Source organism: Lichenostomus cassidix, chromosome 1, assembly GCF_008360975.1.
Source record: "Lichenostomus cassidix isolate B80296 chromosome 1, HeHo_3.0, whole genome shotgun sequence".
Classification (NCBI taxonomy): Eukaryota; Metazoa; Chordata; class Aves; order Passeriformes; family Meliphagidae; genus Lichenostomus; species Lichenostomus cassidix.
The window spans coordinates 98170959-98297392 of NC_139479.1; the positions used below are offsets into that span (position 1 = coordinate 98170959).

Genomic DNA, 126434 nt, shown 5'->3' on the forward strand with positions numbered 1-126434 from the left:
CAACCATCTGTTAAAAAGCAGTTTTGAATGAACAGGTGGGCTGGCATATCTGCACTTTGCCTTTTCCTTTGGGAGCTTGGTATCTGTTATCCCAGAATATCAGCTCCCTGTGCTAGAAGTCTCATAGGAGTTGAGTCTTGCTGATGCTGGATTCAATTCCCAAACACACATACTCATACACCAGTTGAATACACAGATATGGATGTTGCACTATTTCTTATCGTCCTTCTTAAGTATGTTTAAGGCCTGAACCCTGAACTGTGATGATAAAAATGCTTCACAGTTGATACTGAGATGGAAATACCTACTCCTGGCTACACTGAAACTGTGTTTCCTGTCCTGAGGGCAAACCAGCAGAGATAAGCCTGTTCTCTTGCTAAAGAAGTGATGGGTGGTTTGCATACCTACTCCTGAGTTATTGCTGGGAGGCAACAGGCTTAACTACCCAGAAGCAAACCAGAAGTGGTGAGAGGACCCCATGCACAGACCCTTTCATTAGCCACAGGAGCCAGGCAGCACCCAAACAGGTGCCCTGCCTCGGGCTGCAGACTGATTTGGGCTTCAGAAAGTTTCTCCCTGGCATTTCTGCCCAAGTAAGAGCATTTTTGACGGGTAGGCTGAAGGGTGAGAGGTAGCACAGGGAAGATGGAAAGAATGTGTCGCCCTGGTTTCTTCCCACAATTATGTTATTTTCAAGTGCCATCTAAGACAACATTAGAGGTTGCAATGCCCAAATATTTGTCTAGCAGGGGTTAGCTTGTGCTGACTGTATTCCTCGCCTCCAAACTACAGCACTGTACATTTCCACCACCTCTGCAGTACTCCTTGCCTAAAAATGGGACATCTTGAATGAGCTGTATGTTAATGCACCAAGCATGGGGGATGAGGGGAGGCAAAATTATTTCTGTACAGTGAGAGGTGGGGAAGTTATGCAGTTCCTGTATTGTAAGGCTTGCTTGCAGTGCTCAGGCAACAATACAAACAACAGTAGGAAAGAAAAATGCTGCATGAAAAGTGAGACAGGGCATTTCACAATGGCTATGATTCAATGATAACCTCGACACAAAGTATTTGGGAACTGACTCATAGATTTACGACCCTTATATCATTGAACAAAAAACACCAAAAAAAAAAAAAGGTACAGAAGTTCTTGAAAGCATTGGTGTGCTGCTTTTCACCTTTGAAAATCTTCCTCTCCTCCTCTGTGCACACCTATGCCAGCTGGTAATTGCCTGAGCTGGCAATGTGCCATAGCCCAGCACCTCCTGGTGCTTCATCTAGTTCAGAGGTTATTCATGCCTAACTGAGTGTCCTGGAAATTACAGCAGACAGTGCAACAAAGCACTGGGGTAACAAAACAGTCCTGTCCCAGCTCAGAGCCTTGGGGAAGGAGCAGGCAGTGCCAATGGATCAGGGTTCTGTGAACATCTGCAGGGATTCACTGACAGCTGCAGCTCCCTTGTGATGGGGAGACCTCAATTCATGTCCTCCTCAGCATGGAGCAAAAGGGGTCCCATATCTCCCACTGAATCCTCTGAAACCTGACTGGAGAGGGGAGAAAGGGCATCAGGCATCAATCTCTCTTCCCTGTCCTTTCTTTGGTGACTAATGCTTGTGGAATCTCAATTGCATTGTAAGGGTTAAAATCATCAACATGGAAATATACCAGCTTCTTTCAGCACCAAAAAGACTTAATTTGTCTTAATTTATTGAGGGTTTAAAATAATAATTCTAATTAGGGGGAAAAGATGTTTTCTTAATTTAACAGCCAAATTGAGAAATCCACTATTTGTGTGGCCCAATTTCATATCATTTTCACCAGTGGTGCCAAGCTGTTTTAGTTCAATTTCATTAGCACAAAGTGTAATCTTAGCCATGTTAGTCTAGAGTTTGATTGCTGATCTTTAAGGCTCTTTTGTAATCGGCAAAATTCTGACGAAAAAACCTGTGACAGAAGCTTCCAATAAATATAATTGCTTGCAGAGAGCTAAACAAATCTCTGCCTGAAACAGGTAAATCTTGTGATAGTAAATAAATGTAAAGTAGTGAATGGAAACTGTAGATTGGCTAGTTCATCAGCTGAACAGTTTAATGAAACAATTAATTTAGAATTCTGTCCACAAAGCTTGGACTAAAACTATCATGGTAAATCTGCATCATGCATTGATGGCCTTGGCGAAATTATCTTCATTGTTTTGTAGGATTACATATTTGATAAACAAAAGAAATTGAGTTGAAACAGTTCGCTTGGGTTTCTCTGAGACATTTGGCTACAAATGCCTTATGATAACTAATTTTTGGCTTTGGATAAAAACTCCAAAACAAAAATACTCTACTTACACCATACAAGGTGCTACCAGAAAATGGATAAACTCAGAACTGGTTTGCTTACCAACATCCTTCAGCATGTCAGTGGGAGGTCGTTTGTGAGTACACAGTGATGATTTTTCCCTGACTTTTTCCTGAATGTTTCTGCCATTTTGCCAATGCTTTGAAATCTGAGGCAATATATAACTTGCAAGAGACAGGGTAGCAAACATTAAATATGAGGTTACGAAGGCACTAATTGAGATTGTCTTCTTGTGTGACTTCAAATGGCAGAGCATCCCTTGCCCTCAGTTCTGCAGTTGTACGTCTGCTCAGGGACAGCCTCACACCAAGAGGCTGTGGAGGGTTGTCCTGCTAGGCTGCCCTGGCAGTGGGCTTTGCTGTGTGTGCTGCGCTGGGGTCAGCTGGGTGTGCTTGGTCTATGCAGCTTTTTGTCCTTGTTGGCCTTCCAACAATTCAGTCTTAGGGACTGAGGGAAGATTTTGGTTCTCTCTTTCCCTCTTCATATTGAAAAATGCTCTGGAAAGCTTAACTATGTTTGGTCACTGAAATGTCACTCTTGTAGGAGTATTTGTTGGGGGATGAAGATGGCAGGTAATTGTTACAGTTTTCAGTTCCACACAACCTTTTGGAATATCTTAGCATTGGTCTTCCAGTACTCATTTGGTTTACAAATAATATGCCTGCTTTGTGGGAAGAATTCTTTATGTATCTTGCTTGTGACACCCAAGATCTGAACTCCACTCTCTTCATCTCCAAAATCCCTACAATTGCCTCAGCTGAAGGGAAATGCGCACATTTCTGCAAGTAGCAGACTTTGTAGGCAGAGATAGAAACAACAATGATGCATCTCTGTTCAAAAACATGTGATAAGCTTGATGATTTTTCACTGCTGTCTTTCTTCCCTTCCAGGGATTAGAAACAAACATTTCATGAAATAGGCTGATGACTGATGATTGGAAGGAGATCAGGCAGATCTAAAACTGTTTCTTTTGAGAAGCAGATTTCTAGCCACTAGAACACTTATTTGAAGTTGCAGCTGGTTGCAGCTGCACACCTTTCTACATCTTTATTCCAGCAGCTGGTGTAGTTGGGTTATTTTAGTGAATCACTTGCTAATTTTCTACAGTACAATTGCTTGATAGAACATATTTTTAGAGATATGACCTCTCTGAAGCTCGTGACTGCAGCTTAGGACGTCTGTTCTTGTGACGCGTGAAATACATTCCAGTTCACTAAGGTCAAATGGATTGGACACTTGCTCACAGGGGCAGGTCTGCAGCCAAAGAATTTATACTGATTAACTGCTTTTTTAGAACCGCCTGCATGAATTTCTAACCTTCAAATAAGTCACCACTTGGGAGATCACTGATGACACAGCCACTTGTCTCAAAATTCAGCCGCTTGATCTTTATTGAACTTGATGGGCAAACATTTAAATGATAATTGAGACACTAATTAAATGCTGTGCCTGTACTCCTGGTTCAGGATTGAAAGGAAAGACTAAATTATTTAATGACAATTTGGGGAATTACAGGTACTGATCTTTGGCAGACTTGTAAGAAAGTAGGGTTTGTTCAGATGTTTGAACTCTGCTGCTGCTGCCTACTGCTCTGAATATCCCAGCTGATCCCCTGGCTTTACAAAGGCATCACTAGGATCCCACTCATCACAGTTTTCTAGCAAGTGCCAGTGCTCTGGTGAGAAAAACTGAAGTGTGGGGCCTTGGTTTTATTTTGCCCTTTCTAGTCATTTTCATTGTGCAATCTTGACATTATTAATCCATGTCTGCATTTGTAAGCTCACCTTTGTAAAACATGATCTGGCTCGTGACTGCAATCAAGTTGTCTAATTCTATATTTCAAATTATTCCCTATTTCGATAATATCCATTCCAAATCTCTTCTTCCTACATTTCCCACCCTGCTCTTTATCGCTGTTCATACACATCCTACATTTCTGCCTTTTTTCCCCACTGACATACTTGTGGCATTTGCTAAGGTATGAGGGCATTAGACCTAATCAAAATGTCTCAAGCTCTTTAGTAAGTCACATACGACCGTATTCACAAATGACTTTAGATGATTATTCTCCCACCGTAGTCACTTATATCTGCTACCCTGTCCAGGAACCAGAAAAGCGAAAATCGTGCTTGGCACTTCCACAGGGATCTCAGAGGTAGGTAAAAATTCCGTCATTGCCAGCGATTTGTGCCCTGTGCAGAACAGATTTGTCAACAAGGCCTGCAAAATACTAACAAGCTTGGTACAGTGCCAGTTTTGCTTCCTCCTTTCCTATCCTTTCCGTACCAACAGTGTGCAGCAGATCAATTTCCTTCACTGGGGGGAGTCAGGAACTGCTACGGGAACAGATGCTAGGGAAGCAGATGGGGCAAGAGTTGACTTGGAGCAATGACAACTCCGCAACCTTTTGGTGTCAGCCTGAGATTGCAGCTTCCCCTGTGTTCCCTAGCAGAAGGCAAGTCCAGGCACAGGAGAAAGTCCAGGCTTAGCCCTGCGCTCGAGCAGGGGTAGGTAGGTGGCAGCTGGGCTGCTCGAGCACAGTGTGGTGGCCCTGGAAAGGCAGTTCATGCTCGAGCGGGGCTTTTTATGCATTAGGTTACAGGAGCCTGCACTGCATTGTACCTGAGGCTTTTTCAGGCTTGTCAGCCCAGCAGTGCTGTGAGCTCGTGTGTCACACATGCTGAGACAGAGACTCTGTGAACTGATCAAAATTTGCTTCCCTAGAAAGGGACATCGACTCCTACGCTGATTTGCCAACCTGAATGAGAAGTGAGTGTCCTAGGCCACCCAGAAGGTCCAGGGCAGAGCAAGGTGTGACATGGAGATGCACCACCTCACAGCCACAGACGACTGGCAGCTCTCCTCCATTTCCACAGGGTAAAGACAGGATTTTTGCTCCTGCCTGTCTTTTGTTAGGGGGTAAGGACATGTTTGGTGTTTGCACATTTTGTAAGGAAAAAGAAAAAACACCAACACTATGGTTCTCAGCTATGATTTGTCTGGATGGTTCATAGTGTAATGCAGAACTTCAAAAGTCTGAAAATGTAAGTCTTCAGTAGCAAAATTAAATTTGTTCTTTCAGCTAGGTAAAATGCCATTTAAATGTACTCAATTAAAAATCAGGATCTAAAACATTTAGTAAGGCTACAGGGAGTTCCTACTTTCAAAGCATGTATCCCAGATATCCTGGGTAGTTTCTTCAGGATGCATTACAAGAGATTAATTATGTGAAACTACAGGGTTAAGGCCAAACAAGTGCTTTCTGGACCATATATTTGTTCTTTCTGGTGATTGATAAACAAGATTGTGAAGATTGAGAGGTACTCTGTGTTTTATTTAAAAATGTACTTCAGACCTGGCCAAGTGGCCATCAAAATAATTTATATTTTTCCAACCTGATCTTTACCTTGAAATATGTTTTAGTTAATGGAATTTCCTCTTCTGAAGTTGAATGACTGTTAGCACAGAATCTGATTCAAAAGCTTCCTTCCTATGCATGATTTATTTAGCAGGGGAGCCAATGATAACGTATTAGAACATACCAGAAGGTGCTTGGTCCCATTGTGATGAGAAGCTTTAAGAGCAATGGCACAGATGTGATGGGACTGGAAATAAAATGTATGTAATTGTGCATTTAGTGTACTTGTTCACAGAGCTCCTGTAGATTTTCTTTATTAAGTGACTGTCACTTGAGAAGCAACAGAAGAGCAAAAATAGATGACTTTGTACAGCACATCTTGGCATGCTGTATTACTCTTCAGCATAAGATTTTACCTTGTGTCTCAGGACCACATGTATCATGGTGAAGGGAAGCCGACAGCTTCCTAATGCTTTTTTTGCATGTGCCTGTCTATCCCCTTTCCCTCCATTCATCCAAAAACCAAAATTAAACTAAACCAAACCCCAATGAAATGCTTGCCTGAAATGCCTTTCTGTAAACCTAAACCAGACACTTTCTCTAGGGTGCTGTGTGTTGGGTAAATTGGGATAAAAATGCTGTCCAGCTGATGGCTCGTGCTGGTGGCACCTGTAATCTTATCAAACTTCAGGTTTTTCATGGTACTAAGTGGAAGGCAATGCCAAGTGTGCCTGAGTGTGTTACCAGCTGTCAGGCTGGGCTTGAGAAGCACGATTAAGGCATTTCACTGCAGGAAGCTGGGTCACTGTGTAGGGTTGCTGTGACTTTCTGCGGTGGACACAGACCAGCTCCTCTGCAGAGATGTGATCAGAACTGAGCTTTGCAGGCTGCTACAGTGGTAGAGGTTCCCAATGTGACACTTGTCACTGGCCAACTCAGAAACATTCTCTAAGATGGAAGAGCACTTTGGAGAGTTATTACAGTATTAGCACAATATTACAATATATGTCAGTGTCACACGTTGTGCACTGCTGATTTACAGCTTAAAAAAACCCCAAACTTTATTGCTTGCAAAGGCTGATATCAGCTGATAAAGCTGACCTGTGTCACTCTGAGAAGCCCAGTCTCAGCCTAAAAACTTGTGGAGGAACAGGGATGGGTCAGCAGTTGGCAGTTTGGAGAAAAAATGTCACAGCCTGTGAATATGTGTTGTTACATCACGACTGCTAGGAGACAAAGGTGCAAACCAGCTTATAAGGGTACAGGCAACCATCACAGAGGAAATGGTGCTGTCAGAAGAGGGGAGGGAAGAAATACCAGGGTCCAGAACACCTTTGGGTGCTGCAGCCACCAGGAACCTTCTGGAACCGCTCAGCCCCGCTCAAACTGCTTTTAGTAAACAGGTAACTAAAATTCAAGCCCTTCCTTTATAAAGCCTCTTGGTTTCAGAGCAGTGGATCCCTGTCTGACAACTCGCGGGGAGGTTATCCTTCCAGGACTGCTTCCCTCGCTGGCGGGGCTGCTCGGAGAGTGGCTCAGCTGGCAAAGCTGTGCCAGCCAGGCGCTCACTCCTACAAGTGCCACCTGCTCGGCTGTGCCTCGCCGTGCTGAAGCCATCAGCATGCTGTGGCTGATCTGCAGGGCGGCTCTCTCCCGCGGCAGGGGCAGTGTGCGGGCTGCTCGGCTCGGGAGCACAGGGCAAGCTCCGAGGGAATGCGTTCCGCCGGGCAGCGGGCACAGCACATCCCGGGGAGCTGCTCTGTGCCCTGCCGGGCTGCTCCTGTGTGCCCCGGGGACCCTGCTGTGCGAGAGGCTCACAGCCCTCCGGCAGCACGCAGAGCAGCAATCGCCACAGAAGCTTTAGCGAGAGAGCATATAATAGCCAGAGTCGGAGGCTGAATTGAGATATCGGTGGGGGAGGTGGCTATTATGTTCCAGTTCTCTTTAAAAGCCATTCTGAGACTTGTAAGGCATTGTGTTGTGCTTGTTGCTGGATGTGAGACTGCTGGCTGTCAGGCGGTGAAGGTCACTTTGTGCTTTCCTCTTTAAGGCGAGTTGCTGTTTATATTAACAAGAGACCAGCAGTGCTGACTAACTCCTGGCATGTTAACCTGCGTCTCTCCTGGGGAAAAGGTCTCCCCTGCACTCCCTTAGGACCCGCATGGCTGGAGAGTTGTATACCATGCAGGTGTCAAGCCCACTCAGAGCTTCCTTGTCAGGATGTGTTAGGGCAGCTGCCTGCAATTTGTGTGACAGTGCACATCTCTGCCAATGAACCGCTTTAGGTCTCCCGTATGCTGTGTCTGCCGTCTGCAGGGCTGCTGGAATGCTGCCAGGGAGAGAGAGCAACTGCATGCACAAAGGGGTCTGGGTGGCACCTCTTGTAATCTGTGCTCTGCACGGTGTATTGATTGGCTTTGTGGATGGGTCCCGGGGGCTGAACATGAACATCACGTACCAGAGCATGACATTTTAATCAGAGACACGTGTAACTACTGGGAGCAGCTCGGGTAAGTCTACTTAAAAACAAAAATAAAGAAAAAAAAAGAAAATTGCACCAAAAACCAAATGAAAAAGAAAATGTATATGCTGGTTAGGAGCTATGTAGTTAAAAGTAGGATACAAATAAGTAGGTTGTGTCAGGGCCTAGAGCAATTTGAAGTAAAGCTGTAGTAAGTGCAAATCAGTGATACCAGTGAAGACACTGAAACGAGGTTTTTGCACATGCACATGCACACACCATAGCTAAGCAGCAGAGCCTGCTCAGCACAGTGCCATTCCTGTCTGCCAGCTGTAAAATCGCTTGGCTCAGGGGATAAAAAGGTGTTCGTGCTTCAGGAGATGAGACTGGCAAGGAGAAAGAGAGATTTAAAAGAGGGGTCCTGGAGTTTTCCCTGTATATGCAATGATAAAAGCTTGTGAGAAAAATGGAGCTCTTCTGGGGTCGGTGTGCCAGCTAACCCCACCAACATTTAGAGTAAGGGTTGAAAAATGACCACCTCAGAAATATCAAGGACGGTTATCTTCCTCCTCAGCCTGTAACATGCTGTGTAGTAGAATTTACCCTTCTGTAGTAAAATCTCAGGGTCCCTGAAGAGCTCTGCTAACCTTGAAATCTGTGTAGTAGGTTACTTTCTACCTGCAAAGTAGAAAGCACCACTTATTCACAGGCATGAATGACGCCGAATCTGGTCCAGAGGCAGACTTGAAAGGACATTCATCTGCTGTTTGTGGGAATTCAACTGGGAGGAAGCTTCTGAAATACCGAAACAGAGAGAATAGTAAAACTATTCCCAAAGCGCCGCCTGCCTTATAATTGCTGGCCATCTCCTTTTGTGAAAAGAAGCAAGAGAAAGAGTTCACGTAAGCATGAATGCTTGCCAACTTCTGGGGAAAATAGTTGTCTTTCTTCTCTTCATTTTGGATGCTTAAAATGAGGAAAGCAACATATCAGACTGGAGAGAGTGGAAAAACAGTCAATGTTGCCTTGGTATCTGATGATGAAAGGTGTGACCCCCCTCTGCAGTGCCCTGAGAACAGCCGCACAGGTTTCCTGAGGGAATTGCACTTAGTTCAGAGTGGGCAATGTCCCTTTGCTCCCTGTGTTGCCACACAGATCAGGAGCTGCCTGCCTGCCTCGGGAGTGCAGGATATTTAGCTTTTCCTAATTGAAACAGAGCAGCTTCACCAGTTATCCTCTGCCAATAAAAAGAAGCAGGAAGATAAGTGTCAGAGAATGATTATACCCTGGGTAGTGGCATGGCTGACATGTATTTCTTTCTGAAGATCCAGTGAATTGTAGCTATTAAATAGCAGGAATTTATGAAATTCATGGCCAGCTTTCCTACTTAGCTTCCTTTCATCATTTTAAAAGTCTGTGATTTTGTTCTGACTGCTATATTTTAAACAGAGAAAATAATAGAAGCTAAGAGGAAAATAGTTCTTTACATTCAGTTACCACTTCACTGTGTGCATTTTAACACTCAAAATGTACTGGCTCTGGCTGACATTTCCATCATGTTGGAGTGCCTGTATGCCCCTCATGTTTCTAATGAGGCACAAAGTATAGAGAACATAAATGACAGGAAAAAGGCTGCAGTTTTTTAAATGAACAAAATCATATATATTTTAAAGCTCTAGCCTAAGGTTACAGCACAACAAAGCAGGCAAAGTCTCTTTCATCTGCAGTTTACTTGAAAACTAGGACCAAATTTCAGTCTCCCTAGGTGACAGAGAACAGCAGAGAGTCCCCAGTACAAAAGCAAAGACCCACTCATGCACCATCCAGCACTGCAGAGTCAATGTGAGCTACTTTCCAAGAATCCAGTGACACCTTTCTTTGTAGAAGTGAAGCAGACGAGGGCAGGACAGTCAGAGAGCCAATGAGACAAAAGAAAATGAAGAAAAAGTTAACGTGAGTCAATACTGTGAAGATATTAGGTGGGGGTGTTACAGTACCTGATGTGAGAGACTTTAATTGGGACACACATAACCTTTTCCCCCACCTCAACAGGCAAAGGGTTGCACTGCCTTTGCCATCAGAAATTATGAACAGCATCAGCTCATCCAAGTTCTTAATATACATCACACCTTTTGTATGAATTTTTGCCAGAACTCTCAGGCAATTTTCTGAGATGAGAATTATTTTTTGTCACCTGTAAATTGCACTTTTCTGAGGAGCTGTACTGAGGAAAAGGTAGGTGAGATGACAGTGGGGTGAACTGGTGCACCAAGGCTGCACAGTTGGCAAATGAGATCTCTGACAAGGAGAGGTGTAGAGGAAAAAAAGAACCAAGTTCAATTACTGGTGATTTGAACAGATTGCTGAAATTGTAGGCTGTTATTGGGAAAATCCTGTTTTTCAGACACAAATGGACAGTGGACATTGACATGAAAATGCCAGTGCAAGTTAGTCTCTGAATTCTGTTGTTAGGTGTAAATAGTCTTTACCTGGGTCGTGGCAAAGGGTTAAGACAGGGTTTTAGCAAGTTCATGGTTACTGCTTGCAACTCAGAAGCATTACAGGCATGTTCAGGACCTGTAATAGCACCTGCAGTTTTCACAAACAGTATACATTGAAGGTATTGTGTAAGTATACATAAGTACATGGATATGTGGTGAAGGCCCCTGAGAGCCATAAAATCAGTTTGGAGACATGAATGGCATGAAAAGCAATCAAAAGAGCTGGCTCATATTCCATCTGCAGAGTTGCACTTGGGGAGGAAAAAAAAAAACAAACAAAAAAGAAACATTATCTAAAGCTCCAGATTTCTCATTCCTTACTCCCATGTCCTTCATATTTTATCAGATGTTATTGGAAATCTTCAGTGGCAAAGGATCCGTGCAGTATCAAGATTTTTCTTTTTCTTTTTCTTCCTCATGCATGGCAGAGTTGCTGTATGATGATGGAGAAGAAGCAGTACAAAGGCTTTTTGTATTGTTTGGACATGTGAATTTGTTCCTTGGTTTGAACTCCCATTAAGACAATTCATGCTGGAGTATTAAAAATGTAACAAAATTGAGTTTGAGGAAGGCAAAACTGATAAGAGATTTGCTTTCCCTGGGAGTGTGAATCAGACCGTTTCTGCAGCAAAATTGCAAATGTTGTCTGACGGTGGAGTGCACAGTGAAGTCTGCTTGGTGTAGCTCTGATCTGATAGTGGGGAGTACCTGTTTGTTTCTGTACTTAAACAATTGTTTGCCAACTAGCAACAAAGTGAACTATCCAAGATGCTTTTGATAACTTTCAGGCAGGACAGCACAATGAGCATTACAGCTATAGATGTATGCTCTGATATCAACAAGTGCTTTTTGAGATAGAGAAGTGGATTTAGTTAATATTTAACTAGTGCCTTGGATTATCATTTCTGAGACATTTTCATGCGTACCTTTGATATGAAATGTGTTAATATAATGAGTGGGTAGAGAAAATGAGTTACTATGGGAACAACGTCTTTCTCAAACTTACTGGCCCAGCTGGCTGCTCTGGCAATCGAAGCACGCCACGAAATGGAGCAAGGCCACCAGAGACAAACGTGCATTTCAATCTTAGAGGGAACATTCGAGGCTGGGTTTGGGGTAGGAAGGATAACAGCAGACCTCTGGGAGCTGCATCACGTGCTTAAAGCAAAGTGAGAGGAGGAGGAGAGGGCTGAGATCTGACTGTGCTAAGGAAACACAGTTGTCTGGTGGGAGGGAAACAAAGGCTCTGCTTCTGGGTTTCTTGGGGTGTACCTGATAAATTATAAGGACAGCTGTTAAAGCTTTAAGCTTTTAAATCTGTTCTGGTGGTCATTAGTAAGGTATTTCACCATTAAACAGCTCTCTGCTGCTGCCGGCTCACAGAAGAAGCCATCAGTATGAAAAGCAGGGGTGTGTCTTCCCCTGACCTGGAGAGCAGTGGTGGCTCATGACCTCTGTGGATATGTTGTTGGCTGGCATGCAGCATCTTGTATTGGTGTTAAGTTGCCTCTGTTTGCACCTTCCTAAAAACATAACACGTGGAGAGGGAAAAGCTGAGTTTCCAAGTATTGCTCATTAAGGGGAGCACTTTTCTCTGAGGGGGAAAGTCTTAGTTTTCTCTCATTTGATCCTTTCTTTGGCCTATTTCCTGAACAAGGCAAAGCAAAAAACATGTGGGCATCCTGCCTCCCTTGAGCTCACTGCCTCTTGGCAGCCTGTGAGCACTGGGTGAGTGCTCAACCCAACTTCAACACCTACAAGGGAGCAGGAAATAGTTCCTCTGGGCAGTTTCTTTGATACCTACTGAGAAAGGAGTGGTCAAATAGAAAACCCAAATCTGTTTGCACTTCAACCATCCTTGTTTCTTTGAGCTTTTGCCCCTTCCACCAGCACGGCACCCGTCCAGGGCTGAAGGCTGATAACAGTTCTGGCCTTGTGGACTCCCTTAATCTTATCAAGATAAAAGGGGGCAAAAGGAATCCTTTTGCCATTGAGCACAAGAAATCTCTAATAATATTATTGACTTATGAGAAGTAATTTGTATAACCACTCCTATCCTGGGGAATGTAATGAATATTCATGAATTTTACCTGTAACACTGTGTCTTTGGGGGTACTGAGGTGTGTGTGTTTGGTGGAAACAATTCCCACACACACAGTGCACCAAATAAAGCAAATACCCACTTCTCTGTCTTGGTCTCTGAAGTGTCTCTGGGCTCAATTGGGGCAAATCACTATGTTCCTCACTATGTAATGTGTGTCATTTATTTTTTAACTACTTTCTCAGGAAAAGAGCTGTTCAATTTATGTGGTTAAATTAAATCAGGATCCAAGCATTTTGACTTGTTTGTTTTGTTTTTTTTTAATGAAAAGTAATTGAAGAACAATTAACAAAACACACTTAGGATCAATATCCACAATGTAAATAAAATACTAGACATTCAAACATTATCAAATGCTTATGACTTGCTGAATTTCTGAATTTTGACCACCACTGTCCTATTCTATGCTTCCCTCCACAGTCACATAGTTTTTTTATTCAAGTTGATTCCTGCCCTCAAGGTCTCTTAGTAGTCCCTTGCTTGCTGTGTAATCAGGCTGCTGGTCAGCCTGAGGCAGATTCATCATTCAGAATTTCCTCCCAGCACTACGAGCTTTTGGGTGATGCCTTCTCAGACTGCTGCAGGTCTTACAGTGCCCCAAGTTATGTCAAGGTTGCTCTCCTCCTGGCTGCTGCTGCCCAGGAATCAGCCCTGTGGGTCTGTGGGGATCCCCCACACCTGCCCTTGGACTGATACCTGCCCCATTTGTGTCACTGAGGCCACACTGCTCTGCCTGTGCCCGTGGCGCTCAGATGTATCTGCTTTCTGTGCTGTTATTCAGTGTCCCTGCAATGCTAAATCCAGTGTCCCTGATGCTGTTTCTAAAATTTAAAGTTCTGTTTATTGCTTGACTCTTTTATTTCCTATTTTTGTGTCTATGCACATCTATTGGAAACCTGAGAGACTTTCTTAACTTTGAGCTCCCCTGCCCGTGAGCCCTTGCTGGGGTGGGCCAGGCTGCTTTTTCATGTGTTCATGGCAAGGGAAGTGTCTCACTGTCTTTTGTGCCACAGGCACATCCCCAGGCTAGATAGGGTCACGCTGTGCAAGGATTTGAACACAACCAAGGCTGCCTTTTTGCCGTTTTGAGCCTCACTGATGAAAACAGCAGCAATGACTCCAGCACCCTGAGCTCAGTGTTGCAACACCTGCATTCCCAGCCTGCACAAGTGCAACTGCAGCATCTCCCTGCCTGCCTTTGGAAACTGTGCCTCTCCACCTCTGGCATGTTCCCAAGCTCTTCTCCAGAGAGCTTTCTATGACGCGAAGAGGTCAATAATACAAATAATTAATGTCAAGTGGCTGTCAATAGATTCTAAGTCTGAAAACATAGCACATGTAAGCCCATATTAATTAATTGCATCCCCCTCTGAAATTTGAACAGTAAGCAAATTTGGAGGGATGGTATGGTGATAATGATCAATGCTTATTTTTGCCTGTGAGATGTTGAGAAGCAGAGCAGCTTTGGCTTAGCTAAGTCCTTACTGAGTTGGTTTATCTCTCCCTTCTTCTGAAATTGATTTTCAAAATATTTGGTGGTTAATGGTATAATGCTTACTTTACAGAAAGTTGAGGTGCTCAATCACAATATTAAAAATTTCTTTAATGTGTTTATTTAAAATACACAAATAGGAATTACACAGGAAAGCAGCAAATGAGAAATTAAATTTTTATCTCCACACACAGACTCCTTTTTCATGTGATCTGATCCATGTTCTTGCTATTTATATTTCATACTTAGTCCTTGCATCTGGTTCATTTAGGCTAATCCAATTCTCTGCTCTCAGAAGCATTTCATCAAGATGGAGAAGCAGGGATCCCATCCTGACACACACAGACATTGAAGAGGGTAATAGCAAACAAGACATGTCAGACCAACGCCAACATGTTAAAAGATCTTTTCCATATTGATGTATTGATGTCTATATTGATTTGTGGGGCGAGCACTATTGGATTTTTCTCTGATATTTCCAAAGTAGATATCTGATAGTGTCAACTTTTTCTATGTCTCAAAATTTTTTTGCAAATGGAAGGGTGGAAGAAAGAGCTACAGGAATAAAATCAGATCTAGAAGGTCCTGATTTTTAATATACTAAATAATATCACTAGAATGAGCATTGGAAGATAAATAGGGGAACAGAGTAACATGGTTTTACCTTTAGAATAATACAGATTTTTACTCAGGTGTAGAAACTTTTCAATACAGGTTTTTTTTCCTCGGCACACTCAATCTGACACAAGTCCAGGCTGCTGCCCACACCAGTCCTTGCCTCTCTTTCCTGACACTTCCCTGCCAGAAGCTTTAGGCTCCAGTGAGAGTGAAAAGGAGTCCTTTCCCAGGGCAGTTTCTGTGAGCAGCAGGTGAACAGCAGGGCAGTTCTGAGGGTGCAGAGTTGTCACTGCGAGGAGGCTGCAGGGGAGTGGGGTGGTGAGGCTGAGAGCAGGCAGAGCCTGTGCTGGTGCAGAAGCTGGTGAAACTCCTCCCTTATCCAACAATGACCATCACTCCCCAAGAGCAGGCAGAGCTGGCTGGGGGAGAGCTGGATGGGGAGAGCTGGATGGGGAGAGCTGGATGGGCAGAGCTGGATGGGGAGAGCTGGCTGGGGAGAGCTGGATGGGGAGAGCTGGCTGGGCAGAGCTGGATGGGGAGAGCTGGCTGGGGAGAGCTGGATGGGGAGAGCTGGATGGGGAGAGCTGGATGGGCAGAGCTGGATGGGGAGAGCTGGCTGGGGAGAGCTGGATGGGGAGAGCTGGCTGGGCAGAGCTGGATGGGGAGAGCTGGCTGGGGAGAGCTGGATGGGGAGAGCTGGATGGGCAGAGCTGGATGGGCAGAGCTGGATGGGGAGAGCTGGATGGGGAGAGCTGGATGGGCAGAGCTGGATGGGGAGAGCTGGATGGGCAGAGCTGGATGGGCAGAGCTGGATGGGACAGAGCTGGCTTGTCATCTCTGCTCTACTCCAAGCCAGGAGCAGGCATGCCTGCCTGCAGGACACGCTCCCCAAAGGCAGAGGCTGTCCAAGCTCTGCAGCTAAGGAGAGAGCATGTGATGAGGGGTGGATCCTGCTGCCTCGCTGTCAGCAGGAAGAAGTGAAATATCACTTTCAAGCACACAAAATCTGTTGTAAGGAACAGAGCTTTGGGAGAGGTGGGGCTGGGAATGAGCTCAGGTTTCCCCATGCATCCTCCTCCTGTTGTTCCTTTGGATTTCCTGGCCTGTAGAGGAAAGGAGACATGGCAGATGTCCAAGAACAGCCTTTCCTTAGGTGGTGGCTGAGCACCTCATATCTGGGAGAGGAAAAACGTCAAGGAAGAGTGGGAAGAGGAAATGAAACAAGCTATCTCTAAGTGGTTAAGAGCTAAAGAGTGTTCCTGTTAGGTGCCACTGAACTGAAATTATGCTGTAGCTACAAAAATAAGAAAAGTTCTCCAAACCAAGATCTTAACTTTAGTAATGATGGATATTTTTCCATCTAAGCAGCACAACTTGTTGAGCACAACAGTTTCTCACAGATTGCTCTGTGGAGTCCCTTTGGATGCTGAGAAACTGAACAGTTACTCTTCAGTCTCTGGTGGAGTAGCTGGTGTTATCAAAACATGGTGAATTGCAGTAATTCCTACAATTACTCATGACTGATTTATCACTTGATTGTAGGAATTCAGTTTAAATAGATTTTTTTCCATCTCCCTTGCTCCCTAATTGATTATTTTTTTGAATGCTGAATCTTTGAGTTTCTCTCATAAAGTAGATTAAAGTCATTATAGCTGTGTGCTTTTTAATCATTCTGCTGTATAATTACTGTTGCTGCCACTGTCTTCTGGTTTACACTGCTTCTTTATTAGCAGCTCTTATTGCCAGAAGCTTTAAACATTTAATAATCTGTCAAGGTGGTAATTTGTTGTCTTTTTTTTCTTTTTTCTTTGTTGTTTTTTGTTTTTTGTTTTTTTACTTTAAGACCTTTTCAGTGATAACTTCAAGCACCTGGCCTGCCTAAATGCTTTAATATTCATTTGTCTCTGTTTCATTGGCCTCATGTTATTTTTAATTGCCCTTCTTCTGGATAACCAAAGTTACCTATTCATAACGCAGAGAATGTAAATAAGCCACATGCAACTGTATCAGGCACTAGGCAAATAGAGCCTCCGGAAACAGTAAATGAGGCTGATGGCCAGAGAGGACTCATAAGCTGTCTGTTCACACTAGCAAAAGAACATTACTGGAGCCTGACACGGCATTCATAGTAAATGCAGATTGTAGTGGTTTCCATACTATGGAAGGATTATACCACAATTTCTTCTTTTTAATGCTTTTTGGGGTTTCCATTGAGGGTCCCTGCAGGAGTACAGCCATCCTTCTCCCTGAGTTCCCAGAGGCTTTTCCTGTGTAGTGTATACCAGCTCTGGATTATCTTGCCTTTCTCAAAAGCCAGGAAAAGCCAAACAGTTCATAGATGGTGTTTTCTCTCTGTAAAAGGCCCTTGGATTGCAATTCTGGCTGACCTGAGTGGCAGGGCTGTGGCTCCCTGAGGAGCCCTGCGAGGCTTTTCCTCGGCAGCTGTGTGTCCATCAGCCTTCACTTGTCACTGAGGGGCAGCGTTTGAGGGATGGCATTTTGTCTCAGTGACTGACAGCAGTGTCCCCTGGGGTCACAGCCATGAGCCACAGCACTGCCCAGTTCACATGGAGTGCACAGCCAGGACACCCTGTGTCCCACTGGGACAAGGCACTGGTGCATCCGCTGCAGCAGCTGCTCCTTGCCCAATATATCTCCTGCAGCCAGCAGCCTGGCCTCTGCCATGGGCATGGGGCCTCAGAGGTGGGGCAGCACTCCACAGGGCAGCTTTTCCTGCATCCATGGGGTGATCAGAGATGGGACAGCACCAGGAAGGGCTGGAAGAAGTGAGCAGTTCAGTATAGATCACTAGAAGTGGGGACACAGTGGCCTGTCGGTAAGTAAAGGAGTGTAGTGGCAAAGTGTTCAATTCTCCCCATCCTCAGGGAAAGGACATAATGTGGTGAGTTTCCCTGGGGAAAGGGGGAAGTTACAACAAAATTCTTGGTGAGGAAAGAGGGTGAAGCTTGGGATCAGAGCTCCTGGGGACCCGATGGCATTCCAGCTGCTGGTGGTTTCAAAGGAGTGTCTGAAACACGAGTCTGTCCAATCTGACACACAGATAATGGGCTCCTCCCGTCCGGCAGGCTGGCAGGGCAGGCTGGCTCTTAATTCCCTTTTCCCTCTGCTCTCTGTGTGTGGAAGTGCAAGCCAGAGGGAACAGAAGTGCTGGAATTTGCACATGCATCTCCCCTAAAGATCAAAACAAAAACACAGAGTAAAGGTTTTGACATAGAAAAGAATAAAATCCAAAGACATCAATCATTTGTGACTGAAAAGAATGAAGAGTCAATAATTGCTTGTGGAAAATAAGATATTTACCTATATTTAAAATAACATCTTGCAGAATTATATGTTCTTCGCTTTATAGTTTTTTTTTGGGAAAATTATTACTTATTCCTAGCATTCCTTCAACCATCTTGGGATAAGCTTTTCGTTAATGGAAATGACTGTCTGCATTTCTTTTAGCACCTTGTCTGTGCATTATTTTATCTTGTCTGGAGAAAATAGCAGATAGAAATTCTTAGGGTTTTTCTTGTCTATATGATTATCCAGACAGGATTTTGACAATTTCAGTACGATAGCCTCCTCTCAGGAAGTCTTTAGTTGCAATAAAGCATACTCTGAAGTGCTAATTTCTTAACCTTCTAGAGTTCATTATTTGGACAGATAAAAATTGAGTTTAAAATGACCTAAAAGGTCATCCTGCTAAGGTATAATCTAGTTAAAATTTTCTCAAATTGAATTAGGTAGGTTGTATACCATGTACTGATTAAAAAAGTCTTCTCAATGTAATCATATTATAAGACTCTTGACAGGGTTTTGGGGTTTTTTTCTCCTTGGATGGAGCTGGTTTTTTACAGAAACTTCAGCATTTTGCTTTGTAAAACTGTCACCATCTTGATGGCTTCTCAGTCATATAAGTCTTTGACCCCTGGACCAATTCTGAGTTTGGGGAAAACAAAACTAAAAAATTATCTACTCCTGTGTCACTTATGAATAAGTCTCTCATACTACATTAATATGAAGAAGCTGAAGGCTGCTCTGGATTATGACCTGAAAGGCTGATTTTTTGTGGCCTTAGTTCAAGATTCATCCTTTGCACTTTCAAAATAGAAATTTTGATAAGTGCTGCTTTCAAATGTTCTTTTTGCCCTGATAATTATGATTCTCAAATCAGTTCTTTTTTAGCCTGGATCAAAACCAAAGAAAGAAATAGTTAAATACATGGTGAGACAACTTCAGCTATGACTCGTATTTCTGTAAGGTGGGCAAAAGTCAGACAAGTCGAAGTCAAGAGCTGCTCTGTAGTGGTGGATAAAGAGGAGGATCCCAGCTATATTGCAACCTATCCATTCCCATCTAAGACTATTTTGTGCAAAATCTTTGTTTGGTGGATTTGGGAGCTCTACAGCCTCCTGTCAGCCTTTGTGTCCCTGTGCTGTTCAGCGACCTCTCGTGGGAGAACAGGAAAAGGTCCAATGCTTCAGCAATTGCCAAAATAAGTGCCAAAAGAGAAAAAAAAAGGAAAGTGGATTCTGGAGGTCTCTGCAGGGGCAGTGTTTTAAGTCTTACTGTGGACCTTAAAATGAAATTTGAATGTGCACAAGCATGATGAGTCTTCAAACTTTGGCATCCTCCAGTAGCTTTGCTTTTAAAGAAGGTAATTTTAATAGTGACACTGGTTTCTGAGGCTCTTTGGCTCATCTGCAAAAACTGCTCATCTGAGTTGATTGAGGAGGAAGGGAATAGTTTATTCAGGTGGGTGGGTTATTAAAAAAAAACAAACTATAAAAAATGTATTTGGGTTTATTTCTAAAATGTTGTAAATACAATACAAAAAAGATTTTCTGGTACACAGATCCTGGTCATTTAAACAAGACAATGACTTGGTTTCAAAAAAATAAAATAAAAATAAAATTCAGTTGTTCTTTCTTTAGAAAAAGATATTTTGCAGCAAACCTGAAGTTGACAGCATTTGTTCAATTCATTGTAACTACTAGTAATGCTTCATCTATTCAAAAGCTTTTGTGACACCCTCAGGGACTGTTAGGCTTTAATAAAAGTTGTTTTTATCTCTGACTTTTCTCTCAGATGATTTCCCCTTTTGTTTTCTCAACATGTCTAGATTTTGTTATTATAGTGTTAATTTTTTTACTTGAAAAGGTAACAGCAAAGCAACGGGGTTTCATATCTTTTATCCAAATTCCTTTGGTCCAATTCTTGTGTAGAGCTAAGCTATCTCTTGCTAAAATAATGTTGTGGGTTCGCTAGTGAACAAGCTCATTCAATCAATAGTTCCTGTTTGATAGACTAAATAAATGATGTTGTGCTATGTGATAATCTCCGAGTTTTCCCACCACCTGACAGAAGGCTCATACCGAAGTGGGAGTGCGGAAATGGAGGAATTGACAGGCCCAGACAAATGAACAATTAAGTTGGTGTACTGAGGTCTGTGGCAAGGCAATAGAATAAGGTAGAAACGTGCCTGGAATATCAAAACCTTGCATGCTAGTTTAAAGTGTCCCAGGAGAACTACTGGATGGATACTGCATGAAAAGCAGATGATATTCTGGTTACAGCAGATTAGGTTGCTTATCAACGCCCTAAAACTTGGAAATGTGGGAAAATGAGGCCAGAACACTTCGAAAAAAGGAATCTATGTGCATATATTTCTAAAGCAATAACCTGCTTATTCTCAGCAAATATGTTTTGAAGCAACCTCTGCTCAAAGAGGAAGAGGTTTGAGGTGTTGTGAGGAGTGAAATGTGGGAGTTTTCAGCAGCAGGTTCCCTGTTCCCAGGCTGCAGCCTGGGTGGTGGTGCCACTAAGTTATACACTAAGTTATAGCACAGATTTCAAATGTCACCACATCTGCCGTGCCACAAGTGGCAAAATGACAATGAGAGGTGGATGTATTCACGGTATCTCTTCCGTCTTACAGCCATACTGTAAAATGTTGGATTCTATTGGTTCTTATTTAAGTCATTTCCCACTTCAGAAAAAGAAAATGTGTGTTAACAACAAAGAGCACTTTCTTGCACCTTCAGCTGGGACAGAAGAGACACAATCAGCAAATGCTTGAGCAGATGCAAAATCATTGCTAAAAAATGGGCCTGTATGAGGATCTGATTTCAGTTTTGGGATAAGTTAATGTGTTTGCTTTGGCTTTTTTTTTTTTTTTTATTCTGGATGTATTTTTTCCCATAACTGCCGAAAAACTGCAAATAGGATGACAGAAAAGAAACTGCATTGTGAGTCATAAATAGGATTATTGACTAAATAGCAGTTGTAGGATCTATGCTGCCAACATGTAAACCAGAAAGCATATCTTGACTGTACAATTTTATTTCTATTTTCATGGAAGAAGCAGTTTAAAAAATCATTATCGCATGCGTCTGAGCTGATCATGTTTGATTTGGATGTCACTTGGATGCAATAAACAGGAAACCCCAGGGTGCCATTTTACTAAGACAGTTTTCAGAGAGGCGCCACAGTTTCTGCAGCAAAGCACCGCTGATTTACATGGATTTTCTTGTCACGTTTTGGCAAAATGTATCAGCTTGTGCTTCTTAGCATCAACAAATAATACTTGACTTGCAAACGAGCTCCTTGGCAAGGACCCAGCCACAGGAGGCTTGGAGACTTTTATAAAAAAGACTTTCATTTCACCAATTACTGAACAGGCACTATCCCTGCCATGGTTGTCTGCAGTGGCTCGCTGACCCTTGCTCTTGATTCTTGGGTATTGAAGTTATTCAGCTTGTGAGCTTTTACGAAATTCCAATAAAATTGCAATGAAAATTAAACATTTATTTTTTCAATTTCCATGTAAATGCCTTAAAGGGCTCTCAAGCTCATTTGTGCTCTCATGTTTGAAATTAATCTTTCTTACCATGTGACATTGGTATCTTTACTCTCACAATGTAGGCCTTTCAAAATGTTCACCTTTTAAAGAAAAAAATGAGGCAGCTTACTTTGTATTTTTCCTGTGCAGCCTTCTTGCTCATAATAAGCTTAAATATAAGGAGCATAAACCCATCTGGAAATAAAATTATGCAGTAGATTCACTAAAAAAGGTAATTACATTATAATCAAACTGTCACTTTATGAGATAGTGGGAGATGAAATACACTACAAGCTGACAAAAGAAGAGGATGGCTTTCTCTTTTAAACATCATCCAAGGCACAGATCAGTGAAGAAAATCTGAATTATGTACAGTGTAACCAAGAAAGCACTTGAAGCCAGGCAGATAAACTTTAGCACTAGGACCAGGGAGACAGATGTGCTTTCTTCCTGTGGACTGGGGGAACCTTCAGCTTGTGCAGCCTGGTGCACATGCAGGCTGCTGCTGTCAACAGACTGACAGCCCCAGGGTGTTTGGACACACGGCGGGTGGGAAACACTGACCTGTGCTAGGAAATGCACTGTGCTCCTGTGTGGTGTTTTGCACAGAGCTCTGGTGTGTGCTGCTGTGGCAGCTCTTGCATTACCATCCCTGTTTGCTTCACCCAGAGCACTTGTGCACCCCGAGCAGCCTGAATTCAGCAAAGTCTGATTCCCCTCCCAGGTTAAACATGTGAGGGATTTGGGAAAATCTGAATGTGTGAGGAGTTGTCTTTGTACATGTTTTGCTGTGTCTCATGGCCCTCCCAACCTGCCTTACTGTGATTGGAAATGCCTTGGTTTAGGTGAAATCCATGGTCCTGTGTAGCCACTGGGTAGACAGCAGCAGTCAGGTGGGAGTGATTTTCTCCAGTCCTTCAGACCCTTGTCATATGAGCTGTTGTTGAATAAAGTCCTTTTCCCCTCCTGACATAATTTCTTTGAGCTATGAATCTGTTTTCTGTTTTCTGTCAGCGATGGATCCTTTTCAGGGGCAGTTCCAGCAGTGATCCTAGATCTGGCACCTGACAGTGGGTTGGTGGCAAGTGGTGGGCAGGAGTGGGGGGCACAGGGAGAGGGAGAGGAGCTGGGGATGTGGGTTTGGATGCCAACCCTGTCATTTCAGCAGGGGCCAGGGAGGGGACAGGTGTCAGCTTATCCTCCTGGATTGACCAAAGCTGGTGAAAGATTGGTGCCCAGGAGAACCACTCCTGCTGCCAGAAATGCCTCTAATGAAAGAGAAATTTGTTCTCAGATAGGGGCTTTCTTCTGGTGACTGAAAAAAAAAAGCTTCAGGAGTATGAACGGGTTGAAATTCATGTTTTTGTAGTTTGATTTTGTTTCTGTTCTAGAGACAGAAATGGTGGCATGCCGTGAGGTCCGTGCTGTGTAAGTGGCACAGCTGATACCTTTATTCAGTGTCTTGCTTTTCTCTTTTCATGCTATGAATGCAGTGACAGAACAGCACAGCTTGCTGTGCTGGCCAAGCACGGGATTGCTTTCTATACACAGTGGATAAGACCCACTCTGTGTATTCAGGACACATCTACCTCGCAGGATCCTGAGAGCCTCAGGAAAACAGAAGGTGGGGAAGCCCACTGGAGACTTCCTGATGCTAAAGCTTGCTTTATCAAATTTAAATCCCCAATTTGTTTAACTGCAATTTTTTTTTTTCATAAGAAAACTGAAAAACATCAATTCTAAGAACATGAACATGAAATAAAGCTTCATCAAAGAGAAATAATAATAAAACCTTGTCCAAAAGCCTATGTAACTGTGTAGCCTGTGTTTTGACAGAAATAGCTTTTGTCAGAAACAGCTTTTGACAGCAGCTCTCCCCAGATAAAAGTAGCAGTTTTAAAGCTACTGTTCTTAACTTCTGGCACCAAATCTCAGCACAGGCAACCCCACTCATGGACTGCCAACAGTGGTTAATGATGAGCTGTTAAGTTGTGTATTGAAGGCCTTATGGACTCAAATTTAGCATCATCCTCATTTCATGTTTTGCTGCTGTTCCTGGCAAGAGGCTTGGTTAAAATTGTATAGTTTTCTTTTCATTAAATTCATGCTCCTATAGCCACCTTTATCACGCAAGACACGTAAGAGATTTTGAATTACAAAAAAACACCCCCAAAAAAAAAGAAAAACCCCAAACAAGCCTCAGACCAACCAAACAAAATAATCAATATTCTCATGACCTAAGATAGAGGTAAGGCTTTGTGGCTAGCACAGGTTTTTCCCATGAGAATTTTTCTTGTGTTTTATAAATAAAGTTTGGATGTTATTGGAACAGTGTCCCAGAACTTGGACGGTGCAGGCCTGGCCAATCAGGCCTGGGGGAAGGCTTCTGACTGACCAATCTGGGTGACTTTTGAAAACTCTATAAATGTGATGAAATCAAAACAATAAAGGTCATTCCTTCTTGCCACTGAGAACTGGTGCCTTCATTACTCTGCTAGCTGCTCAACAGCGACAAGGCTTTCTTTGATTGTGCAGATACTTCCATAAGGCCTCTGTGACCTGTTGGGCATAATAAGGCTGTTTGTAGCAGAAACTGCACCTATCCCAGTGTCATGGGCATTCTCAAGCTTTCCCATTTTTGTTCTGCTGCAAGGACAAAGGCAGGGATGCTGGTTCATCTCCATGCCCATCTTTCTACACACAGCAGGACTCACTGTTCAAGCCTGAATTTGCAGCAGAGCCAAAGGTGGAATTTGTGCTCCCTGGTGGATTTGAGTCCTTAAGAAAGTTGAAGGATTAACATATGCCACATATATTCCCTCCCTTTGGGACCCATTACCTTTCTGGCTCCTTCTGCTCATATTTAAATTGACCTCAAGTTGCAACAAATGCTGCAAAAAAAACTTCCAAATGGATCAGATGATGCTCTCATCTTAGTTTCTTGGGGGTTTTTTTGCTTCTTGTTGTTGTTGTTGCTGCTATTATTATTTAGGTATTTAATTGCTTGATTGCTGTTTTGGTTTTTTTAAGAAAAGTCTGTTTAAACAGCTGGGTCTTGAGTTAAGCTGTAAAAGTCTTTTCATGGTACAGGTAAGCATCATTGCTTCTACAGGGAAAACTGAGTTGAAGCAGGGGTATAACCTTTTAGAAAACAAACACAACCTTTGAATCCAGTATTGCTTATCTCTAGCACAGAAATATGTAAGATTTTTACTTCTGCTCCTAGTCATCCACAGAAGGTATTTTTTTTAAAGCTAGCAAGCAGCTTGGGAAATGTTGCCAAAGAATAAGCAATACAGTGTACTCTTTGGCTTTTGATTTAACCTGAACTAGTCATCATCAGAGTGCCATGAACAACTACATCTTTCTGCTATTGTACCTCCTTGCTGTGAAGATCATAGCAATGCAATAATTTAGATCAGATAGATGTGACACTGTAAGACTAAACACTTTTTAGGTAAAACACTTGTTTTACCACCTGCAGTAGCTGCTGCCTAGCGATGTAAACACTATGCATGATAAAGAGGAAAATTCAAATTTTCTAAAAAATTAAGGCTTTGGTCTTTTTTAGTAAGTGGAGGCATGGAGGTGTGCAAAGACAAAATTACCCATCTGGGCCTGGAGCAGTGTTCCTGGGATGTATCACAGCTCTGGATGATAACAGGTGACATCCCTGACTCTTCTTGGCCTGAAAATAATAGTGGCAAAATTACTGTAGTAGGTTCATGACACTGCAGGTATTTAAGGATTCTGCACACAAGTTACGAATTCTGGCCTGACTCAATGAACTTCGTGTTAGATCTTGACAATATTATTAGTTTCTTTTATTTCTTTTCTTGTTATGCCTCTGTGTTCTTTTCTTCAGCTATTGTTCTGAATTTAAAACAGACACCTATGTATGAGCTGGCCTGTTAAGGTCTTTTCAGAGGCTGATGATTTTTCCTGATCCTGAAAGGAAGAGAGGTATTAGACATTTTTATTCCTTCTCTGCAGGGGCCAGGGCACAAAGTCTCTGGTACAACTTGACACAGAGGCATAGGGAATAAACTTGCTTAAAATGTACTAACAGAGCAGGATTATTTTCTAGCAGCTGGATGTATTTTATCCATATTTTTGTTGGAGGTACTATAGGTCCCTCAACTGCCCCAGAGGTCTGCACTTTCTCTTGTAACCAGGCTTTCATACACTAGCCTTTTTGAGAGCTGAAACCTGAATCCTCATTTCTGAAATGGCTGAGTATCTCTTGAGGTTATGTTGCTCCCCTCTTCTCCCCCCACCGCAATGCTGAGGTGCATCTTGTGGGCAAAGCAATAAGGCTCTGAACCTGTTTTACCATTCTCTTTACAAGAGCCCATGTGAAGAGTGGTGATGCTAATAACTCATGTAACTTCTTTTGGGCTTTTCCTTCTTCAGGCAGGCTGAGACTGAGGAAAATTAATATCACACTTCTTATAAACCTGTCTTTGTGGCAGATGCAGACCCTACTAAAAGCACGTCAAAACAACTTGCTTAAGTGTGGCAATTTGCTAAAAAGTAATAGAATGGAAAACAGGACAAAATCATATGAAGATTTTGCAATTAAAGAATTTAAATAGAATATGAGCTTAGAGGTGTGTGATGAGTTGTGATTGCAGAGAAAGAAAAGATGTAGGTTTTAGGAATCAATCTCTGACACATTTAAAAAAAATCCATCTGTGCAGTGTCTGCCTGAAAGAAAGCAGCCTTCCATGTGATCTCTGCTCTTCAGGAAAAGGCAGCAAGGAGTGTTGACCCTGGATAAAATAAACCACTGGTCTTAGTACAATATTGGAATTAAATATCCTCTAAAATCTAACCTTCTTAGGCCTAAAACAGCTTTCATGTATTCAAGTGAGGAGCTGCCGATCTGCTTGCTTATTTTTATACTGCAATTATCCTTGTCTTTGTAAAAACACATTATTTCAGTTTTTACTCCATAGATTAAAGCCAGAATTGCTAAATTTAGTAAGTCAGGATTTTATCCTGATTAATAAATCAGGCTTTTTTCCTGTCTCATTATAAAATTCTCATGGCTTCATTAGAAACAATGTGGGCTGTTTATATTCCTGATCTGACTTAAAGAGGATGTGTAAAGCAAAACAAGAACAATGGGAAGGAGTCTCCCATTCTCACTTAATGTGTTTGATAAAGAAGGAAAACCCCTTCTTTGAAGCACCTAATAATAAGTTTATCTAAAAACACAGAGGCTTGAAAAGATCCTTTTTTTACATGACTGCATACTCTCTTTGTCCTATTGGCCAGCATTGGCACCAAGTTGTCTCTAATGTAAATCCTATCACTTCAGTTCTAGCCTTAGAAATAAGTGGAAACCTGACCTCAATAATATTTAATCAAACTTGTTTGTTTGTTTGTTTGTTTGTTGGTTTGGTTGTTTTTTTTTAATTAGACTAAATCTATATTTCCAATGGATTCATTGCACTAATTGCTGGACCTAAGTTTCCTAGTAGAAAGTGGCACTGTCCCAGGGCCTGGCATGCATCTCCAACTCTATGCAGAAGCTTGTGTTTGCCGTGTCCTTACTGCTGTGCAAACCTAAGTTCTTTGTCTCCACAACCTGACCAAGGTGTGGATGTTTGCAATTAGTTATCTATAACAATACAAAGGCAAGAAATAAGCCCAAAATCTGAGACATATATGTAATGGCTATGTGGGTTTGTGTGGGGTTTTTTTGGTTTAGGTTTTCCTTCCCTTCAGTGCTATTAATTTATTTGATGAACCTCATTGTTCAGTCTTGCCCAACTGCTTGCTTCAGTGCATGATACCTGCTTGTTACAAGCCTGATTTGCACTTGCATACCCCAAGTGCAAGCATTCTAAAAGGTGGAATAAGGTAAATAGAAAGAGAAAATTCAGGAGTAAAATATAAAAGGGTTTATTCAGAGGCACAGAGTCCCAAGGGAGCTTTTTATGTACAAAACACAAATCCAGCAAGTCACAGTTGCTAAGACACATGGATGTCAAGGCTCAGGAGGAATGACTGCCTAGACCATTAATAACAGAAGTGAATTGCACCCAGATATGAAACTGCAAATACAGTCAGAATGTATCCCTTAAAAAGGTTTTGCACATTAGCACCATAACCTTGAAATTAATCTTTCTTCTTTTAGCATTCCCTATTGCAAGTAAAGTTGCTATGTGTGCTGAACCATCTTTCATGCCAATGCTCTGTGGCAGCAAAGCTGCGAAGATGCTGATGAAAGAAGTCAGTTCATTTCACATGGAGCTGGTGTTCCACGTGAGTCTTGCTCTTATCATGTCCAAAGGCTTGATTTTATGGAAGCTGCCAACAGACCTGGTTGAAAAAACACAGTGATCTTGAAAGATAGCCTCATCTTTCTCACAGTCTGCCCAATTAAAAAGCTAATTGAATATCAGCTCCGTATGAGCTTTCTCCCTACAGACATGATATTTGCTCAGACTTCAAGTGATGTTTTTTGAAGCATCAGTATATGCAGGCAGTGGTGAGGGATCAAGTCTGAGAACACAGAGCACCAATTTGAAGCCTCAGCAGGATGCATTTGAGAATGAAAGCCTCGACTGATCTAGTCTTTATTTGTCCCAAAGGCAACTTGGAAACATAGAGCAGTTTTTGGGTTTTCCATCACTAAGACAGATCGGAGAGCCATTGACATGGAAATGAAATTTCAGGTTACAATAATGAGAAATATATCATGAGGACATGATAAGTACCCAGTAAAATGCATGAGCTTTTTAATGGCCCTCTGTAGGAAAGAAGCTGTCTCAGGCAAGCCATTATGTCCTTAAGGCTCTCTACCAGGGAAGGTTCAAGTAGCAGCCAGAGAAAGATAAGCGAGGTCAGATGGTAGAGCCAACATTTTTTGTGATAAGTGAGTGACAGAAGACAACCAACAACAGTGCTTAAGCACAGTGTTGCTGTTGTTGCACAAATTTCCAAATGAATAACTGTGGTGAAAACCACCCAAAGTCATGTCAGGCCGCTCTCTAAAAGTGTCCCCAGGTCCGCAGCCTGAAGTCTGCAGGATTTCCTGTTAGCAATCTACCTTTTCATTCAGAGCTGCACCTGCATGCAAAGTCTGTTTCAGAGCTGCAAAAGGGGTTGGGTGAAGGGTGGGGTTGACCAAAACATCTGACTCTGTTAAAATTTTTGCCTAAGCAATAGGACCATGTATTTTTTCTCACACCACAGAGCATTCCTGCAGCCTCTCCCTCGCTGCTGTTCAGGATTTGAACGCTCTGTGACAAACTTCACTTCAGGCAGGAGGCTGGACTGGAGACACCTGGGTTGCCCTCCAGCCTGAATTATCCTGTGTCTCCATGTCAGATCCCACAAGAAAAATGCTAGCTTGAAGGCTGGCTTTGAAATTGGCACTTTTACTTGGCGTAGCTTAAACACGAAGCTTGTGTGGGATGTCAATGGCTGGAATAACCAGCACTATCAGGCTTGGTAGGATCCTGTCCTGAAGGAAAATAGAGGGGAAATAGCAACTCAGATTTGTATGTGGAAAGCTGAAGAATGGGGAGGTGAAGCTCACTCCCCAGCCTTACAAAGTCTCCGAGGGCTCAGAACAACATTGGGGTATTTGGAGTCTGAAAACTCTGTGCTTCTTCTTATAGCTACACAGAAAATCAGATTTCTTGCAGGAGTACAAGCTGGCTTGCTTGTGGCAGAGCAAATTGTTTTCTGAAGCATGGAGGATACAATCATGATTTGCAGCTGAACTTGTTAAAGCCTGAGCTTGTTATTTGTTAGTTACCTTATTTAACATGTTTTAGAAGTACTGTCGTAATGTCTATGGAAGAACAGATGCATAACAGTCAATCTGATTTATGCAAATTAGAAGTGGGAAAATGGGCTTAGGTAATGGGTATGCCATAAATATCTCTGAGTTATGAAGTGGTGTATTATCAGAAAGGTCAGGAGCAGGACACAGTGATTGCTCACGACCTCATATTCATCATGAGTCCCTTCACTAATACCTTTGCAGTGTTCCTTTTGTACCTTTGAAAAATACACGGATAAGCAGAGAGCAGGAAATGGTGTCCAGAGAGGATCATACCATGAGTTAAATTAACTCTATCAGGGGCAGATAACTCCAGTGGCAATTCTTCCCTGTGTATTGGTGTTATGGTGTCAGATACACTGTATATTCAAATGCATTTCTCCAAGGAGAAATGAGACTAATGACTGATTGTTGTATCATATAGACAAATAATTGTTTTTCAGCAAACTGGAGATTGCCAGGAGGCCCTTATGCAGGGAAAACACCAGTGTGTGCATGAGAACTACCAGAGCAAACCTGAGATCTTACCCCAGGATGAGGTATAAGGGTGAGGGGCTCTGTGAGCAGACCCAGCAACAACTTAATGTTGTAGCTTGCTTTAATGGATTTTTGGCTTAGTTTTCCTGTGATGCAGGTCCAAGATCATGCTCTCCTTCTCTCAGGAAAGCCTGTGGTGATGGCTGTGTTTCCTTCACTGTGTTCAGGTTAAGGTGATGGCTGTAAGGAACCACTTATTAAAGGAGTAACTCTCACTTAAGGTGTCCCTGCAGGGAAGGAGTTCGGATGGAGAAGGTAAAGGGCAGAGATTCTGGCTGCAGTTCACAACAAGGAAGCTGGGTCAGCAGAGCACTTCAGGATGTGTGCTTACACACATTCCTGTCTGGGGAATGCATCTGGCGTGCAAGTGCAATAGATTTGGATGCTTATAATGCCAATCACAGATATCCAGTGATGGATGGCTATCAGGCAAGTGTCTTGGGGCAAGTACGCATTTCTAATGTTTATAGCACAGACTGCAGGACTGGGAGAAAAAAATGCAATGATTACACACATTTAGAAACAGAAATGGCATATGAAGTTTAATGGGCAATTGAATTGTCATTTTTTGCTGCAGTGTATTAATTAGTAGAATCTTTGTAAGCTTCTGGAAATTCTTAGATGTAACAATATCTGCTCATTTCTTCTGAAATTTCCTTCCCTGGCTTTTCCCAATTATTTTTCAGCCAAAAGTACTCAGAGAGCATCAAGTAAATGAAAATAAATAAATAAATCAATGTGTGGATAGGCACACATACAAATAGTGCTGTATTTGAAAATTCATTTTTCAGACAAAATTGTTGAACTATTTTACCATAATTTCTGAATAACTTTGTTGCATTTGTGTTTGAGAATTTATTTTGCACAGTTAAACTTCATCACAATCAAAATGTCTCAGGTCTCACTAAGATGCATAACATTGTTAATTATTAACTTTGTCTCAATGAGAACTAAATCGCTTCAGGAACTTCAAAGTTTATTTTAGAGTCAAGAAAGGTAACAGTGTTCAGCTGTATGGGGATCATTTTGTTCCATGTCAATTATTAAAAAATTAGGAAATTGTGGATTGTCTTTGAAAGGAGCTATTCTGTGGGCTTCTACTCAAGAAGCTGATCATGAAGATCTGACACCTAATGTTTAGCAGCTGATGACTCAATGTCAAGAGTGATCAGTTTTAGGATTTAGTTTAAGATTGTTTACAAGTTTAAATTAATAGCAAAGACTGACTTTCCAGGAAAGTTTTTATCTGTAATTTTTGTCATTGCCTTGTTGAGAGTGGCTTGCTATGGAGTATGATTTATGATATGTAGATGTTGATGATACAGAAGTTGTGAAATAGAAAACCTTTCTGAGATATCCTGGTTCCACAAACCTGTCAGTTCACATTTCTCAGTTTTGTTTTCGTATAAAACTGTGGTTTTCATGATCTGTTGGACTTGTCTGACTAACAGAATACTCTGTTGAACATAAGACTTGTAGCATATGCACAAACTTTATCTGATCCAGTGGAGAAACCACCCAGAGGAGTGAAGTATGTTCAATTCTATTGCACTCAGGTGATGCAGACATGGACAGAGTGCTTAGAAAAACAGATCAAAACAAAGCCAATTTTGAAAACTTATCACATTGATAGGTGTGAGTATCGTTTGAGTAAGAGTAGTGTCTGTGTGGGGACTCAAATCTCTTGAACAGGAATGGTTATTTGTGGATGGATGGCAAGAGGACTCCCCACTGCCAGGGCCTCTGCATCAGCATTGTATCTACTGCTGTTGGCTATCTAAACTACATCCAGAGCACAAAACTGTTCAAGCGATGGTGACCATTCCTGCACCTGCAGAAAATAGTTCTACTATTTCCAAGAGTCTCACCCATGAAGTAATTGTTTAATTATACAGCAGGAGCTGCCTGGGGAGTCCCTGGGACAGGCAGATTCCCACCTAGGGTGCCCATCAGCACACTGAAGCATAGATATTGCTCTACCTGGGGGAATGTAACATTTTCCAAAATTCCCTCCTGAATAGCTCCTGAGAGAGTTAGTCACATGTGTTGTCACAGACTAGGAATTGGGTGAACACCATGCCTCAGATGCATTTTTGTCTTACCACTCCATCCATTTTTCTGTGCAGAAACTAACCTGTTCTGTTAACTTGAATCTGTTTAAATCCTGGAACCCAAAGAATTCAGGACATAAAGACACCAGATGCACAAGCAGGCACAGAATTGATTACACCCCAAGTATAATTATAGAACAAATTTGAGGTTTTTTCTCATCATTCACAAATAAATTAAATGCAATGGCTCTTGCCACACAATACACATAACAGTAATTTCCAAGGTGCATTTCCATTCTTGATGTTGCCCCAGGAAATCGTAGATGTTTGTCTCCAAGCTCACACATCAGGAACTCCTTCATTTCTGTCATCAGTAGCTAGAATAAATAATTTGCATCACCAAACTGAAGCTCAATATATCTGCATGAAAACTATTGTGGCACAAAGCACTGTTCTCATACCCTTTGTAAATTGAAAAGACAGCTCCTTCTTAAGCTGGGAGTTGAATTTCAATATGAATTAAATAATAGCAGCAACATTTTCCGGTTAAGCTTAAAACTTAACAGTAGCTACTTCACCTTTCATGTCTTGTTACTTGTGGCTTACACTTTTGTAACATTAGTGGCTGTTCATCATGGTTAGCTTGGTGAATAAAAACACAGTTAATAGAGCTTTTTCTGATAAGAAAATATCAGAAGAAATTACTTGAAATGTCTTGACAGTTAAAGCATCCAACTTAAGATGCTTCATAAAATGCTAGTAATAGTTCAGTATTTTTGATCTGCACCTTCATGTGGCAAAGGAGCAAAAAGCCAAGCTAATGTTAAGCAGCCTTTGGCAAACATAATTGAATGTGTAGAAGCCGCACAATTCAAATTGACATTTTCTACAAACAAAGGCAACTCTACAGTGTTCAATAATTGAAAAATCCCTGTGGCATGAACATACATAATGATGGGCAGCAAAAATGCTTCATCTTCCTTGCAGTGCTTGCTGTGGGTTTCATGGCTGGAGCTTGCTGAATTATTCATTGGAAACAGTTAACAGTTCTTATTGTGGATATGGCTTCTTTTTGCATTCAGAAGTCAAGGGATGCCATGGTTCAGTTAGAAGAGGCTGTGATATGATACTCACTGGGTCATCTCCAGTGCTCAGGTGCTTAACATTGGGATGAGAGAACCAAAATGACCTTTTTTTAAAATCACAGTTGGAGCTTTCCAAAATCCAGTCTTCTCCCTATTTATAGTCAGTAGTTTATCACACAATTAGGTGCCATACAGCTTTCTTTTCATCCTCTGTGCTGCACAGCTTCCTACATGGATTTATTGCTGTATCTGGACACACATTCCTGGATCTTCATGTGCATGTTTAGTGATGTGAAAACACAAGAAGGACTGAATTCAAGGTGAAGCTTCACCATTATTGTGCTTTCCCAGACACACTCCTGAACAATTCAAGGCTTTCTTTGATAGCCTGAAAGACAGACAAATAGTTCTTTCAAGTGTATGTGAAGCTGTCTCACACAGCCAGTCACTACCATGCCTGTTCTAACTAGTCATTGAGAGTTTTGTTTTATCAGCCCACAGACAGTTTTGCTCAGGCCACCAGATTTAGAACCATAGCATCTCTAAGGCTAGAAAATACCTCTAAGATCATCTGGTCCAACCAGTAACCCAGTGCTGCTCTGTTCACTGCTAAACCACATCCCCATGTGCCACATCCAGACATTTTTCTGAATGCTTGCAGGGATGGAGATTGCACCACAACCCCAGACATCCTATTCCAATGCCTCACCATACTTTCAGTGAAGAAATTTTTCCTAATATCTCATCTAAGCTCTCCTACCACAACTTGAGGCCATTTTCTCCTGTCCTGTCACTTCTGGGAGAAGAGGCCAACTAGCTCTTTCCAGGCAGTTGTAGAGAGTGATAAGGTCCCTCCTGAACCTCCTTTTCTCCAAGCTGAGCAACCTCCATTCTCTCAGCTGCTCCTCATAGCACTTGTGCTTCAGGCCCTTCCCCAGCTCCATTCCCATCTCTGGACATGCTCCAACCCCTCAATGTCCTACTTGTAGTGAAGGGCTCAAAACTGGACACAGCATTTGAGGTGTGTCCTCACCAGTGCCAGCACAGGGGGAAAATCCCCACCCTGGTCCTGCTGGCCATACTGTTGTTGATACAAGCCAAGTGTCATTGGCCTTCTTGGAAACCTGGACAGGTGCAGGCTCATGTTCAGCTGCTGTCACCAGCACCCCCAGGTCTGTGCTTTGGAGCACAAGTTCCCTGTGACAAGGGAAAAGTTATGGAGACTCCTTTAAAAAGTACTGGCATTGTTCTGCAGGGCAGCAGGCAACTACTGCACAGTCAGTCTCCAAGGCAATGAATCATCCAAAAACCTAGTTCCTTGTGGCTGTCATCATCTTGATGAAGTGTAACTAGGTTGTGACCATCTCATTTACTGACAGCACATTCAGTTAGTTGGCATTGTTGGAGGGAAGCAGAGGAAAGTTCATATTTTTGGCTACGATGCCAGAAAAGAAATCAAGTATGTTCCTCTCTTACATTTTAATTTGTAAATAAATGGCCTACAAAAGCCAGATTCTTGTTTTGTGTAGAGTCTTGTAAATCACAAGCAAACCCCTGACTTGAGAGAGACAAGCTAACCCACTGTGTTTTAATAATTTTTCTGTGTAACTACTTATCTTTTCCTAGAAAAACATTTCTAAAAGGGCATAAAAGCTTCCATCATTAAACTTCACTGATCCCTCTCTGCAACATGTCTTTTTTAAATTGAAAATGCTTTTTTATTTTGGCACGTTATTGAAAGCAGGATTTTTTTTAGTATGTGCTAGAGTGTCTTGAGAGCTGCATGCTAAATTACAGAAATCTGCAAGGTACCTGAATTTTCAGAAGGGTTTTTATGTTATTCTCACACAGTGTCAATGATTGTTCTCAATTTTTTGTATGTGGGGAGCGAGAACTCTCCATATTTCCCAGTTCTTTTTTTAGGATTTGGTAAGACATTTGAGGTTTGTTTTGTATTATAAGCAATGCTGTTTGATAGTTAGGAAGGGAAAGGTCAACACTAACAAATCTACATGCTATAATTTTGAATGACAACTATAAAAAATTCTTTATATTCTCTAAGGGCAGAGGAAAGTCCTAAAAAAAAAAATCAGCCCAAAGTATCTCTTTTTAAGCTCCAAACATTCAAATATGTTTCTTCCAGGCTGTGTATTCTTCACTGGTTGTCCTAAAAGTTTCTGTGCTCATTTTTTCAGTGCCCTAACTATGTTGTGTGTTATTATTTCCCTTGAGCCCAAAATCAGAGATAGCTGTTCATGTACACGTTTGTCAGTGAAGCTGGCATGTACAAGACGTAAGGATTCAAATGAGAATATCAAAGAAAGCATAGGAAAGGGAAAGAGACTTACAGCACTTGAGACATAAAAGAACTTGTTTTTTAAATGTCATTAAATGCTAGCAAAAGTTTCATGAGGAGTTTCAAATAAATATTTGAACAGCCCAAGCAAATTAAAGATGGCCTAAGTAATTGAGAAATCCAGCTTTTAGTTTAATCTGAGGAAGGGAAATATTTGTACAACAGAATGTTACTTTTCAATATATGAAAAAGGAAATTACCATATACTACTTCAAGCTCCAGCTTCTTCTGATATTTAAAATCATCCTAAATGCAGAGTTTTCTTTACATGAAACAAAATTTGTTCCTTCCCACCCTCCCACCTTTGGTGGCTGAGATAGATGGGCAGGGGAACCACTGTTTTCCAGACTTCATTAGCTGGAAAAAATGGGCTGGCCCAGCCTCAGTTCTGATACCTCATGGATCAAATCCAACTGGAACATGACTCCAGTCACGGCTGAGCAAAGCTATAGCTACTCACTGGTGCTAGTGTCATCTTGTCACTGTGAGAGGAACCATGAGGGCACAGCTCTGCCCCTGAAAAACTGCTCTCTAGCATAGTTTTGGTTTCTTCATCTTGCCATCCCTGCAAGTTCCCTCCACCATGAACACCATGACCAAGGAGTGTGAGGTGGCTCCTTGCTAGGGCTGTTTTTAAGAGCAGTTTATTCTTGAAACTCTCCTGTCTCTGGACTTCCTGGTTGTGGCATTCAGCTCTCAAATGCCTGGGAACTTTCCCTGTGCTCAGAGCATCCCTGCTGGCCTGGAAGGAGGTCCTGGGACCAGCTCTCTGAAGTCAAACACCACCAAAAACCCAACAGGAAACCCCATGAGAGAGACTTGGTATCCAAAAACAGTGGTGTGGTTCCCTGCTGTATCAATCAGTCCCCCATGTACCTCCTAAATCTTTAGTTCAATGGCAAGAAATCAAAGGTAAATAAGCAAATAGCACAGTCCATGTAGACTTGTAAGAGTAGCAGCTGAAGTTGCCCCATAGGGCACCATAAATCCAACTGCCACTTGCACTTAAAAGAGCAGCACTAGTAAGGTCCATTTGAAATAGCACTGTGTGCCAATACCAAGGACTCTGTACATGTCAGGAATGGCATTTCAGCACCGTAAATAAATCCTCTAGATTGCCAGGAGGAGAGGAGGTTTGGTCAGAAGATGCCAAGAGATACCAGGCTGCAATAACTCATAGAGGCACCTGCTTCATATTCACAGGTGAAACATCTCCAGAGACAAATATCAGTACAACAGAGTCATTATCCAAGATTTTTTTTCTTTTTTTTTTCTTTTTTTAAATTTTTTTTTTGGTGAAGAGGAATTCTTCAAGTATGGAGTTTTGGGGGTTGTAGTTTGGTTTTGGTTTTTGTTTGGTTTTGGGGGGTTGGGGGTGATTTATTTTTGTTTTGTCCCCAAGAAGCAGTAAAAGAGAGATGCTGCCTCTAGCACTGCAACCTGCTGTAAAGGCAAATGTTTGTGTTCAATGCTTCAGACAATGCTTTTGAACAGTAAGTTTAGTTGCTATGATAAGGGCAGTCCTCGCCTTTCACCACCACATCCCTTTCCCCAGGAAATGTGGATAAACAGTAAACAACAATACTTTCTTTACCCTACCCTTGCAGCACGTTTCAGCACTGGCTTTAGGCACTAATAGTATAAATTCCCATTTGTGTCATTTATCAAGGAGCAGAATACACTGAAAGCCATGCATGCAGATTCCAGTGTTAGGAGACAGTGCAGGAGATTGCCAAATCTAAATGTTGGCCCGAGACATCTCCGAAAGAGCTCCAGTTGAAGCCAAGGAGCAAAATGCAATAAACTGACTTTTCTACCAGAGAATAAAACCTACTGAAACCTTCAAGCGGTAAATTGAGGTTCTGGTGCAGTAAAATGCCACATTTTCAAAAACAGGACTTCAAAAGCACTCCGTACAATCCAGACCTAAATTAAAGTGATGCCCTTTCCATGACTTATATTTGGCTGGTATGAAAAAAGTTTTTTTGGAGACAGGTCCATCCCTTATAGAAAGGGATATGTTATTGGATTCTCATTGTACAGGAAATTCTATTGATCCTTTCAAGCACTCCCAGAGAGGTGTCATGAACTGGAGCAGACCCTCGAGACTGTATTTACTCTGAACAGTCTTCAGAAGTGGTTCATGCAGGGTTAGGATAAAGGCATGTTATTGCTTTTCTCCTGGTTTCTTGTAGGGTAAATGAATATTTCTTCACTTCAAAGCTGTCAGTCTGATGACTCTCACCAGAATTAATACATCTTTTATGGAAAATACAATTTTGTTTAATTGCAGAGTGAGAAAAATGGGACAATTGAGGGAAACAGAATGGTAAAACGATGCCTTAAGAGATATAAATATAGCGTATATAATTTCTTAAAAAAAGGGGGGGAGTAGAGGTGTAGCACATGCAATTTTTCCTGACAGTAGGATTAAACCACCTGATTACATTTGTGCAAGAGGCAGTTGTGGTTTCTAGAGTGAGGCTTCAAAGTTTTCTTTAAACAAGTGATATTTTTTAAAAAAATCTTACAGGAAATATCTCAGAAAAATGACATTTCAATGTTTTCCCCCTGATAGGGGGAAAATTTAACTTCAGGAAAACAGCTGGAGCTGTAGCTTTCCTGCTGTGGGAGAAAGCAGGCTGTCTGAAACATGTTCAGGTCAGCTGTTGAATTTACGTATTACTCAGATTTTTCACTTATAGACAAGTAATAATTCAAGCCTTAAAATCCTCACTTTTTGCCACATTCTTTTTCTTTTTTTTTTAATTAATGGTGCTTTATAAGGACCTTTTGGTCTTTAAAGCAGAATGTGCTGGGAATAAACAGGTTTTATACACTTCTACAAATTTCATACAAGTAAAGCATACATGGAACAAGAAAATGAAGGTGGCATGTCTCTTTTCCCCAGTAGTACTGCAAATAAAATGATTGTTTATCAATAAATACATAATGCACTTTATGACTACGTTATAAACAGTGGGAGATGAATGAATTTCAATTATGCAGACCAATGATATTGTACCATTCATTATATAAATCAAACCCAGGCAGGGGCCTGTAAGCTTTTGCTGCTTCACTGATTTTTATTGCCATACAAAATGATAACTGGAAACCATATAGAACAAGGCAAATTAAGAATCTATTGGGAGGAAAATGCAATTGGAAATGAACATCTTCCTGGAAGCTACATTCATGAGTCAAGTGCCTTGTGAGATTTTATCTTCCATGCACAATGTGATGATATTCCAGAGCATATATGGTTAAATTAATTTTCCATTATCAGCATAAAAATGTAGCTAGCCAAAATAGATTAGAACTGCATAATATGTTGGATCACATTTTATTTAGGTGGAGAAGAGGAAAATATTTAATTTCAGCCTGGAATGATATTGAGCAGAATAAATGATTGAGTTCAAACAAAGCGATCATGCTTTCCAGGTGTCTTTTCTTTTGTTGTATGAATGAAATTATTTGTAAATTCACAACAAGATGATGATTTTCTCAGTTGCAGAACTGTGACAAGAAAATTAAATTATTTTTCTGTGGTCAAACAGAAACTTCTGAATCTGCTGGAGTCCAGTCTCATCCTTTGAAGGATCATTCAGTTGGTTCAGGAATTATTGTTCAGGAATTCAGAGTTTCAGCCATTGTACATTTTGAGGCTAAGGTGCAATGAGGTGACCTGTGTCCTGCAGGATTTTTCTGTAAATGAACTCATCATCTACAGTTCACCTGTAACCAGTCTGAGCAAGTGGCATCAGGGCCATTGGCCATGGGGTGCCAGGTTGGTCCCTCTGCTAAACATATCCAGCAGCCCCATGGGGGCTTGAGGATGCCCCTGTATACAACCCCACATAATCATCATGAAATGGAAGACCACACTGTTGCAAGTTAGAAAAAACAGTAGGAGGAGGGTGGTGTTTTGGGGGGGTTGTGGGGTTTTTTTCCTTATTCTATTGTTTTACTTCTCCTTGCCATCTAAGTGTTTCTTGAGGTTGGCCAGGGGTTTATTTGGTGGGGTTTTTTCCCCAGCCACAATGCTGGGGAGAATTACTCAGCCTTCAGCTATTTTTTTATAAAAACTTTTGAAGAAGGTATCTAGCACATGTCTTAACTTCACGTTTCAATGACAAGGGCACCTTCAAACACAACAGGCAAATATCTGCAGCAGAAGATTTATTTTGATAGCTACAATCTTGTTTCAGACGTATAGGTATTTTTCAATCCAATATTCAAACTTTATTGAATTGAACTGGTTATTGTTGAGATTTAATTACTTATTTTTATGTAATTTCTTATTTTTTAATTATTTCTTATTTATTAATTACTTATTTTTAATGTAATGTCTTATTTTTAGTATTAGGTATTTCACTTCACCTCTTCAGTAAACCAGGTTTAATTTATATCTGTTTGTACTCAGTCATCGAGTAGATAATACTTTGTCCTCTTTGCTAAACATGTTGGCCAGTTTGCCCTTCTAGTGGCCAGAACAGAGTTCTCTCTCTACCCTGTGTGGTGGGAACATCCCCACACCAGTCTGCACTGAGTAAGTCCCTCAGAGGCTGATGGCACAGCTCCGTGTGCCTGGCTTCCTGCAGACCTGAATGGATGTATCAGCCCAGGGAATCTGGGAACTAGTTTCTGCTCACACCACCTCATGAAGGTGGAAAATAGCCCCTTGAAACTGCACCACTTCAGAGATATTTAGCCTGAAAGTGCACTGAATAACTCCTGTAGTTATTATTCAGTAGTTCATTTAGTGAGTACTACAGAGAGTGGAACCTCCAGAAGAAACCCACACCCCACTCTAAACACAATGGAAAAGAGAGACATTCTCTCTAGATGTTGCAATGTCATCTCTGTGCAAGACCATCAAAGCAGTGGTAAGAAAGCTTCTAGGCCATGAAAAGGTTGAGCCTGTTGATATGCAGGGAGATGGATGTTAAATGGCTTAACAAAGGAAAATTATTCCTTCAGATTGTGGGATTTTGCTGAAGCCGTAGAGAAATAGGTACTGCTTTGTTGGACTAGACTGTGTTTGTTAAACACAGAGCAATTTGGCTTATTAAAATTTATAAGCTAAGAATAATGAAAGAGTGTTTTTTCCCATGTAATTTTGCTTTTAAAAGTTTTGTGTATCATAATTAAACCTGTTCATAGCTTTTCATGCTCCATACTAGAAGTCTCATGTGCCCAGCCATGTGCCTGGTTCTTGAGGGCTTTTTGTTGGTTTTGTGAAAGATATTCCTTTTCCTTTCTGGTCTCATTTATATCTATGGACCACTGTATTTCTAAGAAACAGTAGTGTTTTCCTAATTCAAATACATCTGATTTGGGCAACCAGACACAATGAGAGACATTGGAACAAAGAGTAAACAATGGTAATTCATGTGATTTTACCAGTCATAGCAATGTCTTAGGGTAAGTTTAGTAAGTTAAATCTGGTTGAACTAATTTCAAAATAAATTTTTCAGTTTGAGTTCTTTGTGATACAAAGCAGGTGTTTTAAACAGCCAATGCTTATTTTAGCAGAATTCTAAATGTCAGTTTAAAATGTATGATTCCTATACCTCACAGACAAGAAATAAGAAGAAAACTCTTCAGGGCAGTAAGGATCTAGCATATAAAAGTAGAGTTCATTTTAAAAATTAATTCATGGACAAAATCCTCACCATTTCCCCTCCATCCCCCAGCTTATGCCCAAGTGGAAAGTGGAAGTGGCAGCTATGGTGGTAAAACATTCCTTGGTCTGTCTATGTTGGAGTAAATGAAAAACCATTAAATGGATAATAGAAAAACAGTGCAATGAGATGCTCTGAGAATCCATCAATAAAAGGATGGCAAGCAATTGCTAGAGACAGCCCTTTCTAAATGTAGCTTTATTGCCAGAGGATGGAAAATTGAAAGAGAATGTGCGAACAATTGAATTTATGGTAATGGCATATAAGCGCATTGTGCCACCAAAGCAAAGCTCAGAGCAAATGTAAAAGACAAAATACACCAATGTCTCATGGAAAACCTGTGTTTCACCCATTATCTCTTAGTACTGGAAACTGTAATATTCTGATATTAAAATCTAATTCATTGCAAAGTGCATTAGGAGGCAGTGAGGGTCATATTCAGCTATGTGCCTGCTTTAAGGTGAATTGTTGGACTAAAAGCAATTCAAGGTACAAACAAAGAGCAACGAGGAGCTTGATCCTGTGTACTCAAAGTAGCTTCATTCCTTTAGCTTCAGTGATACCCGGGCAGTCTGATGCTCTTACCTTGGCAGTTTATGGGTAAATAACCTCAAGATAATTGGAGTCAATTTGAATTTTAAGCCCATTTGAAAATGCATTGTCACTAGGTCTATTGAACCAGCAGATGTGACTGCTAAATCACAGGCAGGAAGAAAACAATTCACTGATGGGCTCAGAGCTGGAGCCTCCCAATAACCAGATAAACTGGAAAGGGGAAAACTAACTTCTGCTGCAGGTCACAAATACTGTCTCTGGACAAAGCCCCAGACAAAGCCTGAATGAGCTAACCTTGTGGCTGGAAAACCACAGGCACCAGCAAACTTTAGCTTTGAGACAGACTGCACTCAGCAGTCAGGCCAGCGCTGAGGGAAGGACAGGAAAGGCTTTCCCGTTAGGCTTGTTTTGATTTTTATGTGCAAAGAAATTGCTGGCACGTTTTCAGAGGTTACTTGTGTGGGTTTGGGTTTTTTTTACTCCATGTCCCCACCTCGTGGTGCCAGCAGACTGCTTCAGGAGCTATGTCTCCCCTGCTGACCGCAGGGCTTCCAGGTGTGCCTGCTTCTGCCCTGCCCATGCTGCTGCTCCCATATAACCAGCCCTGCATATTACTGCTGGCTGGACCAGGGAAATGCCCCAGCATTAAAGGAAGTCTGGGACTTATTTTTTTTTAATGTGTAGAGAGCAAGCACGATGTGATTACACATACTCTGGATAGCAGTGGCTACAGCTGGGGTTACCTGACTGTGTTGCTAATCCTTGATGAATTGAGAGTCAAAAGATAATTCTCTGCAAAGCACTGAGGGGATGGAGGGTTTGCTAGGTTTCTCTTCTGTAGGTTTTGGGTTGAGAATATAGCTTGGAAACAGAACAAATCAGAATAAAATATCCCAGGTCAGTATGTGTCATCCAGGAGCACCTGCTCTCCCTGAGATGGTCATAGACACTGCTGAGCCAAAGTTCAGCTAAGCTGGTTTTCCTCTAAGTCCTCTGCAAAGACTGAACCTGCAGACAAGTTTCCCATACTAAAAAGTCTCCTAGAGTGGATGAACAGAGCAAAACCATCTTTGTAAAACAATAATTATAAATCTAATTTCTAGGGGTTACTCCCCAGATCTCAATAGCAAACACTATGAATGGAAGATGGAGAGTTTTGAAAATGGTAGAAGGTTGCTCTGAGGTAACCAGCAGTGAGATACTTTCTGGCTTTCAAAGCAGTATGGGTCCAAGGAAAGCCCAAAGACCTTAACTGGAGAAATTAAAGTAGCAGCAACCTGTCTCAGCCCAGCCCCATGGAGAACTTAGCTCGGAGAATATCACTAAGAGTGTACAAAAATCCAAGAGTATCCAGCTGATGGCCCTGCTGAGGTAGTGGGAGAAACTATTACCAGAAAATACCTGTAAACCAAGCCTCTGCTTTAAAGATAAAGCCTTGAATGTTAGTGGCTTGGGCAGTGGCACTGCCCTGTGCCTCTTTCCCTGAAAACATTCACTAAACATGTAATTAGTGCATATTAGCAGTTTTGCTGCTATTAATGACTCTACCTTACTTGAAGTAAAATATTTCTGATTTACGAGGTACGCTAGGTTTTTGTTGTTGTTGTTTTACACTGTTTTGCCTGAAGCATAACAATTACTATTATCTCTGAAAGCCCATAAATGACACAGACACAGCAATGTGAGTTCTCTTGAAAGATTTAAGCCTGTCATTCCAAGAAGTCTAGTTGTCTTGGCAGCAAACAAGGATTTAAGTACCTTTGAGACATTTGCCTTTAATTGTGGAGGAATGGCATCACCAGCTGCAAAAATGTTTAACCTTCAGAATTGCTTGTCTTATTCATTAGCATCTCGTTGAGGCAGTGATTACAAATCCAGGGCTGGGAGATATCTGTAGGATGGCTGCCTTGGTTGGGGGGCAGGCAGAGCCACGGGTTACAACTGACTCTAGCCTCAGGGGACCTCCACAGAGTCTATTTCTTTGAGCAGCCAAAGGTCTGAGCATGGTAACACAGTGTTACAGGCAGCAGCTACCTGTACCTTCAGCTGAGAGGGGCAAAGGTCACAAGCCTGATAAAGCTGGGAGCACCTGTGGGGACCTGGATGGTGTCTGGGATGGTGTCTGACCATGTCCCTTTACAGGGCACAATTGCTGTGCCATGTTCTTTCCCCCATCTTCACCTGGAGCATACAGGAGTTGGATGCATGTGGTGCCTCAGGAGCAGCCCCATGAGTATGTCACAGCCCGTGGGGAGTAGGAAGGAGATATTTTGGCTTCAGCCAGAGCAGCTCAAGATTTGTACCCTTTTTCTGTACCACCAGAGCTCTTGTGATAAAAGGTATACACCTGGAAATTATTTTTTAAATTTAATTCTATTTCCCCAGTTTATTTTCTATGCTAAGAAAAAATATTAGGTAGCCTGTCTACTTTTTTTTTTTTAAATCACCAACAGAAATTAACATGGATAAAAAGCTTTATGAGTGTGCAGCCTCTCTAATTATGAGTGCTTCAAACCTTGCTTGTCAGGGAGCTGTGGTGGACTTTGCAAGCCCTGCTATGCAGCCACAGCTGCTGCTTTCTCCCCAGGAGCTGCCTCCCCCCCAGTCAGCACCAGCTCGGTGGTGATTTGATGAGCTCTGCCAGGCTGCCTGCATGAAATCACAGGCTGGTCATAACAAGTGCTCAGCAGGCTGTCCTTGCCCCTTCTGCCCCCTCCAGTTCTCCAGCCAGGCTGCCTAATATACTCAGCTGTCTTTTAGCACAGGTGGGATTCAGTACTGTATCTGTCATCCCCAGCTTTCTTGATTCAATGGCTGAAACACAGCAAATGCCACACCACACCTGGTGGGGTCCAACACTGCAGAAATGCTGAAGGCTGAGCTGGGCTTTCCTTTTATACAAATTGAGGAAGCTATTTACAGGGAATCTTTTCTTACAGAGAACACACAGAGAATTCTTTGTTTCCTTGTCAATCACTGACTTCTGCCAAGTGCTCAGCTTTCATTCCAGGTCTGTTCACCATCAGCCCTGTCTTCAATTTATTCCATAGAAGTTGAGATGCTGTAATTGGACTTCTCCAAGTCTACACAGCCTTGTCTTAAAGTATGCCAAGTGTCTCATCCAGGCTTTGATTACTTCTCTGACGAACTACAGACATTTGTTTGTTTGTTTGTTTTTTAGACAGATTCTTATCTCAGTTGTAGACTTAAGAAACTCCATAATTTCAGTTGCACAGCTCCAGCAATTAGACTTCCTGCTTTTCTGGTCTGGCTGGTACTACCTTACCCTGAATAAAGAGCAGAAGAAAGAGGTGGAAGAAAGAAAACATTACTACTGGGAGCAGTCAGCAGTGTAAGGTGAGAATCCTGGCTGTACACGTCCTGAGCTGAATCCTATCAAACTGGGGTGTTGAGCAGAACAAAAAGGAGCTAACACAAGGCCAGCAACCAAAAAGATCAATAATACATATTACCATTTCACTAAATAAATAAATAAATTAGAATAAATTACTTTTCTTCAGAATTTTTTCCTAGCAGGACAGGTTGAAGAGTAGTAGAATGCCCCATTCCTAGGAAGTGGTCAGTCTGGTTCGATGGGGCTTTGAACAACCTGGCCTAGGGGCTTGGATTAAAGGATCTTTGAAGGTCTCTTTCAACCCAAACCAGCCTGTGGTTCTATAAAATCTGCTTATTGCCTTTTTCCATTGTCAACCCATACCAATTACATATTCACTGGAAGATGGACTTGACTTGGGGTTGCAGATATACATCTGAATCTTCATCAAATGGCAACATGCACCTAACAGGCTCCTAAAGCAAAAATAATCTGATTTTTCACCTGAAATTATACCATAAGTTAAAAAAATATTGAGCATTTATAAATGCCATTTATCCCCTGGAGAAGGAAGCCTGATTTGAATGCATTAGAAGGCACTGCAAATTAGAAATGTTTTAATCATGTATTCCCACTGGTGAGCACACTTAACAGCAGCAAATATTTATCCAGATGGATGAACGCAAGAATCAGTTTTGGCCTCAAGCTGTCACTGCTCCCAGCCAGTCACATGTCACTGGTGGTCTTGCTGACATGTCATCTTCCTTGCTGAGAGCATCCAGGTGTCTTCAGCTGCTTGCCAGCCCTTCCCTCCCCTCACTGGGTTGCTCCCAGTCGCTCTTGAGGCTGTGCCAAGTACCTCAGCCACTGGAGAAGGTCCATCTGCTACCCTTTCACAGGGGAACAATTTGGGGCTCTTTTTCTGGAGGTCAGCAGTGCTGCCAGGATCTTGTATGACTTTAACAGGCTACAGGAGCCTGACAAAAAGGTTAAATCAGACACTTGCCTGGCACAATTTTAATTGCCCAATAGGACAGTGCAGGGTACTGTCTGACAGTGCTGCTGCTCATTTAGCTGCCCTCAAATGTTGTTCAGGCAGGAAGGGGTTTTAATATTATTGCAGAGCAAGGAGCATGGATGTAGTGCTGTGTCATAGAACAGGACATTTTTTAACTAATTTCAGTCTTTCTCACAGTGGTCACAGTGCAGCTTCTTTCTTCTGAACTCTTGAAGGGGAATCCAATCTACACCCAGTGTTAAAGGTGAGTTTTCTGAGCCCTTTTGACAGAGCCATTAATGCCTTCATTTTTCACATAGAGAGCCTAATCCCATAAGTCAAATGAGGGAGCTACCTCTAAGGCACAAATCAGCAGGGGAAACTGGCCTTCATGTGCAGGGTCTGAGACCCAAAAAGTGACTCTTCCTTATGTAGCTTACATCCTCTTGACAAGTTTCTGTAGTAAGATTAACAGTAGCTGATATAATTTTAAGGCTAAATCCTAAAAAAGTCTGGAATAAGGCAGGCAAAGTTCTGTTGTAAAAATTCAACAGGCTATTATGAGGCTATTATAAATAGGCTATTATTTTGAGGCTGATGATCACAGTGGCAGCAAAACTGCATCAGGACTAAGTTGTCAGAGCCATTTCAGGACAAGTTTTGTTTCCTGTTCTCCAGTAGGAAAAAAATTCCTACGTTCTGGAAAGCTTATTTAGGCCCAGAAAACTGGGCGCTTAAAATTCCTTGAGAGCTATGGATTAAACTGTAGAGGCACAAAACGTTTCCTTCAGCTGATTCTCCATGCAAAGGCTGGGGATCATGGATGCCTGCTGAGCCTTCTCACTGGGGAGTCACAGGAGGCTGTGAAAGGCAATGCCAGAGGTGCCCTACCCAGCCCTTGTCCCCACACCACAGCGAGAGCACGAGCCTTGGTGTGCAAAGCAGTAGCTTTAAAAAGCCCCCCAGCATCAGCTGCGTCATTCACAAGTCTCTCCATTAATGATGTCTCCTCAATGTACTCAGGAGAGATAGGCAGGGCATGGAGTCCCAAATGCCTGGAAACCAGGGAGGCTGGGAAAAGCCCTGGCATTGCTGGCCAGAGCAGGTGGCTGTTTGCACATGGCAGGGGTCAAATGTGCTCCACGAAGCTTGTTCCCAGTGGCCTGGCAGGCAGGGCAATGGCCCTGCTTCTTAGCCTCTCTCTGGGTTTACTGCTTTGCGCTTGAAATTAATACGATTTGTCATAAAAAATATGCACACTGACCATCCATGTTAATAATTAACTTAATGAGGATCTAACCGCCTCTAGCCCATCCCAGAGAAGTTAATTGAGGGGATTGTGTTTATAATCTGCCTTGAGAGTCCTAATCTTCCCTTCCGACTCTGCCAAGTCACGGACTGATTGATTGATTTTGGTCTCTTGGAGCAAAATAACAACCTCCTGAGACAGACTTTGGCAGTTTCCCAAGGAGAAAGTACACAGCATGGGGAACCAGGAAAAAAATATAGGCTTCTCTGTGGAGTTTAAATGTGGGTTGCTAAATCCTGCTTCCTAGAAAATGCAAAGCAGTAAATGTCAAGCTTTTTGGTACGCTTCAGGTCCTATGGAAAAGCAGTTGCTGTTGGGAAGGAACTTGTGCTGTTTTGTGCAGACAATGGATGGTGAGGTTTCTTTGGAGAATCGGTGTGAAGGGTTAAATAAAACAAAACAGAAGGTCATCCCTGCCTGTTAGGGGGTGGTGGGTGAGGTCTTGCAGAGGTAACTCTCTCCCAGGTTTGGTAACCTCCTCTCCAGAGGAACTGCCTGCCTGCTGGATCTGTTCTGTACAGAGCAGGGCAGGGGGTGGCATAATATGATTCTGGTGTAGGAAGGAAAGGTCAGCCATAGAGAAATACTGCTGAAAAACTGCAACTGAAAACAGAACATTGCAGGAAAACATGCTGGAGAGTCTGTCAAGAGATCTAGTTCTTCATGTTGTGACGAAGTCAGACTAGCTGCACCTAAGCTATTTTTAGTCAATATTTTTAAAGGTAATAATTCTAATAATAAGATAGTTAATATACTTGCTCTGATCAATATTTTGTCCTTTTTGAGAAAGCTCATTACTTCAATGAAAAAAAAATCCTAGTTCTTTCCTTTGGGCAACCAGTGTACCAAACCCATAAAGCTGGGCATGTACCTCTTCTGTTCAGGAAAAGTAAACAGTCCTCCCTAGGATTCCAAGGAATACACTTGTTGCATCCAGTGTTTTCAGATCTGGGCAGCATCCACACTGGTATAATAAAACTTACCTTCTGGGTGAAAGGACCACATTCATAGACTTCTTCTTTCCCTTTTTGTTTCATATAGAGGTTGTTAGAGGCTTCTACTGTACAAGCCACTGAACCATATATGAATTTTGTTTGAACTTACATTTCTTTCATTATTCACTTAACTCTCTTCAGCTTCTTGGGAATGAGAGCCTGTGCAAAGCAGGAAGCCTGTCAGGGAAGTCCAATATCTGAGGGTGTTATGAGATTACAGCCCCAATCTAATAAGGATAGATTGGTTTTATTTCCAATTTAGCCACAAGCATTTCTGGTTGAATCAGATATTAAATCAGACTTCTAAAATTGTGCCTGTACTCAGAGCAGCTGGTCAGCTGTACTGATCTCCAGGCTCAGTACTTTCTCTTGCATCTTGAAAAACCACAGCCAAGACATGGCAGAAGCACTGCAAGCCAAATGTGTCTCTGGTGTATTCAGGTAAATCACAGAAATGAGCCTGAAGTGATTTTGACCCAGCCTCTGCAAACAGATCTATAGCTTCTAAACTTGTGTTTTTCATGCAGTTCTGTGGTGGGCTTTTTTTATTCCTCCTTGACAAGTTCTTTGCTGCACAGCATCATCTGTCAGACTCACACCATGTGAATCAGTGCAATTTTACAGGGAGAAAGGGTGACTAGTAATGGCCACAGCTGCCATAGTTTGCATGATGTTTGGTGCTGCAGCTGCCATGCAGCTGAGCAGGGGACAGGGAAGGAAAAGGTCCTCTGGAGAGTCTGATTCACACAAGTCAACTTTGTTCAGTTCTGCAATAAGAGATTTTTTTTTTCTTATTTGCAATTAAAATGTCAAATAGACTATTTGATTTGTGCTCAGTCACAGTGCAATTCTCCAGCTTACTGACTTTCATAAGTCTTGCAAGATGCTCCCTTTTTTTTAATCCAATTACAGTAACGGATTGAAATTCATTTACTGAAATCATTGATTTTCCAAGGGGCAGAAGGTGGCTTCAGCCTTTTGGGAAAGAAGGCTTGGGTAACATGAATGGCTTCCCTTGTCTACAGAGTGATGCTCTTTTTGGGACACAGTCTGGAAGCACCCAGGAGCCACCCATCAACTTGGGCTGTTAAACCCACTGAGCCACTACATACTCATTTTGAAAATGGAGGCAATCATGCAAAACAGAAGTTAACTGCTCTGCTAGAGGTCTCAAATGATTTCATTGCCATTAGCAGCATTGCTAAGCCTAATCAGCTGTGGAGAAGTTAAAGCATAACCTCATCTCAGGCAGAGGAAGAGCGGTGCTCAGTCGAGTGGTGCCTGTGTGTCAGTGGGTCACAAGAGGGCTCCTGGGAATGGTTAGGTGACTGGGATGGAAATAGGATTGAGGACAAGGGGTCAGGCTGGGAGGAGGGCTAGAGGAGATGACTACTAACCCACTCTTTGCTCAAAGCCAGAATTCCAGTTCAGGTGGCACTCGGATGATTTTCATTACTTGGTTGTCCTTTCTCTGTTTTATGAAAAAAATATGTGAACAGTGACTGTTTTAAATGCCCACTAGAAGGGATTTGAAGTTTCACTGAAAGAAGAAGCAGCAGTGCAGGCCCTGGCTAGTATTATTTTGGGAGGTGACAGATTCAGCTAGAAACGGAACACCTTTTCCAGAGAGGCAGGGAATTACAGTATAGTGGACAATTTAATAGATGATGGTTGTGATGATGGTTGTGATGGGTCCTGTGGTTGCTTCTGGCATGTTGATAGCGTGAAAGGTAATTATAGGCTACAAAGATACTGCATGAAAACAAATTCATTAACATCTAATGCTTTCAAAATATTCTATCAAAACAAAATCCAAGTTACGGTTCTTAGTGTCACTGTAAACTTGGCCTTTCATTGTTGTAAATTATTTGATTTTTTAAAATTTTAATAAAGGACAACTGTGCTGCCCTCAGACGTCACTGCTACTGTATCTGAAGTTAACTTTCACACTGTTAATATTTTCTAATTTATGTGTTTCTTCATTGATGTATCCTAACCAGTCTGCCATGTTGCACCCCGGCCAGGTGGCTGTGTGCCTTCAAGAAAGTATTTGCACATAATAGCATGGATGAATTTAAATTAGTCGGGGAACACAATCCATTGGAGATAGCCTGCATGGTAAAGTGAGCTGTACTATCCATCTAGGTTTATATCACTTCAGAAGTGAACTCAAGCTTTTCGATTCTGACCCAGTATTCTGTTACTTGTCTTGTTAACTCCATCTGTCATACACCACTCAAGATAAAGTGCCACAAGCTGTGTCTGAGAAAAGTTCTTTCAAAAGGAGACCCCCCCCATTTCTCTCTTGCTGGAGTGATTCACAAAAGCTGCTCCAAGCATTGTCTCAGAGGCTGTTGCCAAAGTCACCAGGGGATGTCATGGCTCTTCTGGGAGGCTTCAGGGGAAACCGTCACTTTGTGGTCTCATATGAGCAGGCATTTCCCAGCACTGGAAGTGGGTTATCCTTTCCTAAAAAATGCCCTTTTCACAGCTATGGGTGCCATTACATTTTGTTACACAGCTCTTAATCTACTTTGAAACATTTTCATACAAAACCTGGAAGATGAGATGTAAAAGTGAAAAGCTTTAGCTGATGTTGAAAATGTCAGGAAAGCACAGCTTGTGCTCTATCTAGAAAAGAGAAAGTGACCAAAGAAAGCAGCGCTGGTCTCACATGTGCCTTCCTCTTCATTTTAAAAATAATGGCTATGTAGATTCTTTAATTTTGATGGAAATATCTGGCTGGCTTTCACACAGTGGTATTTCATTAGTGTGTAATTGTTGGGTCAATGTGCCTATTATTTGTTTTGTTTTGCTCGTTGGTTGCACTTTTTATTCTCTGCTTTTTCAGTAAGGTGCACTTTGCACAACAAACTGCTCAACAGCTCACCCCAGTGAAACATCGTTGGTCAGAAATGGCATTAAATGGGAGCAGAGGGCCACAGGGACCTGTGGCTGCAACAGCAGAGAAGGTAAGGGAGCTCATTCTCCAGCATTTATCCCCAAACATATGCTCTCTTTCTATGAAACGTGACCTGTAAGTCAGTCCTTCTAATTAGAGAAAGTAATTAAGAAGCTGAAGCAGGGAGGCACCCAGGGCTGAGCTGTTCTTGGTTTTCTCCCATACTCTGAGCTCTCAGTGGGGGGATAGGGAACAAAAATTCACTGAGAGCATTAAACATCTTTCGGATGGAGAAACTGCCGGTGAGAGGGAAGTGTGTGTGCCTCACCTGGCTGGACCTGGGGCTGTGCTGTGTCGCACACAGGTTGCAGGTGTGCACAGGCAGACGTGGGGGAGGAGGAGTACAAGGACGAAGCAGAGGAAGAAGAAACCCTCTTCTCTCTCATCCCCGACGTGCAGAAGAGGCAGTGCTGCGAGCAGGAGAGAGGCACCAGAGCTAGAGCTGGGAAGGGGCGACAGAGGAAACAGGGGGTCACTGACAAAGCCCAGTGGGTGTCCCACTGCCACGTCAGTGCCCTGTCCCCTGCAGTGCTGCTGCCCCGGGCAGTGTGCCACCCCCTCGCCCAACCCCCGGAGGTGCTGTGGTCAAAGGTGCCCACCGGCTGCGGAGTCATTAGTGCAGGTTTCAAAGAGGCTCAAAACCAAAACACACTGTTGAAGTGGGAGTTTCTGTGCCAAGTGCCAAGCGAACCTGAAAGGTTAGTTTACTCTTCAATGAAATTCCTGCTTCAAAGTCTCCATCTCTTTTCCACCAGGGACCTGTGCTTTCTTTAAGCAATGTTTAGAGGACTCCAGTCTGCAAGGGTAATCATCCTCGCCTCTGGCACGAAAAGCTCGTGCACTAGCATTTCTAAAAAGGCTCTCTTTGTGAATAATTGAATTTGTCTCTGGAGTTCAAGATTTCTTTTTCTGTGGGACTGACTGTAGCTGTGCTTCTTCCTTAGGTGCAGCTTACTGTAATTGAGGCAGAAGAAATGTAATGCAGTAGAGAGTTTTGTGAGCAGGAAGCATAATAGGGTGATTGTCATGGAAAGAGTAATTTGTAGTGTTTAAAATGCCTCCTCCAGTGGTGAATGGGTCTGCAGAAAATAATTAGAGGATCCTCCACTGCCATCTCCTACTCCCACAGGAGTGGAAATAAATTAATGCTACATGAGATGTCCCTGTGCAGTGGGCAGAGCCTCTCACTGCAGTGCACTGTCAGGGACCCATCCTGGATGATATTCTGAGCCCACCTGTCCCTGACACTATCTGGGGTACAGGGAACTATCAACCAGGTCAAATGCTTGTCTAGCCTAAAAGGAAACACTGTGGTTCACATATCCACTTACAAGGTGTGTGGCTTGCTTGGGCACAGCTTCTTTTCCTCTGAAACCTCCCAGCCTTGCAGCGATTTCTGGGTGTGTCTGGAATGGCAGGAAAAACCTGCACATCCCAACTCAGAGACAATCATTCCTGTCACTTCTCCACCAAGGAAAAGCCAAATACAGATGTGTCCTCCGTCCAGCTACCGACGAGGTTCACTGTCCCTGGATAAGTTTCAGTACTTCTTCTCATCCTTACCATCCGTGACCTGGTGTGTAACATCCAACTGTGGCATTTGCAAAGCTGCCCGTGAGTAACTTTTCAGGAAAGGGGTAGTGGGGGCGAAACTCTCATCATAATAATTTGCATTGCTGTGAGGAAGACCTCAAGTCTGGCTCCAGGGAAGAGGTGACTCCCTGCCAGTAGGCTAAGATAAGTGGTGTGTCTCAGAAGGGGTTTTGGTATCATACATAGAGACAGGACTGTGCTGTTCATGCACACGAATGTCAGCAGCAGGCTGAGTGACTATTTCAGGAGCTGGGCTTCAGGTAGAAATTGGGGCAAAACAGCTCTGAACTGAACAAAACTCCATTGTGCTGGGAAGTTTCTTTCTTGTCTGTCTTTAATCACCAAGCACAGCAACAGAGCTGGGTGGCTGCATTCAGCCAACACAATGAAACATGGCAGCAGTATATTTTTAGGATGTCATTTTAGGTGGGGGGGGAACAAATTCTAAGGGCAAGATACAGTGATCTAGTAACTCAAACAAGCTGCTCAGTGATTTCTGTGTCTCTGGAATATGCCGCAAAGAACTTGGTCTGTATTGTCAGATTGTGGTGTGCATTTCAGATCAATAAAAAAGTTAATTTAAGACAAAATATGTTCTCTTGTGGTACAAAGCTTGCATGACCTGATCAACAGGAGAAGTTAAAGTAACTGCAATCATAAATGACAATCCAGATTTTAGACTAAAGTCCAATTTTCTTGGACTCTAGTATCTGCAGGTAATCTCTGGATTCTTTGTGATCTTTTCTCTGAACTGGAAACTAGAACACATCTCTTTAGTACTTTTACTGCCTTCTGTGGCTATCAACTACAATGGCTTGAATATTCTGTTCATCCTCAGCTTCAGGACTTCTTGATCCTCTGGGACAGATCTTCCTCTGTCAGGTTTCTGAGTGACAAGCAGAGATTTCATCCCAAGGGACAATTCCTTCAGCAGTAACCTCGGCATCCACTGCATTTCCGACAAGTGCTTTTATTGCATTTCCTCAGGTAGAAGAACAATGCAAACAAAAAAAAGGAACTGTGTAGCAGCATTTATTCTCCAAGACACGTGTGGAGCCCTGATGTAGCCTGGCCAGCAGCACTATTAGCAGTTCCAGCTGTAGCCCTTAGCCTGTTTAAACATGACACCAAAAGACTGCATATGCACAAATTAGGAAAGTGGTATAGTTGTTGTTCACCGATGATAGCGCACAAAATAGGAAAATAACCAGAGAGGTCATTTTTTTCACCTTTTACTTTGTTCCTTGCATGCTGGAGTTATGAGGAGCTCCATGGTTAGCAAAAGTTGGCAGTCAGGAAAAGATATGTTAGGACTCAGACCAGGCCAGGACTCCCTCCCTAGGGAGGGCAATACTGGTAGAGAGAGGTGCCTGTTTAAGGGACTGTGACACTTGCCTTCTGTTCCCAGAGGAATGGGCTGTAACAGGCTCCGTCCCAAAGGCAAATGCTGGGTTGTCCTTGGGCACTGGAGGATGGAGTTATCGGGGACAACAAGCCTCCTGCCCAGCTGTAGTGCCAAACACCCACATCATGCAGAGCCAGCAAAGAACATGTCCACGCTGTGTATGTGAGGTGTCCTGCCCTGCTCTTTTCGCCTTGGGGAAAAGAAGTGTGATAAGCAAGAACTGAAACCTGTTTCTTTCTGAAAAGCTGCCAACAGCAGGTCCAATTTGCATGACTTGCCTGCAATGAGTTGCTTTGCTGGCAGGTGCGTGCCTCGCTCATGGAAACGCAGTGTGCTTCGAGGACAGCTTGGAAGGAGCTCAGAAGGATATACAGGTGACCTGCCATAAAGACAGGTGACAGGACTGCCAGGAACCATGCTCCTCCACCTGAGGGTGCTGTCCTTACCAAAACTGACAGCTGAAGGACAGGACAGAGATTAGCCACACCCAGGGACTGTTGTCACATGTAATGCTGTAATTCATCAAGCTGCAGAAAATAATTCATGTTCTCCTTCTCAGAAAGAAAAAGATGGAGTGGGGGGGGAGGGCATCTAGAAAAGTCTTGCTTCCCTCTGCTTTAATTTATGGGGATTGGTATTATTTTGCTGGGTTTTTTTTAAGATGCTGAGTGTAGAGAGCCTAGAAATAGTATACATGAGATACTTTGAACTAACGCACGAAGGAAATGAAGGAGGAAAAAAAAGTCAGCTTTTTTGTATGCTAATTACCACATAATTCACAGAAAAGACAGAATCATCAAGGTTGGAAGAGACCTTCGGGATCAAGTGGAACAGCTAACCTGGCACCACCATAATCACCCCTAAACAATATCTCCAAAAATTATATATTCAAACTTAGGTACCTGACATGTTTTTGAGAGTGTGTAAAGCAATAAACTGCTTAGTCTGAGTTTATCTGAAAAGACAAAGGAAAAAAAATTGGTTTTCAACGTGGGCTTACAATGTAGGTAATGTTTTCATGTCACAGGTTTCACAAGATGTACTAATTTTATCGCTCCAGCAGGAAACTGAGGCTTTTGATTTAATGAAGCATTTCTTTGAAGTCATGCTAAGTGACTGTGCTGCACATCTGCCTGTCGGCACGGGGCAGGCCACTTCAACTTCCTCTTCTGAGGGAGCACCAAGACAGCTACATATTCACCAGAACTTCATCAAGTGAAGATGAAAGCAAGGTGGCTCTTCTCTCTCTTCTGTCTGCTCTCAGTGCCCAGTGCCACAGGTAAGAGAGTCAGGGGAATACCTTAACTCAGTTTATGATGGAGGGTGGTGAGGGGCAGGCTGGGATTAGTGGGTCTCAGTACAGTGAGCTGTAGCTACTGGTGATGATTTTCTATTTCCTGACAACTTTCTAATAACCCTAGTGATAATGTGCAGCTAGTAAGGAGTAAATGGCTTGTGCTGACTAGCAGATTACTTCATTCATTATGCCTAACCTGCCAGAATAATCACTGGGATGAGCTCACTTGTAGTTAGGGCAATGTGTGCTCCTCTCAAGTGGGCCAAAATGAAATTTACTTTCAATGGGAAAAAAAAAACTTACCTCTCTGTCTTATACCTGTGGATGCAGAGAGAGGAAGAACTGAAACACTTCAAGTCAAGCTGCACCCCCTTAAACAGATTCTTCCCTTCCTCTTCCCAACCTAGCTGTGTTAAAGGCTTGAGAGACAAGTTTGTCATTCAAGTAAAACACTCTAGAAAAGTTGACTAAGAAGGGCTGCTTCTTTGTCAGAGGAAGTTTAAGCAAAAAGCAATTTGAGGAAAACCAAGAAAAAGTATGATGTCCACAAACCTCCACCCCCATCCCCATCTCTTTAAAATTCTTGCCATGATAAGTGGAGGAATACTTACTACCAACTAGGAAGAACAGTTTTGTAGGATATACAATTTTCCGGTTGAGAAAGGAAAAACTACATGTATTTGACTGGCATGGTAAGACGCATCTTAGAATCTGGCATAGGCTTTTCTTTTTTCCTACATCACTGAGGCAAACCTGTTCTTAAAATAAAGGGAAAAAAATCATATATGTATTCATAGAAAATAGAAGTCCTCAAATGCTAAGAAAGAAAGAGAAGCCTCAAGACATGCACATGTAAGAAACCAATAGTAATTAGAGAAAAATAGGAAAGGGTTTTTTTCCCCCTGAGGATGAAGTCACTCAAAGATGAAAGTGAAGGCCTCTATGCCCTTTGTGGAGATCAGACATCTAAATGTCTGGGAGTTACTCCATGATATTTCAACCAGAGCACAAGTATGAGCTAATGGACACTATCTGATTTGGAAAAATAAAGTTGACATAAAATAAGACTACTTATATTGAAATGCTAGCTAAAAGGTAAGATTACTTTTGCACTAAAGGTTTTCAGTTAAAATAATCTACTACTAAAAAAACAGTGCAAATTAAAATGTTGATTCTATGTATATAACTTCTTCAACTTAATATGAATTACTCAAGTGATTCTTCGCAGACATTCTTTACATGATCCTTAGACTTGAGGCAGAATCAGAATGAACATGAGAGAAAAAAATGCTATGTGTCTTTTGCCTGATAGTCTGATTGCAAGATTCCCAATTGCTCTTTCCTTAACTTTTACTGATGCAAAATTTGTGGTGAAATGAGAGAGCATTTCCTATAACAAGCTCCTTGGACTAACAAAAATAGTTTTCAGTAATTTTTCTCACAGCACAAGGCTGTGAGACTTGTCATTCAGGCTTATTTTTATTTACTTTCTTACATCATCACAGCTCTTGGAATAAAAGATGAGCAGAACACATGCAACAATGAAACAGCAGAGATTATTGTTGGCCATGGCCATTCAGTAGCTTTGTTCTCCATACATCCAGTCTCCAAGTGTCCATGTCACCCTTCAGCGGACAGGTACCAAATCCCAGCCAGCTCTGTGGGGATGTGTCACTCTGCCCTCATGTCTTTTCCCTGTCAAGCCAGAGTTGAGGGTGTACAGGGTCCCTGCCCTGCTCCTTGCTGGCTGAGCTGGCAGAGTGTGGGGCAGGCTGCAGCACCACCGAGGTTGCCTGACCCCTGGCAGGGCACACCCTGGCTCAGGTGCCCCGGAGCCCTGTACCACCCAGCAGAGCAAATGTCAAACCAATGGAACAGTTACCCATCCTTTTTGAGTCAGGAATGTGAGCAGTGAACACTTGCAGCTGGTGGGACTGCAGGGAAAATTCCCAAAGCAAGCATACAGTGATGTTATGATACACAGGGAGGATAAAACACAATGTAAATGGGGGGCAACAAGTCTGTACCTAAGGACAACTGCACAACTCATTTTTTCTGTGGACCCACACGTCCTTTTGGAAAAGGGACTTTTTGTGTATGGCTCAGTGGGAGTGATTGATTACTTGTCTCACTGCAACAACCCCCTCCATAAATTCTTCATCTCCTTGAGTTTGTCAGTGCCCTGCATTCAGGGGTTTGGGGACTGCAAGACTCTTACTCATAGGAGGGAGAAAGGGATATAAATCAATTTTACTACAACAGCAGCTAAACCAAGTAGTACAGGCTCCTGCCGAAAGCCCCTTCATTTCATCGATCCATTATTCCTTTATATGGCACACTAAGGACTGCCACCTGCTTTATGAAATTAATTGAGGAAGAAACCACACATGCCAGAGCAGCTCGCTCTGACACTGAGACAGACACTCGTTTAGGCCATGCAGGAGGTGTTTAATAACATGGAGGTAAGGCAATGACTTTCTCTGCCAAAGCAGCAAAGGCAATGGATGGGGATTCTGCAGGGCAGAACTAGCCAGCGCGGATAGCTCATTTGTTCTTGCAAAAAGAGCTGGGGAATAACTGGGGCCAGCTTCTGCTTTATTTATATTACTTGAAATACTTTCATTTTCACAGAGGCCCTCAGAGCTTTAATTTTTTTCCCACAAGTGTGATAAGACCTCCCTACCCTCTTCCAGCCACACATACATTTGCTCTCCCAGTACTCTCTCTGCAGTCTGTACTGTTGGAGATTTGCTGCAAAGCTCCTGACTGGGAAGCCTGTGGTTACAGTTGTAGGGTGTTCATAGTTGTCTTCGGCTAAGGCACCAATTCTTGTCAAAGATGGCTTAGGAAAAGTTTTGTTTAAACATTACTTGCACTGGAAATGATCCTGTTTGTTTTTCAGGCCAGTCTGCAGACGTCATTACCCAGACAGAAGTGGTCCATGCTCTGCCAGGCACTGACGTGACCCTGGTGTGCATCTTCCCCAAACTGCACACCACCCACATCATACAGACACAGTGGTCCAAGACTGATGGCAGCCTGTCTACCAAAATAGCTGTATATCACCCCATTTATGGCACCCATTACTTCAGTTTTTCTGAGGCTCCTTACAACTTTTCAGTGTCGTTCAGCACGAGGAGGTGCTGCGGCGGGGATGACACACAATCCTTGTGTGCCGCCAGTCCACTTGCCACCACGTCTGAATGCAATCGGTGGGCTCTGCATCTGAAAAATGTCACCATGTCCCTTAATGGGGAGTATGAATGCACCTTTGCTACTTACCCATATGGGACAAAGGCTGCAAAAATTCAACTTATTGTCAAGGCAGAAGGTAAGTGATTGCAAATGAGATTTTGCTTTTTCCTAATGGGGTGGGGAAAAATATCAGGATAAATGAACTTGGTTGGTGATGGTAACTTGTTTGGGATTTGCAGTGGTGCCACTGAATGTTGCTGGTACATTTTCCTATTTACCAGACACTCTTTATCTGTTGTAATCCAGTTCATTATTAAGAAACCTTATTTGTTTGGTGGTATATGAAGTTAGATAATAAGGCAAAAAAGGTGGTGAAGTGGGCAGTTTCCACATTTTCATTTTGGAGAAATGTTGTGGAGGAGACTGGATGAGCCACTCAGGATTTGGTGGGACTAAGGATGTTGGATCTTCAAACCATGTGCTGCTGCTGCTGTGGGCATGCAGCACTTGGCACCAGAAAGAGAAAACACCTTTGTTTGATTGAGACTGAGGGCTGGCATCTGCAGGGCATGCTTGCTGTTAGCTTCATGGAAGCATTCATGTCCTTACTATCCAAAACACACTGGAGCAAAAATGGGGAAATGCTTAGGAGAATCACAGGAATGGAGATTTGGCTACTTCTGTCAGCCAAAAGGAAGCTGGAGAGCAGCATGATTGTTCTTGGTAAGTAAGCCTCAGGGGAGAGTGTGAACTCCAGAGAGGATATTTAAATTATCCTGGTAAAGGAACAAATTTATTTAAATTAGATGAGAATGATTTGATTACAAATTAAACAACAGTGACAACTGTCAGTGCACCAGCTTTGGGAACAGCTATTTAGTGTCAGCAGTGAGGGCAAAAGCCCAAACTGCTGTAAAGATGGAATTGGGTAGGAATGTTGAGCAAGCTTCTTGTTTTGCACACAAGGAACAGGATTTGATGGCCCCAGGAACCTCTTTCTGACCCAGGTTTCTGCTAACAACCCAAGAAGGATTAAACTAAATACAGTGAACTTGGCACTGTTTCAGTTCAGAACTGCAAGGCCAATGTGCTCTCTGCTTCTGCCCAGGGCTGTAGATACAGCAGATATTCAAGAGTTAGGAGCAGGGTGGGTGCAGGTTATTTTAGGGGTATTTAATGTGCTCCCACTGCTCTTTTACCTGCATCATGAGGCCAGACTGATGGTCCCCATACTGGACCATGTTGCTCTTGCAGCAGGAGGAAGGTCCTGTGCAAGAGTCATCCTCAGGGATGTTTAACCCCAATGGCCCCTGCATGGCAGTGGCTCCAGGCATTTTGGTGCTGTTATCCTGGAGACACATCTCAGGCAGCCCTGCAGCACCTTCCTGCCCTGGAGAACTTGCAGAGGCAAAGTGAGAGCCAGCACCTCTGCCCAGCTCACAGAAGATAAGCTTAAACAGTACACAATGGATAGCTGTGCCAAAGATGAAGCTGCCACTCTACCCTCTGTAGGGGGGTGTATTGTGGTAGGCTAGCCTTTCGGAATTTTCCTGTGATTCCCAGGGCAGAGGGATCAAGGGGGGTGCAGTGAGGTACAAACAGTGCTGGTAACCCTGTGAAATCCTCCCATGCTTCTGTTCTTCATGTGATGTTTCTCTCTCTTATTTAGTACAGTAACAGCACTAATCAGGCATTGCTCCTTTTCTCTTGCCCTTGGTGGATATGGAAATGTTCAGTGCTGTTATTGCTGTCTACATGTTAAGTATGGGCATCTTTTGTTTATATCAGCATCATTGTGACTTTTTTCAGTCATTACATGATGTAGCAAGCTGTGCTACTGATGACTGCTTGCTAGAGAGAACTAAAAATCTGAGTTTGCTACCTTTTGCAGGTTTATATTTTAAGGTAACCAGATCTTTTGCAATGAACCACTTCCACTAAAAAGAAGGCAAAAAACTTAATCCAGCCTATGAGTGAGATGGATAAAGGTGATAGTCTATGATGAAGTACAGTTTTGATTTACATAAAAGTGAAGTGAATCCAGATGCACTTAACTTCTAGATACTGCAAAAAGTCCACAGAGCAGCAGGCCTGCATAGGACAGACAGACAGACAGATACAGAGGACCTTAGCCACCAAGCTGTTAATGGAGATGGGAGTCAGGGATGGAAAGGGGAAGCAAGTAGCTGGATAGCAGGCAGAGTCTGTTTTCAGACTGAACTCCTGGGATAACTTCTCACCTCCATACTTGTATTCTGCAAAGCACTTTTACATGGTAGTTTGCCCCAGCAAAATCTTCTGTACAGTTTCCTTCCTGGAGAAACTATAGATCTGCTTGCTTCATCCTTTCTTTATCCTTTCTACACTGTCCAGCCCTCTTAAGTCTTCTGCATTCTGTGTCCTGCTGCAAGAGCTGGCTCCTCAGGTGCTTCTCTCATGGACAGCAGAGGGAAGCTGCTTCTGCTGCTGGCTGTCCTGGGCACAGCTCTGGGCACTGCCTTTCTTCACATCTCCGTGGCACAGGCTGTGTGCTGGCACCACTGCTCTGTGCTTGAATGCCGCATACAAAGGAAGTTGCCATCCCTGGAAAGTACCCACTGACAGATAACATGACAGTCTGGGACAGCTGGATATCCTCACTTCTCTCAAGATAAGAAATAAATGAAATACATATCTGTTCTATCTCAACATGCAAGCCAGAGCTACCAGGGGAGCAGAGCTGAGGAGTTTCCCTGCAGTGTGCCTTGGCTCCAAGGAAGAGGGAAGGCAGGTCTCAGGGCAGGGAGGAAGGCAGGAGGCACCACACCCTGCCTGCCCCATGGCCAAGGGTCAGAGAGGTCAGCACTGACCACGACACTCGTAGCATCACCCATTCCCATCAACACTGCTCTTCCTGGTTAAATGCACACATGCACACTCACCGACCCAACATCTGGACCACAGCTGTGCACTGTTCACTGTCACTCCGCCCATGCACAGCTGGATGGAGCCCTGGATTGAGAATGGATAGGGCAGGAGATGGTGAAATGGCTTTTGAAATGGATGAAAAAAGGAACGAGTGACAAGTTTTCTGCTAGTAGGCAGGTTGGAGAATAACCAAAGGAGCACTTACGCTGAAAAACAGGGTTAATCTTAACCTGACTGACATGCTGAATAGCTTGCTTAGTGATAAGAAGGTCTGCACATATCTTCAGAGAAAAGGAAATAGAGGTGCACAAAATTGATGTGAAGGTTTATTGCCACAGAAAAAAAAATTGTAAGATAAAAATTGAAGCTTCAAATTATTCTCAGCTCCAAAAGGAGACATCGTGATCCTGCAGTTAAGAAAAGCTTTTTTAAGAATTGCCAAAAAATTCAGGTAATGCTGTGAATTGAGTCATGAAACTGCAACTAGAATCAGATGCAGAGCTTTTACTTTAAAAATGTATCTAGGGGTAATGGTTGAAAATTGCAGCTCCCTTCTAAACAAAAAAGTGTCTGTTCCTTGAACAGAAGACTAGTCAGCATTGGTTTTCGAAGCACAATGAACATCATGTTTCTGATATTCCTTCTTGGGCTTTTCTGTTGTTGTTTTTGTTGCAATGATAAAAGAGGAGCAGCACTACCTGAAGATAGTGTGGTTAAACCAGACTTTAGAAATTCCATGCCTTGAAGACATGACCTCAGAAAATTTGTCCACTTATCATTTGAAATGGCTAGTGGTAAGTACTTTTCATCTCAGTTATAAAGTTCAGAAAGAACTACAGGGCATTTTTGCAGATTGAAATGAAAATGTTCTACTCTACTGTGTCTTGCAGAATCTGCTAAAAAACTTATCAGTCGTGTTGGACTGTGATAATAAAGGGAAAAAGTATAAAGACAGGTTTGCAACATATACACTGCAAATAATAGCTGTGAAAGAAACAAAGAGGGAAAATTCCATCTGAATTGCTTTGAATTTTTCAGGAGCACACACAGAGCAGGTCTGGGGAAAGTGGCTAATGTAACTAAAATATTTCTTGTGTTGGATTTCCAGAAATTTTTTCTGTAGTGAAGTTTTAGTATCTGAAAAATACATGGTTACTCTGTAGGGTGGTGAGATACCAGGCTCCTTTGAGATAGAAAAGAAAGGTGCTGACTAATGTTTTTGGTTTTGTTAACTTCTGTGTCACAGATGCCACTGAAGACATGCAAACCCAGTTATCTAGCTAACCACATGAAAAACTATTTTTAAGTGATTTGCTGTGAGATATGAAGCTTGCTATATTTTTGTACTTTATCTCCCTTTCTGGATAAATATTTATATGCATGTTTTAATGTAGCCTTTTAGCATTCATTTCAGTGCATAGAGATAAGTATCAGTGAGCAGTGTCCTTGAGCTTTGCCTGTTCATTTATATATGTTGTCACAGAGGAGCTGTAACTGTTGAGGGTTTCCTTAAATATGACTTTCAAATATTTTAGGTTTTTTAACCTTTTGTCCTGATTCATTATCTATTTAGCTCTCCCTTAAGCAGGTGGTTCTTAGTATTAAAATTTTTAATCTTTTTGTAGGGAACACCCTTATCCTCACTACTTTAGTTTTGCTGGTTCACTCTGCAAAGCAGCAGAGGAAAGGGAAAAATAAAGCCCAGAAGTCAGCACAATGATACATGTGGGTCACCATGCATCATACAGATGCAAGAGCAAAGCTTGCAATATGTACTGAGGCATAGATGTCCAGGCCATGCTGGCTGTACTTATAGCTAAGGGTGGCTGCCACACAAACAATAAGAGGAGATTAATTTCAGTTATTATCAGGTTCTTCTACCTGCAATTCTAAAAGAACAAAATTTTTCTTGACATTTCAGTTATATTTAATATGGATGGGATGTTCAGCATAACTCAAAGACTGGTGCAGTGAGAAAGCACCTCTGCTGTTCTCTCTGCAGGCTGCAGAGATCAGGACTCACCAGACACAGCTATTTATTCCATATTTTATTGTCAAGAGGATGACCGCTCCTGGTATTGAAGTTTTGGATATTTGGAAAAAAATCCATATGTTGCCAATGTCCACTTACTCCTACACAATGGGCAAGGGAAGGTTTTCATAGTGGGAATAGAGCTGGCCTACAAAAATATTTCTCTGTGTCTGTCCTGACTTCACAATTTTGTGGGTTTTTCTGTACACAGGGGGAAAATGGCAGGCAAGAGGAACTTGTGACCAAGGAGCCCTCCTCTCCTGCTGTGTACAGGAACAGCAGCACACTGGATGGGCGAGCAGTCCACCTGGGTTTGAACAATGCTCTGATGGTTTCCCCCACCAAAATCACTGATGATGGCAGAGTGTTTTCCTGCCACGTGCTGCACCACCCGGAGAGAGTCCAGAAGAGCAGCACCACTGTGAGAGTCTTGGGTAAGGAGCTTCTGCCAACTGCCTGCTGCCTCGTGCTTGGAAAAGTGACACTCCTGTCTGGTTCTGAAGCCAATAACTTTTGATAGCTACTGGGGAGATTTTAAAATAAGTGCATTTATATTGTCATTTTTTCCGCTGCAATGAGGTAAAATGTTAGTAAATAACTCTGGAGTTCTTAGAAGAATTTGAGACCATTCCTTCAATTTCCAGCATGGAAAAATAGTAGATTCCTTGCACATATATCAATCCCACTGCCATGCACGTGGTCAGTATCTTGCCCTGAAGTGTAGGCTTATGTTGGGGTTTTGTGGGTTACAGGGAAGCACACTGGTTGTCAAGATCTCTGAGCCCTAATGAATATGCTGTCTGTGGCCAAAATTTAGTAAGCTTATTGGGACCACTGTTGTGGCAAAGTCACATCCTCAAAGGCATGTGATGTTCAACTGCTGCCAAAGGCTCTGGCTCTGAAAATGAGGGTTCTGACTGGGTGTCTCAAATTGGTCAGGAGTGGCAGGGCCTGTGCTCTGCAAACATGTGGGCTGGCATTTCATGCTGAAAGCCTTCCCCATCTTTGGTTACTTGCCTTGCTCCTTTTCAAGTGACTTGGGAATGGCTCTACAATCACTGAGGTACAACTGAATCAGAAAATTGCTGCCCACTTGAAACTCAGGCTTTATTTTCTCTTTATAGATCAGTCGGTCTGGAAAACATATATCCAAAGCTCCAAAAGTAAATGAGTGTTAGACAGTGGGCCTGTCAACAGTCCCTTGGCTGTAGCTGAGTGTCCAAGGAAGCCCACAGATTGGTCAGTGATGTAAAAGAAATAAAAATAGAAGTTAATGATTTGAAATCTCTTCTTGCGTTTGCATGATTCAGACACCTTTTAAAATCAACATTTCTCAAATGGCAACAGTGTTACCTGGGTAATCATTCGACTATACCAACATATTTGAACTCTCTCTCCTCCATCATTGCTGATGCTCTTGCCTAGATTTGTGTCTCTTAGCCAAAGTGGTTGCTTTATTTGGCTTTTTCTCTGAATTACTGTGAGATGTGTGCTTAGCTGTGCATGCACCCACATCAGAATATCAGTACAGCAGGGTAGGGAGGCAAACAAGAGAAAGCAGCTGTGGCCCTTGGTGGTGAAGAGTCTGTATTTCCCCATAAGTGCTGGCTGGCTTTGGACCAGGGTGCTGTGCCACCAGCCTCTCTCACAGGGGTTCCGAGGGCAGAGCTGGCTGCAGGGGCTCCCTGAGAGCCCTGAGGTTTGTGGTGGGTGCTGAGGGAAATCTCTCAGACCTCAGGCAAATAGAGTCCACCTCTCAGAGGAAGTGTGCTTTTGTGCTCCTAGCCCTTTCATGTCTGAATTTTGCAGGTAAAATAACTATTTTGCATCCTGTATCACTCATTTCTGTTACCATTTCCTGAAGTAATGCCACCTATGACTGCACCATCCCAGCCTTTCTCCATTTACTCTCTTGCACTTCAGCAGGAGGAGAGACCAAGAGCAGAGGGCTCAGAGCCTCCCCTGAGCCAATCCACACACCTGTGAGGCACTGGCACAGGGCAGGACAGGCAGAGACAGTGCCCAGAATAGTCCAGCACTCTCCAGGTGACAGAGCCCTTTCAGATGACAGCACTTCTCTTGTTCCTTGTGCTGACCAGAGAATAAAGAAATGAATATTTGTGTCCTGGCACTTAGATCCAGCCTCAAATGGGTGGGAGAGAATCGGAAGATAGTATATGTATATAAAGTCAACAGCAGATTATATTGGTTATACCTGTCATCCTGGACATTAGCAAGGACACAGCCAGGGAAAAAAGGCCACCTGAAACCTGGGGAGGTTCTCCCATCCTGGCAAGCCAACATCATCCCTGTCACCCAAACACTCCTGCAATTGAACCCCACAGGCTGGGTGGCAGGAGGAGGAGGAAGAGAAGGAGGAGGAGGATGAGGAAGAGGAGGAGGAAGAGAAGGAGGAGGAAGAGGAGGAGGAGGAGGAGGAAGAGGAGGAGGAGGAGCCTGTGGAACACTCCTCATGCAGGATCCCTCTGACAAACACTTCAGGCAGGGCTAAACAGCAGAGACAGGCCAAGTCTGAGGGGTGCCAGGAGTGGTCTCTCACAGTTGCTTGAGTGGGGCTGAGAATGGGACAGGAGAGGGTGGAGAAGGCATGAAAAAAGAAGGAAGAAAGACTTCTCAAGGAAGCTGAGAGTCTTGAACTGTTGAGTAAAAACAGGCATTCAATCAAGATAGCTTTTTTAAGAGGATACTTTTGGACTGAAAGATTTTAACATATTTCTTTTCTAGAATAGAGGTCTTTTAGATACAAGTTTCATGAAAAGGTATGGCCTTTTCATGTCTAACTTTGCCAAATATTGATTTCTCCTTTTTGTAAGAGTAAAAGCTCAGCAGCAGAAACTACTGAACTAAATATTGGATTTCTGCTAGATACAAAACACTGGTAAATATCCTAGCAAGACAAATGAATGTCAAACTGTTAACAGGGGCTGAGATGTTAATTGGAAAAGATCTATTAGACCATTCAGAGCTATGTGTCAGAGCTGCCTGCCAAACAGTTACCTAGCAAACACGTCTTCTGAGAAGGCAGAGGACAGCGTTCAATACAGGTGTGCAAAAGCATACCCATTCTCAGCAAAAAAACAAAAGGAAGAGCATGCACTAGACTAGGCATCTTTTAGCCCCTCAGCCAACTTCTGCTGTGATTAGAAGATCCAGTTTAGCAGACTTTTCCCTGTATCTGAAAAAGTATGGCTGTCTTCTGCCATCTCCACTACCATCTGTATAGTTTTGGCAAGGCAGAAACAAGAGTGAAATCTTAAGGCATTCATATTCTGATAGGAAGAATCTATAACCCCTGCCCCACCCCCACCCCACCCTCCAAAAAAGCAGAAAAACCCAAAACCCAGAAGAGAAAAAAAAAGAAGTACCATAAGTCCAGGAAACCATAAGGCCATGATAATTGAATGTAAGTCATGCGCAGCCACAATCCATCAGTAACATCAGGCAGGAAAAAGGAAATTATAAAAAAGTCAGGAGAGTGCTTGGTGGATTAGCTGTAGAAAACAACAGGGAAACCTGAATAGTTCACATCAGGAGGGAATGTAATTAACTGAGGTAGTCCTATATCAATTAGCAGGGTAAGAAAAAGAGAAAATTATTTTAATGGTAGAGATTAAAGTGAGGTTTAGGTTGGAAAGAGAAAGAATTGTGGATCTCCTAAGTAATTCAGGGAGAGCACTCATTTACAGTGTAGTTTCAAGGCTCAGAAATGGCCAGAAGCACAATTTATCTGAGGCTTTTGAGATTTGTTATATATTAGCACAGTTTAAACAGTCCTTACTCACAAAGTCAGACAATATTGCTCCAAACCAGGCATTCCAATGGCTAATTTAGAAATGCTAGTTTAGAGAGTCTTACAGTACTTGATAGCTTTAATTTATACAGACAACTATGCCCAGAACCAAAATGCTGCAAAAAAGAGAAGAAAACATTTCATGTGGATGTGGTCATCAGTGACCTGCTGCTCTGCTGTGAAAGTGAGCTCTGGGCTGCCTGACAGGACAGGAAGCATCTGTGGTGGGACACTGTCACACATCTGTCCAGGCAACTGCATGTGGATAGCTAGGCCCCAAAATCAATCAACATTTTGGGGGTTAGATAAAGTCTTTGAAGATGCCTTTGGCAAGCACACAGAGGAACTGACAACTGGCGTGTGTTTGATTTCACTGGAACCAGGAAAGGTGGCTCTGCTGCTGGAGCTGTGACTGCAGGATGGTTTCAGTTTGTTTGCCCAGCCAAGCCGGCCAAGCCTAGTTTAGGTAGGTGGTGAAATTCATCATGTGACAGTAGCTGCTGATACAGGCTTGTAAACCACTTCCTTGACCTCAAATTGCAGCTGTGCATGCTTTTATCTTGCTCAATGTGTGGCTGGAGGTAGGATTTGATTTCCACTCTTCTTATGAAACGAGGCTGTTAAGTGTTATTAGAAGCTCTTACTGTGGTCTTTGGGGTCTGTTTCACTCATACATTTATGTTTGCTTTCCAGCTTACCCTGAGATCTCCATTAGCCTGCAGGAGGGCTCAGCTGGCACATTGCAGAAGGTGAGCAAATTTGGAGCAAAGAGTGGTGCCTGTGACTGCAACCATGCCACCCCAGCAGGGCCAGGCAAGCTGAGCTGAATCAGGCTTAGAGGGACCTCCACCCTGACTGAGGTCACAGGGCAACAGGCAAGGCAATGAGTTGATGTGAGTTGCTCATGCCCTTTCCTCTGACTCTCAGCCCCACAGCAGTGAGCACAAACTGGAGTTAGCTAAAGACTTCTCTGTTGGGTGGGCTTCCATTTTAGTTTTGGAAATGGCAAAACCTGAAAGTCTGCTGAACTGCACGGGAAATGCTTGGCAAAAAACATATTTGTGGCTCATATCACTGGCTAGCAAGCCTCTCTGGCTGCTAGCTATGGTGCTTTGCTTCCTTTTCCATCTCTCCAAGCTAAAGCTTTTGATTTGCAAGCATCTCAAGAAAGTTTTCCTTGGACACAGGGCTTATGGACAGGCAGAACCTCGTACTAACCATAACCACCTGCTTCACACAATCCAGGGGTCAGCTGATTCTGCAAAATGGTATCATTTTCCCAGTGATCCATTTCTGGGTGTGGTATTGGACATTGCAGCCTTTTTTTTGTCCTGTTGAACAGAACAAGGAATGCTTCTATCATGGGACTGGGCAATAGAAGCTCCCCCAAGAGCCTCTGTCTGTTCTTCACCTCCAAACACCAACTCCTTCACTTCTCTATTCTGCCTTTTCTTGCCAGGCTTAAATCTAGTGAGGATATCAGATTTGCATTTCTCCATAGGAAGAATTTATAAAAGTATAATGACCTAAAAGTGCCTGAAAAAATAAGGGAACAATGAAGAGGAAATAGGGGAAAGCAATTACACTATGAGCTCAGATGCTGTTTACCACGGCAGGGAAAGAGTTTCAGCTGGTAGTTTCAGTCTTTGTACTGAGTGATTGACTTCTGCTGGCTTCAATACATCAAGCTTGCTTTCTACTAAATGTGGGAACCACTTTCTTTGAAAGAGGCAGCAAGAGGGGTTTGTGCTGCATGAGTAGCACATGCTTTTTTCTTCTGTTGAAAAGAACAAGGCCATTTATCTTATAACAGTGTTTAATACTTAGCAGTGTCAAAACCTGCTAAATAAACATAATTGGGAACGTCCAGGCAGCATGAGGATGAGACTTCTCACCCTGCTAATGCCCAACCCTTCATCCAGCCTTGATTTTGAGGTCCTGCCCCTCTGTTGCTTGCTGAGAAATTAAATAGAGCACAAATACAGATCTTTGGAACACATGGCACAGAACCAGCACTACTGCACCTAAAGCACCCAATTCCATGTGATTTCTGGAAATTTCTTATGTATTGTGTCTGCCACAAAGCTATCTAAATTTGTATGTTCAACATACAATTGGGCTAGGCAGTCTTTTTCATGGGATTTGTCTCTCTATCTGCCTAACGAAGGTAGGAAGGATTTACATGGCAATCAGAAAGTGTCTCATTCTCCTCACACACACCGTGCCCATTACCAATTCCCGTGTTTTTCCATGTGGATGTTTGTCACTGAGGGCAGGAGAGTGGGGGGTCATTCTACATCTCTCCAGCCACAGCACTAGACTGGAGAGAGTTGGAGTTCTGACAACCAAGGCAACAAGGGTATCCTTGGGCTCTCATGCAACAGTGTCCACAGTCAGAAAAATGAGGGGAGTGGGAAAGAAACACAATAAAGAGGAAGAGTTTCCTTCCAGAGCAGGACTGTGAGTAAACAAGCACTGTCTGTATAGGAGTTTGGAAGCTGGCAGCCAGGAGGGAAATGTCAGAGACTCACCTAACATACATAAATATGTGCCTGCACGTGTGTGTATGTATATATATGGGTGTACATATATTGGGGCGTATATAGCTATAGCTATAGATAGATATAGATATAGATGATAGATATAGATGATATAGATATAGATATAGATATAGATATAGATGATATAGATAGATATAGATATAGAGATATGTAATCTAACAACTGCCTATTGCTGCCCCACAGCCTAAGGTGACCTGTGTCGTGAGGAAGGCATTTCCCAAGCCAAGTCTCCTATGGTATTTGGACAGAGCAAGCCTGATGGAGCAGCCTGGAGGTAAAGCAAGCTGTCCATAGGAAAACAACAGAGCTGCAGGAGTGGTTCCCAGGGAAAGTCATGGTTGTTATCCACTCCTGCCACAGGGAACCTGGAGATATCTATCTGGCTGAAGGGGAGAATATCACACCACCTCCAAGGAAACAGCTGGCAAATGAATGTGACCAGACCCCTGCAATTGCCAGGGGTGGAAACCATGGTTTGGCATGGCCACACTATTCTTGCCAAATTTCTGATAGTGTCTCAGCAAAGAAACCTGCAGCTATATGAGTCTGCTTTTACCAATATTTTGTGCAGCTCTGATTTATAGTTTGGAGTGTAACAAGAGGGTCTTATCTTTTTTCTTCTTTCCCCAAGAAATTTCTGTGGTACAAGAAGATTTGCAAGACAGTGAAGGTTTCTATGAATTGAGATCAACGCTGATGCTGCAAGGGACCCACAAGACACATGAGACGTTCTCTTGTGCATGTCTGTTTCCCTTCCTGGGGAATGAAACAAGGAATATTTCATCAGAAGAAATATTTGTTTCCTTCGGTAGGTAGGACACCTCTAAAATGTTAAGAACACCAAACACATGTATTCTCTGTTATTTAAAATACTGAAGAAATGCCAAGGGTATAGAAGCTTTATTGTACAAGTTCATTACACAGCTTGGACTCTGGCAGATTTTTTAGCTCAAATCTTTGCTCAAGCCTCTAAATGAGCTAAGAAACTCCTTCACAAGCAAAAGACAATTGTTTGTTTAGGCATAATTTTGCTGTACTTCCCACACCCAAAAATACTCTAGCATAGCCACATGGCACCAGTGAGATATTATAATCATGTGTTTCTCACTGAGCACTCGTGGCTTCTTGGAAAACCAAATCCTCAGACTCAGGGCTATGTTATACATCTTCAGTAAAACATGCAAAAGGCTGCACTGCTGTGGATGGTGGAGAAACTCCCCTGTTACCTGTACTGTAAGAATTAGCTACGTGATTAGGGAAGTGGGGAGCAGTGTCCTGCTTTTTCGGTGAAAGAGGGAGACTTAGCAGTACTGAGATTTTCAGCATCTCTAAGGATGCAGGGTGACTGGTGAGAAGGACAGACAGATTTCTTTTACCACCCTCTTGTGCATGTCTTGTCTTCAGGTGCAAATGTGTATTTATACCTTTTTAAATTTTTTTATTATGTATGCTCCCTGCTGCACAGACAATAGGACTGAGCTGCTGAGCCCTTAGCAGCATCTAGGTGCACATTACCTACCGTGGCAACTACCTGCAGTTCAGCTGGGCTCACCTGTGGCTGTGTACATTCCTATTGGTATGTTTTTCCACAAAGTTAGACTGCAGCAAAAGACACAGCTTACACCTCTGGAAACATAGCTTCAGAGGGGAGGCAGATAAATCATAATTTTTCTAAAAAATTACTCATTTCCCCCAATTTGCAGTTTTCTAGAAATGTATTCACATGAAGAGCCATCAATTAAAGCAGTCTATGTTCTTGCCTGCAGGGTATGCTAATGCTAAGATAGATCCACTCTGTATAAAAACGTTAATGTATTTAGATGTGACAGAAAGGAAAGAATTACATTAATTCTCAGCCATACCTTCTGCAAAGGTGCACAGTATGACACAAGCACAAAGTAAATTTTCAGCCTTTATAACTGCTTTCAAGAACTGCTTTCATATTTCTTTTTTTTTTTTCCTTCACAGACAATAAGTCTAATGAAGCCTCATCTGAAGTTTTTACTACCACAGTTTCAGATGGTAGGATAAATTAGAGAATAAAATAACTTGGGTTGTGTTTGAGGTGCATCTATAAATTCCAAAAGTTGTTGTAGCATTTACCACCCTAAATGGGAAGTAATGTACCCCTTTCTGCAGCTTTGACTTCAGAGAAAATACAGTAAACTGATATTTTGGTGATGTAATCTATCATAATTAAGACCAAGCATAATTAAACTCCAGCCTTGAGGGGCACTTCATGTTATTTCTGATGCTTCAGCTGGCATTTGAATATGGTTCTTTCAGCACTGAATTCAGCACAATAATTAAAAATAACAGCCCGGCTAATGGTTATACCTTCTGCTTAAGTACACATCCAAGATCCTCAATACCTTTGCTGAATTAAAGAACTGATAGGATGTTTCTTAATTTGTGTAAATTTGGTAAATCCTGCTCAGCCCCTATAAGTTTGTCTTATTATCAGCTTATTGCAGACAGATAAATGTTCTCTCCACACCTCAGCTGAAGCTCTTTGGAGACATCTCTCCTAGAGCAGTTTGCCCTGCTCTGCGTGGGAAGCAGCTGCACTTTAGCAGGGGCTTACATGAGTGTGTCAGAGAAATGCTGTAAGCAGATGGCATGAAAAAAATGTGGGGTTTCCGGGAAAAACTTCTGCAAGTGCAGGTTGTGGCAGGCCCTGGGGGCTCAGCTAATACCCCACTGGGCACCAGAACACCATCCCAGATATTGGGGAGCCCTGAGAGAGAGAGACAGAGACTGTTTCCTGTGCTGGCCTCTGCAAGGTGATCTCTCAAAGGAGCCCTAACAACTTGCATCAGGCCACCACCCTGCTTTGCCTTGCACACTCTACAGAACCCCACTGGGAGCCAGGCACATCTCAAAGAGCCACATTGCTCTGGTTTTTAGACCATTTTTGTTGCACCTTTGGTAAGGAGTTCTTCCTGTCAGCCAGCTACTGTGAAATCCCTGTTAGCGCAAGCAAGGCTAAGATGAAATGCAAATGGAAGAGCAGGAGTCACAGGAGGTACGAGTGTTTGCACAGAAAAGCAACTGGAGAGTGGATATTTGCCTGCTTAAGCTAAGATCCAATCTGCAGAGGGTCACTCCTACCCAATGCCCTCCACACATGTGCCTGACCAGACAGAAGGCAGCCTTCTGGCTGCCTTCCCAGACATGTTTTTCTAATGGAGTGTGTGAGCTTTCATAGATCACTTCATTCATGGACGCCTTTGGGGAGACATAACCCATCCTCCTAGCCTGCTCAGGTGGTACTTTGCCTCATCTGCTGGGAAAAACCAAAGAAAGAAAACAGTGTGACATCTCTTACTCAGGACATAAATGCTGCTTGGGCAGGAGGGTGTCTCTGCTGAGCTTGCCTGTGTGGTTAACAGTGCTTTACTTACAAGGAGTAACACCTCCTCCTCTTCTCCGAGGACTCAGTGAGCACTTTTCAATCCAAAGTGTCTCTGAAATTTCCTGTCAGAATTGCAGCCTCTGAAGTGCCTCATGGATGGAGCTGTGCAGGTGCCACCACCAGGTCATAAATGTTATTTCAGTATCTGTGCTAATCAGGTGTATCTCTTTGTTTGGAATAAACCCATGTGATTAATTTCTGGTTTTCAAGTTGAGGTGCTAAGGGCTCCAAAACTTTTTTCCCCAAAACCTTCATTTCCCTAGGGATTCCTCAGCACAATTACCTCAGGTGCTTCATGTTTCTTTCTGGACTACTTGGCTGAGTTGTACATGGAAACATTATTTGGAAATTAGGTGTGATGTACTTTCTTGCTCTTGAACCTTTGAATGACTAACTTTCCTAAAGCAGAATAAATGCTGTTCTCATGCTGAATGTTTGTTTTGATTTGTTACAGACTTTGGCAATTCAGCACTTACATCAGCTGTCATGACAGCCTCAGGTAAGGGGGAGAAATACCTTATTACTTATTCAATATATGTAGGATCTCTGCTTGACCACTGCCTAAATGTCATGCACACAGAGTCAGAGGTGTGACAGGGAAAGGTCAGTGTGCTCTGGCACTGACAGTACCAGTGTGCTGCTGCTTGGGAATTTGTGAGTTCTGAGGTTACCCAAGCAGAGATCTGACAGAAATCTTGCTAAAACTGCCATGTTAGGACAGCATGTAAAATGCCATGCTGAATGTTATATATTATTCTTATGCATTTTTACAAAATGGAATAATATGTCTATAAAACTGTAAGTAAATCTGTCCTATTATGACAGAGAAGTGCATGTGATAGAAAAGTTAAAGCCACCACTTTTCCTTGACCTAACAGTAGGGCATCATTCCCATTCATTAATTATATAACCAACTGTTTTACCAGAGCATGGATATGGATAACTACATAAAACTATCTTCAGCAATTAAGAGGAAAACCCACAAGAGCAGGTGATCTCCTGGGCTTATTTACCTGTGGCCTGTTGTCATGGACCGTTGCTGGCAAGGCCCTGGCTTAGTTGGGGAGCACCACTTCCAAGTGATGATCCACCCCCAGCAGTCAAACTGAGCCTGTGTATAAAACCACAAATAAGCAATGCCTGCAGCCAGCCAGCAGGAATGGGTCAGCATTGATAGCACCCACCCACTGGAGTTGTGAAATGTGTTTTGAGCATTTACCCTTAAATCCAACAGCAGGATTTCTGCTGCACAGTCTGCATTTACCCAGCAGCTACTGCAAGCTCTTTGATCTAGGTTTTTTTTTTATTTATTGTTTTCTAAAGAACCCATTGACTAAATGTGATATCATGTAAACTGTCTTTAGAGCACCAGTCGACATCTGTGGCCTCTCTGGATTTCACAAGTCAAGCAAATTTGGTTCCTGGTTCAATAACACAAGGTAATCAATTGAATCAAAATGTTTTCTCTATTGCTTCAACAATGTAGAAGAAAGACACATAAACACAATAACCATCTTACTTTTCTTTAAGCAAGAAATTTAATGTCCATTGAAAAGTTGTTTCCCTAGTGCATTACACAGTAGGAAGTACACTAACCACTGTCAGTGTAACCACACTTAAAAATTAAATGTATGAGGTAATACCTATAATATAAGGTATTAAGTCTTGATTTTAACTTTTTTAATGCTCTGTTTAGGATATATTCATGAAGTTTGGCAACTGAACAGATATCAAGCATAAATTAATTAGTGTTATTATATTGCTTACAAAGAATACCTATTGTCTTTAATTAAATATCATACCTAAAGAGAATACTGGAGGAAGATACTAAACACAAGGCTTTAGCCTGCCCCACAAGAGTGCTCTTTGGGATTTGAATCACTCGACATAAAGCCCTGAGGCTCACAGAGGCTTGACTGAGATATGCCAAGGCAGGAATGCTGAAATGAACAGATTGCAGCAGCGCTGAAATGAAAGTTTGGTGCTTCTCACACTGCTTTCCCCATCCCAAAGCAGAGGCACTTTCCTGGCTGACAGCAGAACAGCAAAGCTGCTTGTCCAAGTGGACTGAAAGCCCTTCTGTCTTGACAGAAAAAATAACAATGAAGGCTATAAATATAAAATGTGCAGAGAGGATTCTCCTTGCTGAATTATACATCTTCTCTGGTTGAGGTGGTACGAGGTCAAACTCATAATGTAAGATGGAGCTAAGCCATTTTTCTTCTGCAAGTACCAGGGAAGCAATTGCCTTTTAACCAAAGCTCCCAACGAGTGCCAGCTGTGATATGACAACCCTGGGCCAGTGCTTCTTCTCTCTGGCTCACTGCTGATGCTCACACTGGTGTCACCATCAGCTTCTTGAGCAAATCCTCTGGGCCACAGTCAAGACAGGACACCAAGTCCAAGCCTGCTGTTTTAGTCTACTGGTTTGGTTCAGTTCCTGTTATTTTCCAAGTTCTTAATGAAAATCTAAGAGACAGCTGAGAATGGATATGAGGGAAGAGTGCACATATATAGGCAAGAGGAGGAAGAGGGGAAGCAAAACCAAGGCTGTTAAAACTGTAGCCTGGGTTTCCTTAGCTTCCACAACAGCTCCATCTCTGAGCCAGAGACCCTTAGGCTTTTAGTGATCAGTTACAGCTGCAGTTCACCTTCTCAGGTTTGTTTAGATGGCTTGATATTTTTCCAAAAATGAGACAGTTGTTTAGAAAGATGGACTCTTTTTAGTAAACGTGAAATAGTTCTCTTGGGAAAATTAAGGTCTACACGCTAACCACCATCTGTCTGTGTTTGAATATCAGATAAATAGCTATCTGAGCTCTAGAAATCTTAGCACTTTTAAAAAATGCTTAAAGGAGAATGTTAAGCAAGTTGGTATTTGGTATCAGAAATTGCAGGTGTGACTCCTGTACTCTAACTTCTTAAAAACTTCCCTTTGCTAGTTGGGAAAACAATTTTGTTTCACTGAAGCTGGTGACATCCTGTCTAAATTCTGATTAATGTACTTTTGTTCGTCGCTCTACTGGTGTCAGGTCCAAACAAGCCAGTGAACTCAGACTCCTGAGGTTCACCTGAAACTAAGCTGAAATATAAAAATGCTTCAAATATTTTGTCTAAGTTTATTTACTGATCTCAGTAAAATTCCTCTTGAGTTTCTAGTCTGTGATAGGCTTTCAAACCAGACACAGTGTTGTGTGGTGCCTGTCTGAGGGGAGCCAGCATCTCAAGTAGTGAGTGGGCTACACCTCTTTGACCTCACTAGTCAGAAAACAGGGTAGAAAGAGGGGGGAAATGAAAAACAAGTGATATGGTTCCCTACAGCAATTTTTACAAGCTTGTGGTTTTTTTAGCAGGAGCACTGACTTCTACCACAGAGACAAAAGGCTATACCAATGCCCCAGCATTCAGTGAGACTTTGACAACAGCAGGTGAGTAGACAATGCATCTCCTTTGCTTCATAGCACTGCAACAGAGGAGCTATGAAGCCAAAGTGCAAATATGACACCAGCTTAGTGAGTGGTTGCAAATCTGCAGTAATCTAGAGCGTCTTGCAAAAACTACAGTAGCAGGTCCTCAGGTCCTCAATTGGTGATGCCTTTTCTCAGAGCATTAGCTCTGTGGTGCTTATTTCAAGCTGCTAGCTGAAAGTCACCACATTGGCATGCAAAAATTATTACTAAGCACGGAAAAGTTGTGTCTGAGCAGAGGCCAAAGGTCAGGTGGAGTAATGTGTACCAGATTTCCAATACTTCACAGAAGCAATTTCCCTGCTGAGTTACACTGAGGTAGAAGATAAAGGCTTGGATTTCCAAGCTGTCATGGATTTGCAGTGGCAAAAGAGGAATGAAAAAACATTTGAGTATGCTGGTATCATTAGACATATTTATTTCAATAATATTACAATTGAGATAGTTGCTAGGCAAATGTAGTGAATGCTGAAGGTAGTTTATAGATGAAATAAATTGCCAGAGAAGCTAAATAAAATCACAGAGCAGCAGTGAAATAATGAGATAATGTGGAGCAATAAAGGCTGGCTAATAGAACATTGAAAGGCAGCCTCATTAAAGATCAATAAATCAATTTTAAAAACCCCTAGGGTGAACATTTTTTCACAAGTCTTTCCCTTTAGAAAATCTCTGCTCAGCAGTACAAAGCCCAAAGTGACTTTCTTTTTTAACATCTTGGTTTGCCTTTGTGCTTTTGGAACAGGCAGGACCTGTCAATGTGCTTTTGCATTTGCATGGGAGTTGTCTTTTGGCTGAGGCACAAATGTAGCAGCCGCTTTTCATTTTGTGAATGTATTTTTGGTAGCACTCCGGTGCTTATCTACCCTCATACAACCCACAGTCGTGCATTTATACCACAACCTTGTGACAGCTTCTAATGCTTCACAATTCTGCTCTTGCACAGCTTGCTGGTTGCAATTTTTGCTAAAAGCATGCTGAATTACACTTCTTTTTGCAGGGAATGCCATGCATTGCACCACTCATCCCCACATCCCTGCCACTGCTTCCCTATATCTGTGCCTGCCTGAACACAAGCTAGGAGATAATGGCCTTGAAGGGTCCTCAGTCCTGCAGCTGTAATTGAGGGCAATTTCAGAGCACACAGGAACCAGTGAGCCTGCTGTGGCATACACATGTCCCTGTGCCCTCCCAGGGCCACTGGGCTCTTACAACAGCGATTACCATTATCATTTTGGTCCTGGGATGCTCTAACACAAGCCATTATGTAAACAAGTAGTGCTCATCAGTGTTCTGTACAGAGCACAGTGCTACAGGATCACTAAGCGTATATCCTTTGATTTTTCTGTATATAACTTTGTAAAATGCCACACATTTTACAAATGTGAGATCTGTCATGCTTATTCACACAAAATCAAACACCTAATAAGCAAGAAGGAAAGGATTGAATTAATATCCAAAAATCTCAGCAAATTTTTAGAGTGCCCTAAAATTGGACTGATTTTCTTAGGGCTTTTTAATGTAGATAGATTAGATAGATAGATGATAGATAGATAGATAGATAGATAGATAGATAGATAGATAGATAGATAGATGATAGATAGATAGATGATAGATAGATATCACAAGAAATACATTTGCTTGGTTCTGTCTGTTTAGTCTGTTTAGTCATTTACATCATTTAAAGTGGGTTTTTTGTCTTGGATTTATAAATCAGCAGTTATCCCAGAAATTTTCAGGTTCCTCTATTATTTCATTTGTTGTTTGCATCAGAGGAAGTCAAAGAGTACAAAATAGCCATAGTAGAGCCTAATGAAGTAGTCATGTACAGGCTTGTAAGATAATTGGACATTATTTCTTTTTGTACAAATTTGAATGATTCCACCACTGAATCCCTGTACCAGAAGTACCATGGCAGCTCTGGAAATGCTGTGCCATCGTCTAGTTGACTATTTTAGCTATTATTTCAGAAGCTGTAGATGTGGAGATGGCTAGAAAAAGCCAGAAATGTATTGCTATGGAGCACTGACCTTAAACATCAGTAGCTTAAATGTATTAGGAGGGAAAACTGTCTACAAACAGATGATAGATTATTTTTGTGGTTCAGACACAGTACTTGACAGAGGAGACTGAGGTTTTGCTCAGTCATGGCAAAGGCAGACTCTTTGTGTTGCTGCTAAGCCACTTAATATCTTTAGGTTTCTCATTAACCATCAAAGAGGTAGAAAGATTATCATTCTCCCAGACAGCTGTGCATCTCAATGCTGGCTTGCTGAAACATCTTAACGTGTCCTTCCTTCCTTCCTTCCTTCCTTCCTTCCTTCCTTCCTTCCTTCCTTCCTTCCTTCCTTCCTTCCTTCCTTCCTTCCTTCCTTCCTTCCTTCCTTCCTTCCTTCCTTCCCTCCTTCCTTCCTTCCCTCCTTCCTTCCTTCCCTCCTTCCTTCCTTCCTTCCTCCCTCCCTCCCTCCCTTCCTCCCTTCCTCCCTTCCTCCCTTCCTCTAATAGTCTCTAGTTTGATAAAAGCACATTTTTTTATTTAACACCAGGTTGTAGGCCAAAAATGTAGGCATCTTGCCAAGTGAATTTTGACATCCTGATCCTGGAATTGGATTTCCCATTTTCAGCAAAGTGGATAACAGTGGGTTCAAAATATAAGTTTCATTTTAAAAGTTACTGAACATGTTCTGTGCCCATATCTTTTTAGGTAACCTGTCCTACAGCATCACAGACCAGACAATTTCAGTTACCAGAGGGAAAGATTTCTTTACTACCAGCAGCCTGCTGAACAGTACTGGTGAGACATTATCCTACAAATCCTCTTCTTTCAGCATGCCGCTGCAGAAGCACAAAACCTGGAGCATCATGTCCATTTGACCAGGGGGTTTTAAATAAGGGAAAAGAGATGAAAAGAGGAGTCACAGCTGCTGTGTCCTCATACCGCAGGTTGTCGCAGACTTTTGGCAATCCAGCCTTCTCCTTCCATCTGCAAGCAAAGCTCCAGTGCATGTTTTCTTCCAGCAGCAAAACTTGGCCAGTCACACTCTTGCACCCCAGGGAAATCTCATGGCTCATGCAGTGTGGTGGACTGACCAAAGCGCTGGTTGCCATGGTGGGTAAGACCCAGGCTGGGTGACACACCGGTATGGCCAGCCTGACACAGGGTGGTGATGCCGGCCCAATGGGAGGTGACACTGAGGTGTGTCACCTATGGACTTCTCTGGCATCCAGGCCACTGCTGCACCCTCTGGCAGCTGGAGGAGGACTGTGCTCCTTCTCTCCTTCTTCTCCATACCCAGGACTGGAGGGGACATCTGTCAGCATCCCCAAGGGCAGCTGTGCAGAAAGGGGAAGGGGAGGGGAATCCCAGTGCAGCAGCTGGAATGGGACAGGGATGCTGTGCTGCCAACAAGAGCTCACCTCAAAAGGCAGATGAACCCTTGGCCAGACGCTTTGGCAGGGTTTGGTGCCAGTGGTGTGAAAAATAAACCATTGGGAAGGAGGGCTGTGGTGGGCAGATATGCCTGTCTGCACTGTTACTCGTAGCTTCTCACAGAGCAGCTCACAGGCAAACAGAGAAAGCCCGTGGATTTTAGGATGAAATGCTCTCTGGGCTGTGCCTAAATAATCTCAGGAAGTCAACCAGTGGGTGGCTGAACCAACTCACACACCCAGTGAGAGTGAGAGTGAGAATAAATCTGGGCTAAGTCCATAAATCAGAGCTGCAGTGCTTGGAGCTTGGGATCCTCAGCCTGGTGATGAGGATCATCAGCTGACATCAGTGAGGGGTGGGAGACAGCGAGCCATGGGCAACAAGCCTGATTTCCCTCCTCTCTGAGGACATTCAGATGAGTTCTGACTGGCATATCCCTTACAGGTGACGGGAGGAACACCACAGTCAGTCGCTTCCCCTGGCCAACAGTGGTAGCTGTCCTGCTCCTCTTCTGCAGCTCTCTAGTAGCTTTAGGCATCAGGAAATGGTGTCAGTACCAAAAAGAGATGTAAGTACAAGTGAATGGAGCCACAGGGGTGGGAGGGGTGGCACAGAGGGCAGCACAACTCCAGCTCAGCTGTTTGGATTTACACCTTTTCATTTGAGATGACACATAGCATTCAAGGCCTTTAAGTACATGGATCACTAATGCCATTTTTTTCATACAGCAGTATGGAAAGTGGAGTGTTCTCAGTCCTTTCATCTGTTCTGTGGGTTATCTTTAAAATAAACTTTAAGAAAAGAGCTGCAGCACAGCTTCAGGGTGTATGGGAAGAATAACAGCCAATTTTTGTCCCCAGAGCCCCCCATTTCTATTAGCCTCCCTCCCAGCTCCTTTTGCTCTCTCATTTTCTATAGTTACTTGAGGACATGTTTTAATGAAATTGTACTTCTAGGGCAGCTCTATTTGAGTTTTGAATAATATATGTGAAAGTAGGCTACCTGAAACTCAATCCCAGTCAAAGAAGCATTGAGTTTGTAATTATTACCAAAGTTTGATTCCCTACTAAAGCACTCTGAGATCTTCTGGTGAAAGCAAAATCTAAGAGACAATTACTTTTAATCTTACTCACATTACTAAAATTCTCAAAAAGTCATAGTTAAAATTAATCAGTCATGATTCTAGAAAACCCACTTAAAATACAACTGCAGATCCTGTATATCAAAGGTAAAAACAGGACTGATTTTTTATACTGGTTTGGGATGGGACTTTTATTTATAAGTTGACCAAAAAAAAGTTACAAGTCTTTAAATATACCTTCAGAGAGCAGTGTGGGCAAAAGGTCCATGCAAGGGTTTTAAATGGTTCCTCAGGACCGTGTTCTGTTCTTTTAAACATGAATAAAGTAAAATTGTGAGGTGGGAGCTGAGAAAGCTAAATGAATACCAGGAGGTGTGCTGGGGTTATAAAACAGACTCAGGGAAGTCACAGTATGTAAGAACTAATGTCAGGTGCTCTTATAATGACTTAGTGCCAGTCCACCTCCCCCTGTGAACATTTTACAACAGGCTTTTATGTTGCCATTGTGTGATGGTGCATTTTTTCTCTTCTATTTCAGCATGAACAGACCTCCATCTTTCAAGCCACCACCACCTCCAATAAAGTACACCTCCATGGTGGAGTCTGATGGGACTCCCCCATCCTGCCACGAACTGGAAAACCTCTAACATCACCTACACTCTGTGCAGCGCACAGAAGACTCACACAGTCAAAAGGCTCTGCCTTTAGAACAGTGATTACAGGAGCTTGGTGTTAATGACCCATATTAAAATTCAGAGCTCCTACATGGTGTTAATTTTGGAAGCTGAGCACTCTCTAGGACACTCCTTTCATCCTGTGTATCTCTATGTATGCCTTGCTTAATGCCATTGTGAGAGTCACTGTGAGATTGCATGTGCTTGATCTCAATTGGGTGATCAACTGGGAATTTGCTGTCTTGTCGATGGGAGCAGATTAACAGATCACTCTGCCAGCCTGACTGAAGAGTGATGAAGCTTCTCCATCTATTAAATGTATACAGATAACAGCTCTGCCATATGGACACCACGGTTACACAGGAAACACTGGCTGAACACGAGATTTTGACACCTACACGAGCTGTTCTTGCAATTATTTTGTTGCACTGTGGACTAACATAACCCAACGTATAATTTTCTATCACTTTGAAACCAAACAAAAAAGAATCAGCACCATACACAGAAAGAAAATAGTCTGCATCTCTTGGCAAGGGATTGCAGCACTGGATTGCAGAGAGGGTCGGTGAGATGAAAAATCGTGATGCAGGCCTGGTGCAAGTGGACACAGAGAAGTCTCAGTTGTCATTGGTGAAGTCACAAGAAAGTCAATTTTGGGCTCATGTAGAGGACACCTGTGGGCCAGAGACTTAAGGACTGATGTGAGCCTAAACATAATGAAAAATTCTAGTTCTTTTGGAAGTGCTATACCTTTGAAACTTACCCTTGAATCTACTTTTCAGGAATTATATTTAGAGTATACATGAAGAAAAAAAAAGGAATGTCATAATTTTACTTTTCTTTGGTCTTAATGAACTGCTGTCATTTGCTATCTTCACATTTTCCAAGACCTCAGGGGTAGTTCCCAGGTGGCTCAAGTGTGTGAAAGAGATGATTCAGTGCTCCCCCTGTCCTGCCCAAGCTACAGATTTCCTTGTACTGACAATAATGAATAAATGATGGTGCAGAGGGTGGGCTTGGCCCTCTGCACAGTTCTCAGCCAGGTCACCAGCTGTGTGATCACCAGTGCCAAGCACCAGAGCTGCAGGAGGAGCTCTGCTTTTGGCAGCAATTACAGTATCTGCAGGCAGCCAAGAAACCGTCCCTCCAAGCCTGTTTGGAAGTGTATTGTTACCACAATGGTATTTCTGTAATTAATGCAAATGAGCTAAAATTCAATCACGTCAGGCTTAAAATTGATATTCTGATTTAGGAATGGGATTTGCTTTATTTACTGCTAAACACTGGTCGATGAGTGTCAGGGTTCAGAGCACTGTATTTCCCAGGACTTTAGATTAAATGAACGACTTACTGGAAAGAATGATCTAACAGACCTTTTTAGAGTATTTTGTTGTATTATTTACTTTATAGTACAAGCAGTTCTTAATCCATCATCTGTGCTGAACAGAAAACACTTTGTTTCCTACAAAACTCTGCCAACCTTCCATGCATAGACGGGTCAATGTTAATTTGAGCTATTTTTGTCTGTGTGGGGTCACAGAAGCGAAGTAGTTTAACTTTTGTCATACTGTCCTTCACTGCAAAAGAGGGAAGATTTTTGCCATTCAAAAAAATGGGTAAAAACCCACCAAAAAAAAAAAGAGAGAGAGAGAGAGATGGATAACAATATTCTAAGAGATGTAGCGAGCCAGGACTTTTTTCCTGGTTCTCCTGCCATTAGACGAGGATGACTGTCTGTAGCATACATGTCGAAGGGGGGTTATTTTATTAAGTCGTGTATTCTGATCCCCACGGCTGCCTCTGGCCGGCGATGTTCCCTCTGACCGTGAGCAGTGCTCGGGGGTGTCACCCATCCCCGAAGGCTGCTGCTGCTGCCTCTAGGCGGTGCTAGGCAGGGTAGCGATGCCCGGGAGATCCCGCCGGGCTCGGGGCGCTGCCAGCCTCTCCCGAGGTTCTCCTCAGCGCTCCGTGCGCGCCGGGACACGGGAGGGCGCGGCAGCCGCGGTGCCGCCACTCACCAGCAGGTGGCGCCGCAGCACCGCGCCGGCGGCGAGCGTTCGGTCCTGTCCCGTGTCTCTTGTTCCTCCTGTCCCGTCCCGTCCCGTCCCGTCCCGTCCCGTCCTGTCCTGCCCTGCCCCGTCCGTCCTGTCCCGTTCTGTCCTGCCCTGCCCTGCCCTGCCCTGCCCCGTCCCGTCCCGTCCCGTCCCTGTCCCGTCCGTCCTGTCCCGTCTTGTCCTGCCCTGCCCTGCCCTGTCCTGTCCTGTCCTGTCCCGTCCCGTCCCGTCCCGTCCCGTCCCGTCCCGTCCCGTGCTGCCCTGCCCCGTCCTGTCCTGTCCTGTCCTGTCCTGTCCTGCCCTGTCCTGTCCCGTCCTGTCCCGTCCGTCCTGTCCTGTCCTGCCCTGCCCCGTCCTGTCCCGTCCTGTCCCGTCCGTCCTGTCCTGTCCTGCCCTGCCCCGTCCTGTCCTGTCCTGTCCTGTCCTGTCCTGTCCTGTCCTGCCCTGCCCCGTCCTGTCCTGTCCTGTCCTGTCCTGTCCTGTCCTGTCCTGTCCTGTCCTGCCCTGCCCTGTCCTGTACTGCCCTGTCCCGTCCTACCCTGTCCCGTCCCTTCCCGTCCGTCCCGTCGGAAGCAGCGCGGGAGTGCGGCAGTGTCCTTGCCTTCCCGGGGCGGAGGACACAAGGAGGGTGCCTGCCCTTCCCTTCCCTGCCGTCTCCAGGGCAGCCATCAGAGTGGGACATGGGAGAGGAAATACCCCCGTGCCAGCCCCATCTTTCTGGTTTTCTGCAGGTAAATTGGATGTAGGTTGGTTAACATTGCTGTTTGACTCTATCTGCTCCTCACCACGATAAGAATGGAACACACCGTTTACTCAAGAATTGTCATTCAGTTCAAAATTGACCCCTTCTTTAAAGAGAAAAACAAAAACAAAAAACACTCAACTGCAGTAACTTCAGCTGCCCCATCCCTGAAAGTTGTCAAGGCCAGGCTGGATGGGGCTTTGAGCAACCTCACCTAGTGGAAGGTGTCCCCACCCACCTACCCATGGCAAAGGCGTTGGAACTAGATGACAACTTAGGGATTTCTTCAAATCCAGAGCGTTCTATGATTCGGTGATTTTTTTTTTTTTTTTTTTGGCAACTGCTGCCCCGGTATGTAAGCTGGAATCATTTGGCTTGGACTTGGGTTCTGTCAGCTCTGGAATAATTTGGCCCAGATTCTTGAAGGTGGCTATGGGAGTGTTAAAATGTTCAAAACTTGCTGTGAGGGTGTAGTAAAGATTTCTTAAGAGAGTCTTGAATGTTTGTTGTGGTTTAACCCCAGTTTGCAGCTCACTTCTACCAGTAGGATGGAGAGAGAGCCGGAAGAGTAAGAGTGAGAAAACTTGTGGGCTGAGATAAAGAGAGTTTAACAGGGAAAGCAAAAGCTACACACCATCAAAGAGAAACAAGGAATTTATTCACTACATCCTATGGGCAGGCAGGGGTTCAGTCAACTCAAGGAAAGCCAGGCTCCATCATGTGTAATGGTGAATTGGGAAGGCAAAACACCATCACTCTGAATGTTCCCCTCTTCCTTCTTCCTCCCCAGCTTTATATGCTGAACATGATGCCATATGGCGTGGGACATCACTGTGGTCACTTCGGGCCAGCTGTCCCAGCTGTGTCCCCTCACAACTCCTTGTGCACCCCCAGCCCACCCAGTGGTGGGGTGAGAGGCAGAAAAGGCAGAAGAGGCTTTGACATTGTGTAAGCACTGCTCAGCAGTAATGAAAACGTCCCTGCATTACCAACACTGTATCCATCATAAATCCACAACACCATCTCATAAATCCTCATACTAGATACTATGAAAAGAATGAACTCTGCCCCAGCCAAAACCAGATTGTTAAATGCAAATCTGTGACACAATGAAACCTGTAAAGCAGACACAAGTAGAATCTGAGGTCATGTAACAACATGTAATGTCATACTGTGAAATTATCTGGGTCTGTATATGGTCTTTAATACATGCATTATACAGCTGTAAAAGTAGCACACTGGAAAGCCAAGCAGCAAGGTGGTTTTATGCACAAGTGGTTTTCATCTGCTCCTGAGGAGATGGTGAATGCTGCAGGGTGAAGAAAAAAGAAAATGACAAAAGCAAAGAATTTGTTCTCAGTATTTGTTTGCAGTTACTGAAGTGCCTTGTGAAGTCAGTGGCAAGCTCTGGGGACTTCAGTGGAGTGCGTGACTTTTCCCAGCACTCTATGGTTTGTATTCATGCCTTTTTAATCCAGGTGGTGCTGGGCCCTGCTGAGGGAAGGCCAGGAAAGGCTGCCAGCCCCAAGCCACTAGGGTGTAGGGAGCAGACAGGTGTCCTCAGCCAGGTTTCCACCTCTCTGACAACAGAGAGGACAGCTCTGAACTTAGAGGATGTCCTGCACCTGGCACACCTGACAGCCATCCCACCAAGCCTTAATCCTCCTGAATTACCTTTTGCCTCACTCTGAATCACACATCCTTTTTAAACAGTATTGCAGCGGCTTCTCTTACAAGGCACCTTTTTTTTTTTTTTTTGGTTCTGTAAATTAATTAAGCTTGGCTTGTTTATTTAAGAAGCACCCCATAGTCTCCAAGGTGTGCTCCAGTCATTGGAATGCAGGCAGAGGTGTGGCAGTGCCTGGGAGCAGGCTGTGAGAGAGCCCAGGCTGCCTGGCCATTCCAGTGCCAGACTCATTAGGCAACAGTTGCTGATAATAGGCTTTGCCACCTGGGATTTCCTGGGATGGGATGGGATGGGCTGGTTCACCCATCAATACAGACCTGTGGAGTTTGCTCTTTTCAGGAATGTTTTCCTCATTGCAGCTGTGTTGAAAGCCTTGAGAGTGCTCCAGCTTCATTTCAGTGTCTATGTTTGCTTTACAAAGCTGTGCACAGAAATTATACCTGTTAACCAGCACGGGGTATTAGTTACTTTGCATGGTCTTTGCTGGATTTAAAGCCATCACATATTAGAAGTGGCAAACATCAGAAAGATCTGTGTACACTTTGACTCCAGAAGAAGCAGGAGAAATTACAAAGGAGAAATTTGTTTTGTTTATTGTATATGTTGGTAAGCAATTCTTCCTGACTCTGCAATTAATTTTTGAGCAATAAACCAATGGAAAGCTCCTAAAAAGCTCTGCAGGGGGATAATGATTGCTTAACCCTGTCTAAGGAGATTTTAAAGGAAATAATATGAAATCATATTCCTCAAGGACAAGACAAAGCTCAGGGAATTCCACAGTAAGGATATTTGATCTCAGGGAACATCCAATCATGTTTTTAAAATTCCCCTTCCATCTGTTTTCTAGCCATCTCTTTCCTTTCAAAGTCTCCTGTACCAGGTTGCCCTGATAAGACTTTTAATCAGTGGGAAAATAATGTATCTGTTTGCCCCTTGGTTCGTTTCCAAACGGGATGACTTCCAGATCGACTCTGGCATCCTACACAGCCTGAAACACCCTCATGTGGTGTAAACGAAGAATTGGATAGCTCACTATTGGCAAACATACGGCTTGCAGATGACAGGGCTTGGCTTACAGAAACAAGCAAAGGGAGAGCGAGAAGCAGGTAATATACTGATAGAACTGACACTGGGGCTATGATGGGTGGGCAGAAAAAGGAGGGGAAGTCAGTATTGCAAAGGGTGTATTTATTATACTATAGAAATATAAGTATTTGCAATGGGCTGAGGAAGTGCAAAAAGTGCTGTGATAGTAATGGTGGTTTTCTGACTTGATGTAAAGTGGAAAATGAACATCACTACTTGTGGTGCACTTGAAAGAAGTGGTGTTTTAAATGCAGTGATTTCTGCAGAGCTTTGTGATTGAGTGTGTCTGATGGTTTGAAATGTTAAATAATTCCATTGCAGTCAGGGTAAAAATGGTAATGAACAGCTTGGAAGAGTCTGAGTATACTTACATGAAATGCTGAGCAATTAGCTTCTCTCTGTGAGAGTGAATCCTGCAGTTTTCTTCTCATCAGTAGCAAAGTGACCTTTAAAATACATGGAAGACACAGAAGCTGTTCCAATAACTTATTTGATCTATTGCCTGCTGATAAATTGCATGTAAGGATTTGGAATTTACATGGCACAGTCACTTTAGGCTGAAAAGGAAGATTTTGAAAACATTAACAGAAAGGTTTCTGACAGTGGCAATGTACCCTGTTTAAGAATGGGACATGTAATCAGGGTATTCCATGTGCTAAGGAAAAAGAGGCTAAGCTCCCTGTAGCACCTGATATTATCAGCTTCTTTTCAGTTGCTTTAAAGCTCTTTTAAAAGTTGATTGTTCTGGATTTATTTTCTGTATGGCAGTCCACGTGTTAAAATTGAAATAAACCACATTTGTGTGTTTGGTATTGTCTAACAGAGAAAAACATATGCCTCTTGGTGTTTAAATAGCATCAGCCTGATCTGCACAGCTAATCTTTTTACTATGCATTTGAACGAGGAGGGTTAGGAGGGTGAGAATGGGATTTGAGCTGCTAGATTGTCTGGGCTGCCTGTGACATTGGCTTGTGCTCTGCGCCCAGGCAAAAGGGAATAGCTGAGCTCTCAGTAAATCCACATAAGGCATAAATACGGCTATATAATCTGTGGGGGGAAATTGATACTAAAGTTTTAGTCAGGCTATCTTCACTGCTATCCTAATCACTGCTGAATGTGATTCATTTGTGAATGCTCCAGCAACATGGAAAAATACAATGACCTACTGACCTTGATACAGAATTTAAAAATGTCAATAACATTATGTATTTCCCTGCCTGCTTGGGCATTCATTTTTGCAGCCACTTAACCACTTTCTTGAAGTGGAGCATTTGAATGGTCTCAAGAGACAAGACCCCACATAATTTGTGGGTTTAGTCCATAGACAATCAAATTGTATTATTAATGCCATTTGTTCCCTCTGGTGATCACAATTTATGATCATCTTGCAGGGTCGGTACTGATTACAGAAGAAAATTACAGAGTTTTGTGGAAACTGAAAGAAGTTGAGGCTTTGGTGGAGGTAATTTGATGCACTTTTTTCTTAGAAAAGCACACAAAGGATTTTCTTGGACCTTAAGAATTTTTTCTAGGGGTTACTGCTGGCAAGTGTCTGTGCATCACATCTGATGCTCACAGCTGAAGTCTCACCCCACAGTGCCAAATGTCCTCCTCTCATCATGCCAAATGTCCTCCTCTCATCATACTGGCTGCGAGCTGGTGGTGTCCCACACAATCTGAATTGTGTCCCACACAGTCCTTTGCAGGCTGGAGATCTAGACACCTTCCTAACCACAAGAGCTAGGGTGTGGTCACCCTGCACATCGTAGCCTGGGGGTGCTGAAAGTACCTCTGAACAAGGGAGAAAGTCGCTGAGCTGTGGTAGCATAGAAGTACTCCAATGCTGTCACATTCTCCAGTACTATTAAACAGCGATGGCAAATGGTCAGAGGTTTTTGGGAGGCTGTGAAGGGAGAGGGTTTGAGACACTTCCTACTTTAGCTGTAGACCCCCTTTTCTAGCTGATCTGATGGCAGAGGACTGCTCAAACCTGCTCTCATGGTGTACATTATTAGATTCCTTCTCCCATATCACAGCACACCTTACTGCTCCTCTTCAGACTCTGTTGCCTGTCATGCACATTCCATCTTTATGTCCTTTAAAAGACAGGAAATGCAGGATGGGACCTGGCAAGAACACAACAGTACTGTGTCAGTAGTCAGCCTTAATAGTTTTGGTTCTAGACTTCGTTTTTTGCAGTTTCCCTGCCAAAAGGCACAAAGCTGTCCCTGGGAACATACCAACCTCTGTGAAGTGCACTGCAAGGCTTTCTCATCCTGGAAGGCTACACTTGACACAGCCATGGTTGCCAATTGTATTCAAGGTGTTCACAAGTGCTCTTTTCCTGGCCAGCCACAAGCTGCAAAGGTGGGAGCAGGAGAGAGTGAAGTAACGTACAGTAGAGCAGGCATTGAAAGGAGATAAACTTGCAGGGGTATGGACTGTTTGGCTCCCACACAACAACCACTCTGTTAGTTGAAGATACAAATAAATTTACAAGACAAGATGTTTATGATCTCATACACATGGCCTTGAAGATTGTACCCAGCTGTCACCTACATCGGGGCAAGTGTACCAGACAGTCTTAAAGGGAAGGGGGAGCAGGGCTGCAGAACAACAGAATGAGTGCCAAACTTAACCTCCATTTTCTTCCCTGAGTGTGAGGGCCAGGAGTGCCTTGGGAAAATTTAGAAGACAAATTACACTGGGTTTAACAATCTTCAATATCAAAGTTCTAAAAGCAAAATGTCTTTGTTCACTTCTTTGAGAAGGGAAACGCTGACACATGGAAGAAGATGGATTCTGGTCATATTAGGTGAAAATACATAGTTAATGTGTATTTACAGATACCTTACGTTCATGTATACTTAAAAATATAGTTCAGTCAGCAGTTTTACTGTACATCAATTAAAGCATTCTGTGAATAATGTACAAACTGTAATACACAAAATGAAAAAATACCTGCTTAATAAAAAAATACTGCCATTCAGATGAAACAGAGGAATCCTGAAATATGTATATTTGGCATCTCATATTCAGCCCTTAGTAATTCAACAGTGAAAAATTATCTTTCAGAATTATATTTGCGGGGTTGGGTTTTTTTCACTGACATATGATGGAGTAGGTCTCAGTTTAGTATACCTGGTCACCTCTGTGTTCTGTAGGAGGGTATGGAAATAATACATTTGTACATATTCATACGGAGCAGTTAAGAGAACTTGCTTACAAAGCATTATCCTTCAAAGAAACATCATAGTGCAAGGGAGGAAAAATGTATCTTAGAAGCTCAATTTTGTGTGTCACAGCAAATCCAGAAATTATTTTGGAGAAAAATCTTTCCCTCACAGCCAAATGCAATGAAAGGTCGAGTGTGAGACTGTGTGGGAACGGGAATTGTGGCAGAGGCGGTGGGGTGGCGGATTGAGGCTGCCCTATCTCGTTCCTTAAATCCTCTGCTGCCGGGCTGGCTCTTGCCAGGCGCCGTGCACAAATCTCTCCAGATAATACACTTAACTCGCCAGGCAGCACCCTAAAACCAAGGTGCTGGCCCCCATGTCAGGGGTAGCTTCTTTGGTGCTACGGTAGAGGGAACGAAGGAACTTCAGGGGACTGGTGTATCTCTTATGGGGAAAGTCTGAGGGAGCTGGACCTGTTTGGTCCGGAGAAGCGTGGGGGGGAACCTCAGCTATCAGCATCTGCAGGGAGGGTGTCAATAGGATGGGGCCAGGCTCTGCTCGGTGGTGCCAAGCAACAAGACAAGAGGCAACGGGCAGAAAGAGATTCCCAGGAAGTTCCACTTGAACATGAGGAAGAACTTTCCTGCGCAGTTCTGGAGCGCTGGAGCAGGTTGCCCAGAGAGGGTGTGAAGTCTCCCTCACCAGGGATACACCAGACCTGTCCGGACGCAGCCCTGTGCCATGTGCCCGGGGCTGACCCTGCCGGAGCAGGCGGGTGGGCGCCGAGCCCCGCCGTGCCCGTGCCGCCCCATCCCGCCGCAATTCCAGCACACCCACCGCGCTCCCGGCGCACCCACCGCACACCCACCGCACACCCACCGCACACCCACCGCACACCCACCGCACACCCACCGCGCACCCACCGCACACCCACCGCGCACCCACCGCACACCCACCGCGCTCCCACCGCACACCCACCGCGCTCCCACCGCACACCCACCGCGCTCCCACCGCACACCCACCGCGCTCCCACCGCGCTCCCACCGCGCTCCCACCGCGCACCCACCGCGCTCCCGGCGCACCCACCGCGCACCCACCGCACACCCACCGCACACCCACCGCACACCCACCGCACACCCACCGCACACCCACCGCACACCCACCGCGCTCCCACCGCGCTCCCACCGCACACCCACCGCGCACCCACCGCACACCCACCGCACACCCACCGCACACCCACCGCACACCCACCGCACACCCACCGCGCTCCCACCGCGCTCCCACCGCACACCCACCGCGCACCCACCGCGCTCCCACCGCACACCCACCGCGCTCCCACAGCACACCCACCGCACACCCACCGCACACCCACCGCGCTCCCGGCGCACCCACCGCACACCCACCGCACACCCACCGCGCACCCACAGCACACCCACCGCGCACCCACCGCACACCCACCGCGCACCCACCGCACACCCACCGCGCACCCACAGCACACGGTCCCGGCGCACCCACCGCACAGCGCGGGGCGGGGCGGGGCGCGGGGCGGGCGGCCAATGGCGAGGCGCCGTGCCCGTGGCGTCACCCCCGGTACATAATGGCGGCGGGCCGTGCCATCGCCCCGCCGGTGCGGGCCTGGCCGCGCCGCCCGGCAGTCATGCGGGAGCGCCGGCGGGGCGGCGCCGTGGGGGTCATGGCCGATGGCAACGCCGACTGGATGGGCTCGCTGCCGCCCGCGCTGCGCTCCCTGCCGCTCTCCAACCTCGCCATCCCGGGTAGGGCGGCGGGACGGGGTGTGCGGTGCCGGGGCCGCCCGCGCGGTGCTGGGGCAGTCGCGTCCCCCGTAATGAAGTGCTGGGGCTGAGAGGAGCCCTGTCCATTGCAGCAGAGAGAGGAGGGCTCGATCTCCCGTAAATACTCCTGTAAGGCACTAACCAGTGACCTGCTGCTTTCGCTGCCTTGAGGAAAGGAAGCTGTGAGCACCGTTGGCCTTCCTGCAGGTTTGCGGGTAGTACAAGTCACGCTGACAGCGGGCAGGGAGAAAGGCTGGGCTGCATTGAGCCAACACCTGGGGGGTCATCAGGTGGCTGGTGTGCCGAGATGGGCTCTGAGCAGCCTGCCCTCAGAAGGTGCTCTTTGCTGGGCTTGCAGCTCCTTCCCAAACCCAGACCGTTCGATGGTATGTCTTGTATAGAGGAAGCTAGGAATGGTTTGTCCGGGGAAGAAAGGGTAAGCATGGTCGTAAAATATCCTAAAGTATGGCGTTGCACTGAGGACACTAAAATACTGTAACTACTTATAAAATTTTGCTCTAAAATTTCCCAGTTAGACTTAGAATAGCTAACGTCTAGCTCCTGTCTACAGCTTCTAGTTTAATTTCTTAAAACTGGCAAGAGTAAGCATCATCATTTCTGGTTTACCGATGGATAAACTGATAAATAAGGACAACAACAGACCTGACAAGGTGGTGTTTGGTCGTAGGTTGGACTCCGTGATCTCAACAGTCTTTTCCAATCGAATTGATTCTGATTTTATATAGCAGACATTTAGACACTGCCCTAGAAACTAACTTTTTGTTAGAGATACCATAGCCTCTACAGTTTCGAATGCCCTTGAAACACATAGAGAAAGGGCCATGTACCTCCTGTGCACTGTGTTACCTGAAGCCAAACAGTTAAAATGTTAGCTTTCAATTAAAAGTGATGCCCTTTCCTATTCTGACAGTAGCAAAAACATTTTAGGTGAGCAGGAGAATGGGGCAGAAAGGAAATTCAGAGTTCATATAAAATTCAAATGTCAGCAGATTTTGAAACTTCTGGCAAAGAAATGCTGCTCTGTTTTAGTGAACAGTAATAAATCAACTTCTTGTTGCTGTAGTCACTCATGGACTGTGAAGCTGTGCAGAATTTTATGATGCAGATTGTATTAGGTGCATTGCTCCTGTCACTTGCAAGCGTCATGCAAGCAGTGTTGCAGCAGAGAAACCAGGCAAATAAGTTGTTTCAGTAATGCCACGGTGCTTGTAAAATGGGTAATGCTTTTTATTTTAAATCTTGCAATATGTGTTTATCTGTGATCAAGGTTGGTGTATATCCCCTCTGCTTTCCTGTATATACCTCGTGCAACCTGCAAGCAGGCAAAGATATTCTGGGTAGATTTTTGGCAATTTTTATTATTATTTTAGTTCAATAGTTATTTTGCTGAAGTGCAGTTTTGGTGGGGTGCTTGACAAAGCAACCTTTTTGAGAGCCTGGGGGTGTTCCTAGCAGTGTGCAGTACAGGTTGCAGTTGAGGAATCTTTGCAGATACTGAGCAGCAATAGAGACCAGTGTTATCCTAAAAAGAGAGATGAAAGGTCAAATGAGAAGCTTTTTTGTCTGTGCTTAACACCTATGACAGTAGTGGCCTGCTTTTGTCCATCTTTGGGTACATTTGCTTTCTCCCCTGGAATAATGGACTCAATTGGTTTTGGTTTGGGAATTTTGTTTGTTTGTTATCCCCTACCCCTTCTCACTCTTTGTACATAGGACCAGAGATAGAACTCCAAGAGTGGAAACCTTAAAACTTGTTTTAACTTGAAATAAAATCAGAGTTCAAAAATCTCAGAATTGTTATTGTTTTATGCCTTTTGTACTTTGAAGAATTGGAGCATCATGGGGCTATTTAAAGTGAAAGAATTGAAAGTGTACACAGAAAAGAAACTTCTTAGATTTAATTTATTATGTGCTATTGTGAGTGGGAAATTCCTTTTTATGTTGCCCAGGATTTCTTCACAGAGTTCTGCTTTATTTGTTGCCAACCTTTTGCTTTTGGAGCTGCTTGTTTTCACTGGCTTTAGAAAAAGTAGCTGTGACTTCCGACAGTCCTTTAAAAACTATATTATTCAATGATTCCATGAGGTATTAAATAATGGTGTGTAACATCTTATTTGATGTTAGAGAAGGTCATTCTTTTCTCAGTTCTTAGAACCAACTGGTAGCAAATAATGTTGAAGATGGGTATTCATGAAGTATATGGGGTGTTTACATGCTTATTTAACTCTGTGCTCAAAATGGAGAGAGACACGGAAAAGTCAAGGCCATTCTCCAAAGTTTGTGTGTGATTAGTTCCCACACTTAGGCTTTTCTGTTACTTCTGTTGGGAAAAACGTTAGCCAAAATGCTAAACCAATATAGCCTTATGTAAGGGAAAGAGATGAGGTTTCCTATGCAATGTCATGAGGGGAGGGATCTTTTGCAATGAAAAATTGGCAAATATCAAGAAACTAAAATGTCGTCAACTTTACAAGCCTGCAACATAGTCAACAAAAATAACCACTCTCAACAAGTGGTGACCTTGTGTGAAAGTCTAGAGGGTTTTCTCTTAATTATATTCCACTAATCCTCTTTGGATGTGAGTTTAAAAATGAACCCTTAAACATTTTGATTGTGCACTTGACCCTTGACAGGATATTGTATAGTACTTGTTTAATCTCAAACTGGTTTACTTTAAACAATTTTATGAAATCACAACTGTGATATTTATTACATTCCTTGGTCATCTTTTGATCTGCATCTGCCACTTTTCTTATTTCTCCACTTAGAAATGGAACACAAGAAAAATCTGGAGTGCTCTCACTGATCAGCTTTTGGAGTTAATCAGCTATTTAAAGAATTAGCTGGAGAAGCCTAGTTGTACCTGGCTTGTATGTGCATCCTGATAGTTGATAGCACCATGGTATGTCCTGTTTGTACTGTTTCATTTGAACTGCTGCAGAAATTTCTAGAAAGGCAAGTATCTTAACTTGGTGCTAGAGTCTGAAGTCTCTGCATCTGAAGGTATGGCACCGTTTTCCTGTTTCATCAAACTTTTACATGAGTACTTTTACATGAGTACTTGTATTAGAGCAGGTGAAACTTCTTCTGTCTCCATCCATTGTGTGAGGTCATGGTAAGCTTGTGCCTTTTGGTTTGAGACAGGAAGGCAGTCTAGCAGATGTTCACTGCCAGCTATCAGTGTTTGTTTATGGAGTGTTTTATTAGGCCAGCCTCCAAGGTGCTGCATGAACGTCATGAGCAAAAGAGCAGGCAGTTCTGTTTCCCTTTGCATCTTGGTAATAACACACTTAATCCTGTCTGGACTATTCCATCTTTAAATATATAAGAGCCATGATGTAACAGGCATACTTGGAGTTTTGCATCAATCTGTATCCCTTGATTGGTTCCCAGTTCTGGTCAGGATGGTTAGCTGTGAGTTTTCCCATACTGCTGATTTTCTTTCTTTGTCTTGCTGAGAAAATGTATGATGACATAGGTAGGAATCCACTGCTGCTCACAGGAGCACCCAGAAGAGTTATGGGTGCCCCTTCGTAAAGAAAGTGAGGTAATCAAAAGTCTCTTCTGTGCTCTGCCTTTCCTTCTCTCCCCCTACAAATACAAATGAGTGTGTTCAGCAAGCTAACCTGGTGGGAAGGTTTTGTGTGGTGATGATGGATTTAGAGGGATTTTTTTTTTTTGGGGGGGAAGTGGTTCCTGCCAGAAAAGCTGTTTGCAGCAGCTGCCCACAGTGTTGGGCAAGCCCCAGGGTTGGTGCTGGACTGTGTGAGTGTCCCAAGGAAACATGAACCTGATATGTCATGGTGCTGCACATGTGGACAGGTAAGAACAACAGGTTGAATGGCTGTATGTAGAATAAATGGGTGATTGTTTTCTTTCATATAGTTTGGCTGAAACAGGCTATTAGTAAAAACTAAGCTTTAGCTGGGGAACAATTAATTTGAATCTGGACTAAGTTGTTTGATAGGAGTCACTGAAGAAGAGAGCTGAAAGATGAAAAATTTGTAAAGTAAAGTAAAATTGAAAAGTAAAATGTTTTACTTTAGCACTTTGTAATGTGATACTAAAAAAAAAGAATATTTTACACAGATTATTTTGTCCTAGAGCGTAAAAAGAAATAGACAGATCTGTATTGTAAGTAAAACTTTGTATATCTAAGGCTGATTTGAAATAGTAAGCAAGCTTTTGCCACCAGAAGTCAGATTTTCAGCTACTGGTACACCTAGAGCCAAATGTCACACTCAGCAGAGTGCACTGCTGGTGTGGAATGTGCAGGCTGGGCAGGCTTCCTTTCCAGGAAGAGGTGGGGCAGCTCTCTACTGTGGCTTCTGGTGGTGTATTGGGCTTCTTGTGTCACCTTCAAGTGATCCCAGTTGGTATGTTCTTGCTTCCTTAGGAAGCATGTGGAAGGCTAGCCGGAATCTCATTTCTAAGTAATGCAGGGCATTCGTAATGTGGAGCCATTCCTGTCAGCATCAGGCTGGATGACTGGTGAGAGGTTTCCTGTGGGATGCTGGGTTGTAGGTAGCCAGAGCTGACAGAAAAGATGGATTTTACAGTTCCAGAAACATTTCTTTTTACCAGAGAAAATCATACTGGCCTGAATATAGCCAGAGCAAGACCATATTGGACACTTGAAGTAGTTGTTAAAGTGTCTTCCACTTGACTGTTCACTGATCTCCAAGGAGGGAAGTGTCCTTGCTGTTCTAAAATAAATCTTTGCTGCTGCAAACTATAGCACTGGCCAAGCTGCCTAATTCCCTGCTATGACACACACGCACTCTTGACTTTCTAGCCAGCTCTTAATATGATAACTTTCCATAGTCTGTTCATGGTAGTGTCAGTATGAATGACCACAACTTTCCGTGCTACAGCTCACCACTGTTTGTGCCCTTCTCTGAGAAGTTCATCCCCAGAGTCTGAGTAAGAAGCCTTCTGATTTTGATTTAAATGATCAACGTACAATGAAATTGTTATCCCTGGAAAACAAAGCTTTGTAAATACAGCTAGTGGGCAGTCTTAATGAGGAGCAGCCCTGCTGGCCAAGCCCTTGTTTAAGCTTAAAGGGTGAATACAAGGCATGGAGAGGTGTTTCCTGTGTTAACAAGCTGCTTTGGGTGATTTGAGTGGTGCCATAGTGTGACTGTCCCCATGTGTCAAGTTCACAAGGAACACCAGGAGCTGGTGGGGCCCTGAGCACCTTTTGTGGAGGATGCAGTGTCCCCACCACCAACTCGCCACCTCTGTTGTCCTGACTGTGCGAGTGTTCCCAAAAAGCCCCATGAGCAACTTGACTTGGAGTTGGACAAGCAGAATCAAAATGGTTCTGAAAAGAAGCAACAGCCCTGTCCACTAGACTCTGACTTGATTGGGTGATTTTTCTCTTTGCCTGCGTGAACCTGAGGTGAGCTGCTGGACTTGCTAATGCTGTGATTTTGTTTATTTGTTCATGGGCTGGTATGGGCTATGGACAAATGTGCTGAGAGGAGTGGTAGGGAGCTTGAGGCTGCTTCCTCCTCCCAAACAATACTCCTTTGGAGTTCTAATTAAAAGGATTGAATCAGCTGAACTGGCCATCTATTTGGTTGAAGCTCAAAGGGAAGAAATATAAGATTTATGTTCTGATTCACCTAGCTTTATTTTCCTTTTCAATTTAGTTTGCATCTACAAATGAATCAGGTGGTAACCATTCAAAGAAAGTATCTGCATAAGTATGGTGATGTTGAGTATGATTTGTAAATGTGGAATTTTCTGAAAAGACAAGTTTTTTTTATTACCTTGGTAGGTTACTTGAATGTAACAGCAAATCTCAAATATTTTTAGAGAGGTTAGTAAGCTATCTGGACTGTTACACTGATGAGCATAGTTGATGGAAATTGTTCCACTATTCCTGAGTAACCAAATATTCCTTTATGTCCCTATGTGAGGAACTGGTGTGGCAGACACAGGGTCTGAGTAGAAGTTCCCCTAAAAACCTAGTCTTTTTAAAGAATTCTTTTGAAAGAGTTCTTTAAAGAAAAGGGCTTCTCTTTTTAAAGATCTTCGGTCATCTGTTTAGCCAAAACCAAATTATTCTTGAAATCCTGCAAAATTTTCTTCAGACAGTATATGAAGGTCCTATTTTTTTTTTAATCTGAAAAAATTTTTTTTTAATCTGAAAAAATTTTTCCTTTTACTTATTAAGATCTGTACCCTAGAGAGTGATTTAAGTGTGTCTGGTAAATGAGTGCAAAATATGACAAAGTTTAACTTCAAATGGAGAAAAGTAGTCATAATGCTGATACAAATGGTTGTTGCTCTCCTTCCATGTTATGAAAGTTTGTTTGCCTGCTTTTCCAGAAAAGATGTCAAAAGAGGGAAAAGCACCATGTAATAAAAAATTCCCTGCAGCCTTCTCAGAAGAGAATGAGCCCTTGGTCCACTCAGTTCTTAGTGATCACAAAAGAGGAGTTCAGGACTCTAAGCTGAAGGGTGTTTTCCTTTTTGAGCAGGTGGGTCCATTCAGGCTTTGAAATGGTAGAGATGTACTGCTTTGTTCTTGCGTTCCCATTACAGACAGCTGAGGTTGCTGATAAATGGGAAATCATTACTAAATGACCTTAAACTTCAGTGGCAGTAACTCCAACCAGTGCAAAAAGGATTTCTCCTGGCTGGAAAGAAAAGCAAACTACCCCTGTGGTATTGTGTCTGAGACAGTTTTAGGTTGTCTTTAAGCTCTCTTTATGCTGCTCTTATTGCATCCCATTGCCTGAAAGGGGCAGTGGGGGAAAATCAGGGTAGTTCTTGGATAGAGAGGGAGTTTTCCTAAGAGGATTTGGTATGTACTAGGATTTGTCTTTCTTAATGAGACTGCATTAAGAATACCTAAAGGATTCTTGTAGGTTTCTTAAAATATAAATATGCGTCTCTATAGTTTTTAGATAATGATTATCAGTAGGATGTTTCTTCTTTCTGCTTCACCTCCTTTTGTTGGGCAAGTTAACATGAACTATTTGATTTGCTTTTCATTAGTGATGAACTTTTAAGATGTTAATCTTCTGATAAGAAAATCTGGATTGCTAATGACCTGAATCCTGAGGACTTCTAGACTTTGAGAGGTGCCTTTGCTTGTCCTGTTTTTCCCTCAGTTTTGGCACATGCAGGACATCATGTTTAAAAGAACCTGGGATAGCCATGACTTGCTAGAACTTACATCCTGTGTTTTTGGAACTTGATTACTGTTCTTTTACCCATCTTGGCTGTGCTGTGTCATGTGCCAGGGTTTGTAATATGTGGGGAATGCACTGTGTCTAGTGAGCAAAGCTTGTACTAAGAAGTTTAGTGTCACTACAGCTGGGGTGATTCTTTGGTCATAAATGACCCTTTAATGATTCTGGGGATGGGTATATTTTGCTGATCTTGCTTCTTAGCTTCATGTTATGTTAAACATTTGTTTCTTGCAATTTTCATCTTCTTAATATTCCATTCATGTAAAGATCAATCCACCTTCTTCAGATCTAGTTAAGTGTAGTGACAGTGCACTCTCCTGCCCTTGTGCTTTCATCTGTAGCTTCTTGGTTCGCTACTTGTGTGTAAAAAGTGTCTTTAGCTGCTGCTTCTGACTAGTCCACAGCCCTGGAACCAGGGAGGCTTGCAATATGCTAGGAGACCTGATTGTATTAAAAAAAAAAACAACTGTGAGCTTTTGTCTTGTTTTCAAGTGCTTGGCAGTGTACCGGTGTGTTCTATGTTAGAAGATCTCTGCACTTTGCATGCCATACAGTCATATGTTTAATGTTCCGTGAAGATAATGTACAAGGGATTGTTGAGATGATGATCATCCCTGTCCTTCTGCTGCAACTGTATTTACAGGAAGTATTATATAGAAACAAAAGATAGTACCAAATTCTATAGAATTGTAGAATATGCTGAGTTGGAAGGGACCCACTAGGATCATGGAGTCCAACTGCTGACCCTGCACAGGACACCCTCAAGAGTCACACCCTGTGCCTGAGAGCATTGTCTGAACACTCCTTGACCTCAGACGGGCTTGGTGCTGTGACCACTTCCCTGATCCAGTGTTCAGCCATCACTTCATCTGGGTGAAGAACATTTTCCCAAGATCCAACCTAAGCCTCCCCTGACTCAGCTTTGTACCATTTCCTCAAGTCCTGCCAATGATCATGAGAGTGAAGAGATACAGCTCATAATTGTTGAAATTGGAGACTTTGTAACATTCTGTTGAGTGTCAGTTATTTCCTCTACACCACGGGTTAATTTGACTACCTGTAACTAAGTAGCATGACAAATAAACATGCTGGAAAGTTAGATTTTGCTGCAGATACGATGATAAAAGGCTGCTTTCTAACAATTAGCACAAGGGCTTCAACAAAAAGTCATCCTGAACAGTGAAATACAATCTATTTAACATATAAATTGAATTGAAAAGTGAGCATACAATTAACTTGAGAAGTTAGTATAAGAAGAATAAAAAGATACTTAAATATATGAAGGAAATTTAATCCACAGTTGCAATTACTGGGATAAAATTAAGAGGTCTATCCATCATTTTAAGTCTGCCATCTGGAAGATACCTATATAATATTATTCTAACTATAACATGGTCTTTGATAATTAAATATCTGGGCATTTGATGGCATGTGACTGCTTTCCTTGAAGCTGCCAGTCTTTGTCAGATGAAAGAAATGAAACTGAAACAGAGCAGCCGCTGTCTGTAAGAGCTGCCAGCTGATTAGCAGTCCCTAATTTTTGTCTTTGAATGTGCAGTCCCTTTCATTATTAAATTTAATGCTTGCTGCTTCATGCTGCACATCTTCACCCAGTTGGAAGCAATTGTGAAATCATCATCTTTTTTGTATTTCTTGTGCCTGACTTGGTTTTGGGAAGGGCTGAGCACCAGACTGATGCCATGTCACTAGAGCAGCTCAGTAAGTTTTGCAGTCTGAACACTAATCCGGTCTCATCTACAGTAAATCAGTGCCCTGCACGTGCAAGAACATGCTTTTGAGGCAGTTCAGGCTGGGATTCTGGCCTCTCTTTACCTAAAGCACAACAAAGTTTCTTGGTTTTTCTCTGCCTTTTGACTTCTCAGTGTGTGAGGTGAAGGTTGTGAATGCCTAGTTTTTTTTAGTTGCTTTGTCCACAATCAACAGATTTAAGGAATAGCTTTATTGAATAGGGTGTTATTTATATTTAAGATGTTAATTATCATCTGAAATGTCTTGCTTCAAGAATTTTTCCCAAGAAAAGTACTCATCGTAATGTGAGGAAATGCACATTATTTGTGGTGGGGAACACAGATGATGAAGGATTTTTACACGTGGAAAAAACTTTACAGTGTATGTTGCTATGAGAGTTTCGTGGTGCTTGCTCTGCCCAGGAACTGCCAGCCTTGTTGCTGTCACTGTGCAGTGTCTGAGTACCTTCACACATCCTTGTGTTAGACGCGAATCATGAACGTGCTTAGCAGCTCTTACACAGAGCTCCTGACAAAACTGGGCTGGTCTGCTCCATTCTTCAGGTGTAGGCTCTGCCCTTTGCCTTTGAAGTTTTACAGACTTGGGTTAGTATAGGTTATGCTTTTTCAAAAAGAAATCATGCTGTATCCCCATGTATCAGCAACCAGCTTGGCTGCTGCCATAGCTGCAGAATGGCAAGACTTTTTATGAGTTTAGGGATGCAGCAAAGCAGGGCAGGGATTATTTTGACATCATGAAGCAATCAGCTTAGCATGTACTTAACATCACAGCTAAGCTATATTAAAAGGCAGTGCCTGAGCTGGTAGCATATCAGTGATCTTAAATTAGAGAAGGGCCTGAGGGATGATGTGGGTCTTCACCTTGCTCTTACCCCACAGCCCCACAAGAATCCAGTGCTGTTGCTTCAGGGTTTCAGTTTGGGTTTTTTTCCTCTTACCAGAGTCAAAACATTGTGGATCCAGGTTTGGCCTAGATGTTGGTGACTGCCCTTTTTAAATGACCAGTGAAGATCTAATTGAATTTCTGCTGTCTTCACAGCCTCAGTATTGATCATAGAATGATCAACAGAATCAATGATGCTCCCCTGCCCTTAGAAAGTGATGTGCTACCAACAGTGAAAAGGAGGATATGTTTTGTAGATGCTCCAGCTCATGTTCTCCTTGGTTGTACCTAGGTGTACATGTTGATTTTGTTGTAAGAGAGAAGTTCCATTTCCTAGGCTTTTAGCAGAACCATGGGGCAGGACTTAATAGGATCTTCTCTAAATATAGAAGCATGTCACATGTAGTTCAGTTTGCTCTTAAGGAGTGCAATTTTTAAACTTGAAAAAGTTGCAGTGGGCCAGCTTGTTTTCTTTGATATGGCTGTCTAGTGCTAGGCTATAAATAGAATTTGGTTTGTGATAGTGCATTTTTGTATACTTAAAAGTGCCTTGTCTCTGGCAAACTGCAAATGAAAGACTTTTGTAGCTGTAAAGTGGGTGTACAGAGTCAGGAAAATGAGTTGTTTCTTGGTTCAGATTCACTTAGACAACTCTGAGGTGACAACAATATATTTGTGGCCAGGTAAAATTCTCGTTCCGTTGTAAATAATATTTACCAGTCTGAGGGAGCATAATGGTGCAAGTAACTCCTACAGACAGGTCTCAAGAATGCTGCACTGTCTTAGTTAAAATGAAAATATTTCTTGTGACATTATTCTACAGTGTTAAGCCATGTTCTACAGTGATCTAAAGAGAAGAAGAAATAAAAATTGATAGAATTAAGAACTAGGGGAAAAAAACAAAAAACCCAACCAAACAAAAAATTTATTTGTGCAAAGTGACTAATTCTAAGATAGAAGACAAGCTCCTTATGATTGAAGTTTACTTTCCAAATACTGTAGAAGCTTGAAAGACTCATTCTGCTGTACAGGGAGGTATATGAAACTCACATATCTGTAAACTACAGTTTGAAGCATCATATGGCATCTGAAATGTCTTCATTAGGAGATTGCTCCTGGATTGTTTGGGGTTGTGTATTTGGAGATGGGGGAAAAGAAATCCAGTTGTCACTCCACAGCTAACAGCCACTTTGTGGTGTAGTTTACTGGGACAGGTACTAAAAAGCTGCTTAAGCTGGCATCTTTGGTACTTGTGACTTCTGTCTAGAAGACTGAATGGAAAGCTGTAACAGGCCCACCGTTACAAATGCTGTGAAGAATTCATGAAGAGTTGGTCAGGATTAGTTTTAGTGCTCATTTGTGAAGCTTGAAAACTAACCTTCACACTACCTTTTCACTGCTTTTGAACTAGTTGAAATCCATGGAAACAGTGCTTTTAAGGTTGTTGAGAAGTGATGTTTATTTTATGCACAGTCTGTTCTTTCATCTGGATTAAAAATGCCACTAAGGTAGTCCAACTGAGATCATAATCTTGTTTGCAGCTCTGATCTTGCATCACAGGAGATGCATCAGTGTTCAGGTGAGCCCCGGTACACAAAAGGTTTGGATAAAGGAGGCTGTGAATGCCTCGGATGTTATTTTAAGATTGGGTATGACAAATGAGAATTTTAAAGAGTTGCAGACTGAGGTAGAGGAGGAAATCCGAGAAAAGCATAGTCCTAGAAGCATGGGTAAGCATGTAGGAATGTAAAACACAGGGGCCAGCAGCATGGTGCTGGGTCACTGTACCCCAGGGCAGCTGGAAAAAGAGCTGCTTGGGTGAAGATGCTTTCTCTGCACTTCAGCAAGTGGGTCCACAGGCTGGGGTTTGGCTCAATTGGCAAACTCTCTTCTACTGTCCTGCAGACAAAGGGAGTCAGGGCTGCTAGAGTCCTGTAGTGTTTTTGCTGGCTGGAGCTTCACAAGGAAGGTGAGCCTGGAACAGCTGCAGCTTCTTGGCTAGATTGTTGGTGCCTGATGGAAATTATTAGAAATCTCTGGTAAACCCCAGTCTGTGGTGGATCAGCTTCTGCCAGTCTTCACTTTATGCTGTTCTGGTACAGTGCACTGCCTTCTCACACTTTGTTCTGTTACTGGCTTGGCTAAGGTAGGAATATTTCATTGATGCTGAAGCTTTTATTTTGGAGTCTTGTTATTTCTCAAGTTTTTTTGGGTTTTTTTTCCATTTCGTACTAAACTTTCAGTTGGAGGTTTTTCCTAATAAGCAAAAATTTTATACTGGAGGTGTAGTTTCTCTGCCAAGGTACGGACTATGTTACAGGAGTTTCTTTGGACAGGCATTATTTCAGTAGGGACCAGTGACTTTGATTGTTGGTTGTATTTTTTGATGAATTTTCTGTTCACCATACCTTTGGTCAGTCAAAAGCATGCCAACTAAGACATGTTCAAGAACTTGTTTAATATGAAGTTGGTATCTATCCACACTGTAACTGGTGGTGTATTCAATTGTTCCATCTCCTCCAGCTCAGCCAGTCATAGCCCACTGTTCAAACTACTGCCAAAAAAAATCTATTTGCCATCGTTGGGCTAAAGTGAGACATGCTGGTAAGGCATATGCAGGTGCAGATCCCTCAGTCCATTACATCAATAATGTTCCAAGACCTTTGGTGTATTAGGTAATGATAGGATTTACCAGGTAGAATGAAAGTTGCAGAGTCTTAAAGTGAAGCTGGAGTCTCATCCTAGATGAGTCATGTACCAGGCTCTGGGAAAGCTTTGGGAGTTGATCTGTAGTTTGTAAATGAAGGAAGGTTAGAAGGAAGTTTCCCTTTACCACAAATGTTTGTTTTGTGGTTTTCAGAGAGTCTTGAAATTGAGAGCTTATACAAGAAAGCAGTTCGAAGTGAGAGCCTTATGCATAATTTGTGTTACACTGTCAGGGAAAAGTTAGGTGTAAAGGACCATCTGAAAGGCTCACACTGGGGCATAACTCTTCTGCAACCCTGCAATACATGTAGAACTTTGTTCAGTTTTCAGGGCACATGGATATATGTGTTTTGGGAGAGTCACTTTTTCTAAAATTAATTTTTCTTGGCTTTTTTTCTAGGATCACATGATTCTTTCAGCTACTGGGTTGATGAGAAATCTCCTGTGGGACCAGATCAAGCAACAGCCATCAAACGTTTGGCCAGAATTTCCTTGGTTAGAAAGATCATGAAGAAATGGTCAGTGACTCAAAATCTGACTTTCAAAGAGCAGTTGGAAGGTGGGATCCGCTACTTTGATCTTCGTGTGTCTTCCAAACCTGGGGAAATAGGACAAGAGATTTACTTCATACATGGCTTGTTTGGCATCAAAGTATGGGATGGGCTGAAGGAGATGAATAGTTTTCTTGAGCAGCACCCCAAGGAAGTAATCTTCTTGGATTTCAATCATTTCTATGCCATGGATGACAGCCATCACCACTTCTTGATCAACAGGATCCACTCAGTATTTGAATCCAAACTTTGTTCTGTTGAATGTGTAGAATATGTGACGTTACTGTACATGTGGGAGAAGAAACACCAGGTAGGGGAAGGATGTTTAATGTTTTTCAAAATATTAAGATGTTTAATATTTTTCAAAATATTAAGATTTTAGAGGCAAGCTGGGTGTAGTTCCTGCTCAGAGGTATTGGACCACGGATGCTGCTGATGGTCAAGTTAAAGCCCACTAGAGTTTCCTTCATGTAGTGTGTCGGTTTTCCTCCATTTACATTGTTATGATCCAATTATTAAGGTTCTTTGGAAATACCTCTGCCTGAATTAAGGTGCAAACAAAACCATATGCCAGTCAATAGTATGGGTTTTATATGATAGTAAATATGAAAGAGAGAGAGTGAGGAAAAGAGAGAAAAGTAGGAAAAGAGGTGGGGGGGACAGAAAGAGGGAGAAAGAAAATATCACCATCTGTGGATCCCAGCGATGTCACTTTGATCCTCTCCAGCTGGTCTTCTTGGTGGTGATGGTCCCCCCAAAAGCACAGAATCCCATGGGTTAATATACACTCAGGCCAGGTGGCAATGTCCAGGCATGTCCCCCCAGGGGAGAGGGCAGTCTCTAGCAGCAGACTCTGCTTGCATCACCTGCAGTCCTTTGCAAACCTAGCACTTTGGGGAATCTTTGATGGATTATGACTCCCCCTCAGCTGCCTCCCATGGATGTGGCCGGTGGCGTTGGGGGTTCCACAGCTGGGCCAGTTTGTGTAACAGAGGATGGGTGTTTGTTGCCTCTGACCAGAGGTTACACCACACACCCCAAACCTCCTCCTCCCCCCTCAGCTGGGGGGGAAGTCTGTGCCCACTTGGCTTCTGTGGGCTATGCTCTGCCCCCACCCCAAACTCAGCCAGGGATGATTCTCAGTGCAGCTGTTGGCTTTGGACTTTGTCGATGCATACCTTTCCCTCAGCCTGAGATGACTGAACAATAGGGTTTCCCTTTATCTAATCTCAGCAGTTTGAGTTTCTGTCCAAAGTCCTAGTCAGGTATCTTCAGGGAGGCTTCTTTGATTATAGCTTCTTTATACAGTTTTTGTTATAATGAGCAAAACTTTATATCAATGTTTGAGGCATGAACTATTTCATTCTCTGACATACATGCAGCTGTGTATGCCCTCATCCATGGTGTGGCCAGTCTGTGCCCTGCTCCCAAGCACATTTGTTAAAGGCTCCTTGGAGCCTTGTGCTCCTCACAAAGGGTTTTCCCTTCTGGAAGGGCACTTAGTGCAGACTTGTGTTGGTGAGGATTTGATTAACTGTTGTCTTTCTGGCCAGTGTGAAGCATATAAGATTTAGCATGACTAAGGTGTAGTACTGAATTTCTTACCTCCTTTGCAGCCACCCACATCTGTGGAGGTGAGGTTAATGCCTCTTCTCTGGGGTAACTGCTCCCATATGTACACACAAACCGAGAACAGAAAAGGGCTTCAGCAGCAGCACATAATTCTTAAACTGGAAATGAGGCTTTGAGGAATTATTCTGAACCCATGCTGTCAATCTTAGGGTTGAAAATTAATCTTGTGTAAATGTGGGTGTTAAACGCATTGCCTTTTTGTGCTATGGAGAAGCACCTTACAAGGTATAAAATACTACCTTCGGATTTGAGCATTTTGCTGACATCAGGACTGGCTTTAGCATTGCATGCAGCAAGTGTGAGCACGATGCTGGTACACCAGTTAGATGCCAGTCAGCACAGCATGCTTCAGCCTCTTAGTAGGAGGTACTCAGAAGATGGCAAGACTGCTAAAATCCTTAACTTCAAGTACAGATATAGTATTTTCTGGTAGAAAGAATCTGAAGTGCTTTTAAGCTGAATTCTTTAAAATGACAAAAGCAGCTTTGTCATTTTAAACTGATGACCCTTAAAGCCTGAAGCAATCCTGTCCTCAAAGCTGAACAAAATGATTTCCATCTCCTTTAGCAATAGTGCAACAAATTTACTGACATTCATGAGTAAAGAGGAGCTTCTTTTTGCTTGGTCCTCTTTTTACTGCTATGCTAGCTGCAACAGTATTATATGAACATAAACCAGTGCAACATCCTGTTCAAATAAAAATACAGTAATTGTGAATTTTTTTTTGTTAGGTTCTCATATTTTACCACCACCCTTTGTATCAGCAATATCCCTTCCTGTGGCCGGGTAATAAAATGCCAGCACCATGGGCTAATACAACCAATGTGCACAAACTGCTGCAGTTCCTGGAGACCACACTTGGAGAACGAAGTCGTTATGGGACTTTCCATGTATCTCAAGCAATTCTCACACCTCGAGTGAAAACGATTGCACGGCATCTAATTCGTGGTCTGAAGAACACACTTGTTCACAGGTAAAGCCTTGTCTTGATTTCTCAGTTATTTACTGAACATGTCTCATGTTGAAAGAGGCACTGAGCGAGCAAAAAACTAGGAAATGTTTGCATAGGCTAACTGAAAGCATGCAGTTTTGCTCAGTATTGTTGTTCATGAGAGATATTTGCAATCATTAAAAATAAAGAATCAACGAAAACAATAAAGTAAGAGGGTGTATATGTGCTTCCTGGTAATTAGGAATTAGGAATGGGAAAATAGCTTGTGCCACAGAGAGAAACTGCTTATTTCTGGAACTAGTTCTGCCTTTGTCCATACAAATCTGTCTCAGTGATTTCAGTAATGGCTGGAGAGGTACAACCTGGGGCAGTATTTTATCTTGTATTTTTGTAAGGGGGGGGAGTGTTGCATTTGAATTTTTTTAATAATTGTACTGACCATTGTACAATTAATTTGCCTATGAGTAAGATCACTCTAAGAGAGTTTTGCTTTGATTAGCACAGAGAGACAGCATTTTAATAGCATTAACAACATGACCAGGATAGTTCTATATGAGTTATTTTATGGAATTATCACCTTGTAGCCTGTTAGCTAAAAATTACCAGAACTGTAGAAGTCCTCTTGGGATCTGGTCTCCTGGCTCACTGTTTAATATTGCCTGATGTTACTAACAGTTTTTCTTGCCATAATGATAATAGGTTATAAATTAGACTGGTGTAGGTGGTCACAACTGGTCTAACGTGATCAGCAACTCAGCTTAATACTGAGCAGTGAGATAAACACACATCTTCAGCAGCCAGTTCATGTTCCTTTCAGGAGAATCATTGATCACTTTAGAAGTATTTACAGTATTACTGTTTTGAAGTTAAAGTCAATAGAACTTAGCTTCTTAAAAATCCTTTCTGAAAATAGCAAGTGTTTTGCTTTTGAAATCACAAAAGTTGTTGATGGTAGTTGTTGATAAAGGGCAGTCCTGCTGGGAAGGACCTGGGTGTTGGTGGATGAGAGGCTGGACATGCCCTGGCCATGAGCACTCACAGCCCAGAAAGCCAAACGTGTCCTGGGCTGCATCAAAAGCAGAGTGGCCAGCAGGGGAGGGAGGGGATTCTGCCCCTCTGCTCTGCTCTGGTGAAACCCCACCTGGAGCACTGCATCCAGCTCTGGGGTCCCAGCACAGGACAGACATGGCCCTGTTGGAGCCAGTTCAGAGTAAGGCCACCAAGATGATTAGAGGGATGGAGCATCTCTTCTGTGAGGAAAGGCTAAGACAGTTTGAATTGTTCAGCCTGGAAAAGAGAAGGCTTTGGGGTGACTTAGTTGCAGCCTTCCAGTCCCTGAAGGGAGCCTACAAAAAAGATGGAGAGAGACTTTACAAGGGCAGAGGGTAGTTATTGTGTAGGACAAAGGGTAATTCCGTTTCAAACTGGAAGGGGGCAGGCTGAGACTGGATATTAGGAAGAAATTCTTTACTGTGAGGATGGTGAAGCTTTGAAACAGGTTGCCCAGAGAAGCTGTGGGTGTCCCATCCCTGGAAGTGTTCAAGACCACGTAGGATCAGATGGCTCTGAGCAACCTGGTTCAGTGGAAGGTGTCCTTGCTCAGGGCAAGGAGTGTTGGAATGAGATTATATTTAAGGTCCTTTCCAACGCAGGCCATTCAATGATTCTGTGGATAAGGAAACTGCAGGTGGGGTATAAACCAGGGAATTTTTGGTCCCCTTCCCATTGTGAGGCATTAGTCTGGCACAAGCACAGTTAAGCCCAGCTGCTGTTCGGGTTTGGTGTGGATGGCCGCGGGCGCGCTCGGCACCAGGTGGCGCTGGGGACCCGCGAGTGGCCGCGCGGTCCCTGAGAGCTCAGACCGTGCGGGGCATCAGCGCCACGGCCGCACGGAGTGCCTGCTCCACAACCAGGAAGGGATCCTCGCGTTTCGTGGAACGGGCCGGCAGCTTTGTTTCAAGGGACTCCTGGCACAGCTCTGGGCTGTAAGCCACTGTTAGCTGGAAGCCTGCCTAAATTTAATCCATCCCTTTCCCTTATCCCTACCACTTGTTTGCAGGTAAACCAAAAGTTGCAAATGCTGCTGTTTGCATAAGCTTGTTTACTTGTGTGCATTTGCACAAGCTGGCACATATGTAAATCTGTGTCTGCGGTTTTATGGAAATGCCTGCCTTCTTGTATGGAAATTTTGCCCTATGAATATTTAAGTGTTCTTGAGTTCTTGCTAAAGGCAAAATGTGCAACAGTCACCCTAAACTGGCTGGAATCTGGTTTGTCCCCTGGCAGTAATTATGCCTTCACTAATGGTTCTTGACAAGATTTTTTTGTTTTCCTGATGCAGCACTGGTGGAGTGATTTTTTTTTTTTTAAGGTTTTGGGGTTTGCTTTTTTTTTTCTTCATCATCCTGTTAGCTAATTTGCTTGCCTACCATCTCAAATAATGTATACATGTTACAGCACTAAATGGGTAAATATGTTAGCGTTATTTAGGTTGTGTCTAAGAGCTGAGAAGCCTGGTGTTTGCATGTCAAGAGTGCAAAAAAGCTAATGCAGACTCCTGATTTGCACTGTCTGAAAAATGACTTGAAATTTCTCCCCATGGTAGAATTTCTAACAGCATTTAACCCAGTACGTGGCACGCTTCTCCTTTCTCTAGTTATAGTGATGTATAGCAGGATGTTCAACCCCTGCGGAGCTGACAGCTTCATTCTAGGTTTGGTTTCCCTGACCCTATTGGTCTGGGTGGGTCTGGAGGCTAGAGAGAGTTTGGCAGAAATGCAGTGCACTGCTCCCCACAACTTTTTTTTCTGCCCACCCCAAGGCAGAGAAGGGCAGAGGAACAGCTCGGGCCAGGTATAGCCTTGCTTTGTGTTACACTGAAGTCTGCTCTGAAATTGAGCATTTGACTTAACATGTGCTTGGGTAAAAACAAACTAGGATGGACGGAATTGTAGTGGAATGTTAAATCCTGAAGAACAGACTGCCAGTGAATATAAAGGGGTTTTGTATGTCTGTGAGTTTGGATTGATGACTGACCAATATGTCTGTTTGATAGCTAATGACCATGTGCTGTGTTAAGCACTCATCTCATCAGCCAGTTGCATTCAGGGTGATAGTCAGGACCTGATCACAGATATGAGATAATATATTTTGTAAACAGCATGTTGTGTTTGAAATGAGTAGAGTATGTATAGAGAAGTGCCTCTTTTAAAATGTTTAATTTTCTCTTATTTCAATTTCTTTAGGAATCTGCCCATGATTTTGAATTGGGTGAAAGGACAGAAGCCTGGTGTTATGGGTGTTAACATAATTACATCAGACTTTGTGGAGCTGGTTGACTTTGCTGCTACAGTTATTGCATTGAACGACCTCCTTTTAGAAGAGGATGAATCTGCAACTAAATCCTGATTGCTGTGTCCCACTTGTGCTCCTTAGTGGACATCTGAACTATGCTAAATGTTTTACTTGTTAAGTGAAACGTATTGTAATCTCTCTTTATGAAAAAAGTTTCCTAGAGGAAACATGGTTAAACATCACGTACAGCTGGGTCCCCTCTCTTCTCCTGGTGGTGTGTGGACCCGAGTGAAGCGGGTGCTGCGTGAGTGTTGCTGTGTCTGTGTGTGTGTGCTGTGTGTTTGGCTGAGCTGTGCACACATCTGCTGCCACAGGGGCTGGCCTCTGGAGCAGATGTACTCCATTGTGGTGCACATCTCCCTGGTGACCGGGCTCCCTGTGCTCTGTGTGTGCATCCTGTCTGCTTCCCATGGCCAGGGCTCACTCCAGGGATTGCTGCTGATCCCATGGCAGTGTGACTGGGCTGGCTGTGGCAGCATTGTTCTTGGGCCACCTGTCACAAAGGAGTGTGTTTGAAATAGCTTAAAAAATCACCAACAAGGGTATGAGCAAAAGTCAGATTTTATATTAAGTGACAAAGCACAACAGGTTCATTGGCAAGATTCACTCTACTGCTTACAGGACAGCTAAGGGAACGCAAGCAACAACAAAACCAAACAAAATCCAGACAATCAAAACAGAAACTGATTGAGAACTACCTAGGGGTAGGGGGATGTTGAGGGTGTGTGTGTGAAAAAACTGTGCAGACAAGGATAAAAAGGAATATGGCCTAAAAGCTTAACAACACTTAACAGTACTTTAACTTATACCTTAAGTCTAGTAATTTAACATAGGGAAAACACTTTCACCCAGCTTAACTTATAACTTAATTTATAGGTTAACCTTAACAATCTTAACAGAGGAGTAACTCTTAACAGCATTTAACCTGAATTATAACTTTGATGTCGAACTTAGCAACTCAACAAAAGGACACTTAGCAACACTTCACTTACGTTTAACAACTTAGCAAAAGAACAACACTTAGCAGCATTTAAGTGAGCTTATACCTATAACTTAACCTTACTTCCAGGCCTGGATCTGTATCTGAGCTATTTAAACATCTAAGAAAGCAGTATTTCTCTCAGATTTGCTGTAGCATATGTGCAGGAGCATGCACCAGACAGAGACAACCAGTGCAAGCAAAGTACCTGTGGAAAATTCCCCTCAGAGGTCAGTGAAATACTCACTTTGGATGCTCTTGCATGTCCCAGCAGGTGAAGGACCAGGCCTTGAGAAGTGAGGTATCAGCCCAGGACTCGTTGTTCAATGATCCTCCAAGTATAGCAAACCTGAGGGTTTGCTGGCTCTGAGAGGCCCCACTCAGAAGGGAGGTTGCTGGTCACAGGGCTGCTGCCATCCAGGAGAGCTCAAAGGACCCCAGCTTGGACTGCTGTTTATAGGGTTGCAAGAGAGTGGTCTTTGGTCATAATGATGTTTCATCCTGGCCACAGTTTGGGTCAGCACTTGCTTCCAAGTGTGAGAACAGGAGTGTTATGCCATTGAGGCAAGAGGAATTTTTTCCAAGGCTGATCATAAGGAAAGCAGAGGCTTGTTATCAATTCCTGGGAGACAGTGTTTCTGATAAGCTCAGAAAGAGCTGAGCCCAGATGATGTTTTCACAGCCAAGGCCGAATAGGCATTTCTCAGCTCACACCGCAGCCTGGAAAGGAGGCAGTGTTGGGGGAATGTAGCACCACACCATCTCAGGCATAGCTGGGCTCAGCTGGAGGCAGCTGCTGTGTTCATTACGCTGTTTTAGACACTACCTCTGGCTTATTGAAGAGACAATACTGCCATTCTTCAGGGGGAAGCTGTTAACACTGTGTTAAATACCCAAACTGTCCTTTGGGCCTGCAAGCTGAAGGCTTGGCACAGTCTTCCTGTTTGGAGTCCAAACTCTTCCAGACCTCTTTATTTTACTTTAATACATTTATTGCAACTGTGTTTAAGTGTGTTTCTTTTGGCATTAATTTGGAGAATATTTCAGTCTTCAAAACTTAAGGATTGTAACCCAAGTCTGAATTCCTGTTTCCTGGGACAGTTAGGAAACATTAATTTTCCTGAATTCCTGGGACATTTAGGAAACTACAGCATAACCTTTCTCTTTTACCTGTTGGTCACTTGTGGTTTTTTAATTCATCAACTTTTCCTTGGGGAAAGTCTCTCACCCAGGCAGCCTTTCCTCTGGAATGAGGGTGGGCCAAGTGCTCGATATTCAAAGAGCTGGAGCTGGCAGGGACTGCTCAAAGCCCAAGTTTTAGACTGCTGTGATCTGTGATGAGACAGTGAATTTTGCAATCAGGCCTGAAAGTTGTGCTTGTAGACAGAGCCACAGCTTTTAAGGGAGAAATTTTTCCAGCCTTCACCTGCTTGTAACAAAGCAATAATCACACAAGCACAGGCAGGTGTCAGTGCTGCTTTTTTCTGTAGTCATACTCATTTTTGTGCTGGTTCATAATGAAATGTGACCAGGTGTGTTTGAGCCAATGCAATTGTATGATGGAACTTATCAGCATTTAATTTACTGGCTGAGAGTATCCTATGGTCTGATTTATCTTTTTTGTTTTAAAAAAAGAAAAGCACAAAAGGGACTGATTAGCAGATACTTCTCTGCTCAATCATCTTCTTAAAGCAACTCTTAGTGCACTAATTATTGACTGATTATGAATTTGTATTTACTTCTAAGCTTATTTATTATAGAATGGATTGTCTTTATAGGTATTTCCTTGAAAAGAAAAATTAATCCCCAGAATTATTAATTCTGTTGATTTTTCCAGTATCTGCCATGATGGTCTGACAGCTGTGAAAAATCTCAACCTTCTTTGTTTGCTTGTTGCAACTCAGAAGTTTATTTGCAAACCTTCCATGTGAACCTTGGCTTAGTTCAGAGCAGACTGTAATCTGATTTATCTGTTGTTTGCACAGCTTTCATTAGAGTTCCTTGAATTTTTTGACTGAATCCTTTCTCGAAGGGAGTCGGGGGTGGGGGAAGTGCCTGTCACTCACTGTCTTTCTCCTTTCCTCTCGTGTTTCAGTGATAGGGGACAAGTCATAAAAATCAGGGTTTGGGAACTCTGCTCAAATTTCTAGTTTAATACTTCCTTTGGAAACCACAGCAAAAGGTTTTTCTTATTTTTGGTATTTTTTTTCTTGTTGATGAAACTGTCAGAACCTGTTTGGCACAGTACTTTTTAATATGCAAGTTTATTTAAAATACCTGGATTTTCCTTAGCTGAATTTTGTTTACTTTACTACTACTTTACTCATGGCCCCAACTGAAACTCCATGAAGGTGCTACCCATATGTGGGTTTGGTTTCAGTGGTTTTCTTCTGCAAATTGGCTTGGAGCTCAGTTGGGTAGAGCATTGTGTTAATAGCACCAAGGATGTGGGTTTGGTCCCAGGATGGGCCATTCACTTAAGAGCTGAACTCATGATCCTAATGAGTCCCTTCCAACTCAGAATATTCTGTGGTTCTGTAACTTGGCTTGCTGATGAAGCAGAAATAATACCTTTGCAAAGTTCCCTGCAGAACTGGAAGACAAAGCTAGGTGAAGTGAGTATGATGGTTGCATTTACCCTTAATATAATTTGTACTGCATATATCTGCCTCAAAAGATATTTATCAGGTTTAACCAGTGTTTATATTGTGTATGCACAGTACTGGCTGTGTCATTAGTCCTTTTGCTGTATTTATTTGAATAGAGATGGGATGGGCTCAGGGCTTTGGTTAGACATTTTTAAGTACAAACTCAGAAGTTTCTCCAACATATTTGCTGTTAGCTCTTGCCTCTTGAAATAGAAAATGACATGCTGGGTGTTAAGAGTGTTAGCAGAGGGAAAAGAAGTGGAAAATAGCTTTAGGATTAATGGTTAAGTACGTGTGGGGGGAAAACACCATTTCTGTAAGTTTGGCCTGTCACAAGAGACTTGTGTGTCATTTCAGAGCAGTGGTTGGTGGTGTGCTTCTAACAGGAGGAACCTGACAGTCTCAAATGGTGAGCTGGGCAATTGGCAGGTAACACTTGTCTGTGACAGGACATCTCCTTTGGATACTTTGGGCAACGTTCATGCTGCTGTTTAGAATTGGTCCTAGGGTAGTCCTAAACCATCCTAAGCAATATGAACTACCTTTCTTTTATTCTGTTACACAGAGCAAAGCTATCCATATAATAGGCTTATCTCTCTGACTCAACACCAAAACATATCCAGACTTCCTCATGCTTTGCAAAATGGAGGTCATCATGGCATGGACTTTGGGCTGTGGACTCTATTTTCCAGCATTAGAAAATTAAAAGGTGAGCTGGGCAGGAAGGGAGGATCAAGGAAGTAGGGCAGTAGTTTGCATCCAGTGCCCACAGGTGTGGCAGTGCTTAGCCCAGTTCTGGGCAGCAGAGTGGAGCAGGTCTGGCAGGTGAGTGACAGTGCTGCAGCTCATACTGAGGCACTTGGCCAAGTCTGGCCCCTGAACAGTCTGCCCCTGAGATCAGCAAGTAACAGCCTTCAAGGTCAGGATGTGTGAGCTTGAGGAGAAAAAAGATGGTTATGAACACAGGAGAAGGCTGGAGGGTTCCTGCTGTTGATGCAAATGCCCATCTGCTGTATGCTTGTATTTCCCCAAAGCAGTAGAGTTCACTTTTAAACAGTCTGGGTAGAAAACTCCCTCAGAAGAGTTGTTCTGACTTCTTGACCATTTAGTAGGTGCCATGTGCAATTCAAGGGCATATTTGAGGCACAGTAGACCTCTGTGTGTATCCCTGATGGGATGGAGTAGGGAGATGTTTGTTATGGAGCATCTGTGAGCTTTTAGCCTCTTACTGTGTCCTGTTGGTGAAAACAAAAAGGAGTTAGTACCAGATTTTGCATACTGACAATCTGCTAGCTTCTTACTTGGAAACTACTGTCATAATATACTGAACTACATAGGGAAGTAGTGGAGTCACCTCTCTGGAAGTGTTCAAAAATGTGTGGGTATGGCACTTGAGGATATAGCTTAGTAGTGAACACAGTAGTGATTTACTTGATGCTGTTGGAAGTCTTGTCCAACCTTAACAACTCTGTGATTCAGAGCAGAAATGCTGACTGCAAAAAGGCCCATATTCTGTTAAACAGCCTCTTTGGAGGAAAGAACAATAGGGAAATAGTATCTTTACTCCTAACACATGCTCCGTTTTGCTGTTGTTGGTACTGAATTAGCTGAATGTTGGAATTTAAAAGCACATGAACTGTAAGGCTGAAGAAGCACTTTTGAGCAGGGATTTTGGCTCAAGCAGAAATAGGGCTTCTGCCAAGATGTGTATCCTCATCTGGTTAAGCCTTTGGAAATACTTTCTTTGCATACCTGTCTCAGGTGTCAGAGTTCATTGGTGTATCATTTAGCAGACCAGGGTTTTGGACTTAAATAGACAGAGGACATGGACATTTTGATTTAGAATTTGGTTACCTATGGAAATCTGAGTGAGCATGTGTGACTTGAGGTTTACTTGAATATGCTGTATTTAATATGACATCCATATGCTTTAGTAAGGTTTTAGTAAGACTTTCATCTTGACTTGAACATATTGTTACCAATCCCTAATAAGCAAATTTTTGGTCAGAGGACCACTGTTTGGGACCAAACTTCAGGCAAATTTTAATGCTTTTTAAAGGCCAGAGAACTTGTCTAATGTGGGGAACAGAACTGACCCAAAATTTTTTTTCAATTATAGATCAGGTTAAAATGTAGTCCTTTTGGCAGTGGAAAACAAGATTTTAATTTGTTTTTTCTTTTCTCTGTGACAGATTCTTATTCCAGCTTTTGGTTTTTAGCTCAACAGATGGGTAGAAGAGCCAGAGCATATGGTGAAGAGCAAATAAATTTTATGCTAAGGATGTGTATGTAGGACTAACTGTGGTAAGAACACAGTGATTTACTTAATGACACCTTTAATGGTAATCCTATTAGCTCTTTGCTTTAGTTTGTTAAATCAGTCTCTATTTCGTATTAAAAATAATCAGTCCCACTAATTCAATGCATCTGTTCTGTTGAAGTGTGTTTACTTCTGTATGCATATTTATTTCTCTGTAAGTCTTATCAAGTAAGCTTTTAATTGTAGGGACTGGAGTAGGAATGACAGCTTTAGAACTGTGTGCTGAATCTGATTATATTTTATATCCCTGAATATTTATGTATTGTGTGTTGTCCATTTACATAGTATTTGTCTTACCCTTTGTTAGACCTGTGATATCATCTACATTGAACTGCAATCTATTTTTAATGTTGAAAGAAGTGCTGATCAGTACATCCTATATAAAAATAATTTAGATGGTTCTTTGATTTTTCTCAATGTCAAATGTATTTTCCAGATGGATTTTTTTTGTTATTTATACTGTGAAGGAGGCAGAGGGAGCCATGTGAAGAGGAATTACTAATTCTCAGGGGGTTTTTTGTGCAGTTTGTATTCTTTTGGTAGTTTGTGCTTTTCCCACCTGTCTGATTCATTTTGTGAAACCAGGATACCTCATCTGAACTGCAGATACATTTGGGGTTCACATCTCTTTCTTCTGCTTTATATCATTGGGGTTTTTAATCCTGAAAATAAAAATGCCATTTGAGCTAATCATTTTTGCTGTGTTCTGTACTGCTGGCTGTTTTGATACATGATGATTGCATGGTGAGTCAACATCAGTTGAGCTCAGTAACTTGTCTGCAGAATGGTGTCATTGAAGGTTGGTTTGGGGTTTTTTTGAGGTGCTATATCTTGCTCCACTTGTGTCCCGTGAGTAGCCAGACCCAGGCAACATCCTTATTTTTAGGATGTGCTGACAGCTTTTCAGTGCAAGTAGTAGTACAGAGTGATGAGAAATCTGTGTGTGCTTGCACTCGTGTGCACACGCAGCTACATTTTTGCTGCTCTGGGACAAAAGCGTGCTGATACTTGGATCTGGTTCTATCTTGTAAGGCAAGTACAACTTCCATGCAGTCTCTGCCGCTGTAACACAGGAGATGAAGCTCCATTGTAATACTTGATCAGGAAACAAAGCACTGATAATGATTCCTGGAGCCTGGGCTAATGTTGGATGCTTGTAATCCAGTGAGATCAGACACACCCTTCTTTTTGGGTTACTTTCAGCATGCCTGCCTTGAAGATGTGGGAGTAATTGGGGGTGGGGAAGAGAAGGGGAGAATAGATGGCCCTGATGCCCTCGTGTTTTCAGTCAGTGGTGACTGAGGGGGAGCTATCTGTAGTTTGGTTGTTTGGGTTTTTTTGGGGTTTTTGTTGTTTTGGTTTTGGTGGTTTGGTTAGGTTGTTTTTTTTTTTTGAATCCTTAAGTTAGAGCCGGGAATTCTGAGCTTAATCACTATCTGTTGTCTCAGACCTCGAAGTGTTTGCAAGTTAGACTGCATTAGCAGTGACTCACACAAAGCTAACCAGTGGTGTCAGTGATGTCTGCAATGTGCTGTAGGCAGGGAGTGTGCCACAAGTTTTTATCAGAGTATACCTATGCAGCATGAGTCTAATGTGACTGGCATAAGCTGCCAGTGTGTAAAAAGTTGATGGTTAAATAGCTTGGAGTGGCAGTGTGACTTCCAAACCACCCCCCTCCATATACTGTTTCCTCAGGCCAGGAAAATTATGTACCTTAGAGGGGACTTCAGGTGCAAGAGCAAGCATGATTTCACCATATTGCTTCCCCAGGGGATTTAATTGATTTTTTTTTTTTTTTTTTTCAGTCTGTGTGCCTTTAGCAGTGCTGGACAAGGTCACACGTGTATATACATGCACATATATGCATGGAGTAAATTGTTATTTTGAAGCATGTAATGAGACGGCAAAGCCTAGAAGCATGTTCTGTGACAAATTTATGCACGCCCTTTATACCGAGTTTTGCTGTTGCTACAAACCTGTGATTAGCTGTTCAAATAGAATCCTGAATAGAATTCCTGAATTGCATGTCTTACTCCTGACCTCTTAGGGGATGCTGCTGAACCTGCATGCAGTTTCTTTAGCTGCAGAGGATAAACTCCTCCACGCTGTCAGGACAGCCACTTTGGAACCTGCTGTGTGCTGCCAACTGCTCTCGTTCCACGTGTAGCTGGAAGGTGAGCAAAATGCTGGCAGACTCTGGGCCTGAGTAATGGTAATGTCACTGATTCTTCTCATCAGTTAGGTGACACACCAGGCACTTGCATTAGACTAGAAGAGCATTTGACCAAAAAGCCTCTCTCCAATTTAAATGTACTAAGTGGGGTGAGTTTGTCATGCTCTTGGGTGAGCAGAAGCTGGAGAAAGAAACCAAGTGAATTTTGAACTACTGCTGGTTGGTGAGCTCTTCTTGGGGACCAGGGTTTGATCTGCTCAGCTGATAGCAGTGCCATTGCCTGAAGTCAAGACAAAGTGGATTCTTCTGAAAAAGATGGTGAGTGTGACCAGGATCATTAACAGGTAACTTGCTCTATGGATAAGCTGTTAAGACAATCACACTGAAAATCAACTTTCCCTCAATTTAGAAATTTGTTTATATTAAAAGCAAAATTTGCTTAGAGTAGAAAAATGGTTTGTTGTTTTTGTTCTTTCTTGTATATCTCCTATCTGCAGTAGAAATAAATATACCTTGGGGGAAGAACTTTGGGATGGTGCAGTCTGCTCAAGGGAGAAGCTACTGTCATACATGTAGCTGTGTAGGTTTATATTTGCAGGTTCAACAAAAATTTGGCCTCAGAGTCAGTACTGTTCCTTTCAGCAACCAGTGAGAATGCATGCCCATGGCAGAACTGCTTACATGGCCAAATGTATGGAATAAAGTTTCCAACATAACCTGTGGGCTGGAATTGCATATGGCTCTAAGTTGGGTAGTACTTTAGAGAGGTGAATGCTGCTTGTGTCTGTTTTGAGATTATTTTTTGTTCTCAGTAGTTTAAAACAGCCCCATTTTTTTCAAGATATTATTTCTTAGACTGGCTTCTAATTTAGAATTGGTGCAAGGGTAATTTTCTGCTGCCTTATCTGTAGTGGGCAGTTTTTTGGTGGAAGAAAGGAGGTGACTGGCAGTACCTCAGGCACTAGGGCATCAAGGGAGTTTAGCTGATAGCTGCATGAAGTGGGAAGTGCATGGCACAGTGTCAGCACAGACTGTCCCTTTAAGATTGAGGCAGATGGATGAACCTTTAAAAGTGTTCTGGTGGCTCAGGAGATGCTGATCAATGTGTTGGCCTTCATGCAAAGGCTTGCAGGTTTCACTGAAATGGCATAAAAGCTTGTCTGGTGTGTGCAAGGCCCAGATGGTACCTCATTCTTGGGTTTGAAAGGGTAATTTCTGTTTGACCAGAGTTGCAGGTGCCTTTGTTGTTTCACCTCTGTTATAATCATGAGGAAGATTTGATACTGTTTGTGCAGATGCTGTTTGGGTGGCTCAGCAGAGGGACAGACAAATGGCTGGGCCAGCCCCTTACTTTATACTGTGGGACAGCACCTTGGCAATTTCAGATGTGTGTGCAAATCTAATACTAAATTCCTCTTGGAGTGGACATTTGTGAATGCAAAATACAGAAGAAATTGAGAGCTGAGTTGTTTTCTATTGTGTTGCTTCTTGCAAATACTCTCTCAGAAAAGGAAAACACAAAACTGCCTAGGAGGTATTTCTCCCTGCATCAAAGTCATCCTTTGGCAGATTGGATGGAGAAGAACACATTGTTTATTTAGTGAGGTCTGTGTAAATGAGAATTAAAGATGGTAAAGATATTTTTTCTTTGATTTTTTTACTGAACATTCACTTTTCTTTTTGTTCATAGCAACTGAGCAAAGGGCTGGGTTTTGGTATTCCTGGGTTTTCCTCCAGCTTGAAATTGCAAAACTTAAAATCACAAGTGCAAGAAAGAAACAAAAAACCATCCAGAGAGGTTGGAGCAGTGGAAAGGGAGGAGGAAAGGTATGCAGAAGTGATGGTGCTGTAACTTGCCCTTTGGAACAGAAAATAAAGCTCTTGGTTTGGAGCGCTTTTTTTTGAGACAGAACAAATTATTAAACCAAGTTCACTCTTTGAACCGCATCCAGTACAAAGTTCATTTGATACATTAAATGCAGCTCCACATTTGCAAAAATGCTGAATTTTATTTGATTGCATCTTTTGAAAGGCTACACTGGCAGCAAATAAAATATGTGCCAGGCATTTCTTCTGAGAAAAATAACAACTGCTAGTATTTCAGCCTGAATATCTCTAATTCCAGCAGTTTTGTTCTTTTTCTCTAATTCTGCATGCCTTGCACTCTGAAGCACTAGAAGCAGCCAATTCATCCTGTGTGATAGTGGATATTGCTAAAAAATGTGCTTTGGTCATTGCCAAAACAAAAAGAAGTGTGTATTGCAAAGATAATCCCCTTCTGGCCCTCCCTAAATCTGTCTTGAAAACTGTCCTTAGTAACAGGGTTGTCTGAGGATCAGTGACACAGGCTGTCTCACCAGGCTGACTCCTTTGCTGCACACCACAGCCACGGGTATGGAGTGATGAACTGATATTTCTGAAGGCTGGTTTTCCCCGTCTGCTGGGTATGTTCACTGTGCAAGCATGCACAATGCTAGCAAAAACACTTGAAGCCAGACATATCCTTCCAGTCTTTAAGATCCAGAATGAATCTAAAACTCTGTGTAGGCTTCCTGAAATATGTCCACAGAGGAAAAACAAGGCTGCTGCAAGAAGAGTTTACCCTAGCAGAGTCTATGTAATTTGGAGGATCCTAGAAATTCCTATCAAGTACTTTTTTGTATACAGAGTACTAAATCTGGAAAGAATTTTGATGGTGCCAAATTGGGAGAGAGAATTGGGATTGTTCAGCCATTTCTCTGGAAAAGAGAAGGCTTGGGGTGACCTAATTGTGCCTTCCAGTACTTGAAGGGAACTTACAAGAAATGTGAGAAAGGTGGAGAGGGACTTTTTTACAAGAACATGTACTGACAGGACAAGGGGGAATGACTTGAAACTGCAAGTAGGTTTACATTAGACACTAGGAAGAAATTCTTTACTGTGAGGTTGATGAGACCGTGGCACAGGTTGCCCAGAGAAATTGTGGATGCCACATCCCTGGAAGTGTTCAAGGTCAGGTTGGACAGGGCCCTGAGCAGCCTGGTCCAGTAGAAGGTGTCCCTGCCTGTGTCAGTGGGGCTTGGAACTCAATGTGCTTTAAAGTCCCTTCTCCAAGCCATTCTGTGATCTTCATATCACCTGGATTTTGTGCACGAGGGAGATTGCTTTCTCAGATGGTTATTTGACTATCATCTTCTGGAAAGGTTAGCTAAAAACTAAACTACTACAAACGTTGCTTGTTTATGGCAATAAACAAGGTAATTACAATCTTGTCTTCTTGCATTTATTACCAAGAACAAGAACTTTTAAGTAGCCTAATTTCCCTTCCACATGTTCTTTCCTCCTGTCTTGAGGCTAAGTTTGTCCCCTTTCCAAGGCTGAAGGATAATGCAGGAAGCATTAATAAATGTACCAGGGACCTGGCTTCTCAAGATGAGGATTATAGCACAATTGTGTTTACCAAAAAGTGAAATGAAAGACTTGGCCAGTGAATTTGTTCTCCGCTCTGTTACCATCCTGTGACTCTTGGAGCAGAAGATGCTGTAGAGGCTGTTAGAGCAAGGTTTGTAGCAGAGAATGAGGGAAACAGACAAAAATCAAGCTTCCAAAGGACACTGGAGTACCCATTAAACCTGAGTGCTTTTGTAGATGGCTAACAAGCAATCAGCTTGAAATCCTTGGTTTTGTGCCCCACTGGCTGTGAGTGGTTGGTTAGGGCACTTAACAAAAGAAGAAAAATCCTTCTTCCTGTCCTTATGCCTACTGAAATGCAATATTTACTAGACAGGTCTGTGCTACTTTCACCCCTGCCTCTCTGGGGCCATGGGCTGGAAGATCCACAGGCTCACCAGTGTGTCCCAGGTCCCTACCGTGTGTTCTGTTGTTGATTTGCAGTTGCCCTGTCCTGTTCCTGGGACCTTGCTTTGCTTGGGCCTGTATGGCTTTAGCAGTTGCCACAATCCCCTTTGTGTCTGTGGAACTGATAGGCAGGATTTCTGTCATGGGTCTCAAGCCTTGCTAAAACTACAAAAAGTTTTGGAAGTGGCAAACTGAAAAACTCATGTTATTATGTTTGTTTAGAAGAACACAGTGACTGCCTTCTCATACACTGCAAATGCCAGTGGTGATTATTATACCTGCTGAGATGACAGAGGTGTTGCACTGCATTCATTAAAGCCTGAGGAACACTCCTGCTCCAGTGCTGAGGACTGCAAATATGTAGCATAACACAGGCACTAGTCTGAGCAGACAGAAACCAAACTCCCACATACAGACTCAAGAATACCCTTCGTGAAGTGCTGGGGTGCTGTCTCACCTGCCTCTTCCTGTGGCACACCTTCCTGGGGAATGTAGACCTCCAGGGTCAAACTTAGGCTCAAGCATATGTTTTGAGATACCATCTCTAACATTTAAGGGCACCACACCTTGTTCTTCTTTTCCTTAAGGCTTCTGGATGTGGTAGGACAGGAGAATAATGAACAGACACTACCTGCTGGTCTATCTCAAGCTCAGGCTTAGACCTCTGGTCTCATTTCTGTCTTACTGCATTCCTGTCAATCAGAGTCAGTCTGCTCTGTCCAGCAAATCTCATCATTAATGCTGGTGCTGTTCTTTCCCTAACTCAAAGGTGCCTGGCATATGTAACTGTGTCCTCCAACAGAGTTCAATTAGGTATGGCTCTCTGGCTCCAAGCTGAGACACTGTTCAGACTGATTGGGGTTTTTTTCCAGATCTGGTTTGGTCTAGGAATAGTGTTGAAACCTGATTTTTAGTTTCAAAAGCACTTAACTGTCCTACTAAAATATTAGCATTGGCAAGATGCCACCACGTGGGACAGAGTCCTGTTCCGGAGAGGTGGTAGGACTGCTCTCTTAGGTGATTTTTATTAAATAACCACAAAGACCACCTAATACTCGTCCAAGTTTTTCTTCCTGATCTGATGGGAGCAGGGTGTATAAATAGCATTGAGTCTGAGGGAAATGTGGGCTGTTCCCTCCTGTGCTTTTCTCTTTTGTGTGTGCCAAGTTATGGAAGAGGAGAATTCAGAAAATGCAAGGAATTCTCATTTCACTTTTCTCCTTGCTTGTTTTGAAGTGCCAGAGTGAGAAGCTGATACCTTAATACATCTTTTCATTATCCCATGACACATTTCATCCTGATTTTGATACCTGGAGAGGGAACATCCTCCCTCAGGGGTATTTTGGACTCCTGTTATTTTATTTGCTGATGTTTGTAAAACTCCATTTGCTGTCCTGTCTGTTAGTTGTTCTATTTCAACACACCTTTAGTTGACCTATGCTCTGGAGAACTGTTAAACATTGCAGGCATGCTTGAGGAAGGAAAATAATCTTTCTTTTGACTTGGAGTGCGGCTCTTAAACTCACTGGTGTGGCAGAAGGAGCAGTAGATGTGCTGTGGGTGGTGCTAAACCGGTTTGAAGAGAACTGGGAATGGCATGAAGTGTGGAACTAAAAACTTTATGCTGTGATGGGATGGATAAGTTAGCATCTATGTGCTGGCAGACTTTGTTGTGTGGGGGTGTTAGAGCTTTAAAAGCGTTGTGGGCTATAGAAGGAGCACTTTGGAAAGTCTTTGAGCCCCAACATTGCCTTTGCCTTGGAGAAGGCAAAGGAGAAGGTCACTAGAGATGGTTAATAAAGCTTTAGCTGCTGAGCTCACTAAACATTCTTCCAGTTCAATGGCCTATGCAGAATGATGTGTTTAGTCAATGTTTAATTCCTAAGCAACAAATGGTGATTGTCATACTAGGAGGCACTTGTAGTGTTGACTGAAGCAATGGAGGCCAAGGATTAAAAAGGTCGTGTGGGGAGATCACTTTGGCAGCCTCAAAGCTCTCACCTCTAGGTCAGGTCCCTTCTCAGCAGGAGAAAGCAAGGAGAAGTTCATGCTGCTTTAAGGCCAAAAAAGGCTTTCCAATAAGAAAACAAAACAGCCTGTTTAAAAAACAGTTGGCTGTAGGAAACAAAACAAAGGGAAATGTGATCTGTGGATAGTTGAGAGAAGGCAGGGGAAAGCAGGAAATGAGAAGGCATTTACCCTTGCCCTGGTGATGGGAGAGCAGGAGTGCAGCATGTAGCTGGTCACAGGCTGTGACTGACAGCGGGAGGGGAAAGGGGCAGCAGCTGTTGAGGAGTTGAGGGCTGCTTGTGTGGTTCAGATCTGGAGAAGAGATGAGAGAGGACTGCAAACAGTGCTCTCACAGAGCACGAGAAGACCTGGATGGGATGTCAGGCAGAAAACTTAAGAAACTTTCTTGTTGGATGAGTCAGAAGTGAGAAGAGTCCTCTCAGCTGAGAGCCTCTAACCCTGTCTCACCTTCACCCTTCTCCAAGATCTGGCTGTCAGGGCCTGGCCCCTGGGTTCTGAGCAGCCACCAGGGCTGTTTATCTCCAAGCCTGGCCTGGTTTTGTCTGAGGCTGCTTTATCCAAGGACTCTGTTAA

The 126434-nt window shown here is 43.0% G+C and overlaps 2 protein-coding genes and 1 long non-coding RNA gene across 4 annotated transcripts; 2 read left to right on the forward strand and 1 right to left on the reverse strand.

Moving 5' to 3' along the window:
• Positions 1–52893: 52893 nt before the first annotated feature.
• CD96 (CD96 molecule) lies at positions 52894–83632 on the forward strand. Of its 2 annotated transcripts, none has more exons than XM_085073133.1 (15): positions 52894–53008; positions 55453–55671; positions 58592–59020; positions 62476–62585; positions 64035–64257; positions 68328–68383; positions 70379–70469; positions 70827–71003; positions 72164–72217; positions 74065–74109; positions 74975–75049; positions 76961–77038; positions 79779–79868; positions 80949–81072; positions 82124–83632. In XM_085073133.1, the coding sequence occupies exons 2-15, from the start codon at positions 55614–55616 to the stop codon at positions 82230–82232; spliced, it is 1719 nt and encodes a 572-aa protein (XP_084929259.1). In that variant the 5' UTR covers positions 52894–53008; positions 55453–55613; the 3' UTR covers positions 82233–83632. The 2 variants fall into 2 exon arrangements, with proteins under 2 accessions (XP_084929259.1, XP_084929269.1); XM_085073143.1 differs by having other exon boundaries at positions 55456–55671.
• Positions 83633–87488: 3856 nt separating this feature from the next.
• On the reverse strand, positions 87489–91497 carry LOC146445388 (uncharacterized). The gene is made up of 3 exons (XR_014854809.1): positions 90073–91497; positions 89819–89954; positions 87489–88274 (listed from the first exon to the last, which is right to left on the reverse strand). It is a non-coding gene; the product is annotated as an uncharacterized LOC146445388 (long non-coding RNA).
• A 1091-nt stretch (positions 91498–92588) lies between these two features.
• On the forward strand, positions 92589–118510 carry PLCXD2 (phosphatidylinositol specific phospholipase C X domain containing 2). The gene is made up of 4 exons (XM_085073163.1): positions 92589–92779; positions 105785–106245; positions 108299–108540; positions 111765–118510. The coding sequence occupies exons 1-4, from the start codon at positions 92602–92604 to the stop codon at positions 111925–111927; spliced, it is 1044 nt and encodes a 347-aa protein (XP_084929289.1). The 5' UTR covers positions 92589–92601; the 3' UTR covers positions 111928–118510.
• The last annotated feature ends 7924 nt before the right edge of the window (positions 118511–126434 follow it).

Bases quoted from the DNA above. Each gene is read 5' to 3' on its own strand.
- PLCXD2 (XM_085073163.1), top strand. From the start codon at position 92,602: ATGGCGGCGGGCCGTGCCATCGCCCCGCCGGTGCGGGCCTGGCCGCGC. The intron at 92,780-105,784 runs GTAGGGCGGCGG...CTTTTTTTCTAG, and splicing joins CTCCAACCTCGCCATCCCGG to GATCACATGATTCTTTCAGC. The intron at 106,246-108,298 runs GTAGGGGAAGGA...TTTTTTTGTTAG, and splicing joins TGTGGGAGAAGAAACACCAG to GTTCTCATATTTTACCACCA.
- CD96 (XM_085073133.1), top strand. From the start codon at position 55,614: ATGAAAGCAAGGTGGCTCTTCTCTCTCTTCTGTCTGCTCTCAGTGCCC. The intron at 70,470-70,826 runs GTAAAGCAAGCT...TCTTTCCCCAAG, and splicing joins CCTGATGGAGCAGCCTGGAG to AAATTTCTGTGGTACAAGAA. The intron at 81,073-82,123 runs GTAAGTACAAGT...CTTCTATTTCAG, and splicing joins TGTCAGTACCAAAAAGAGAT to CATGAACAGACCTCCATCTT.